The 144179-nt window shown below is 44.8% G+C and overlaps 6 protein-coding genes and 1 pseudogene across 9 annotated transcripts; 6 read left to right on the plus strand and 1 right to left on the minus strand.

The window, feature by feature from the left end:
- Positions 1 to 18444: 18444 nt before the first annotated feature.
- LOC125510084 (vacuolar protein sorting-associated protein 60.1-like) lies at positions 18445 to 21891 on the plus strand (the record flags this gene model as incomplete). The annotated part of the gene is made up of 4 exons (XM_048675178.1): positions 18445 to 18615; positions 18715 to 18866; positions 19898 to 21250; positions 21611 to 21891. Coding segments are annotated over 3 exons (447 nt in total), but the record flags the coding sequence as incomplete, so codon positions are not given.
- Positions 21892 to 24306: 2415 nt separating this feature from the next.
- Positions 24307 to 26388, minus strand: LOC125510085 (DNA polymerase delta subunit 4). The gene is made up of 3 exons (XM_048675179.1): positions 26256 to 26388; positions 24784 to 24995; positions 24307 to 24687 (listed from the first exon to the last, which is right to left on the minus strand). The coding sequence occupies exons 2-3, from the start codon at positions 24956 to 24958 to the stop codon at positions 24467 to 24469; spliced, it is 396 nt and encodes a 131-aa protein (XP_048531136.1). The 5' UTR covers positions 24959 to 24995; positions 26256 to 26388; the 3' UTR covers positions 24307 to 24466.
- Positions 26389 to 45527: 19139 nt separating this feature from the next.
- On the plus strand, positions 45528 to 51989 carry LOC125510086 (probable 1-acylglycerol-3-phosphate O-acyltransferase). The gene is made up of 9 exons (XM_048675180.1): positions 45528 to 45901; positions 46845 to 47081; positions 47640 to 47686; positions 47995 to 48113; positions 48196 to 48356; positions 49014 to 49123; positions 49216 to 49315; positions 51362 to 51485; positions 51569 to 51989. The coding sequence occupies exons 1-9, from the start codon at positions 45675 to 45677 to the stop codon at positions 51695 to 51697; spliced, it is 1254 nt and encodes a 417-aa protein (XP_048531137.1). The 5' UTR covers positions 45528 to 45674; the 3' UTR covers positions 51698 to 51989.
- A 1879-nt stretch (positions 51990 to 53868) lies between these two features.
- Positions 53869 to 56697, plus strand: LOC125510087 (pentatricopeptide repeat-containing protein At2g36980, mitochondrial-like). The gene has a single exon (XM_048675181.1). It carries the CDS (start codon positions 53907 to 53909, stop codon positions 55839 to 55841), a length of 1935 nt encoding a protein of 644 aa, XP_048531138.1. The 5' UTR covers positions 53869 to 53906; the 3' UTR covers positions 55842 to 56697.
- A 2649-nt stretch (positions 56698 to 59346) lies between these two features.
- Positions 59347 to 65846, plus strand: LOC125510088 (cell division cycle 5-like protein). 4 transcript variants are annotated; one of them, XR_007284477.1, is made up of 5 exons: positions 59347 to 59829; positions 60827 to 62542; positions 63622 to 63903; positions 64300 to 65357; positions 65534 to 65846. XR_007284477.1 is itself a non-coding variant. In XM_048675182.1 (4 exons), the coding sequence occupies exons 1-4, from the start codon at positions 59653 to 59655 to the stop codon at positions 65302 to 65304; spliced, it is 3180 nt and encodes a 1059-aa protein (XP_048531139.1). In that variant the 5' UTR covers positions 59347 to 59652; the 3' UTR covers positions 65305 to 65491. The 4 variants fall into 4 exon arrangements, 1 of the variants encoding a protein (XP_048531139.1); XR_007284475.1 differs by having other exon boundaries at positions 65561 to 65846; XR_007284476.1 differs by having other exon boundaries at positions 65564 to 65846.
- Positions 65847 to 69936: 4090 nt separating this feature from the next.
- Positions 69937 to 71871, plus strand: LOC125510089 (serine carboxypeptidase-like 2). The gene has a single exon (XM_048675183.1). It carries the CDS (start codon positions 70229 to 70231, stop codon positions 71651 to 71653), a length of 1425 nt encoding a protein of 474 aa, XP_048531140.1. The 5' UTR covers positions 69937 to 70228; the 3' UTR covers positions 71654 to 71871.
- A 29704-nt stretch (positions 71872 to 101575) lies between these two features.
- On the plus strand, positions 101576 to 111533 carry LOC125510091 (annotated as a pseudogene).
- The last annotated feature ends 32646 nt before the right edge of the window (positions 111534 to 144179 follow it).

A 144179-nucleotide genomic window follows, 5' to 3' on the forward strand; every position in this document is an offset into this window, starting at 1 on the left:
AATTTCCATATAGTATAGGCACAATTAAGAGTAGGCAAATTAGCAATCAAATTTTTGGGCAATCCTCTAATGATGAGCTCAATAGTTCTAAGATTGCGAATCATGTCAATATCTTCATCTAGGGTAGAATGCAAAGGATCAATATAAGGTGCACAAGGGCTAGCAATATACTTGTTCAAATGATATTGATTGAAAATTACAAGCATCTCATTTTTCCACTCATGAAAATACTCTCCATCAAGAATAGGCACTCTATGTCTAAGACTCCCTAAGGTAGACACATCCATCTTCCTCCAATGGTGATTAAACCAAGGCAATGGAGACCAAAGCTCTAATACCACTTGTAGGATCTTGAAGTAGATGTGTCTAGAGGGGGGGTGATTAGACACTTAGTGTTAAAGTTGCAATTTTTAGGCCTTTTTGGTTTGAGTGGAGTTTTAGGCACAATTTCAACATACACAATACATATCAAGCAAGCATGCAAAGAGTATATGAGCAGCGGAATGTAAAGCATGCAACTTGCAAGAATGTAAGGGGAAGGGTTTGGAGAATTCAAACGCAATTGGAGACACGGATGTTTTTCCCATGGTTCGTATAGGTGGTGCTATCCTACATCCACGTTGATGGAGACTTCAACCCACAAAGGGTAACGGTTGCGCGAGTCCACGGAGGGCTCCACCCATGAAGGGTAATGGTTGCGCGAGTCCACGGAGGGCTCCACCCACGAAGGGTCCACGAAGAAGCAACCACCCACGAAGGGTCCACGAAGAAGCAACCTTGTCTATCCCACCATGGCCATCGCCCACGAAGGACTTGCCTCACTAGCGGTAGATCTTCATGAAGTAGGCGATCTCCTTGCCCTTACAAACTCCTTGGTTCAACTCCACAATCTTGTCGGAGGCTCCCAAGTAACACCTAGCCAATCTAGGAGACACCACTCTCCAAGAAGTAACAAATGGTGTGTTGATGATGAACTCCTTGCTCTTGTGCTTCAAATGATAGTCTCCCCAACACTCAACTCTCTCTCATAGGATCTGGATTTTGTGGAAAGAAGATTTGAGTGGAAAGCAACTTGGGGAAGGCTAGAGATCAAGATTCATATGGTAGGAATGGAATATCTTGGTCTCAACACATGAGTAGGTGGTTCTCTCTCAGAACATATGAGTTGGAATTGTGTATGTGTTCTGATGGCTCTCTCCACGAATGAAGAGGAGGTGGAGGGGTATATATAGCCTCCACACAAAATCCAACCGTTACACACAGTTTTCCAATCTCGGTGTGACCGAATCAACAAACTCGGTCGGACCGAAAAGGTAAACCTAGTGATCGTTAGAGATTTTCGGTGGGACTGACATGCAACTCGGTAGGACCGATATGGTTAGGGTTTGGGCATAACGTAATATCGGTGAGACCGATTACACAAACTCGGTGAGACCGAGTTTGGTAATAAGCTAACCAGAGAGTTGGTCAAGTAAACTCGGTGGGACCGATTTGCTCTTTCGGTGAGACCGAAAAGTTACAAAAAGGAAACATAGAGTTTACACTTCAATCTCGGTGGGACCGAAAAGTTACGAAAGGGAAACAGAGAGTTTGCAATCCCATCTCGGTGAGACCGAGATCCCTATCGGTAGAACCGAATTGCTAGGGTTTGGCAGTGGCTTATGACAAGTGAAACTCGGTGGCGCCGGATAGAAAGAATCGGTAGGACCGAGTTTGGCTTAGGGTTTAGGTCATATGTGGATATGGGAAAATAGTTGAGGGTTTTGGAGCATATCACTAAGCACATGAAGCAAGAGGCTCATTAAGCAACACCTCATCCCTCCTTGATAGTATTGGCTTTTCCTATGGACTCAATGTGATCTTGGATCACTAAAATGTAAAATGAAGAGTCTTGAGCTTGAAGCTTTAGCCAATCCTTTGTCCTTAGCATCTTGAAGGAGTTCCCACAACCTTTAGTCCATGCCACTCCATTGTTGAACTTATCTGAAACATGCTAGATAGAAATGTTAGTCCAACAAGAGATATGTTGTCATCAATTATCAAAACCACCTAGGGAGCACTTGTGCTTTCACTAGAGTCCGGCGCCGGTGCCGCGCCGGTGCCCGCTGGTGCATCCCCTCGCCCATGGCCGTTTGGGCGGGCGCCCACGCCCACGCCCTTGCGCCTGTACCCACCCCGCTAAGGCCTAAGTGGGCCACTGACCATTGGGCCCGTCCCCAGGCACCTGTGAAATTAAAAAAAATTATATAATTAATTAATTGTTTAATTAACTTAATTAATTAGCTTTAACTAAACTAACAAACTAGATTAGTATATTTAAATCAGTAATTAGATAAAGGTATGTATGACAAGGGGGCCCACCCCCTGTTGAGCAGTCAACGTTGACTGGTGAACTGGGACCCCCTGGACCCACTATCATTTTCTGTTGTGCTGCTGGGTGCACTACACCGGGTGCACCTAGCAATTTCCTGTTTTTTGTATTTATAATAACTTCAGAATAATTTTAAACTTTGAAAATTCATTTAAAATAATCCGTAGCTCGGATGGAAATGTTTTCTATATGAAAGTTGCTCAGAAAAATCCAACGAATTCGAATACGCGGTCCGTTCATCTGTCACATGCCCCTAGCATGCTGAACATGGAAATTTCCCTCTCCGGTCATCTGTATGACACAGGTCCGGAACCGGGAAATCATTCCCGGTTGAATTCCACCTACACCTTTATCGTGTAGCCATACGTTAGGTCTCACCCGGCACAACATATTGCCACGTTATGCTTTGTGATGCTATGTTTGCTTTATATTTACTATTTCTTCCCCCTCTTCTTTCCGGTAGACCCCGAGACCGATGCTGCCATTGTGATCGACTACGTCGACGACGACCCCTCCTTGCCAGAGCAACCAGGCAAGCAAACCCTCCTTGAGCATTCCGATATCGCCTATTTCTTTCCCTCTCATGCTTGCATTAGAACTGCTATTGCTTTGTGTATGATCCTACTCTGATGCATAGCCTGTTTTTGTTACCTGCTTTCATACCTTACCTGCTTATCCTAAACTGCTTAGTATAGGTTGGTTAGTGATCCATCAGTGACCCCACCTTGTCCTAGTTGCCTCGCTTTATGTTCGATGACTCGATCAATGTGATCGACGTCCAGGCCCCGACACCGCACATCACCCCCCCCTAGTTGTACGACTCTGCAGAATTACCATCGAGTGCCGAGGGTGGAACCTCTTACATCACTCCTGATGAGATCTCTGTAGTGTAGCTATACGGTCGAGGTCGTCGAGGGTGATTTCCTCCTTAACCACTTCCGTTACCGCTCTGTCGTGCAACCCCTCAAGTGTGAACCTCGAGGGTGGATCCTCTTACGTTCACCTTGATAATAACATCGAGTGGGATTCACCGGGGGTGATTCCTCGGGTTTTCCCCTTGGTGTTAGACACACAGTTACTATGGTTACTATAAATTTACACTGAGCCATGTTACTAAAGACGGGTCGACCCTGAGGGGTACCCGCGCGAGCTTAATAGCGAGTGATGTGGAGTCGGGTTAACTTGGAAGGTGCCCGCGAGATACTTACGAGGCGTGGTCGGGCATTCTTAGCCCTTGCCGCAAGTACTCGAGACGGGGCGACGGGGTCACATCGATCGTGAGTCTCTGCTTGTTACCGCGCGTTCCTAATTCACTACGATTTGGATATTTGATCCGAGGGGCCTCTGGCCTGATAGCACTAACCATCACGTGGGCATAGTATGGGCGTTCTGCGTCGTATACATCAGCCGAAGCTTAATAGATGTCAGCGACTAAGCGGCGCGCGCTGGGTTGGACTGGAAAGCACCTACCTTGTTGAAGGAGGTAGCTAGGTCTGCTCACCAGCCGCGTACGCAACGTGCAGGAGTTCCCGGGGAGATGGCCCATGACCCCTGGGGGCATAGGTTTAGTCCGGCGTGCTGGCCTCTCTATTGAGCCTAGGTCGGGTTGCGGCGTATTGTTTGGCCGAGGCCGGGCATGACCCAGGAAAGTGTGTCTGGTCGGAGTTAATCGAGCGTGGTGGGTAAGTTGGTGCACCCCTATAGGGAAGAAAACATCTATCGATAGCATGTCCTACGGTAATGGACACTTGGAGTTGTATCCCGATCGGTACAACTAGAACTGGATACTCATGATGAGAAATGGATTGTGATGAGAAATGGATGGTGATGAAATGGATAGTATGGCTCTGGGATTGCTTTCTTGCAGGGAGTCGAGAAAGGATATCTGGCCGAGGTTGATAACACTACTGTTACTTTACTTTATGCTACTCTACTCCCTCTTGTTGCTGCAAGATGGTGGTTTCCAGAAGATGCTAGTCTTCGATAGGACTAAGACTTCTCCCTATTCTGGCATTTCTGCAGCCCAGTCCACATATACAACCCATTCCTTTGATACAGATGCATACTTAGTTTAGATCTGATGTAAGTCTTGCGAGTACTTTGGATTAGTACTCACGGTTGCTTTGCTACTTCCTTTTCCCCCATACCCGTTTGCTGCGACCAGATGACGGATCCCAGGAGCCAGACGATGCCACTGATGACTACTACTACCCGGAGGATGCCTACTACTACGTGAAGACCGCAGACGACTAGGAGTAGTTACGAGGCTCCCAGGCAGGAGGCCTTGCCTTTTCGATCGTTGTTGCTTTTGTGCTAGCCTTCTTAAGGCAAACTTGTGTAACTTATGTCTGTACTCAGATATTGTTGCTTCCGCTGACTCTTGTGTTTCGAGCTTATGTATTCGAGCCCTCGAGGCCCCTGGCTTGTAATATAAAGCTTGTATTATTTTAATTTGTGTCCAGAGTTGTGTTGTGATATCTTCCCGTGGGTCCTTGATCTTGATCGTACACATTTGCGTATATGATTAGTGTAAGGTCAAATCGGGGGCGTCACAGGACACACGCGAACGCAAATGGGTAGGCGCGTTGAAGTTTCTCTCAAATACACCCTCTATAACGAAATATCAAATATAAGAGGATCTATAGTTGGATTAGACAAATACGGGCCGCCAAATGCACGTTTGATACGTCCATTTTACATTATGTTTTTTTACTGTTAATTATAATGTTTTTGTCATTATAACATTTTATAATGTAATTCTAATGTCTTTTCTCTCTTAATTTATAAAATTCACATGAAGAGGGAGATTGTCGGCAACTGAAATTCTAAACCTAAAAAAACTATATCAGAGATACCTACTCTGCACAACTTCAAATGAGCTAAAATTTCATAAAAAATTATTTTGCATGGTAGTCTTAGGGCATGTACAATGCATAGCCTTAAAGTGATGCCTCGCATGCCTGTTGGAATTTTGCTAGTAGGACTTTGGCCCAAAGCCCAACTAAAATTCTGAAATTCTCTTGGCCCATTCATGCACACATGTGAGTGGAGTGAGTGAGGCTAAAGTTTAGTCCCACCCCGGAAGTTGAGAGAGAGTTGCACCTCTTTATAAGGTGAGCTCTTCTACCACTTGTATGAGCATGAGAAGAGGAGACCTACACGTGCGCTCCTCCTCCTCGCTCGCCTCGCCACGCCACGCCACGCCTCGTCACGACGCGCCGCGGGTTGCGGGATTGAGCCGAGCCGAGGATAGAGCTATGCACGTTGTCTATATTTTTGCTGCATGGGAAAATTAATGAGTCATTAATTAATAATTAACGGATGCGTTAATTACTGAACCGTTTCCGATTCTTTTGGATCGTGATGACTCAGACGTGGGGTTTACTCCCACGACCTACCCGGCCCGCACTATATAGTCAGGCAGACGTCTACCCTAGCCGCCGCCGCTTCGTATGGTTTCTCACCACCGTTCCAGATCATTGCGCCGCCAAGCAAGTCTTCTCCATCCCTCCTTCCGACGTGCACCGCAAGAAGGGATAGCAGGCCTCCGGAACCCCGCCTCTCGTGATCCTGTACGGGAGAGGGGCGATCAGGTTTTTGGGGAGCGCACTCGCGCGACTGCTGGCAGCGACAACTTCGCGCACGACGACTTCTTCCCCGACCTCGGCAACCTCGTCCTCGACGACATGGGCGACAACGTCAACACCGGCGGTGCTGCACCCGCTGCACCGTATGTGATTCTATCCTTCCTGTTCGAGATCGTGGTAGAATTCATGCTTCTAGTATGTGCCCTAGATGTGATATGTTCATCTGCTATGCTAGTTCGCATGATTAGTTTAATCTCTGCTGCTGTGGTCATGATTTATCTTCTGTTTATTCGGATTAAATCTCGTAGTAATTTGCTCATATTTCCAACAATCCAAAAACCTGATTATAGGCAATTTACTCCGAGTGGTTTTGCTGCGCATCTGAAGCCGCCTGCCTTTAAGGGGGCGCAATATAAGAGGTGGCGCACGAGAGCAGTCTACTAGTTTCAGACCATGGGCTGCTATGATGCCACCGAGGGCAAGCCTGAGGGCGATCTTAATCCAGCACAGCTGGAAGCTTTTGAGAAGATCGATACCCTCTTTAAAGGCGCTCTTCTGAGTGTTCTTGATGACTCCATTGTGGATTCGTATATGTCGTTTGACAACGGCAAGGACATGTGGGCTGCGCTCGAGGCCAAGTTTGGTGCCTCGGACGCCGACAGCGAGTTGTACGTCATGGAGCAATTCTATGACTACAAGATGACTGATGAGCGCCCTGTTGTACAGCAGGCTCATGAGATACAGTCGCTCGCAAAAGAACTTGAGTACTTCAAGTGTGTGTTGCCGGACAAATTTGTTGCCGGAGGCATCATTGCCAAGCTTCCACCTTCGTGGAACAATTTTGCTACTTCCCTGAAACACAAGAGACAGGAGTTTTCCATTGCGGATCTCATTGGTACTCTTGATGTTGAAGAGAAGGCGAGAGCAAAGGACACACGTGCTCGAGTTGCTGAGGGAGGTTCTAGTGCCCACATGGTACAGAAGAAGAACTCCCAGCCCAACAAGTTCAAAAACAATAAGAACAAAACTCAGGGCAAAGGCAAGTTTGATACAAAGAACAAGCCATCACATTCTACCAACTTCAAGAAGAATTATCATAAGAAGGGGAAGGGACTTTGCCATGTCAGCGGTGATCCTAATCACTGGGCTCCGAAGTGTCCTAACCGCTTTGAGGAGCGCGAACATGAGAAGAGCGGCAAGTCCGCTAATGTTGTCATCGGTGATACTGATATGAAGGAATCAGGGTACGGTATTTTTCCTACCATCCTTTCAGTATTTCAATCCCCTGATTGGTTAATTGACACCGGTGCCAGTGTACATGTTTGTGCTGACGCCTCCATGTTTTCTTCTTACCAGGCAACAGGGACTTCACCCGTGCTGATGGGGAACGGGTCACATGCCATCGTTCGAGGTGTTGGTACGGTCGATCTGAAGTTTACTTCGGGGAAGACTGTGCGTCTGAAGAACGTTCATCATGTGCCGTCCATCAATAAAAATCTCGTTAGCGGTTCCCGTTTATGTCGAGATGGTTTTAAGTTGGTTTTCGAATCCAACAAAGTTGTAATTTCTAAGTGTGGACAATTTGTTGGAAAAGGCTATGAGTGCGGAGGCTTGTTCTGCCTATCTTTGTCACATATTTGCACTAAAGTTATTAATAATGTTTGCCACAATAATGAGTCTGATATTTGGCATTCATGACTCTGTCATATTAACTTTGGTTGCATGACGCGGTTAGCCAATATGAATTTAATTCCGAAAATCTCTACTGTCAAAGGCTCCAAGTGCCAAGTATGTGTGCAAGCTAAGCAACCTCGCAAGTCCCATAAGACTGCAGAGGCAAGAGACTTGGCGCCACTAGAGCTTATACATTCTGATCTTTATGAGATGAATGGCGTGTTGACAAAAGGTGGAAAGAGATACTTCATGACGTTGATTGATGACTCCACTAGATATTGTTATGTGTATCTTCTGAAATCAAAAGATGAGGCTTTGACTTTCTTTAAAAACTATAAAGCTGAGGCAGAGAACCAACTTGATCGAAAAATTAAACGGCTTAGGTCCGATCGTGGTGGAGAGTATTTTTCCAATGAATTTGATCTGTTTTGTGCGGAACATGGTATAATCCATGAGAGGACGCCTCCCTACTCACCCGAGTCAAATGGGGTAGCCGAAAGAAAGAACCGAACTCTAACTGATATGGTTAACACCATGTTAGACACTTTGGGTCTATCCAAGGAATGGTGGGGGAGGCGCTAATGACTGCGTGTCATGTCCTAAACCGAGTTCCCACAAAGCATAAGACCATGAGTCCATTTGAGGAATGGTAAAGGAAAAGGTTGAAACTCTCTTACCTACGTACTTGGGGTTGTTTGGCGAAAGTCAATATACCAATTCCCAAGAAGCGCAAGCTTGGACCAAAAACCGTGGATTGTGTTCTTCTGGGCTATGCTTTTCATAGCATCGGCTATAGATTTTTGATAATAAAATCTGAGGTATCCGACATGCATGTTGGTACGATTATGGAATCAAATGATGCAACTTTCTTTGAGGACATATTTCCTATGAAGGATATGTCGAGTTCATCAAATCAGGAGATACCTACTCCATCTAGTGAGGAATTCACTGTAATTCCTGAACCCACCATTGCAATGGAACACGTTGAGAATCCTGTTGAGGGTAACAATGGAACTCCTATGAGGAGTAAGAGACAGAGGACTGCAAAGTCTTTTGGTGATGATTTCATTGTGTACCTCGTGGATGACACACCCAGGACTATTTCAAAAGCCTATGCATCTCCTGATGCTGACTACTGGAAGGAAGCTGTACGTAGCGAGATGGATTCCATCTTAGCTAACGGTACCTGGGAGATCACTGACCGTCCTTATGGGTGCAAACCTGTAGGATGTAAGTGGGTGTTCAAGAAGAAGCTTAGACCTGATGGTACGATTGAAAAGTACAAGGCACGGCTTGTGGCCAAGGGTTATACCCAGAAAGAAGGTGAAGACTTCTTTGATACTTACTCACCCGTGGCTAGACTGGCCACAATTCGGGTGCTACTATCACTGGCTGCCTCACATGGTCTTCTCGTTCATCAAATGGATGTTAAGACGGCTTTCCTCAATGGAGAGTTGAAGGAGGAAATTTACATGGATCAGCCAGATGGTTTTGTAGTACCAGGTCAAGAAGGAAAGGTGTGCAAGTTATTAAAGTCTTTATATGGCCTTAAACAAGCTCCTAAGGAGTGGCATGAGAAGTTCGAAAGAACATTAACTGCTGCCGGCTTTGTAGTAAACGATGGTGACAAGTGCGTGTACTATCGCTATGGTGGGGGCGAAGGAGTTATTCTTTGTCTGTATGTCGACGACATATTGATCTTTGGAACCAAACTTGATTTAATCAAGGAGGTTAAGGATTTCTTATCTCGCTGTTTTGAGATGAAGGATCTAGGAGTAGCTGATGTTATCTTAAACATCAAGCTGTTGAGAGATGAGAATGGTGGGATCACACTGCTTCAGTCTCATTATGTGGAAAAGGTCTTGAGTCATTTTGGGTATAGCGACTGCACGCCTTCTCCAACTCCATATGATGCTAGTGTGTTGCTTCGAAAGAATCGACGGATTGCTAGAGATCAACTGAGGTATTCTCAGATTATTGGCTCGCTTATGTATTTGGCGAGTGCCACGAGGCCTGACATCTCTTTTGTTGTGAGCAAGCTGAGTCAGTTTGTGTCAAAACCGGGAGATGATCATTGGCATGCGCTTGAGAGAGTTATGCGCTATTTGAAAGGCACCGCGAGCTATGGGATTCACTACACCGGGTATCCAAGGGTACTAGAGGGTTATAGTGACTCAAACTGGATATCTGATGCTGATGAGATTAAGGCCACAAGTGGTTATGTTTTTACACTTGGTGGTGGCGCTGTTTCCTGGAAGTCTTGCAAGCAGACCATCTTAACGAGGTCAACTATGGAAGCAGAACTCACAGCATTAGACACTGCCACTATTGAAGCAGAGTGGCTTCGTGAACTCTTGATGGACTTACCTATGGTTGAAAAACCAATACCCCCTATCATGATGAACTGTGATAATCAAACTGTGATCGTCAAGATAAACAGTTCTAAGAACAATATGAAGTCCTCAAGGCATGTGAAGAGGAGACTAAAATCTGTCAGAAAATTGAGGAACTCCGGAGTTATTACGTTGGATTATATCCAAACGTCGAAAAACTTGGCAGATCCCTTCACAAAGGGTCTATCACGTAATGTGATAGATAATGCATCGATGGAGATGGGTTTGAGACCCACCGCATGAGTTGTCCATAGTGGTAACCCACTCTATGTGATCGGAGATCCCGTGAAGTAGAAGTGGGAGACAAGCTGTTGGTCAGCTGGGGGGAGAGTATCCCTATATTAATTATACCACTCCGTGAAGATGCAATACTCTCCTGATCTGCATGGCAGGTTGATACTTATCTTAATGTGTTCCAAGTGGCTTATTCGGGTAAGTAGAGATGTTGTCCTGCAGAACATCTTCTGAGAAACACACCTATATGAATTTGACTGTTAACGTCGTAGTCTGAGAATTGGGTGTTCTCTGATAAATTCATGAAAGGCCCTGGAGCATGACGTATACGCTCCACCCGCGGGGAAGCCTTGCGGCAGCCCAGTATCGGTCAAGAATTTGTGTGAAACTAGTTTCACAGAAAACTTGTAGTTCAAGGCATAGTCCACTATTCAAGTTGTGATCTAGTGTAGCATAAATATCTAAGTGGAAGTTCAACTTCACAGTCTCCACTAAGCACCGATATATAAAACAATGTTTTAGAACTAAATGATGAGATGTGCCAATGAGACTTTGTGGGGGATTGTTGGAATTTTGCTAGTAGGCCTTTGGCCCAAAGCCCAACTAAAATTCTGAAATTCTCTTGGCCCATTCATGCACACATGTGAGTGGAATGAGTGAGGCTAAAATTTAGTCCCACCCCGGAAGTTGAGAGAGAGTTGCACCTCTTTATAAGGTGAGCTCTTTTACCACTTGTATGAGCATGAGAAGAGGAGACCTACACGCGCGCTCCTCCTCCTCGCTCGCCTCGCCACGCCACGCCTCGTCACGACGCGACGCGACGCGCCGCGGGTTGCGGGATTGAGCCGAGCCGAGGACAGAGCTATGCACGTTGTCTATATTTTTGCTGCATGGGAAAATTAATGAGTCATTAATTAATAATTAACGGACGCGTTAATTACTGAACTGTTTCCGATTCTTTTGGATCGTGATGACTCGGACGTGGGGTTTACTCCCACGACCTACCCGGCCCGCACTATATAGTCAGGCAGACGTCTACCCTAGCCGCCGCCGCTTCGTATGGTTTCTCACCACCGTTCCAGATCATTGCGCCGCCAAGCAAGTCTTCTCCATCCCTCCTTCCGGCGTGCACCGCGAGAAGGGACAGCAGGCCTCCGGAACCCCGCCTCTCGTGATCCTGTACGGGAGAGGGGCGATCAGGTTTTTGGGGAGCGCACTCGCGCGACTGCTGGCAGCGACGACTTCGCGCACGACGACTTCTTCCCCGACCTCGGCAACCTCGTCCTCGACGACATGGGCGACAACGTCAACGCCGGCGGTGCTGCACCCGCTGCACCGTATGTGATTCTATCCTTCCTGTTCAAGATCGTGGTAGAATTCATGCTTCTAGTATGTGCCCTAGATGTGATATGTTCATCTGCTATGCTAGTTCGCATGATTAGTTTAATCTCTGCTGTTGTGGTCATCATTTATCTTCTGTTTATTCGGATTAAATCTCGTAATAATTTGCTCATATTCCAACAATGCCATATAGGATCGAATATGACGTAAAATAGGTTCGGATAGGAAAGCGGGATCCTCTCCAGGAGGCGGGTGCTTGAAGAGAAAAAGTGTGGTCTGGTGACAAAAGTTGAAACGGTTGAGTGAAAAAGTAGAGATGCATGTGTACTACAATCTTTATTTTCTATTTCTTAATGAGGTCTACTAGTGATAGCTTGCATTGAAGAAAAGAAATTAATGTAGGTGTCTCAAATTTACTTTTTGTCATAAGGCATATGTATCCATATGCCACCATTGTACTTGCTCTTATGTCCCGTGCACGTACTCACGTCATGTGCGGTGGCATGGCATGCGGTCATCTAGCAGGAGCAGGCAGGACCGGAGGAGTACGTAGGGGGAGGCCCACGCCGCAGACTACCCAGCTCGTGCACCAACAACATAAGAATTGCCCGCTGGCTTTGTCCCTCCCCATCGGCAGGCGGGGTGCACGAGGCCCCAAGATTTGTTCATGGGAAGGCAACCTGCATGCGTCCAACTTTTCCCTACATTTGGCGGTGAATCACACTCGATATATATTCAAATAGTTTGGATTGCTGACCAGTGTCTCACGCGGTATGACACGCGATACGTAACTACAAAGGCCGGGCGATTTATGCTCAAGTCGGAAAAACACATCCGGTGCCAAAAATGATAGGCCAATTTTTCATCTAAACTAGTGGAAGGCCAATTTTTCTCCAAGTATCTTTCCCCTACATATATGCATTTCTATCAATTAGGGTAACTCCAACCAGCGGACCATTTAGTCCGTTTGGGTCATCCGGACAACTAGGCGGCCCAAATGGATAAACTGTCCATCTAGTGTTCGTTTATTGTCCGTCCCGACCCAGACTTGACGTAAATATGGGTCAAAATGGATGTGGAATAGACAGAAGTAAACACTCCGTCGTGCACTGGCGCCCTCTCGTGTTCGCCCTGGTCCCACATACTCCCTTTGTTCCTAAACATAGTGCGCATAAGAAATTTCAGAAGACAATTTTTTAGAGGAAAATATCTACATCTATTATGTTAAATAAATATTATTGGATGCATCATTAACATATCTTTATATTATATTTATTTGGTATTATTTCTGTTGATATTTTTAGAAAACCAAATGCGCACTACAATTTGGAATAGAGGGAGTATCATCAACCGCGCATGAGCTGGACCTCTGACTCCACAACCACCGATATGAGGAACCACGCACCAGCGAGGCCACCAGCGTAGGCCGCCCGCCGCGCTCACCGGCGAGGCCATCGGAGCAAGCAGTCGCCGCGCTCACAGGAGAAACCACCGTCGCAGGCCACCGCCTCTCTTTCTGAGCTGAGCCACTGTCCCTGGATCTGCCGGGGAGACCTCGGGAACTGCAGGCCGGCGACGGGCGTGCGCTGAGGAGATCTCCAGGCCGCAAGAGAGGTGGAGAAGGAGGAGGGAAGCTGCAGCCAACGGCATGGTGCGAGGGGAGGAATCTAAATTCTTCTCTGGCAAACTGTTGCATGGCCATGACAGCTCCGTCGCCGGCAGGGACTATGTACGCAGCTGGCTCGTGGTCCATGTCCATGCCCATGCCCATGCCCATGGTGCTCCTCCTCCTTTCTGCTCTACAGCCCTTCAAGGACGACACAACTGCATCTCATCCGCGCGCACCGCTGCCGCCGCCTCCGAGGACGACCTTCGCAGTCTCCCAAACATCGCGTGCCTCCACACCGGCAGCCTCGCATGTCCATCCCATGTCTTATGTGTTGGGTACATCGACCAGCTACGCGTGCCTGCTAGGCAGGCGATGACCCGAACGGATAAAAAAAAGACAAAATCCGTTCATTTGGTATCACTTTCCCCCGATTTGTTAACCACATCGGCACAAAAGGTTTGTACCACGTAATTTATGTTTTTGATCGACCTTACTAGCTACGTCAAGATACCATTGTTTGTGTAAACTGAAATGTGTGGTGCTGATGTATAGCGTACGCAGAAAAGGACAACTACGTGTTGGCTCGTAGCGAACGGCAAAGGACACTACTACAATTCGTTGGTCTTACCTTTTATCATTTCGGGAATTAGTTGTGCTACGAGCGAGTATAATAAGCCTAGTTAGCCGGCTATAAGCAGCACCACGTCACCGAAAATCACTGCTGAAAGAGAAAGAGGTAAAGAAAAAGAAGGGAGCAGGCGCTCCAGCTACAGCCCGCTACAGCGCGAGAAACAAGAAAAGCAACCACATGCAGTGCTTTGAGCAGGCGTTCCTTCCGCTTGCGGCTAATTTTCGTGTTTTGGTCCTTTTTCGATATCTATTCAAGATTTAATCCTAGTTTAAATTTTTTTTCGAGATCTAACCATTTTGCTACCGCCAGGGTCCATGGCGGTAGGGTATAATTGCCTACCGCCAAGGTCCCTGGCGGTAGGGTTCACTACAAGAAATATGTCAACTTATGATCTTCTGTCAGTGACCCTGAAAGAATTGGTCATAAATTTATGACCATTTTAGACCAATTGGTCAAAAGCTGTTCGGGGGCTCCAAACCCTAAACCATTGCGACCATTTTGGTCAGAAAGGTCGTAATTTCGTTACACAAAATGGTCATAAAGCATACAACACTAGTCCGCTGCCTTATTTCTAGCTGATCATGACCAATATAGATGGTCATAACCTTGTAAATTGTGGTGGATTGGTATGACTTGGCGCCACCTCATCAGTTTTGCCTATGTGTCATGTCATGTGTCAATTTTTGCCCTAGGTTATGAAGCAACCTATATTTCTGTCATTCCGAAAATTCCCAAAAAAATCTCATAAATTTTTTGGGTCATATCTTCGTCAAATATGTAAAAAAACCTTCCTTGCCTAGTTCAAAAATAATTCAACAATATTCATTTTTCTATTCTGTTCACAACAGCACTTTATGAAGGAAGTGCTATTTATATATTCTTGATTGCCCTCTAAATTATTGGGCACTCTTTCCTATCCAAATCATTGCCGCATGACAAAATTCAGCTCCATTTGCTTGGAAAATCTTCGTTGGCAAATTTCCAAAAAATTTGTCCACCTAGAAGCATTGTGAATGAAGTACCTTTTTATATATCCAAATGACATGAAATTTGTACAATTCCTTCATATGCCCAAATTATCACCCTCCTCCAAATTGCAGCTCAGTCAAATCATCTATATGAGCCCATGTTCAATTTATATTTTATAGCCAGACTGGCACGTTGCAAAGCAAGTGTTATCTAGACCCCTCCTATTACCCTCAAACTCTTTGGACACTCTTCCATACCCAAATCATTGCCACATGATAATATTCAGCTCCATTTTCCTAGTAAATCTTTCTCAGGAAATTTTCAAAGTTTCTACCTTGAGAGAAGCTTTGTGAAGTAAGTACTAGCTAGGCTTACCCAAATGATAAGGCATGACCATACCTATTTAACTTACCTACACCAAATTTAAGCTCATTTCATTCATCCAATTTCTCTCGCTAATTTTCCCAAGTTTCTGTCCATAGAAGAGCATTGTGAAGGAAGTATCACTTTGGCATGTCCAAATGGTATCAATTTTCTACAGTGCTTTCCTATGCCCAAATAACCATCCTCCACCAAATTTCAGCTCAATCCATTCATTATTTTGAACCCAGCTTCAACATTCACATTTCTATCCAATGTGGTACTTTGCAAAGCAAGTACCACCTAGGATCCTCCTTTTGATCTGAAAATTTGCGAAGTCATTCTTCTTAGTAGATAATCATCCTCAGCCAAAACGCATGCCCATTGGCCATGCGCATTTCCCGTACTGCCAATCAAACACTTGGCTGCTAATTCATCTTTGAGCATAGGTCGCTCTCCCCGTGAGATTCTTCTGTTGTAATTTTCTTCCTAGCACATACCTGGGAAGTGCCCAACCCACTAGACATGCCTAGGCCTCCCAGAATGCATGTCAATGCCAAGGTCACGCGGTGACCACGCACCAGGCATGCAAGTTCACGCGCTTTGGAGTTGGGGCCCTGGGCCACCATCCAAACCTCAATGTATCGCCATCAAACCATGTATTTATGCTTAAATAGATACTTATTTAACTAGAAATGATTTTTAGAAAAAATAAAGAGCAAACAATAAGGCAGCTACAGTTCAAATTTGACCTACTTCCTACTAAATCGGCAGGAATTTGTCTTTTTCATCAGAGGTGGATCAAAACTTTTGACACCCAACCATTTTGTCAATTGTGCATTAAATATGACCTAGTATTTTAGAAAATTAATTTGGTCCAATTTTGCAACAAATATATGGTAGGTACTTCACAAAAAGAACTCAATTCGGGCACTCGGAAAATGGAAAATGAATTTTCCGTGCAAAGAAAATGAAAACTCCCTTAGGCAATATTGTTTGGAATTTCAATATGCACCCTTTGTGCACAATATGAGATCATTTTAATAAACTATGCAATGAATGTGGCCATAAGATTGATCATGTGGCTTGAAAACCCTGAATTTTCACGCGTGATAGCTCATTTCTGAGAACACTTTTTTAAAAAAATTACCGTATTACAAGTTTATTATTTTTCCTGGAAACTTGTTCACATATAATGACACAATGCGAAGGTTTCCCAATTTTTTGATTTTTTGAATTTTTTATGCCCATTTCAAAATGCGGTCAAAACGGCGGGCATGACCGTTCCTAGCTAGTGGTTGAATCTTGGAATTTTTTTGGTGTTTCTTTGATTAAATAGATAGTTTTGTACCTAGAAATGATTTTTGTAAAAACTAAAGAGCAAACTATGAGGCAGCTCCAGTTCAAATTTAACCCGCTTCCTATTGAATTGGCAGGAATTTGTCTTTTTCATCAGAGGTGGATCAAAACTTTTGACACCTAACCATTTGGTCAATTGTGAATCAAATATGGTCTAGTATTTTAGAAAAATGATTTGGTCCAATTTTGCAACAAATATATGGTAGGTCCTTCACAAAAAGAACTCAATTCGGGCACTCGGAAAATGGAAAATGAATTTTCCGTGCAAAGAAAATGAAAACTCCCTTAGGCAACATTGTTTGGAGTTCCAAGATGCACCCTTGTGCACAATATGAGATCATTTTAACAAACTATGCCATGAATGTGGCCATAAGATTTATTATTTGGCTTGAAAACCCTGAATCTTCACGCGTGATAGCTCATTTCTGGGAACATTTTTTTAAAATAATTGTTGTATTACAAGTTTATTATTTTTTCTGGAAACTTGGTCACATATAATGACACAATGCGAAGGTTTCCCAATTGTTTGATTTTTTTGAATTTTTTATACCCGTTTCAAAATGCGGTCAAAACGGCGGGCATGATCGTTCCTAGCTAGTGGTTGAATCTTGTAATTTTTTTGGTGTTTCTCTGATTAAATAGATACTTTTGTACCTATAAATGATTTTTCGAAAAAAAATAAAGAGCAAACTATGAGGCAGCTGCAGTTCAAATTTGACCCGCTTCCTACTGAATTGGCGGGAATTTGTCTTTTTCACCAGAGATGGATCACAACTTTTGACACCCAACCATTTGGTCAATTGTGAATCAAATATGGCCTAGTATTTTATAAAAATGATTTGGTCCAATTTTGCAACAAATATATGATAGGTCCTTCACAAAAAGAACTCAATTCGGGCACTCGCAAAAGGAAAATGAATTTTCCGTGCAAAGAAAATGAAAAACTCCCTTAGGCAACACTGTTTGTCATTCCAAAATGCCCCCTTGTGCACAATATGAGATCATTTGAACAAACTATGATATAATTGTTGTTCAAATTTGCCCCGCTTTGAATGGGTGAAATTTGTTTTTTATAAGAGGTGGATCAAAAGCTTTTGACATGTAACTATTTGGTCATTTTTACATAAAATGTGGTCTAATATTTTGAAAAATGGAGTTGTGCTATTTTGGAACAAATACTTGGTAGCGTCTTCACACAAAAAAACCTTTTTATGCACTCGAAAAATGAAAAATCATATTTTTGTGCAAAGAAAATGTAAGCCATCAAACTATGCCATCGTTTGCCATTCTAAGATGCACACTTAATTATGAAAAAGATGAGATCATTTTGACAAACTATGCCATTGTTATGTTAAAAAAATCAAAGTTTTGGGTTCAAAATTTTGAGATTCAAGTGCGAGACAGCCAGCCAATGAGACGCGAGGAACATCTTTCACGCGGATCACCAAATTGGACGCAATCTGAGCCATCCATCACGCACCCATCCAATGGTGAAGCTTCTCCCGAGAATCAAAAACCCTAACCCATCCACCCACCCTTCCCTCGATCCCCCCGATCCCCCCCCCCCCTCCCCCCCCCCCCCCCCCCCCCCCCCTCCCCAGATCCATCCTCGAGTCGCCCTCCTTCCCGAGCCCCGCCGCCGATCTCCACTCCCCCGACCCCAGCCTCAGCCCCGCCGGCGACCTCCTCCCCCACTCCTCGACTGCCCGGCGACATCCTCTACTTCTTTCCACGCGATCCTCCCTCCCCTCCCCTGCGCCGCCCGCCTCCTCCCTCCCTTCCCCTACGCCGCCTCCCTCCGCCCTCGCGATCTGATTCAAATCCATCCTCGACAGACAGAACCCTCCTTCGCTCTCCCGATTCCCCTCCCGATTCCATCCCCAATCCTTCTCGAGACGGCAACAATTCGATCCTGAGATAGTCAATCCCAGGGACCCTCGCTAGCAATCCAATCGAAGCCATCAACCTCGAGAGGCAGTTCGATTCGACCGATCTCGCGCGCCGAGGAGGAGGGAGCGACGAAGAAGATCTTCGGGGCCAAGAAGAGCCAGGACCCGCCGCCGTCCATCCAGGACGCCACCGACCGGGTACGCATCTTCTCTTCGATTCCTCAGTTTTCAGCTAGCTAGGGTTGGATTCGATCCCCTTCTCATGGAATCCATGGCTGGCGGGATGGATTGGTGCAGATATACAAGCGGGGGGACACGGTGTACGAGAAGATCAAGAAGCTAGACGCGGAGCTGGCGCGCTACAAGGAGCAGATCAAGAAGACCAGGCCTGGACCCGCGCAGGAGGCCGTCAAGGCGCGCGCCATGAGGATCCTCAACCAGCGCAAGATGTATGCAGTATCTCAACCTGCCACAAACCCCAACCCAACCCCCTTCTTAATTTATTTCTTTTTCTCTGCTCGACTAGTGGATGATAATGATGAGCACTTGCAGCTGCTCAGCTAATGCTGACATGCAATTTCCAGGAGATGTGGCCACCATTAGACGTCTAGATGGCAACTTGCATTTGCAAAACAATTTTAGAATGTTTTTCTCACCTAGCAGACCACACCTACCAAACCAGTTTTTGTTAGAAAACAAATTTAGCACATCCCACCCTCTCTTAGAATGTGTGGTTCAGAATTCATATACCAGCAGAAGCTTTCACTTCTGCTTTGTTCTTACCTTCATGTTGGTTCCACGACTGTTCTAAGGATGGCTAGCAGAAGCTTTCACTTCTAAGGATGCCAACAGTAGGAAGAATCATTGTAGTTAAGTGGCCATGATATCTATTTTATGGTCCTGAACTTTGTTGTTACCTGGATGTTGCAGTCCTTGACTGTTCTCATGATGTCGTACAGGAGGCCCTTGTGGTCGCCGCACTGGATCTGAATTAGGGTGTGCACGGGGCTGAGGGAGTTGAAATGATGGACCTTAATTACTAAACATAAGCCATGCAGATTTTTTATTTCAAATGATGGACCTTAGTAAACATAAACTACACAGCTGAAGATTACCTAATAAACTAGTATGAAAGAAAACATGACTGAACAACTTTCATACTGCTCAGGCAATTAGTTCACGAGTTACGTATCCTAGTGTTGGCTGCTGCTACTATAATTCTGTATATGATGATAACTATATTATGTAATTATTAAGATCGTCAGGTGATGACGATGAACTAGGATACGTATTGAAGTGTATGTATTACATGGTTCATACTAACTCATTGCAATTTTTGTTTGTTTGGTATACATTTATTAATCTGGCTGCTAAAATAAAAATGTTGGGTGCTTTCGTTGCTTGTATGTTCAGTTACGTGAGAGCCAACTATCTGCAAGGTTGTTAGTCGGTCTAATGATGTGTGCTCAACTAATTGCAGGGACTTGCTAAGCAATCTTATGTGGGGCACAATACTGGTGTCGTTCGGAAGTCTAACTCACCTGCGGCAAAACGGCAGCAGTGCCATGAAGCAGCTCTGTTTCTTGTTCTCTACTCTACTTTGAACTGAACTTATTTCAGTTAGTAACTGTATACTAAATTTGAGAGTATGGGTGCTTGCTTGTGAATTGTGATGTTCCCATCACATTAGATTAGGTTAATTACATCCACAAGTATAGTAGCTTCTGTCCAAGTGCTCTTCATCTTGTGTGTCATCTGCAAGGCAATCAAGTTAATTAGATGTTGTTCTTTTCATGTTCTGCTTCATACATACATGCATATGTGATTAACCTAAAGGAAATACTATCTATGCACTAAATCTGAAAAGGAAATGTTGACTGTTGTTGTGTTGGTATTGATGACTCTAAGTGGCAACTATTCTGAATTATTTTGAGAACTTATAACATGATCTTGGACCCCTAATGGATGATCGATGCATAATTCTTTTATATGTTGCATGATGTGTGTGTTCCTTTTTTCTTGTATTATTATTCTGAGAACTGTCTGATTCTCCGAAGCACTGAATATGTATTGCCATCTTTTATGTTTGACAGTAATCAGTGTGAAAGGTTGATCTTCAAACAGGAAAAGTACCAAGCAACCATTGCCTCAGTCTTCTGTTTGTAGATTTCCAAACTATTGCTGAAACCTTTACCTGCTAGTCAAAATTGGTGTAGCAAATTTTCATTAGCACTAGTAAACGGTGGTATCACATCTCTGATATTATGTTGATGCTGATGTGCTATTTATAGCTACAGTTTGACACTATTAATTAGGCTTGCTGGACATGTATGTCTTCTTGCACAGATAAAATATCATAGTGTTAGTCAAGTATTTGCACAGATATGTCTTCTTGCGCCACATCACTTGATCCTGGATAGAAGAATTTGGTGTTGGTTGCACCTTTCTTCGATAATCTGACCTGGTGTAATTTTCCAGTAACTGATCTCGTGTACCCAAGTCTAGTACATATCTTTTATATTTGCTGGCTTGCATGTTTGCTGAAGCGTACTATGCTTGCTAAGACCAGGTTTCTGTTCCTTTTGGTATTACTTGATCTTTTTTGACAATCTAACTAGATGATTGTTTCCAGCCTTTGAACTCCTAGGAGATTTTAACACAAATTGTAACAGATGCTGCCCTGCTAAAGGAGGATGAGGATGAGGGGCGCACCTAGCCGTCGGCCCTGCTCTGCTCGAGGAGGAGGGGCATGAGAGGCCTTCTCCTCTGCCCCTAGTGCGACCAAGAGGTCCTGCCCGAGATCAAGCACGGCCACGACGACCCACCACGGCAGGTAGCATCCCCATCTCCCTCCCCCTCTTTCTCTGCTTACTAATGCCGCTAAATTAAGGAATATTTGATGCAAATCCTGGTTGTGTCAAGGAATTCAAGAGGGATTTGTATGAACAAGTCTAGTTTTTTTATTTAGTTAGTACCAAGCAGGGAAGATGCGGTCCAGATTGGCCAATTTTGCTGCTACCACATGGATTTGTATCTATGCAACCATCTCCCTGCTGTTTGTGTTGTTTGGATAGCAAGAAATTCAGTTTTGGGTGACCTGCACTTAGTTTAACTTCTTTGAATAATCAACTGTATTGTTTCTGTATTGTTTTGCTGCTGTATTGTTTCTCACTCATGATTGATCTACTGCCAGGTGAAGGTTTTCAAATGTTGAAGGAGGAGCACAATAGGAACTTCTGTGTCTTGTCATCTATTTTCTTTTCTTTGTTGTAGAATAGTTTTGTTTGGCACTTACTGGTTCCTTGGATGTAAAGATATGTACTGCTAGAATGAATGCATGTAAAGATATTTTGGGTTCCTATAATATTCCATGTTGCTTTGAAAATGTATCGGAACTGGGCTAGGCCCAAGATAGCTTGTATTGTGATGTGTTGTAATGTCAATGACATAATAAAAAGAGTTGGATTAGATCAATTATTTCGGCCCAGCACAATATATATTGAACAATTATTTTCTGAGGGGAAAACTTGAGAGGCCCAGCAAAGAAATGGCCCAGAAAAATACAAAACCAAAAAAACTGTCAAAAGGGATAGGCAAAGCAATTAAAAAGGCTGAATTACTGGGTCTGGCCCATGTAGCTAGTGAAAATTAACAGAAAAAATTATATTAAAAAGGCTCAATTAATGGGCTTGGCCCATATAAACAACCAATTGGATCGGGCCGATTCTAATTTTTGACCTTTTCAATTGGTCGCAATTTTGCCACGCCGGATCCGACGTGGCCTGGGCGGACAACCAGTGACCAAAACAAAAGGTCATGGGTTCAACGACCTTCTGTTTTGGTCGTAAACGTCTACGACCCTTCTCACAGAGAAGGTCTCTAATTTCAATTTACGACCGCCAGCTTTTGACTTTCTGTTTTTGGTCACAAAAAGGTCGCAAATAAAAAACTATGACCTTTCAGGGGCCAATAGTGAGGGTCACAAATTGACATAGTTTTTGTAGTGGTTGCATGCCCTACCGCAAAAATTTGCTAAGTATTGAACACAGTGTGTGTTCGTGCCTATGGCCGAGCACCTTGGCGGTAGGGTTGTACATGCTACCGCCATTCTGTTTGGCGGTAGAGATGTTTCCTACCACCAGGGTCTCTGACGATAGGCTGTTACACCCTACCGTCATGGATCCTGACGGTAGCAAAATGATCAGATCTTGATTTTTTTTCAAACTAGGGTCAGATCTTGAATAGAGATCAGAAAAGGGTCAAAACACGAAATTTTGCCTCCCCTTGCACCAATCAAGAGTGTATACCTGCCTCTCTTTACATGTAAACATTAAATAGTAGTACTAGCTAGCATACAGTCAAACCATTGTATTAGTGTGCTTTTATACAGGCTTCATGTGATGTGGCATTGGCATATAGCCAGCAACAGGCTTTGTTATTAACCATGGTCTAATCGCCCATGCTTAAACAAGCAAGATGTTGGATAACCTCCATCTTCCTTGAAATTGTTTTTTTTAACAATAATGATTTAGATCTATTATCAAAATTTATAGAAATTACAAAGCATCTCAAATATAATAAAAATTACATTATCCTTAAGATTATTTTCACGTGCATTATGCAAAGACTAACTTGCATATGTGTCGATCGCTCCAATATAGGTAGCCCAGTAAACTAATTAAGCTCGGGTATACGTTAAAGTACTTCTTGAGATGTAGCTATGACAGCTTGCGGTCCCGTTATGCCTCTCAAGAGCATCGTTTTGAAGCAGATAGTTGATAGAGTATTCAGGAGGTGGAGCGGCATGGAATCTACCGCATCGACGAAGACGGGTCTTGGGTGCAACAGAGTCTCGGGGATGAATTTGTCTTGATGGATGAGCGCAGGATGGTGGCACTGTTTGGCTTCGTGGTGGCATCGACGACGATTGGGCTTGGCAAGGTCAATGCGTTGATCCTTTCTGAAGATGGGACGGTGGAACATGGTTGTGGCGGATTTTAGAGCGTACACATGCGCTGTGTGTTGGAGTCTGCTAGACTGGTTGGTTCCCTCGGTTCGCCATGGGGCGGCTTGGCCAGGCCATTGATTAGATGGTGTGTTGAGGCTAGGTCAGAGCACATCCAGTTTTGTTATATAATACAATAAAAATGGACATGTACATCATTGAAGTTTCAACCTCCTGAAAAAGAGTTGCTAACGAAAGATCAAGAAACAGGAGCACGTACGGAAGATCGATGGGAACTTGGTGACAATCACATCGTTTTCTTCACAAGGAGCGGAGAACAAAATAGCAACTGTCGTGTACCGTATGCGTATCATTCACCGAAACTGAAAGTGAATCCTCGCTAAAAACAGTCGGACGATCCGGCCGCTCACAGCCCGACACGAAACACGAACGGAAACAGAGACCGAGTCAGCGGAGCGGCCTGGACGCTGTAGCTGACGACGACAAGTGTCGACCAAGACAGGCAGTGCCTCTGAGTCGAACACTGTAGTAGTGGCTCTGAGTCGAACACTGTAGTAGTGGACGAGTATGTACCTGGCACGGCATCTCGTCCCATCAGACACGGAGACACGAAATGTACCAAGGCACGAGCTGTGCTGCTCAACTCTTCCCTATGTGCAAAGTCACGCTACAGTGCTACAGTGACAGAGTTCCTCTCGGTCATGGTTTCAAATTCTGTGTGTACTTCACCGTCATGGCCCATGAATTTGTTGTTTGGTTCGCCTGACAAACGAGCAAACCAAAAAAACCGTACTTACTGGACAAGAATCAGACAGAAACGGACCTGCCCATTAAATCCTCTCGAGGATGGCATAATTTTGAAGAAGAAAAAAAAAGGCACAATTAAGCAACTTGCGCGGGGCAAACTGAAGATGACACTGGCAAGAGTGGAAGTAGCAACATCTGATAAGGAAACCAGACAAGGATTCAGTACAACAGCGAGAGTTTCGCGCGGTAAAATTTCAGACTAAACTACATGGTCCCAAACAGTAGGCAAGCCTTGCTAGGTTGCCATGGAACACTCTTGGCGGAAGAAACTTGATTCTAGATCTTACCCTCCCAGAGGCACTCAGGGGAGGGGCCGCCGTTGTTGCGGTTGTTTCCGGAGGAGGCACGCGCTAGGAGATCATGAAGGTGGGGCGGTGGCTGGAGGCCCATGGCGGAAGCACGCTCCCAGCGCTGAAGCCGGTTGACACCGATGCATGGGCCAAACTTCATGTCCATGTCAAACTGCCGCAGCTGCTCCTCTTGCTCACTGAAATCATCTGCAACAATATGGTCATAAGCAAAAATTATGGTTTGTAAACAAAAAGCATGGGCAAGTTTCCACTGTGCACATGACAATCTCTCCAGCAAAGTACCTTTGAGGTCTAAGGATCCGTGAGAAATTAGTGCTGCTGTCTGAGCCTTATTTGAAGCCCCAACAGAGGCCCCTCCAGTGTAATTCTGTGTTTTCTTCTTGGAAGATGCTGAAGTTTTGCCGGCACCTCCTTTCTTCTTCTGCCGGTAGAAATCTTTCACGCCAGTAGAAGCCATCCTTGTCTATTATTCAGTACTACTGTTTTTCCTTTTCCTGTAAAAGCCCCCCAACAGAAACTGAAAATCACTTCTGCTGTAGCTTTTGGCCTTCATTTGCATTTTATTCATTTCGCCACAAAGAATGCTATCAGCTATAATAAGTACAATGTGAACATGGCATGATGGCAACAGCAGAAACTTTTCAATGTTTGTTCATAGGTCCTACATAGCCGCCAAGTCCTGACTCCCCAACACTAACGACCCATCTTAATAGAAGGAATCTGAAAGCTGACGTTGTTCTGTCTATGAGAATATGAATATTTCTATGACGATTTGTAAACGTCATATGATTTAAGACTACAATAAACTAGGTGCGAAACATATACTGCAAGAACCAGCAACTGAATAATTAATATATGCATCTCATTTACTACTAAGTGATATTTGCACATAGGTTGTACTAACATTAACCCAGCCAGTTCAAAAGCAAAATAGTCCGCTCGCCTGCCTAAGTCAGAACAAATGGAGCAATCGCGAAACCATGGACCATAAATAAAACAGGTAACAGGCATGAATAGAACACACAAAGCAATATCCTTCCTCACAACCATATACTATACCGTCGACAGCCAAACAACGAAAGGCCTACCGATCTCTGTCATTTCAAGCTCTTCGTATGCACCCGTGCACTAGAAGCAGAATCCGAAGGAACAGAACAGATTTTTTCTATGTATGCTAAGCAGTAAGCTTAAGGCACTGAAATGCATTGATACCACAATGCGGTCACGCCTAAAACAAAAGGTAAGAATACACACATCTTGGTTCTTGAGACTCATTCCGGCTATGCACATGTTCAGCTACTGAACCTGATCCTCCAAAACTCCAGTGGAGATGTTATTGGCGCCGTCCTCTATTCTACCTCCATCACCCCCTTGTTGACTTAAAAATCCAAACTTCCGGTATCACAACCAGCCACATAATGCAGACTCCTGTCTTACACGCGACGAACAGATGTGGTTACATAAATTCCCCTTACCCGCTCCAAAATCGCCAAAAAGGAGGGGCAAAACGATGCTAAGACGGCATGCTGGCGGTCACTCCCCTTGCTAATCTGACGCTCTACCTCCAACTCAAAGAGCTCGCTCAGTCATCAGACCCAATCCCTTCCCGAAAATAGAAAAAAAAAACTATCCCAATCCCAGTCCCCGCAGAGACCTTCGTCGGACTTGCGGAGGCAGTTCCAAGTCCGGCGGAGGTTGGCGGAGGGTACGCAGGGAAGCTTGAGAGACTTTCTGAGATCGAGCCGAGGGCGTACCGGAGAGGCGGCGGAGCAGAGCAGAGCAGGCGAGCGGAGAATCGGAGACCGGCGGCGAGGTCAGGTCGGTAGCGAATCAGGTTTTCGCCTCTTTCGTTTTCTTTTTCTTCGCTTCTCTCGTGTCGTGTTTGACATTATTTTGTATCGTGGCCTTAAAAGCTGTAACGTAGGCCTTGTTAGCCCAGCTGGAGCCGATTTTTTTTACAGAGTCGCATCATGGATGGCCCGGCCTTGGTTCAGCCCAATATCAGGTATTGGTTTTTTCCTTTTTTTCAAGTCTTTAAATAATATTTATTTCTACTTATCTATCTAATCTTCTATATCTAAATAGCTAGCCCCCACTAACTATTTCTCTCAACATGCAAGCATGCCACATCATCCCATAGCATGCATGAGAAAAGGCCCACCTCCACTATCATATGTCTCCCAACATGCAAGCATGTCACTTCATCATTAAACATGCATGAAAAAAAGACTCATCTCAACATGCAAACATCCAACAGAATTTTCATTCTACTATGCTATTTAGATTTAATAATTTTTTTAAAATTATATAGTAATCAAACATAATAAATTATATGTATTTTCAGTTTTAGCTTTTATATTATTACTTCAGTTATTCATTATTCATACAACGAATCACATTGAAAATATGTTGCAAAATATTTCCGCAACAACGTGCGGGGTATCATCTAGTCTGTATTAAAAGTTAGGAACAAATAATGTGACATAAATTTAAAAAATCATGTATTTCTAGAAAAAAGTGTATACCAACAATTTTCATTTATGCATACAATATCCATGGATTTTTTAAATGCCCTAGTAAATGAAAAATATCCATATGTTTTAGAAAATAGGTTATGTATGTCAAAAAAAATCCATGTCCTTAAAAAACGTTTCATACATTTTGAAAATATATTCCTGTTTGTAGAAAATGTTTATATATCGTAATGACATAGATGCTCTGCTTTAATAATAAAACATTCACATATGATGGTTTTCACTTTCAGTGTGATTTCGATGAAATTCACTGAATTTCAGTATATACTAAAACAATTACGTTTCGGCCAAAATATTTCAGCGGTTTCAACAATGCACAGGAATTCAAATATCTTTCCAAAATATTCTTCAAAAACTTAAAATATTTAATTGAAGTCAAGTGAATATTTCGGTCATTGGGCCAAAATGCAAACTAAAATAAGTGAAATTAACTGAATTTTGGTGATTTCGGTTGGTGCCGAAATTTTTCTAAAACTGAAATTAAAAACCATGAATATCCAAAAAGCGGCTACGTTTCTCATAAAACCTTTGTATATTTACCCAGGAAAATTAATTTTGTTAAGAAAATAAAATGAAAAATAAAAGAAATAAAATGAAAAATGAAAGAAATAAATTGAAAATAAAAGAAACACAACATTATGAAACCATTCTAGGAAAAAAAAGTTCATCTACCTAAGACAAAACAAGAAATATAGGGAAGGTGTACTAAGAAACAAAAAATAAGAAAAAGAATAAAAAACAGATGTAACAAAAAAACTGGAAAAAAAACTAACCAAAAATGTTAAAACTTGTAGTCTCCCATTCAACTCGCTCCCCTCCCTCCCCACCTCTAGCTAGTGCACCATCTTCATCATTCAGCCTGACGTGGCTATATCTTATTAGTTAGATTTGTGTGGGAAAATTAAGGTACACAACATCTTACATCATACTTCCCCCGTCTAGATGCATCATTTTAGTGACAATTAGTATGGGACGGAGGGAGTACTATTTTTTAAGATGAACATTGTTGGGGATATTACTACTGGAGGTAAACCGGCCTTCTGTAGCCGGGTTAACTCCTGAAGATTAGAAGCCCATGAAAATGCAAGGATGATGGCGCTTCACGAAGGCCCAGGGCCCAAAGACGGGTTAAAGCCTGTAAATGTAACCGACCTAGTCATGTAACTTGTATTATAAGATAGGAAGGACAGAGACCAAACCGGATACATTATGATCCGGCTTCGGGACTCTGTAGCCCGGCGGGCGTCAACCTATGTAAAGGGACGACGCGGCCGCGGTTTAGGGACAGACAACAACTCGGGAGCCAGACAAAGCGGATTCGCTCCCTGGCCTTCGAAACCCTAGCAATACCAATCATAATTAGACGTAGGCTTTTACCTTCCTTGAAGGAGTCGAACTAGTATAAAATCCCCGTGTCCCCTTGTCCGGTTTAACCCCTTTGAGCTAACCCGTAGCGATGGCTCTACGACTAAGTCCTTTCACAAGGACATCTGCCGTGACAAACCCACGACAGTTGGCGCCTACCGTGGGGCTATCGCACGATAGTTTTGAGTTATTGAAGGGCAGCTTTGATGGACTTAAGGGATACGCTATGGGCCGGATGACGAAGAGTCATCGCGGCAAGCTCTACATCGACAATGCAGGATGGGGTCCCGAGGCCGATTCAATCGAGTACGGGTACCGGGTCCCCTTCAGTGGGATTCACGTCTTCATCGGCAAGATCGGCGAACCGGCCCCTGAGCCGGACATCTGCACCGACATCATCAAAACGGCTCGGCGTGCAAGTTCTTCGCCGGTTCAGCCCGAGGCAAGGCATGTTTTCGTAGGTTTCATCCATGGATCGAGATACGAGGATGGGCCGGTGTCCGATGGAGAGACCGTGGTCTGTTCTGACGATGAGTCTTCTCGAGAGACCGAATCGCTTTATCAGTTGCAGGACGACCGGATTGATGGAGGATCCAAGGGCAACAGTATTCCGGATTCCCCTGATCTGCCAAACCGGGCCGCCATCTTCATGGCCGGCACACAATCAGCGCCTCATTCATCGACCGCCGCAGCAATACTCTCCGGTTCAACGACGGCTACACCGGCAGGGGCAGGAAGCTCTGCGTCGCCTCCGGCCCAAGTCCTGTCTGATTTATTTGACGCTTTGGCAACGTTGATGGTCGCAGAGGTGGATGCAGCAGCCAGGGATCAGCACAATGCGGAGATTGCAAAGGTGAAAGATCAGATAGCTCAGGCTAAAGCGGACCTGGCGGCAGAGAATGCTAGGATGGCTACAGAGCGGGCTGAATTGGAAGCACAGGCCTACCGGATTAGACTGGATCAGAATGCTTCAGAGGAAGTCATGAGAAGAAGGTACCGATCGTGTCTCCCATCGGTTTATGAGCCGCAGAATCTCTTCAACACACCAGGAGCAGGAGCTAGTAACCAACCCATACTAAACCGGGCGGAGGCACCGGGAATAGGAGCGCCGGTTCAACCGCGCACGATGGACCCACCTCGCCAAAACAACGTTGTGCCACAGTATGTACCAACGCCTCCTGGGCATTATTCCAACCCGTTGGACAATATTGTGGTCGCCGCTTCACGCCTGGCAGCCCTCCCAACCGGTTCACCCTACGGCTTCAGTAGAGCCAGGTGTGGTATTCAGTTCCTTAGGGGTGCCATGTCTCACCCCCGCTTTGCGTAACGTGAGACTGCCCAAGGACTTCAAGGGACCTCGTAAGGTACCAAATTACACCGCTGATTTGCAACCAGAGGCGTGGGTGGAGAGCTATGAGATGGCAATGGAGATGCTAGATGTGGATGAGGCAGTGTGTGCTAAATATTTCACCATGATGTTGGAAGGAACAGCTCGTACTTGGTTGAAGAGCTTGCCAACTAGCTCTATCGGATCATGGGCCGAATTGAAGCACCGGTTTATCCAGAATTTCAAAGATACTTGTAAGCAGCCAATGTCAATCGTGGATCTGGCCGCTTGTGTCCAAGAGGAAGGGGAGTCCACGACCCATTGGGTTAAACGGGTCTCAGCGATTCTGCATTCATCAGATCGTATCAATGCAGACACCGCAGTGTTAACATTAGAGGGCAATTGCCGTTTCAAGCCGCTCAAGCAGAAATTAGGAAGGCTCAAACGTCACTGCAACGATATGTCAACGCTCATGGCCGCTTTGGTTAAATACGCCGATTCAGATAACACCAAGGACCCGGATTCAGAGGAGGACAAACCGGAGAAAGGGAAAAAGAACGGCAACGCCAAGGGTCAGCAGCCTAATCCGGCAGGCCATGGGAACAACGGTAAGCGCAAGGCCGTCAGCAGCTTGGACTTTGTTGCTAACACCAATGCTCAGGAGAATGGCCAGCGCCGTAAGGGCAAGCAGCCCAAGAGGGGAGGAGGTTCAGGCCCTAATTTGGAGCGCCTGTTAAATCAGCCCTGTCCAAAGCATGGATCAAAGGAGAAGCCAGCATCGCATCTTTGGAAGGACTGTTATATCGTGCGGGATTTCAAGAATTTCAATATGTTCCAGTATGATAATGGCCCGCCCGGCGGTTCAGGAGGTGGTTTCCACGGGCCGGGTTACGGAGGTGTTGGTTCCGGTTCAGGGTTTCAAGGCAACCAAACCGGACACATCAATCAAGGGCACCAAAGCAACCAGGGAGGCTACAACCATCAGGGGAATCAGCAGCAACAACAGCAGTCGGGTTACCAGAGCAATCCCAAGCAGCTAAATAGCGGGCAATATCATGTTTTCACCACTAGTTTGTGTAAGCGTGATCAGAAGCTTCACAAAAGGGTAGTAAACTCTGTTGAACTGGCAGTGCCTTAGTACTTACGCTGGTCTGAGCAACCCATTTTGTGGAGTAGGGAGGATCACCCACCTCGGGTTGATAATCCGGGTCACTTGGCCCTGGTGGTAGCCCCGCAAGTCGGGGGATACAAGTTTACTAAAGTGCTCATGGATGGCAGAAGCAGTATCAACATTCTGTATTATGACACATTCCGTCGTATGGGGTTGACAGATAAGAATCTTAAACCGTCAAATACCGTTTTCATGGCGTGGTGCCCGGTAAGTCTGCATATCCTGTTGGCAAGATAGCTTTAGAGGTGGCTTTTGGGGATGATTATGATTCAAGGTCAGAAACATTGATGTTTGAGGTGGTAAAAATCAAAAGTCCGTACCACACCTTGTTTGGGCGGTCGGCTTATGCTAAATTCATGGCAAGGCCATGTTATGTTTATTTACAACTTAAAATGCCAGGTCATAAGGGGACTATCACAGTACATGGAAGCAGAAAGATCGCTTTGGAATGTGAGGAAGGTGATGCGGCTTATGCTGAGTCGGTTTGTGCCACGGAGGAGCTGAAATTCTATAAGGAGCAAGTTGATCCGGCAGACATGACTTCTCTGAAAAAGCCAACTACCGAACACGATCCGACATTGAAGTTTAAATCGACCACAGATACTAAGATGGTTGACTTTGTTCCTGGCGATTCATCCAAACAGTTCAGCATCAGCGCTAACCTGGATCCCAAATAGGAAAGCGCGCTCATCGAGTTCATCCGTGAGAATCGGGACATCTTTGCATGGAAACCTTCTGACATGCCAGGTGTACCGAGGGAACTCGCTGAGCACACACTTAACATTGATCCTAAGTTTAAACCGGTCTGGCAGTTTCTCCGCCGCTTCAATGAAGAAAGGTGTAAGGCTATTGGTAAAGAGGTAGCCCGCCTGTTGGTCGCATGGTTTATCGTAGAGGTCTTTCATCCAGAGTGGTTGGCTAATCCAGTGCTGGTTCTTAAGAAAAACGGCACTTGGCGTATGTGTGTGGATTACACAGATTTAAACAAAGCTTGCCCTGCAGACCCCTTTGCTCTCCCTCGCATTGATCAGATAATTGATGAAACGACAGGTTGTGATCATTTGTGTTTTCTGGATGCGTATTCTGGTTATCATCAGATCAAGATGGCAGTTAAGGACCAGGAGAAGACAACTTTCATAACTCCCTTTGGAGCCTTCTGCTATGTTTTCATGCCTTTTGGACTCAAGAGTGCCCAGGCAACTTACCAGCGATGTGTTCAGAATTGCCTTCATAAGCAAATTGGGCGCAATGTTCATGCATATGTGGATGATATTGTGGTAAAGTCCAGAAAGGAGGAGACATTGATAGATGATTTAAGAGAAACCTTTGACAATCTCCGGGTTTTCAAGATGATGCTCAATCCGGAGAAGTGTGTCTTTGGTGTCCCGGCAGGCAAGCTCTTGGGTTTTCTGGTGTCAAACAGAGGTATTGAGGCTAATCCGGAAAAAATTGCAACAATTACATCCCTGGCTAAACCGGCATGTATCAACGATGTTCAACGTCTGGCCGGCCGGATTACAGCTTTGAGCTGGTTTATCAGTCGCCTTGGAGAGAAGGCCATCCCCTTATATCAGATGCTCAAGAAAATAGATAACTTTGTCTGGAGCGAGGCAGCTGATAAAGCGTTCGAGGATCTGAAGAGGCAGCTAGCTGAACCGCCCATGCTTGCAGCACCAATCGATAAAGAGCCGCTATCACTATATGTGGCTGCTAATGCTCGGGCTGTTAGCGTAGCCATTGTGGTAGAGCGCAAGGAGCTTGGCAAGGAATATCCGGTTCAACGGCTGGTTTATTATATCAGCGAGGTGCTCATTGAGTCAAAGCAGAGGTATCCGTATTGGCAGAAGCTGGCGTATGGAGTATTTATGGCAAGCCGGAAGCTTAAACATTATTTTCAAGGCCATTCCATCACAGTGGTCAGCTCAGCTCCTCTGGGTGATATCATTCAAAACAGAGAAGCAACTAGTCGGATTGCCAAGTGGGCTATTGAGCTTGGACCTCATGGGCTCAAATATATACCCCGCACAGCGATCAAATCCCAGGCACTCGTGGACTTCATCAATGATTGGACGGAGTTACAGGCACCTGAAGAGAAACCAGATAATACATATTGGACTATTCATTTTGATGGGTCTAGACAGTTGGAGGGCTCGGGGGCTGGAGCCATACTAACGTCCCCACGAGGTAACAAGTTTTGTTATGTCCTCTGTTTATTGTTCCCATGTACTAACAATGCAGCTGAATATGAGGCTTTGCTCCACGGTCTTCGGATGGCTAAGGAGATGAATTTGAGCCGGGTTAAGTGCTTTGGCGATTCAGATCTAGTGGCTCAGCAGGTGTCTGGCACCTGGGATTCTAAGGACCCACTCATGGCTGCATATCGGCGAGAGGTGGACACAGTGGCTGGTCACTTTAAGGGTTATCAGGTGGACCATATAGACAGGCGGAAGAATGAAGCGGCGGACGCTTTAAGTCGTATTGGTTCCCAGCGTAAACCGGCCCCGCCCAATGTCTTTCTTGATGTATTGCATAATCCGCCAGTCAAGGTGCCAACCAAAGAAGATCTGGCTATTCCTGATCCGGAGGCTCAGTTGGTGGCAGCTATGCATGCCATACCGGATTGGACACTCCCCTATCTGGCTTACATGAACCGGCGCAAGTTACCAGACGATGAAACGTTGGCTCGACAGATAATCTGGCGTTCTAAGTCCATGACCATACTCAACGGGGAGTTACATCACTACAGTGTTTCAGGAGCAATTCAACGTTGTGTTTCTCCTCAAGAAGGTTGTGAGATTTTGAGAGAAATCCATGAAGGGGACTGCGGTCACCACGCCGGTTCAAAGTCTTTGGTTGCTAAAGCTTTTCGCCACAGTTTTTACTGGTTGACGGCACATGCTGATGCGGAAGATTTAGTCAAGAGATGTGACAGGTGTCAAAAATTTGCCCGACGTGCGCACATTCCGGCTCAAGAGTTGCGGATGATTCCAATTACGTGGCCGTTTGCGACTTGGGGGCTTGATATGGTTGGACCCTTCTAGCGATCCAAGGACAAAAAGACCCATCTGTTAGTAGAAGTTGATAAATTCACCAAATGGGTGGAGGCAGAGCCAGTCAGCAAGTGTGACGCAGCCACGGCAATTCAATTCATCAAAAAGGTGATATTCTGGTTTGGCTTTCCACACAGCATTATAACTGATAATGGTACTAACCTGTCAAAAGGGGAGATGGAAGAATTTTGTCAACGTGAGCACATCCGGCTTGATCTAGCATCGGTGGCTCACCCCCAATCTAATGGTCAAGCAGAGAGGGCGAATCAAGAAATTCTACGGGGTATCAAACCCAGGCTTATGGTTCCCTTAAAGTGAACACCGGGTCGTTGGGTTGAGGAGCTACCTTCTGTGTTATGGAGCATCAACACCACACCCAATAGGTCTACGGGTTACACACCTTTCTTCATGGTCTATGGAGCAGAGGCCGTTCGTCCTAGTGACATCCGTCACGACTCACCCCGTGTGACAGCTTATGTTGAAGCTTATAATGAGAGGCACGTCAGGATTCTCTGGACCTGTTGGATGAAGAGCGTGATCTTGCAGTAGCACGACCGGCGATTTATCAACAAGATCTCCGACGTTATCACAACCGTCGGGTTAAAACCAGAACCTTTCAAGAAGGCGATTTGGTGCTCCGGCTCATCCAGGATCAAACTGATATGCACAAGTTATCCCCACCTTGGGAAGGACCCTTTGTGGTCAGCAAAAATCTGCACAACGGGTCTTACTACCTCATTGATGTTCGAGAGCATAAAGACTCACGTCAATCGGAGGAGGAGACCAAGCGGCCATGGAACATAGCTCTCCTTCGGCCTTACTATACTTGAAGCCATAGGCTCTTCATCTGTACATATTTACGACAGTGTATATATCATATAATAAACCAGAGCCTCCGTTATAAGCGGGGTATCTATTCTTTTTACATCTTGTATGCCTTATACGAGTTAACTGACAAAGCGGAGTTTTATTAATCTGGTCTTAGCAGTTGCACGGATATAAATAAAATCACTAGGGGACTTGGTCATATTTGAACTACAGCTACACCTCTTGATAGGTTTTGAAACCACGAAGGGATCTCACTAGGGGGCTTGGTTGTTATCACACCATAGCTACACCTATTGATAGGCATTTAGGCCACAAAAGAAAAATATGTGGAGCCAAAGAGAGTGTTGCATAAAGCACAGACTCAAACATGGGCACACACTGAGCACAGCTCACGAAGTTACTTGGGGGCTCTTTTTGCAAAGCAAAGAAGAGTTTGAAAGGACCCTTGTAATTGGCTATCAAGCCATGGCTTGGAAGCCTGGTGTATTCACCTAAAACCCCAGGTTAACCTGCCTTCATCAAGTAAGCCACTCATGTCCAGGTAATCCTGGTATGACCCATCAAACGTTTGACATGTCAATCTTTTATAGACCCTGAACTTGTCAAAGTTAAAACGATGATTGGTTAATTGGAGGACCATCTTAAAAGGATTTGTTAAATGGTTTAACTCAGAGGCCTGGCAGCCCATGAAAAGCCTCGATTTGGAGCCTGGCAGCTCGTAAAAAGCCTTGCATATTTTCCTTTTTGAGTTTTATTTGGTAAAGTTCATAAGTATTTTTTGATAAACCGGCGTCCTTGACCCGGTTTGCTTTTCAACTCAAAGTTTTTGGCATATGATCAGTTATAAACCGGTGTTTATTGACCCGGTCTGGTTTGACTAAATCACTGGTATTATAAAGAAAACCCGGTGGTTATCCCGGTCCGATTTAATATATAGACCGGCAGTACAAAGATGGGGTTATCAACGTTCCGAATTGGTATTAACACCTTTGCCATATACACCGTTGGTCAACCAATTATGTATATTGCTTTTTGTACAAACACTTTGATTATTTCATCTATGTACTGTACACTTCCTGGATATACTGACCTATCTAGCGGTAAACCGCTAGACATTTTTAAGTTGTTCAACATAGGAACACAATTCATCATGGGTTATGCATAAATATATCCCAAAGGGTGGCACACGTTGTCATGAGGCATTACAAAACATGCTCGATGGCATGACAAATAACAGAGTTTTGGCTATCCTATTACAAGAAGCCTTCAAAGCGGCTCCAATGGCATAATTGTTTTACACAAGATCGGCACACGGTGGCCAGTAAACCGGCGACCGGTTTACGACGCTTCGTCTGGACGGTTTGATGGTTGAGGGTCAGTTGGTGTGGGAACTTCTTCATCCCTCCCCAGACGCTGGAAATCAACTGTCGACAATCGATTCCAATTAAAGCTTGAAATACTGCTTCCTCATGGATAAGATTGGAGGGGTTAATATCTGGAGCATAAGTGTGCTTACGAATCGGAGGCACAAGTTCTTCAACGTCATGGATCTCGGTTGGCTGTCTTTTCCCTTCAGCGTCATAAACCGGTTGAAAATGGGACAAGTCTGTATCATCGGCCAGTTTGCTGGCTACTGGCCGCATCTGCTTGGTCAGCCGCCGGAGGTCATCGTTATCAAAGTTTGAACCGTCTTCCTTCACACCTGGATATCCTTTAATGATATCATCTGCTTCAAGGTCTGGAATCCAGGCTTTGGCTCGAATAAGTGCGGTTAAAGCTCCGGACCTGGCAGCTGCCCTCTTCAATTCGGCAATACGGGATGGTAACATGGCCAACTTCTCAAGTGTTTCTTTAATCAAAGTTGGGGCCGGTTTGTTATAAGCTGTCGTGCAAATAGCCCGCTGAGACCCAGAGTACAACTGTTCAACCAATGTATATGCCGCTTTGAGTTTCATGCGCATTTCTGTACCAAGACAAGCAATCCGGGTGCCTGTCACGGTTTAACATCAGCATCCTGATCAAAGATAAGGTTCCACAAGTTATACCAAATACATAAAGGGCACACTTACCAAAGATGCAGAAGTCATGGCGTTAATTTGTCGTTTCAATCCAGCCAGTTCTTCCACAACCGGTTTCAAGGCATCCTTAGCGTCTTCAGCACTCTTTATTAAACCGGATTTCTCGATCTCCCATTCAGCACGGTCTTTGTTGAAAGATTCTTTGAGTTTTTCCATGGCGGCTAGGGCTTTCATCAGCTCCTCTTTGGTTTTGGGACTTCACATTGTTTTGCAAGTCAATGATTCGGGTCTCTTTATTCCTTAGATCAGACTGCAAACATTGAAGATATATCAAATGACAGGATACGTACATATTCTAAAGTACAAACCGCATAACAGGTTATGCACTTCGTACTTGGGGGCTAATGCCTATTTGCTCTAAATTGCTGCAGTTTATACAAGTCTCCAGAACAATGTAAACATTATCCTTGACACTTGGGGGCTAATGTATGTTGATTCAAAAACGGATGCATGGATTAAAACCCGGATTAACTTGCTAGAGTTAAGCCGGCCTTTGAGGGATACGCGGCAGAAAGCTATCTATTTGCTAAAGGGTAAATCTGGTTCTTATCAGTGGTTTACAATGCTACGAAGACCCGGGTTATGATTCACATTATAACCCGGCCCTTGGGGGCTATGTGGGCTAGCATTTTCAGGTTATAAAGCAAGATACAAAGGAGGAAGAAAATACCTCATATCGTTGTTGGGGAACGTAGTAATTTAAAAAAAAAATCCTACGCACACGCAAGATCATGGTGATGCATAGCAATGAGAGGGGAGAGTATGATCTACGTACCCTCGTAGACCGATAGCGGAAGCGTTATGACAACGCGGTTCACGGCCCGACCGATCAAGCACCGAAACTACGACACCTCCGAGTTCTAGCACACGTTCAGCTCGATGACGATCCCCGGACTCTGATCCAGCAAAGTGTCGGGGAAGAGTTCCGTCAGCACGACGGCGTGGTGACGATCTTGATGTTCTACTGTCGTAGGGCTTCGCCTAAGCACCACTACAATATTATCGAGGACTATGGTGGAAGGGGGCACCGCACACGGCTAAGAGAACGATCTTAGAGATCAACTTGTGTGTCTAGGGGTGCCCCCTGCCCCCGTATATAAAGGAGCCAAGGGGGGTGCGGCCGGCCCTAGGAGGAGGCACGCAGGAGGAGTCCTACTCCTACCGGGAGTAGGACTCCCCCCCTTTCCCTAGTTGGATTAGGACTTGGGGAAGAAGGAAGAGAGGGAAGAAAGGAAAGGGGGGGGGGGGCGCCGCCCCCCCTCCTTGTCCAATTCGGACTTGGGGGGGAGGGGCGCGCAGCAGCCCCTAGGCCTCCTCTCCTCTTCCTCCACTAGGCCCATTAAGGCCCATTAGGTTACCGGGGGATTCTGGTAACCTCCCGGTACTCCGGTAAAATGCCTATTTCACCTGGAACACTTCCGATGTCCAAACATAGGCTTCCAATATATCAATCTTTATATCTCGACCATTTCGAGACTCCTCGTCATGTCCGTGATCACATCCGGGACTCCGAACTAACTTCGGTACATCAAAATATATAAACTCATAATAAAACTGTCATCGTAACGTTAAGCGTGCGGACCCTACGGGTTCGAGAACAATGTAGACATGACCGAGACATGTCTCCGGTCAATAACCAATAGCGGAACCTGGATGCTCATATTGGCTCCCACATATTCTACGAAGATCTTTTATCGGTCAGACCGCATAACAACATACTTTGTTCCCTTTGTCATCGGTATGTTACTTGCCCCAGATTCGATCGTCGGTATCTCAATACCTAGTTCAATCTCGTTACTGACAAGTCTCTTTACTCGTTTCTTAATACATCATCTCACAACTAACTCATTAGTTGCAATGCTTGCAAGGCTTATGTGATGTGCATTACCGAGAGGGCCCAGAGATACCTCTCCGACAATCAGAGTGACAAATCCTAATCTCAAAATACACCAACCCAACATGTACCTTTGGAGACACCTGTAGAGCTCCTTTATAATCACTGAAAGTGCGTTATATCGACTAGAGGGGGGTGAATAGGCGATTTTTATGAAAGTCTTCAAAACGTGGAAGTTATGAAGACAAAAAGCAGAGATATGCCTATTACTATGCAGCGGAAGGTAGACTACACTAGGCAAGCCATGGTCAAGTATCAACAGAGTGAAAGCACAGTGACAAATAGCTGCAGTGTAATAAGGATCAGGTAGGAAGATATTATGAAGCCAAACAGATCATACACTCACGTTGTGAAGACAAAAGATAGAACAGACATGCAATGACTTCACAATGAGTAATCAGTAAGTAAAAAGAAGTGAAGATGAAATCAGTGACTCGTTGAAGAAAATGATGTGTTGGACCAGTTCCAGTTGCTGTGAAAACTGTATGTCTGGTTGGAGCGGCTAGGTATTTAAACCTTAGGACACACAGTCCCGGACACCTAGTCCTGAACACGCAGCTCAGGACACCAAGTCCTCACCGTATTCTCCTTGAGCTAAGGTCACATAGTCCTCGCCCAATCACTCTGGTAAGTCTTCAAGGTAGACTCCCAAACCTTCACAGACTTCGTTCACTGGCAATCCACAATGTCTCTTGGATGCTCAGAACGCGACGCCTAACCGTCTGGAGGATGCACAGTCCTCAAGTGTAATAAGTCTTCAGATCACACAGACAAGAAGACTTAAGTGATGCCCAATTTTCTCTGGCTCTGGGTGGTTAGGGCTTTATCCTCGCAAGGAATTCTCTCTCAAAGGCTTCAAGGTGGGTTGCTCTCAAACGACAGAAGCCGTACTCTCAATCTGAGCAGCCAACCGTTTATGGTTGTAGGGGGTGGGCTATTTATAGCCACTTGGCAACCCGACCTGATTTGTCTGAAATGACCCTGGGTCACTAAGGAACTGACACGTGTCTCAACGGTCAGATTTCAAACTCTCATGGCAACTTTACTTGGGCTACAAGCAAAGCTGACTTGTCCGGCTCTGGACAAGATTCGCTCTCATTGTCTTCACTCGAAGACATAGGTTTTTGGTTTAGGCATCACTTCAGTCATTCTAACTGGTTCTCCTGGACCCCACTTAACAGTACGGTGGTTCCTATGACTCAACACAAAAGAAAAAGAACTACGAAAGATCTAAGTCTTCGAGCTCCATAGGCTTCATATCGTGTCTTCTCTTGTCATAGTCTTCAATGTGAATATCTTCATATACCACCTTTGACTTCAATGTCTTCATACATTTTTAGGGGTCATCTCTGGTAGTAAAACCGAATCAATGAGGGACTTCTACCTGTGTTATCCTGCAATTCTCACAAACACATTAGTCCCTCAACTAGGTTTGTCGTCAATCCTCCAAAACCAACTAGGGGTGGCACTAGATGCACTTACAATCACCCAGTTACGCTGTGACGTTTGGTAGCACACAAAGTGTTCCTCCGGCAAACGGGAGTTGCATAATCTCATAGTCATAGGAACATGTATAAGTCATGAAGAAAGCAATAGCAACATACTAAACGATCGGGTGCTAAGCTAATGGAATGGGTCATGTCAATCACATCATTCTCCTAATAATGTGATCCCATTAATCAAATGATAACACATGTCTATGGTTAGGAAACATAACCATCTTTGATTAGCGAGCTAGTCAAGTAGAGGCATACTAGTGACTGACGTTTAGTTTGTCTATGTATTCACACAAGTATTATGTTTCCGGATAATACAATTCTAGCATGAACAATAAAAATTTATCATGATATAAGGAAATAAAATAATAACTTTATTATTGCCTCTAGGGCATATTTCCTTCAATCGCCCCTTCATCAAATTTACCAAACCGGCTTCATAATCCTAGTTTGCGTGCAAGCGATTCAAGAATCCAGAGTGAAGCTCCTCTGCGTTGAGATGAGCATAACTTGCCAAATCGTTGCTCCATTTGCCTTTTTCTCTAGCAGCCTGCTCTTCCTTAGCACTGTGATGAGTCAAAACTACAGGATGGCCAGGAGAGCTATGGCCTATTCCAGTAATAATAACGTCATCACCTTGGCCTTTAGGGTTTTTGGTTGATGATGTTAGAATTTCAGCATCTTTCACCGGACTAGCCCGGTTTGGTTCTGCCGGTTCAGTATCGGGCACAGCAGGCTCAGCGTCTGTTGGTTCATCAGTATTTTGGCCTTCAAGGGGTGGGTTATCAGAAGTAGCTTCAGGATGAGGGCCTTCCGGTTCACGAGTTTGTTCCGATTCACCTCTTGGTTCTTCTTCTTCTTCGGTGACCGGGTCTTCGGGCCGATTGGTAACCCGAGCTTTCTTGCTGGGTCTGGCTTTGGCCCTACAAACAGAATAAAAGAGGATTAACATCCTATTCAAAGGATTTATGACGCATTGAAAGGAAAAGTTTTTACAACTTACCCAGCCACAGTTTTCAAAGGGGGAGTTGAGTTGCTGTTGATTGGCCAGAAGATGAAGGAGGTGTCACCTGATAAGTTGAATCGGATGGATTAAGAGGCTGTCTGAAATAACCTGCCTTGGGGTAAGAATGGTCAGAAGTAGGAGAGACCTCAGACCGGCGCTTCCGAACCGGAGTATCAGGTAAACCGGCTGAAGTGACTTGCTGGCCACTGTGTCGGGTTGTCCGGCGAGCTTCATGCTGTCGAGTCTTCAAAATAAATGTTGGATCCAAGTGAGCAAGAGGATGAGAAAAGCTTACTTTCCGGACTGCTTGGCGAGTTTTTTGTGTTGGCATACAGTCTGAACCGGAGGAAAGGGTAATTACCTCTACATCATCAGCTTGACTAGCTTCTGCGTCCTCCTGAGGAAGATCATTGTTAATGAGATGCATGAAAAGAGAGCCAAGTGAGTCAAGTTCTACCTCAACTTCTGGATCATCAGTGTCGTCATCAAGCTCCATGTTGATCCGGTCAGCCGTTTTGCGTTTTTACGTCCGTTTTACGGCTTTGGTTTTGGGGCGGGATGGCTTGACCACTTTATCCCCAGTGGGCTTTGCCGCTTTCTCTATGGTTTTCCGTTTCCAGAAGGGGTCATCGCCCTGCATACATAGAAGAAGGGTTACAGGTTGTATAAGCTAAAAATATTAGAGATGAAAAGGAAGTATAATGCTTACAGCAGGCGGTTTGTTCTTGGCATAGAAGGGACTCAGACCGGTTTGACTACAGGCCAGTTCCGATTCATTCAGAATCTTATTTACACCTTCAGTAAATTCTTCCTCAGATAATTGAAGGTTGCAATGGCGTTGAGGGTCATCAACCTCACCGGTATAATCACACATTAAACCGAAACGCCGTCTTAGTGGCAAGATACTCCAGGATATCCAACAGCGCACAAAGTCCACGCCTGTTAAGCCATTGGCCATAAAGGCCCGAAGTTTGGCGAGTTGAGGGGCATGTTTCGCCCTTTCGGCGGAGCTCAAACGTTGCGGCATCAGATGGGTATTGGAAAGCCGGTGCTCACGAAAGCCTGGAAGGGGATTTTCGTCTGCAGGCGAAGTGTCTCTGCAATAAAACCAAGTTTGGTTCCATTCCTTTGGGTGGCTATGATGTTTGGCATGAGGAAATTCAACTTCTTTCCGTTTTTGAATCGAGACACCACCAAGTTCTGTGTTCGGGCCATTTACAAACTCTGTGCGCCGGTTTAAGTGAAAGAAATCCCGGAACAGTTCTGCAGTCGGTTCTTCCTGTAAGTATGCTTCACAGAAGACTTGGAAGTTGCATAGGTTGGATACTGAATTCGGCCCAATATCTTGTGGATGGAGTTGGAAATTGGCAAGTACATCCCGGTAAAACTTTGATCCTGGCGGTTTGAAGCCACGGCCTATGTGGTCAACAAAGACCACCACCTCGCCTTGCCTTGGGGTCGGAGGATTTTCTGTTCCTGGAACTCGCCATTTGATTTCAGTTTTCTTAGGCAGGGAGCCGATGCTGACCATCTCATTCAACTGAGTCTCAGTAACCCGGGAATGAGCCCAGTTGCAAGCAGTGAATTGTTTGGCCATTGCGAAACAAACAAGCTGAAAATAAAAGGCCGGTTTATAAATCACGCATGATGATATGCAAGATACAATGGAGCAAGAAACATACTGATATGTGAAATGGCGTAAACCGGAGACCAACGCAATAAGGGAAAAAAGGTAATACAAGGACAGGAGTATTCAGACACTGTTAAACCGGAGTATAACTGTAAAGGTAAAGGTCTCCTCCGGTTTATCAGAGGACTAATGGTACATATTGATTATACAAAGTTAAACCGCCTAGGTTGGCGTGAGGAGAAACAGATTTCACATAAACATATGATAATTTCGGATCTAAGATAAGACAGGAAAGCAAAAATATTTTGACCTAAAAAGGGTAAGGCCCGAAACAGTTTATGAAGGACTATATCAGCTTTTGCGCATATGGATTTATGGTGGTAACATAAGATTAGCCACGGCAAGGGATACGATAAAATGCGAAGCATTCATGTACAGGCCAAGGAAGAACAGCACCAAAAGCTCCGATGAACTGCAAGAGCCGCGAGGAACAGGGAAACCCTAATGGATCTAGGAAAGAAGGGGGAAAGGACTCACTGCGACCGCAGAAGCAGCGGAAGGGCGTTGTGGAACTCTGGTGCGAACAGGTTGATGCAGCGGCCGACGGCGAGGCAGAGGCGAGGTTCGAAGATGACGGCGACGCTCGAGTGCGGGGTCGTCGAGAGGAAGAAGAAGAAGAGATGAATGGGTAGCGGAAAGAAAAGAAAGGGGTCATCTGCCCCTATTTATAAGGCAAAGTGATAAAATGGCAAGTGCGAGAATCGAGGAGCCCAAAAATGGATAATTTAATAAAGGTGTCGCCTCAGTGGCTGAATACACATTAAATGAAGGTAATCGTCGACATCAACGGAAAGATGACGCCAGGGCGGTTTATCATAATCTGGGAGTATGACGTCACGGCGGTTTACAAGATCAAGGTGAAAATATGAGGGAAGAATTTTTCTAAGTGTAGAAGATTGACATGAACAAGTTCAAACCAATCTGGGGCCTAATGTTGGGGATATTACTACTGGAGGTAAACCGGCCTTCTGTAGCCGGGTTAACTCCTTGAAGATTAGAAGCCCATGAAGATGCAAGGATGATGGCGCTTCACGAAGGCCCAAGGCCCAAAGGCGGGTTAAAGCCTGTAAATGTAACCGATCTAGTCATGTAACTTGTATTATAAGATAGGAAGGACAGAGACCAAACCGGATACGTTTATGATCCGGCTTCGGGACTCTATAGCCCGGCGGGCGTCAACCTATGTATATAAAGAGACGACCCGGCTGCGGTTTAGGGACAGACAACAACTCGAGAGCCAGACAAAGCGGATTCGCTCCCTGGCCTTCGAAACCCTAGCAATACTAATCACAACTAGATGTAGGCTTTTACCTTCCTTGAAGGGGCCGAACTAGTATAAAATCCCCGTGTCCCCTTGTCCGGTTTAACCCCTTTGACCTAACCCGTAGCAATGACTCCACGACTAAGTCCTTTCACAAGGACATCTGCCGTGACAAACCCACGACAGCCATCATATTATTAAGATGTCAAATTTTGGTTAATGTTTGCCAAATATGATTGAGACAACCCGGGCACATAAATTGAAAGGTGAAGAACCCCCCCCCCCCCCCAATATGTATCAACTAGTTAACGGTTCACATTTTTTATTGTATTCGGTTTGCAGTTTGTATCAATCCAAAGAGACCCAAAGAGAAAACAGTGGAGTACATTACACAAGTTGAGACACATGTGCGATTTGTCACTATTGGTTTGAAGGCATAACACACTGTAAGTTTAGTGTTATGTGTCTCGACATGAAGGATTATTTCCTAAAATGGTTGAAAACATACATCTTTAAAGATGTATCAAATTGGCTTATACATGATCAAAAGAACTATGGGATATAACTAGGTAACCAAGTAACTAAACCCACGGGTACAAGCGTTTACGCACAAATTCAGAAAGAAGAGGCGCATGTTCTACTACCATGTCTCTAGCTCTATATGTTTGAGCCTCTGGTGTCATCAAGAAGTGCCCCATACGTCGTTGTTTCTGGGTAGGCGTATGCGTGCATGAGCTTGGTGATGATCTTTAGTGATAGTGGCACCTCCGGTGTGTGCGTAGTAAGGTAATCAAAAATGTCCACTCAGATTCAAGTTGGCATAAATGGTCACATTTTTTTGGATTTATTTCATGCTTTCCGACGTTGCCTTGGTCTCAAAGACGCTCATATGGATAAACTGTGTGTGCATGTTTTTTTTTTTGGCATGTTCACAAGAGCGAGTATGCGCACGTATGTCTTTGTACCATGTTTTTTTAAGGCCATTCACGCTGTGACGCACGGTGTGATGAGCATAAGAACGGCGCTGCACATGTTCGCCGCCGTCGACAGTCGCACCGCCACGCGCTCCGGCCGCGGCGTTGCCAGTCACCAGGCGCTTTCTTCTCTTCTCGGAAAACCGCACCGTGAAAGAAGACGCACGTTGACCGCACCGCGCAGGGTCAACGGTGGCGCGCTTGCTACTACTACTAGTCGACTCGTCTCGTCGCGCGCCTCCCTTGCTTGCGCTCCAGGCCACGCGAACGCCAGCCCTGACGTAACGCGGATCAGAGAACCCCATGCCCACACCACCACAACGTGCGGTCGGGGCCTCTCCCTCGCATAAAAACTCCTCCAGAACCAGCCCGGTTTCTCCCCCATCCCCCGCCCCCAAAAAAACAATCGCGGCAGAGCCTACTCGTGTGACTACTCCTACCAATCTGCCCAGCAGAGCCGGCGCGGGGGGAACACGCTCGCTCGCTCGCGCCGCGTTGCATGCGCCGGGCAGCCGCCGCCGCCACCACCAGGATCAGGATCGGGATGGCGGCGGAGGAGGTCAGGCAGGCGTCCGCGGCCGCCACGGCGGCCGAGGCCGCGTCCGCGTCGGTGCCGGCCCCCGCGGGCTCCCGGTGGGCGCGGGTCTGGCCCTCCGCGCTGCGCTGGATCCCCACCTCCACGGAACGCATCATCGCCGCAGAGAAGCGACTCCTCTCCATCCTCAAGTTAGTATCTATTCCCCCTACCCCTATCCCTCCCTCTCCCGGAGCACGATTAGTTGTTTTGGTCGACGATTACTAGTGGTAGGCGGACGATTAGTTGTTCCCGCGTCTTCGGTGTACTATCTATCGAGTCGTAAGAGTTGATTGACTTCCCCATGTATCGCAATTTTGGGGGTTGCTCTACTTGTAGGGCTGTAATTCGCTAATCGCGGGTGTGAATACTACAGCTGTCTGTTTGTGCTAAAACCATCTCGCTCGATTACTGGTTCTGGAGCCAATTGTGATGTGGAACTTACTATAGTACCTTAAATCTGAGACCATATCAGAGCAGCGTGTCACTTTGGGATCACTAAAGCCTGGATTTATTATTTAATTTGAACTGTTCGATTGTTGTGCATAACACTCAGTTTCGTTTAAGCATGGAGTTGAGGGCTGTTCTGTCTGCCGGTTAGTGTCTGTTTGGTCTCATGAAGCTCATACATCAGTAATACCATATATTGTACTGTTTGATAATGTTAGTACTTTGGAAGCATCCTTGACCATAAGTTAGTTGGACTTTGTCCATTTGGTCTTTCTATATACCGTGTTAAAAAATATAATCATGAACTGCATGGTGAAAGGAAGAGAGAACTGTGTTTGTTGTCGATCTAGTCGTTCATTCCAAATCCAATGCATGATAGCTTGGTCAATATATTACTCTGTTTCGATTTGTGTAACAAGGGCATTTAAAGAACATTTTCCGTTGTCTTAAGTCCTTAACTCCTCGAGGGATTATGATATGTGTTCATTCCAACATATAGCATTGTATTATAGTACTGACATGGGATATCCCCAGTTTTACGCTTACTTGGCTTTTAGTAGATATTCCAGGTCTTCCTTTATTTTATTGTAGAAGATTTAAAATTTTCATTGTTCTGATACATGACGTAACCTTTTATCTTTGCAGAACTGGGTATGTCCAAGAACAAGTTAACATTGGCTCTGCTCCACCTGGGTCAAAAGTAAAATGGTTTAGATCATCAAGTGATGAGCCAAGGTTCATCAATACAGTGACATTTGATAGCAAGGAGAATGCTCCCACCCTTGTCATGGTCCATGGTTATGGTGCGTCACAGGGGTTCTTCTTTAGAAACTTTGATGCCCTTGCAAGCCGTTTCCGGGTGATTGCCATTGACCAGCTTGGGTAAGCTCTAAGAAAATCAAGACTACTGTGACTTATATTCCTTAAGTGTGGCGATTGAAGTAATTATATTTCCATTCCTTTGTTCAATGTTTCTTAATTGTTACAATTGTCCTTGACGCATGTAGAAAAGGGATATTGGTCTGAACAGTTTTGTGCATTGCAATATTTGTACACAATATGTCTGCATACCCACAAAATACTAGGATATGATTCATGGCTTGTTCACATGCCACAAATCTAATTTTGATTGTTTACAATTATCGGTGTTAATGTTACTCGTTCTTGTAATTGACGTAAAGAAAGAAAAATATTAGTGTAGATTCATTGATCGTAGAGTTCAAGATATATGTTAGAAATTGAATGTTATCATACTGTGAGTTAAGAGGAGTCACGCACGTCCTTTTACCTCTAGGTAAGGAAAATTAGTCTGACGATACACAAATGTTTGCCTGCTGTTAGGATATGTGTCATGCATGATAATTTTTTTTATACTGTTCTTGTAATTACTCCACATTCTTTGATGTTGCATACTGTTGAATTTTTCCTACCCTTTTGCAGTTGGGGTGGATCAAGCAGACCTGACTTTGACTGTAGAAGTACTGAAGGTTAGATACAGATACTTTATTTGTTGCATGACTTTGTAAGGTACTGTTGATATTTTATTATGCTACTGGTTCCCCTCAACTGCCACTATCATGTCTGTTATTGACCATGCCTTGGCCTCAAATTTTATGGTGAAACATCCCCCTTTTTTCCGATTTTTGACAATCCTGCGAGCAATTGCTACTATCAGAAACCCATGTAGATTTGTTCCATCATATTGCTTTGTGATGTAGTTTCTGGTATATGCTTTTTTGAAACAATGAGTAACAGGCTTCCTTCCGTTTTTTATTTTGGTCAACTTTGTAAACAGAAACCGAGGCTTGGTTCATAGATTCTTTTGAGGAATGGCGCAAAGCAAAAAACCTCAGTAATTTTATATTGCTTGGTCATTCTTTCGGAGGATATGTTGCGGCAAAGTATGCCTTACAGGTATATTTATAATAAATTTAGCAAGTGAAGCTACTCGACTGTTGCCTATGATTATTATACTAAAATGTATGCTTTGTTTCAGCATCCTGAACATGTTCAGCACTTGATTTTGGTTGGTTCTGCTGGCTTTTCGTCAGAAACAGATCATAGTTCTGAGTGGTTAACCAAGTTCCGTGCAACGTGGAAAGGCATGCTAGTAAACCATCTTTGGGAGTCCAATTTCACTCCTCAGAGAATTGTGAGGTAAGGCTAGGGCTTCTTCTATTTGTATTTTCATTTTTTACCTAAAAATGCAAATGAAGACAAGATGGAAATCTAAGCCTCTCCGCTTCATTGTTAGCAATCATCCACGTCTAGTTAAGTTTGCAAAGTGCACGTACCTTATAAAACAGAGCAATCCATCACTCCCATTTTAACTGATGGAATTATTATGTGGCCAGCTGTGACAGCCATATCAGACCAAACCTGCCAGCATGATTTTGTTGGGAAAACAGCAAAAGCAAAGTGAACGGAAGCTCCACTACTATTTTTCTATCAAATAGAAAAGTACCAATTGTTCTCCAAAGTACTAACACAAATTAACAAAAATCGCAATCAAATTCCTTTTGCTGACTTAGAAGTCATTGAAGCCATCATATATACTCTGAACTGGCAGTCACAGCTGGGGTTATAACAACCACGTCATGCTTCAGTCAGTTAAAATGGATGGAAGGACCGGATTGCTCCTTCTATTGAAGTAGATGAGTACTATGTTCAAAATGAAGTGCAGATAGCTGCAACAATGCAAAAGCAATCGAATTTCTGCTGTGTTTTTTTATAAATACGATTGAGTCTTTTTTCCTTTCTAAGCTACCTCTTTGGTACCTTCTGTACTGACGTTCATTTATTTTACTTAAACAGAGGATTAGGTCCTTGGGGCCCAGATTTAGTTCGGAGATATACCACTGCTAGGTTTGGCTCACATTCAACAGGTGAATTACTAACAGAAAACGAGTCCTCCTTGCTGACAGGTAAACATTCATTGTTACATTAAATCCAGTAAGTTCATTTTCTTGGATGATTCTTGTGACTGAACCTTATTGTTGCTTTCTTGTATATGAAGATTACATTTACCACACTTTAGCTGCCAAAGCTAGTGGAGAGCTGTGCTTAAAACATATTTTTTCCTTGGGGGCATTTGCAAGGAAACCACTTCTGCACAGGTTAGCTCCTCTTCCTATGTAGTTAGTTTCTGGGAACTGTTTCCCTGGTGATCTTAATAGCAGGTACAATAGATATGCTTCTTAGTAATGATTAAGAATTTAACATAAGATTCCCTTCCATTATACTCCCTCCGTCCCAAAATTCTTGTCTTAGATTTATCTAAATACGGATGTGTCAAGTCACGTTTTAGTATTAGGTACATCCGTATCTAGTCAAATCTAAGACAAGAATTTTGGGACGGAGGGAGTATTATCTAAAACTGTTTTTAAAAAGCAAAAAGGAGTGTGTGGACCCAACTAGTTGAGCAAAATTCACTTTCATTGATTGTGGCTTTCAAATCTTTAGCGGACATGATATGGTTTGTTCTCATGTTCTTCCCTGACATACTTGTTAATTTCTTCTCCCTTTATAGCATTAGTCAAGTACACCCTCTGTAAACTAATATAAGACGGTTTATATTACTCAACTAGTATGTCTTATATTACTTTACAGAGGTACTGTAGTAGATAACTATGGCTGCCAATAACCTCTTATTGTTTACCATGCATAGATTCAAATTCCAGCATGGTCTATGTAGTGAAAAGTTGAACATCTTACTCTGCAATCCTGTCATGTATTCTGACATTAGTTCCGTAATGTCATCGATCCTGGATGCACTCCTTTACCAGATTATAATTTCAAAAGCTTAAAATATTCCTCACATGCTTCATGCTTGATAAGAATTTAGTACCAAGCTGATGCAATTGAACCACGCATTAGTTTTTACTCCCATGGCATCACATTGCCCAGTCTTGTTTGGGAGAAAATTCCTTATTTAACACTATTTTAAATTTCGTTTCCTTATTTGACACTGAAAAACTTTTTCTTCCCTATTTAACAACGAGTTTAAATTTTATGCCTTTTATGACACTTTTGTCCATTTTGAGTCAAAATGATACCTGAAAAGACCCTTTTACCCCCATGTGGCATATGTGTGTGGAGGACAGTAGCACACATGCAACATCAGTGTGAGGCAGTAGCGCACACAGCAGCACATAAACACGCAGCAACACACACACGCGCGCGCACACACACAGCAGCACACACGCACGCAACACACTCACGGGCAGCAGCACACACGAGCGTAGCGCGCGCGCACACACGCGGCAGCGGCGGCAGCAGCAGCACACACACAGCAGCACAGACGCACACAACACACAACACAGGCGGAGGACGCGGTGCAAAAGCTTTTATACCGGTACACACATGCATCTAGTCGTATAGATGGCTGGGATTGAAAAGAAAAAACAGAGTCTGGTCATAGGGGCCTAGTTTCAACCCAAAAAATTTGAACTCATGCACTAGCAAACACACATGCACGTAACAGGACACACACGTACGTACACTTGCACTAGCAAACACACACACAGCAGCACACGCACACGCGCGCGCGCACACACACAGAGCAGTAGCACACGGGTACACGTACACGCACGCGTGCAACATCACACAAACATACCACATGAGGGCAAAAGAGTCTTTTCAGGTGTCATTTAGGTTTGAAATGGACAAAAGTGCTATAAAAGGCATAAAATTTAAATTCTTTGTTAGATAGGGAAGAAATTATTTGTCGATGTCAAATAGGGCATAAATTTTAGACACGGTGTTAAATAAAGAATTCTCCCCTTGTTTGGACAGAAATTGCTCGTCGTGAAACTACTTTAGTTGATAAAATCTGTTGGGGGCAAGAGATCATCCTAATCTACACTACGTTTTAATCGTCCACATTCTCTTAAAGAGAGTATTAGCTTATAACTAACTAAATAACTATACTACCAATGTTCGTCCATATATTTAATATACTCCCTCCGTCCCAAAATAAGTGACTCAACTTTGTACTAAAGCTACTACAAAGTTGAGTCACTTATTTTGGGACGGAGGGAGTACATGATAAGGTAAATGATCTTGTAGATGCAGTAATTTATTGACCAAAAATACCAGATATAATGAATCATGCATCATAAATATATTTATATTTTTCTAACTGGCCTATTAACTTGCAACAGTGCATCCGACTGGAAAGTGCCAACTACTTTCATATATGGTCATGACGATTGGATGAATTACCAAGGGGCGCAGCAAGCACGCAAGGACATGAAAGTTCCTTGCGAAATCATCAGAGTCCCACAGGTCAGTTTTCCTTTCTGGCAGTATGTGTACAGCTAAAAGATACTTCTACTGTATTGACAACGTATACCTTAACTGCTATGCAGGGAGGACATTTTGTGTTTATAGATAACCCTGTGGGTTTCCACTCGGCGATCTTCTACGCGTGCCGGAAATTTTTATCTGGAGATGCAGAGGAGGGTCTCTCTCTTCCTGATGGCTTGATATCTGCATGAGGCGTCATCTCGTGTGATCTCATACCGAATAGCGGTATGGGCATAAAGCAAAGCTATACGACTATAGAAATGTTCAATGACTGCTGGCGTCGCCAATTTGTTTTTGTATGTATGAATTCTGTGAATATGTCATTCATATGTGCTTGCGTACCAACAACACTAGTGAGACAATTATGTTTTTGTTGCGGGTCTAGATATAATTATGTCATAAGATCTCCCTAGTCAGTTTTTAGGTCAAGTTACTGTGAGTGATGCTCTATATTCTTTCAGGGTCAACTTTATGTTTGCTTGCTACGAAACATCTTCACAGTATATTAACTGTGGTTGCACATTTCATGTCGAAAAAAACTGCGGTTGCACACTTCATGTCGAAAAAAAAACTCTGGTTGCACATTTGCTGCACCCATTGCTGTGCCGTAGCCAGTAACCTCTGATATATAGTCCCTCATTTCCGGTTTATAGGGCTCAATTTAAAATTCTCACCAATCAAGATTGATGGTGAGTGATGAAATACTTTTTGTAATTTGCAAAAGCACCCAATTAATGCTTTTGTTTTTCTTAAAAATTTATGTTTATTAATGTATTAATTGCAATGCGTACATGCATTGGTTAATTTTTTCTTAATACTTGCATGCAATGATTTAATGCATCTTGGAATATGAACTTGTGATATGGAACAATCAAATTGAGTTTTATAAAATGGAAAAACTAAGATTTTGAGATAAGCCCTATAAACCGAAAAGGAGGGAGTATATGTTTGGTGTATCTTACGACACTAATCCTACCAGACTATTAGTCTACAATTACCATCATTGGTCATAGCAAAAACATTTCTGTCACTGCATTTAGTTACTGTTAGGATTAATTAAGGATAATCTCCCCTAAGGGTATATATTGTACTAAGCTTAACGGCTTGCTGATTACGATACTGAGAGTTTTTTTTGCGGCGGCGGTGCCAAAGGGATTTATGTCTTACTCCCTCCTTTTCAGTTTATAGGGTTTAATTTAAAAATCTTTTCAACCAAGGTAGATGATGAATGATGAAATTAATTCAGCAGTTTGCAAAAATACTTAATTAGTACTCTCATTTTTTGAAAAATTTGTGTATACCAATGCATTGATTGCACCACATACATGCATGAGCACTTAATGACCAAGAATTTCTACATGCATTGGTGAGTTTTTTCTTCATCTTTGCATGCAGTGATTTAATACACTTTGAAATCTGAACATATGATCGTAAATACTCTCTCCGTCTAGATGAGTAAGTCATATTAGAAGGTGCATCACGACCTAGGTGCAAACAGATTGGTGGAAAAGAAGAATACGTCTATCTTCTAAACACAATATTTAATCACAACAGTTAAGAGGGCCTTATTAGCTACCCATGCAGGCCCTCGTAATTCATATCATGAAAAGCGCTTTGATTTCTTGCCTAATAACCGCATGGACGTGCTGCATGCATTGATCCTTGCCTGAGCAAAAAAATCGGAGGAAAGGGGTTTTCACGGGAGGCAGCGAGGCAAAGGTGGAAGCGCTCGCCGCCGAATGAGACAGGGCGGGCATCGAGATGGAGAATTAATGTACGGCGCCTAAACATTTTGGGACTATCTAATTTTCGCAAGGTGGCTTATTCACCTAGACGGAGGAAGTAGTAGAACCGAGACTTGTAAAACGGAAAAACAAACTTTTTGAAATGAGCCCTACAAACCGAAAAGGAGGGAGTAACTGTCAACGTTAAGTTGCTAAGAAACAAAAGGCGGACGTGGTGTCTCTGAGCTTGAATTCAATTGAGCTCGGTGAACAATAAAATCCAAAATAATAATAATAACAAAATCATACAAATTCTGAATTTATTTTGAGACAAACATTGACAAATGTATTGAGTCATGGAATGACATTTGTGGACGTCATGGGAAAAATATCAATGCTCCAAAAATGTTATTTTCGAAAGCATTTCGAAGTGCTGATTTTATTTTCTTTGCCATGACTTCTAGGAAACTTTACAGGCACCTAAAACACTCACCAAAGTTGGCCACAAAAAAATCAATTTTCAATTTGTTCTTCTAATATTTTTTTGATTTTACTATTCATCACGAGCTCAAATGAGCTGGCGAGCAGAAGATGACTTTCGAGAAAAACTCACTACTACATTTCAGCACCAGCGAGCGAGCGTGCCGCTCTTTCGCGCCATCGCCTGCCCCATTTGATGAGCCTAATAAACCCACAGGCGGGCCGCGCCGCGGCACGCGCGGCAGAGCATGGAGCCCCCTCCGCCTTGGCCGGCCTGGCCGCCGCCACCTCCAGGATCGCCTCCCACGGCCGCGCCGGAGACGCCGCCGCGGCGCGCGCCGTGTTCGACGCGATGCCCCGCCGCGACGCCGTCGCGTGGAACGCCATGCTCACCGCCTACGCCCGCGCCGGCCAGCCGCGCGCGGCCCTCGCGCTCTTCGCCGGCATGGGCACGCCGGACGCCTTCTCCCTCACCGCAGCGCTCTCCGCGGCGGCGGCCCTCCGCTCGCCCGGCGCCGGCGCGCAGCTCCACGCCCGACTCCTCCGCATCGGCCTGCGCGCGCCGCTCCCCGTCGGCAACGCGCTCGTCGCCATGTATGCCAGGTGCGCCCGCGCGGACGACGCCGCGCGCGCCTTCCGGGAGATGCGCGGCCGCAACGCGCTGTCCTGGTGCTCGCTCCTCCACGCCTACGTCGCCTCGGGCCGTATGGCGCTCGCGCGCGAGCTGTTCGACGAAATGCCCGCTGGAAGCATCAGCAGTGTTGCCTGGAACACGCTGCTCACGGGGTATTCCCGCAGTGGCAATGCCGAGCAGTGTCTGCTTCTGTTCAACGAGATGCGGGTGTCGGGACTGTCTTGCGACGATGCAACGCTCTGCATTCTAATCGACGCTTGCACGGAGCTGCGCTACCCATCCACCGGCGTTGCAGTCCACAAGATCGTTGTGCAGAGTGGCTGGAATGCGGTCCCTGAGGTCAATAACTCACTTATTTCCTTCTACAGTAAGTTCAGCTTGCTAGATCATGCCGTCAAGATCTTCGAGTCTATGGAGAGTAGAACCGTTGTGTCCTGGAATTCACTGATCGATGCATACACCAGGCTTGGCCACATTGAACAAGCTGCTGCTCTGTTTCAAAGTGCTCCTGAGACCAATGACATCTCCTGGACTTCGATGATTGGTGGTTTTGCGAGGAATGGCTACGTAGATGAGGCCCTTGCACTATTTGTCAAGATGTTGGCACACGAGCATATCCGTCCCGATGATTTCACTTTTGGAGCTGTGCTTCATGCTTGCGCTACCGCTGCTTCTCTGGCCAATGGAAGGATGATCCATGCCTGTGCATTCCAAAGTGGTTTTGCTTCATACTTGTATGTGGCCAACAGCTTGATGGACATGTATGCCAAGTGTGGCGATGTCGAGGGTGCAGGCAATGTGTTCCATGCCGTTCTTCAAAAGGACTCTGTCTCGTGGAACACCATGCTGTTTGGGTTCGCGATAAATGGATGGGCAAAGGAAGCATTTGCGCTGTATGAAAGGATGCTGTCCCACGATGTTTGCCCCGATGAAGTCACGTTCACAGGCTTGCTCACAGCCTGCAGCCATTCTGGCCTCCTGGAGCAAGGGAGAACCTTTTTTGAGTCGATGGTGTCTGTCCATGGACTGAAGCCAACCCCAGAGCATTTAGCTTGCATTCTCGACATGTATGCTAGATCTGGGAACATCGCAAAAGCCATTGAGATGCTGGAACAATACTCTGACACGGTTCATACGCATAGCAGCGATATGCACGAGTCTCTGCTTAGTGCCTACTCATCAGTTCACCTGGACACAAGAATCGGAAGGAAGGTGGGGAGCAGCATGGTGTCGACGGAGCCTGTGAGAGACACCGGCTATGTGGTCCTGTCCAACTTGTTGTGCGCCACTGGGCAGTGGAAGGAGGCGGAGGGGGTGAGGAGAGCCATGGCAGAGCATGGTGTCAAGAAGTCTCCTGGCTGTAGCTGGATCCATGTGAAGGGTGCTGCTAAGGTGTTTGCATCAGGTGGGCAGGAACTTGATCCATCACATAGAATATGCGATATCATTCAGTTGTTGGATGAAGAAATGAGAAATACTGTGTGTTGCGGTGCATAATTATTATCATTTGGTTTTGCGCGGCACCTTTGGTGTGTGGAATTCATCAGAGAATCACATATTGGTTAGCCATGCTCAAATACTACATGAAGGAATTGCCGTAGTAAGATGATCGGCAGCAGGAAATCGAAGATGATTAGAACAGCAGAGAAAAGAAGAACGCCGAGAACACACTGAAACGCAGGTTGCAGTTCAGAGTGGCTGAAACACACGGCGTTTACGCTGAAAAGATTGAAGAACGCGTGGTTTCCAGTTTAAAAGACTAAGGATATATTTTCTGTCCTTATGGGTCATCCAATGTGTATAGGACAACCGTAGTGTCAAAATGTGAGCTAGTCAGCAGCCAAAAAGGAGATATCTTCTCAGTGCTCAAAAGACATCCATTGCAAGTCTGTGATAAATCTCTATACCAAACTTCAGTATCTGTGCAGAATTCACAGGTGTGTTGCTGGAAACCGATTCTCCTGGGCTGGGCAAAAAGAAACGTTTGGTGCTTCCTTCGTCGCTGACACAAGAGTTGCAAACGTAGAAGGATACTGATTTGTCGGCCCCTATATGTATTATGGTATTGTAGATTTGAGTCTATTTGTCATTGTTTGGCTACAGCTTTGATAGGGCAGTTTTGGAGCGATATAGGACACGCGCCTGCGATGCGGGCTTGCTCTTTTTTGGGTAGTAGTGCTATGTGGGCAGTTTTATAATAGGTTGCTGATTTTTGGCTTGTCGGTGTGCCCGATTTTTTTTGTAGAAACTAGGATTAAACCCATCCGGCCTGGACTAGCAGTCGGATTCATGCCCTAAAAGGTGTAATTATTCATGGCCGGCGAAGCACTAAAGATGACGAATTATTCTTTCAGTGGAAGGCGACATTACCGTCGATAGTGCACTCTCTTATAAAGATAATTTATCTTTTCAGCGATGTTCTTGTCAATAGTGAGCCACCTGTGGTGACAACCTTTTTTACTGAGGGCTGTGGTGACTTTGTCAATTTTAAGACCCAATATTCTGGGTGCCCATAAGTTGACCAACTAGAGTTGATAAGAAGCCATTGGTATGCCAAAAGTTGGCAACCATCCAAAGTAAGACCAAAGTTTTGGTCATGACAAAAATTGATAAGGTGCATATTGGCAACAAACCAAACCAAAGATACACATACACTTCTTTCTTCTAGAATATAGTATTTATATTGTTACCCCAAACTTTCGTTTGGTTCAATTCTCTCTCCCCGAACTCTAAAAGCAGTTTGTAACACTTTAGGCTTCTTGTTGACTTGTGGTGGAACTAGCCTATTGGGTTTAAAGCCTAGACTTAGTATGAATGCTTTTGTTCTTTTGATTCTATTTTAGACTTTCTATCGATGTTCGTTTATTGAGAGAAGACGTCCATGTCAAGACACCTATAATAACTTCATCAATTTTGAAATGTGCCATTTCGTCTCTTATAGAGATGCTAATAGAGTTAAGGTATACTAGCCGTGTGCGCGTGTACGGAAGCGTTTGTGTGTGTATTAAGCAGTATGTTTCTAAAAAAGACTTTAATATGAAGAGTGCCATACATGCTTTCAAGTAAACGATGCGCCTTCAGGATTGCCACGCTATCACCGCTTTGAGATTTGCAGGCGGGATTAAACAAAGGAGAGTCTCCCTAAAAAAAATTCACTCTCGTCCATGTAAAAAAAGGTAAAGTCTATTTTAAACCTTGAAGTAGTATGCGTTGTCGGAATTAAATCCTAAACTCTAAATCTCTAAAATCGGCACCCTGAATTGGCTAATCCCGTTTAATTTCAACCCTACATACGTTTGCCGCACCGGGAACAGAAAGACCCCGACCGGGATCATTCACTTCTCTCACTTACTATGTGGGCCTACATGTCATATTCATTTCTTCCTCCTTTTATCAAAGATGAAAAGCCAAACTGAATTAAAACTCAAGTAGCAATAGGAACGGATACTACTAGTAAGACACATAGGCATGGATCTTCGTAACGCAACGAACAGACTAATACGAGTTTCTTGCTTAGCATCTGTGCCTCGACGAATATTGCAAGGCACCCAGCTTGCTTAGCATCCATGTTGTTTTGTCCTCCGCCATCTCCCGTCTCCCACACGCTCGTAGCCGCCGCGTCCGTGAGACCGCTGAGTGCCGGCTCCGTCGTCTACGTCCACTCCAGGGCGAGCGCTAGGAGCATGCTGCTAGTGGCGCTGCTGGTGGCCACGCCCGAACGTGCTTGAGCTCCCAGTGGCCGGCGCGGATGACGGGTATGAAGGTATCAGACGTGCTTGACCTCACAGAAAACGGACATGCTAGACGTCCTGCTCACATTGTATGGACATTGTAGTGAGCTACTCGGTTCAAAGAACGCAGCGCGACGCCATAGTGCCACGCAGCTACCGAGACCCCGGCAAGATGATGGCCACGGTGACCCACTTGTCCCGGGATGATCCGGCGCCGACGTGGCCGTCGGGAGCGTGATATCGAGCCCTCGGAAACCCCCTTGTCTCTAACCCACTGCTCCAATTCTGCACAAGGATCTCCTGATACCCACCACCATTCTGTCGAACAGGTGGTGTGCATGCACTCCCCTGCAGCTCACCTCGCCTCTGAGCTCGCTTCGACCGAGCTGACCATGAATTCATGTTAGAAACCGGCCAACTACCCTATTTGCGTGCCTGTGCCTCCATCTGGGATACGTATTGCGCCAGGCAGTGGACATGACGCGGCGGGTTGTGGTGACTCCGCTGGACTTGTATAGCAGTGGGCGTGGATGCTGGACAGTGGCACGACGAGGGGCACGTATGTGTATGCTAGCTGATTGAGCTTACCACACATACGCCAGCCGTCGAGTTTGCCGAACGACTGCCACAGTTGGAGAGAGAGCGAGGGATCGTTGGAGAGGATGAATCTGACATGTGGGCCCATATAGTCAGTGACAGCAGAGTACGATCCCGTCCGGGATTGTTATTTTTCTAGCCTGCCAAATTAGTCTACATGGATCTAGGGTCGGGGTTGACCGGGATCAGTGAGTTTAGGGTATCGATTTCAGGGATCAAGAGTTCAAGCCTTCTTTGGATTGGAGGATTTTTCACAGGATTCTCACGGGATATCAGTCCTTAGGATTGTTTCTTATAAAACGGCTTTGGATCATAGGATTGGGTCATTAAAATTTCTTAGGATTGGGTCGCCAAAATACTGATTCCATAGAAATTTACATATGAGGTCCGAGCTCTGGAAAAAATCCATAGAATTGGCTATGTCATGGCAATCAAATCTTTCATTTTTCCTATTCCTTTGTTTATGCGATCCAGAGAAGCCGTCAGGGTTTGATTTCAACTATCACTATGAATTCCAGGTTTAAAATAGACATCACTCTGTAAAGAAAACCACTCCTTCCACCGGTTGACTGGTTTTGACTGAGCGTTACATGCCACGTCATCGGGGTTACCTCACCAGGACAAGTCCCGTCTCCCGAGCCCGAGCCAATCCGTCCCGTGAGAGGAGCGCCGCCACTGCCCCCCGCCGCCGGCTGGCCCTCCCCGCCGCCCACTTCCCCGCCTCCATACCCCGCCCTCACCCGCAGTCCCGCTTCTCTCGTCCCCTCGTGGCCGCACCACCCCATCGCCACGGTCCCGCCACCCCGCCCCACCCACCCACCCAATCCTAAACCCTAGACTTCTCCCCCTCAAACCCTAGGAAAGGACCAGGTCTCGCCGGAGCCGCCCCGCCGGGGCGCGGCGGAAGCGGAGCCCCGGATCCCCTCTGCGGAGGAGAAGAGGTCCAGGAGGCCCCGCGGGGCAGCAAGGGAGCGGGCAAGATGAGGATCATGATCAAGGGCGGGGTGTGGAAGAACACCGAGGACGAGATCCTCAAGGCCGCCGTGATGAAGTACGGCAAGAACCAGTGGGCGCGCATCTCCTCGCTGCTCGTCCGCAAGTCCGCCAAGCAGTGCAAGGCCCGCTGGTACGAGTGGCTCGACCCCTCCATCAAGAAGGTAATGCCCCCCACCCACCCCTCCGTTGCTTGCGGCGCCACGTGCTCTGTAAATTTTGCCATGGCTAGTGTTCCGTTAGCGAGCGAACTGCAATTAGATGCTGATATGAAAGGATTATAGAGGATCTGTAATTGTGATGCGGAATGAGTAGAAATTAGAGGATCCGTGGTTATCATGTGGTGTTTTGAAAATGCTACACCGTGTACAGTTTCGAGGAATCGCTATTTGGTTTGTACTATCTAGTGTGCGTTTTTCGTTGTGAATTGCTCTACATGTTTTTGAAATGCTCATATTTAACAACCTACATATTGGTTTTGAGGTTATGTTATTCTCTCTTCATGCTATACCATGGTAAAAGAGATCCTATGCACTGATTGTGACCCGTACGTTATTGAATGACCAACTTCCACCAGCGGAGCTGACTAATTGTCTTTGTGCAATGGAATGTTCTTGTTAGAAAGGGTAATATAATGAACACATTATGTCATCTTTGTGTTGCCGCCGTATACTTATTTTTTGGCTATGACTATTACAGCTTGCATGATGTTATGCTGTTAACACCTTTGTCGAGAACTCTAAATTGGATGCTTAATGCTTCATTAGCATTGTCATGTAATTCTAAAACTTACGCGTCTAATAAAAACCAAGTAAACTTAACTGAACTGTACTTTCGGTTTGTGTGATTCACATTCTAATTGAATTGACTTGTCCAAAATAACCGTCAATCTTTACCTGTCATATGATGCTTAATGATTCTTTTAATTGGCTATATCTGTTACTCCCTCTGTTCCTAAATATAAGTCTTTTTAGAGATTCCAATATGAACCATTTTGCTCCGTATGTAGTCTATATTGGAATCTCTAAAAAGACTTATATTTAGGAACGGAGGGAGTATATTGTGACATAGATCCGCTCCATTTTCAGTTTTCAGCTGTCTTTGTAATATAGAGGTTCTGTCATTTATATCACTTAACTAACCTGTATCCATTGACTCCAGACTGAGTGGACAAGGGAAGAGGATGAGAAGCTGCTCCATCTTGCTAAGCTGATGCCTACTCAATGGAGGACTATTGCACCTATTGTGGGTCGAACACCATCCCAGTGTCTCGAGCGTTATGAAAAATTGCTTGATGCTGCCTGTGCAAAGGATGAGAATTATGAGCCTAATGATGACCCAAGAAAGTTGCGACCTGGGGAGATTGATCCAAACCCCGAGTCAAAACCTGCACGTCCAGATCCTGTTGACATGGACGAAGATGAAAAGGAAATGCTTTCTGAGGCAAGGGCTCGCTTAGCTAACACCAGGGGTAAAAAGGCAAAACGGAAGGCAAGAGAGAAACAGCTTGAAGAGGCGAGGCGGCTTGCATCACTGCAAAAAAGGAGAGAACTGAAGGCAGCTGGTATTGACAACCGGCACAAAAAAAGAAAGAGAAAGGGAATTGACTATAATGCCGAGATCCCTTTTGAAAAGAGACCCCCTCCAGGCTTTTATGATACAGTGGGTGAGGACAGGCCACTTGAGCATGTGCAGTTTCCAACTACGATTGAGGAGCTTGAAGGGAGGAGAAGAGTGGATGTAGAGGCTCAATTGAGAAAGCAAGACATTGCCAAGAACAAGATTCTGCAGAGGCAGGATGCTCCTGCCGCAATAATGCAAGCAAATAAACTCAATGACCCAGAAGCTGTCACGAGAAGGTCCAAACTAATGCTTCCACCACCCCAAATTTCTGATCATGAATTGGAGGAGATTGCAAAGATGGGCAATGCTGGTGATCCTGCTCTAGCCGAGGAGCTTGGTGAAGGAAGTACTGCCACCAGGACACTGCTTGCAAATTATTCCCAGACTCCAAGGCTTGGTATGACACCATTGCGAACGCCGCAACGAACGCCAGGTGGGAAAGGTGATGCTATTATGATGGAGGCAGAGAATCTTGCACGTTTAAGGGAATCACAAACACCTCTTTTAGGAGGTGATAACCCAGAGCTTCACCCATCAGATTTCTCAGGCGTTACACCACGTAAGAAAGAGATACAGACTCCGAATCCCATGGCAACGCCTCTGGCTAGCCCTGGCCCTGGTGTTACCCCAAGGATTGGTTTGACACCGTCCAGAGATGGAAATTCCTTTGGGTTAACTCCAAAAGGAACCCCTTTCAGGGATGAGCTTCACATAAATGAAGAGGTGGAAATGCAGGACAGCGCTCAGCTTGAGCTTCGTAGGCAAGCAGAGTTAAGAAGAGGTCTGCGGTCTGGTTTTGCTTCTATTCCACAGCCTAAGAATGAGTACCAGATAGTTATGCCACCTATCACAGAGGAGAAGGAAGAAGCTGAAGAGAGAATTGAAGAGGATATGTCAGACAGGTTAGCACGAGAAAGGGCTGAGGAACAAGCAAGGCAGGAGGCATTGCTCAGAAAGAGGTCCAAAGTGTTGCAGAGGAGTTTGCCTAGGCCACCTGCTGCTTCAGTGGAGATTCTCCGGCAATCTCTTATTAAAGGTGGTGAAAGCAGAAGTACCTTTGTGCCTCCTACATCACTTGAACAAGCTGACGAGCTAATAAATGAGGAACTCCTTAGGCTCCTTGAGCATGATAATGCTAAATATCCTCTTGATGAACAAACTCAAAGAGAGAAAAAGAAAGGGAGCAAGCGTCAGACAAATGGGTCAGCTTTCGTCCCTGAAATCGAAGGTTTTGATGAGCATGAGCTAAAAGAGGTATACTTCCTTTCTGCCCCTCTTTTATTATTGGTATTTGACGTTGAACTGTATATCCAATTTACTTGATAACATATATTTTGAATTTGATATAGTATTACCTATGTTTTTAAGGCGTCTGTAAGGTATATATGTAAGAGAGCAGCAGGTCTAAACCATTCCTCTAGCAGCCTTTGTGATCTTACTTCTGATAGCCAATTATTTTTATAGCTAATCCATTGGCATTAAATGCTATCCTGGAGATGGCAAGGGAAGGAAAACATGTTTATTTTGTATAGTGGAAGCTGTATACAGCACATCACTAACAAGATAACTGTTTGGCTGTAGGATTCATAGAAGAATTATGCTAGGTTTTATGCACTTACCCTGTTTTTAGGATACTTGTTTTTCTGGAAAATGAATGAATGCTCAAAAATCCAAGTGGGCACTAATCACGTTAAGCATGCATCACTTAGATGTGACACTGTCATGGATAGACAATGAGTGCACAAGATTGCTTGAAAAACAAGGATTGAAAGCTGAAACGAATTTGAAAACCGTGGTTGAAAGTCTGAAATATCAAGATAAGAATATATGCATTCTACAGTTTAAAAATTGTCCGTCCGGAGTGTAAAGGATGCTATCATCTACAAGTAATGTGTTAGTTAGAATTGTTATGTTATGCACATGGGCACACCCCATGCAGAGAACTGTGCAGTATTTCTTCACAATAGTATTGACAAAGTTTGAGATGTGTATTCTTTCTGCATAAGAACTCAAATGCACGTATATTGGATTACTGAAATACTTCCTCAATGTAGTAATCACTTATAGCCATCTATTCCTTTTTGTTTAGCCTGACTAAGTGGGTTGTTGTCTAGCATATCATCCGTGAATGCAGGTTTTTGCTTTTTAGTAGAAGGCTGTGTGTTATATGACTTATGAGTGGGTGGTTTTCTGTACCCGTATACAGAGTTGGTTTCGTGCCGAATCTTTATTTACATTTTTTTATGGTTCTTTGTGTCAGTCCTGTTTGCCTCCTTTAGTTTAATTGTAATGATGGAGAAAGTTTTTAAAATCACTTATTTATTTGTTGACAGGCAAGTTCTATGGTTGAGGAGGAGATTCAGTATCTTCGTGTGGCCATGGGCCATGAAAATGAATCTTTTGAGGATTTTGTAAAGTCACATGATGCATGCCAAGAGGACCTTATGTTTTTCCCTGCTAACAACAGCTATGGCCTTGCTAGTGTTGCTGGAAATGCTGATAAAATTTCTGCTTTGCAACATGAGTTTGAAATGGTGAAGAAGAGAATGGACGATGAGGCAAAGAAAGCCTCTCGGCTTGAGCAGAAGATCAAACTGCTGACACAAGGATACCAGGTTAGTTGGGGATGATGCTTCATCTTTGTGGTATGCCTATATTAATTTTAACTTTTCTCCAGACAACATTTTATACAGTCTGGCTATGCTAAACGTTTCTCTTTAGTTTGTATGAGGACACCTCCCTAACATCTCTGCCCCATTGATGTTTGCTGTCATTTAAAAATGCACCATGTGGAAGCCAACCCATAATTTGAAAGATTATCCGGTTGCCCCAAACCAAACTTGCATAATTTGCAAAGAAATGCAACAGTTTAGTGATCTTCTTATTTTGCTTTTCATTTGATACCTACTGGACTAGTTCTACTGAAACAATATTGTATGATATTGTTTCTAGCTTTTCCATGTCGATTTGCAGTGCTGATGGTTTGCTTCACTTGTTATTTGATTTGTTAGGCACGAGCTGCAAAATTGGGGTCACAGATCCAGGACACCTTCAAGCAGATGAACACTGCAGCCACAGAACTTGAATGCTTCCAAGAGTTGCAGAAACAAGAACAGATGGCTGGTGCCTATCGTGTGAGAAATTTGTCTGAAGAAGTGAATAAACAGAAAGCACTAGAACAGACTCTCCAGAGCCGCTATGGTGATCTGTTGTCTGGTTACCAGAGCATCCATGAACAACTTGAGGAGCACAAGAGGCTACTTAAGCTACAGGAGGAGGCAATAGAGGCAGAAAAGCGTGCTAAGGAGGAGGCAATAGAGGCAGAAAACCGTGCTAAGGAGGCGGCATTAGAGGCAGAAAACCGTGCTAAGGAGGAGGCAATAGAGGCAGAAAACCGTGCTAAGGAGGCATTAGAGGCAGAAACCCGTGCTAAGGAGGAGGAAGCTGCAGCTCGAAATCGTGCTGCTGAGGAAGAAAATGAGAGGAAGAATCATGACATTGAAGAGGAATCAGGAAAGATGACTACAATTACCGATGAAGAAGCTGCAGGAAGCAAAGGGGATCAGATGGATATGGACAATGCTGATGTAGCTGGAGAACTTGTAGGTCCAATTCCTCCATTGCCTGACACTCAAGTGGATAACGATGGGGCTTCAATTGAACAGAGTACTTCTAATGCTCAGAGTGGTGACACCGTTACTGTGAATGAGGGAGCCATTGACAAGGTCGATTCATCCAAATTAGATGGTCAGGACAATACCAGTTGTAGCATGGATATTGATGCTGGTAGCCAGGAAGAGGGAAAAAATGTTCTCGCGGCTGCTGCTACAAGTGTAGATGTAGGGAACACACCTGTATCTTCAGATCAAGCTGTCTCGAATGAAGGGAGTGATGCGGTTCACGCACCTGTATCTTCAGATCAAGCTGTCTCGAATGAAGGGAGTGACGCGGTTCACGCACCTGTATCTTCGGATCAAGCTGCGCCAAATGAAGAGAGCGGCGCGGTTCCTGAATAAAACATCTTCTGCATGCCTCATATGCAGCGGATGTCACTAGCATGATGCCAAAGGTGACTACTGAACACTAGCTCGCGTGCCATGTTTGTTTTGTTAATTTTCGTTTTGACTCTCTGCTGGTCTGAACATTTGTGGAAGTAAAACCTGATATTTACAGTTTTCTATTGAAAATATGAACTTGAGGAAACAGGTCATCCCACTAACGCTGCTTTTGACCTTTTTTTTATGGGCCGCGCTTTGGGTCTGGGTTTCGAAGAAGCACCCATGTTTGACCTGATCATGTGGGGCAAAATATCACCGTCTTTTGTGGCTGTGGCTGCAGCTGGTGTTTGTGTGATGTGGGATTATAACTGCTGCTGTTGCACTGCTGGTGCTGTTCATGTTGCTAGTGCTACTTGCGTATGATTTTCAAGATGTGGCGCTTTAGCTTTGCTCATGTTGGTCATGTCTGTTAGCCTCACTGGTTTGAGGAGGTTTTAAGAATAAAAAACTGCTCCTTGTGTGTGATTCAGATGAGCAAAATATATCATTGCTTGTTCAAAGATGCGATCCAGAAAACAACACAAATCTTACTCATTTGTATCATAGCTGCCTTTCTTTGGGCCGTATGTACTTAGAGCATCTCTAGCCGTTGGAGCCCCCAAGAATACCACCAAAGCAAAAAAGTTTGTGTCTTGGGGGCCAAAATGCTTCATCCGGCGAAATAGGGGTGCATGGGGAGGCATCTTTTCAGCCATACCTCACCCCAACCAAAAGTTTGTGAGGGAAATGATTAAGTGAGCCAAAAAAAGGACATGTGAGGTGATACGATTCGCTGAAACTTCCACCGGCGCCCCCAAGAGCCCCCCAACGCGCTGGGTTTCGCTTGGGTTTGCCGCCGCTATTTCGACGCCCTGGGGGCGTGACTGGGCCGTTTTTCGGCAAAAAGCCTAGTCCGAGCCTAAAAAGTTGTCTTGGGGGGCGTCCTTTGAGGCGGGGGAAGATGCACTTAAAGTAGGCACTCCATCTGTGTCTTTTTCAAGATTGATTCCAATATGGATTACATATGAAGCAAAATGAGTGAATGTATGCTATAAAATACTCCCTCCGTTCCAAATTACTCGTCGTAGAAATGAATGTATTTAGAACTAAAATGCTAAAATGCATCTAGATACATCCATACCTGCGTCGGAACGAAGGGAGTACATCTATATACATCGGCATATAGTATGGAAATCTTTAAAAAGACTTGTATTTAGAAGAGGGAGTAAGTTATACATCCGCATATAATCTGGAAATCTTTAAAAAAGACTTGTATTTAGAAGAGGGAGTAAGTTAGAAGGGTAACTGAAACGACTTTAGGTTTTGTTGATTTATTATGTGACGATTTTATTGAAAAAGATTATGCTTGTGGTATCTTCACTAAAATATCCAATTAACGATGGTGTTAGATAAACTTCTCTCTAGTCCGTGCCACCCTTACCTTGCCACGTAGTTTTCCTGCCACACGTCCGTATTAACATTCGCATATCAAGGATGCTCATTCATTTTCTTTTTGAGGGGGCTTATTCATTTGTTGGATGTGTCGCCTCTTAGCATGCCAACGCTCTGCCTCTTCATATGGCATCATATCTCTTTTTTTTTTGCGGGAAATATGGCATCATATCTCTGTTGACATCTCAATCCTCCGAGTCCGGATGCTTCACTAGTGTATTCTCTCCGTTTCATAATACAAAAGTGTTTTTTTATATCAGTCTTGCTAATATTAGTCGACTGAAACTTCGTCAAGTCTCAGTCAATGTGTATCCATAAGATTTTATATCGAGATCTGTGTAAATTTTTTCTTCAGTTTTTTTTCTCTTGCATGTTATGTCATTTGATTGAGACTTGGTTAAATCTCAGTCAATTTATATCTAGGCGCACATTTTTAATATTATGATAGTATAAAAAACACTTTTATATTATGAGACGAAAGGAGTACTAAAAATCGTCTATCGCCAGGATTCTAGAAGTGATCCGCTCCATGATTTTTCCAAGTTTCGAAAGGTCTCGGTAGCCGGTAGGTAGCTCGGCAGGAGATGGCAGTGATGGATACGGAACGCGAACCTCTCTGTCCATCCACCAGTGGCGCTAGCTAGCTATCCGACGAACATATGCTAGCGGTGCCGTTTAGGCAGAGTACGCGTCCTAGTGCCTAGGAAGGAGTAAAGGACAAGCGGAGAAGCCAAAACAAATGCACTACGTCCTGCAACATCTGTTGATTGACCCTGTCCCTGGCCATACATGCATATCCCGGTCGCCGTCGAACGATCTCTCGCTCCTAGTTTTCATCACCCACCCCGCCGGCCGTATACAATTTGTTGTCCCCACGCTTCTCTCTACTCCTCTCGACAGAACCAAACAAACAATTTTCTCCTTCCTTTTCCCATTGTAGGACAGATGCTCCATATGAGTGTACACAAATAAGAAAGCATTGTTTCCCCCACCCCTCTCTCACGTTAAACATCTTGTTATAATTCCGTTTTTGTTCACTGAGGTTGGTAGTAGCCAGCAGGCTCTCAACTTATTGGCTTGGTGTCCCAACTCTGCATTGGCCATTCTTGTTTCTGAAGACATTAACAAATGCCTAGAAGTTGGTCAATTACCCAATTATTTTTCCTTTTGACGACGAGGTCGCAGCCGCATGTTCACGCAAAAGACATACAATTAGCCAACAAAATGTTGGGAAAACAAGATACTTGAAGACTAATAAGGAGCTAAAATATACTCAATCTGTTTCAAAATAGATGACCCAACTTTGTACTAACTTTGTAGGAAGTATAAGAGATTGTAATGATCTCCTAGGAATTTGTGCCTAACACACGTATATTCTAAAAAAGAATTGAATTAGACAAAAACAATCCATGTAGACATTTCTTTTTACATTTGTACTCGTATTTTGGAATATTCCTCATTATCTAAAACTTTTTGAAATTTTGATATGTTTATAGATGTTCCTAGACAATTTTAGTTTTAAAGTATCCTTTTTCTATAATTTTATACATTTGTTTACGATTAGTTTCTTGTTTTTGTTTCCATATATTTATAAATTTTAACATCAGTTTTCATTGTTTTCTTTTTGAGTTAGTTAAGTTTTCGACAAAAGATTTCTTTTTCAATATTTCATTCTTTTGTTTCTTTTCTACTTCATTTGCCCTAGTTTCACAACTCATGGCGTCGTGATATTATCATACTATTTTTAGTTTGAACATCGGACTAGATATAAGCAACTTTTTATTTTTAAAAGTTCTCAAAACTTTTAGAATCTTTTTGTTCCACATTTTTCTTAACATCTTATCAATATAGATGTTTCTTATCAATTTCAAGTCAAAATATCCTTCTGTAAGCTTGCAGTTTTGTACAAAACTGGTTTCTTGTTTTTGGTCGCATAGATTTTTTTAAATGACCTTTTCCTAGTTTCCATTTCAAATTATCTTAGTTTTCCACAAAGGATTTTCCCCCTAGTTTTCTTTTCAATTATCTTTGTTTTTGACAAAGAAAATTATCAATCTTTTCCTCGTTTGCTGAGTTTCTTAACTCATCTTGTTGACTAGACGATCATATGCATCAGTGTTTTTTTAGAAACACCAAGGAGTTACAAGGTAGATTCACACATGCATACACTCACACAACACACAACACCTGCCGAGGAGGATGGGGGCGGAGTTGTGGAGCTTCAGAATTGATGAAGTCACCACATACTCTAGCTATTGACAAGGACATTGCCTTTAGGTGAAAATAAATTAATGTGCATTACCTGAGGTTTGACCCCTGATAGCCCGGGGTACGACCGCCCTTCTAAGAGCAACTCCAATAGCTTTTCTATTTGTAAGAAAAACTATCGGGAAGTTGAGGCAAAAATTGCCCTACAAGAGATCCCGTAAACCCCTGTTTTTAGGGGATCCTGCCCCAACTTCTCTCAGCTTCGCGAAAAGATGGCCCTTTCCAGATATTTAGGCGGGCAGAAAACCGCCTGAAAGTTTAGGGTGCGAGCCTCGTCCCGATGCCGTGTCGCCGCCGCAACGCGACACCACTCGCCGAACCACCGCTGATACGCGCCGCCCTGCACCACCACTCACCATCGTGCCTCCCCAAGCCGCGTCGTTGCTCGCCCCTGTCACTGACGCGGGCCCTAGGCCATTTGTATGCTTGTTTAAAGGAAAATAGAAAAAATGACTTTAGAGAGCGGAACTGAGAAAAATAGCTGTGAGACAACTTATCCTAAATTACACGGACATCCAGTAAAACGACATTTACGCGAAGGGTTGGAGAGCTATTGGAGTTCTTCTAACCATCCAATTATTACTATTTGGTTCTCTGTATCAAACTGTTTTCAGTCTGAACATAGGGCCAAAAATCCAAACGGTTTTTACACTCTGCACTCTGCAGGTGAATAATACAATAGATGAGCCGACACTCGCAAAAAAGAAGATGACGAGTCGAGAGACTAAACTTAATTTCACCCGCAAAAAAAAAGAGAGAGAGAGACTAAACTTAATTAGAATATGGCGGGGGAAGTGAAGTGTTTTTAAACGGTCAGGATCGCATCTTTGGAATCATACGGAGAAAATTGCGGGGCGTAGTATGCTGTCGCGGTCGCGAGGTTACTTCTCATCACCGTTCGGGCAAGCGGACGTACTATGAATTGTCGATCGAGGTTGTTGATCGGGCTCTCCGGAAACCAGCCAAGTAGCTTACGTGATCAGTGACCGCACCGCACCTCTCGTACATATGTCGTGTGCGCGCCGTTCATCTCGATAAGACCCACTTAGGTCCTCACGCTCACGCCGGCAGATTTGTTACATCTGGACGGACGGCGTCGCCACTTGCACTCGCACGCTGCAACATACTAGCTGCCTCCACTCCTCCGCACACTAGCGCCGCTGTCCAGCTGATTTGCTTCGAGATGGACATGTGCATGGGCATGGCCAAGCTGCTGCTGCTGCTGCTCCTCGTGGTCACCGCCGGCCACGGCCACGCGGCGGCGGCGGCGGGGAAGGAGAGGAACACTATCACGCACGTCAAGGGGTTCGACGGCCCGCTGCCCTTCGCCCTGGAGACCGGGTACGTGGAGGTGGACGAGGCGCACGGCGCCGAGCTCTTCTACTACTTCATCCAGTCGGAGCGCAGCCCGCGGGAGGACCCGCTCATCCTCTGGATCACCGGCGGCCCCGGCTGCTCCGCGCTCTCCGGGCTCCTCTTCGAGATCGGGCCCCTCAAGTTCGACGTGGCGGGGTACACCGAGGGCTTCCCGCGCCTCGTCTACTTCGAGGACTCGTGGACCCGGGTCAGCAACGTCATCTTCCTCGACGCGCCCGTCGGCACCGGCTTCTCCTACGCGCGCGAGGAGGAGGGCCTCGACGTCAGCCTCACCGGCACCGGCACGCACCTCCGGGTCTTCCTGCAGCGGTGGATCGCGGATCATCCTGAGTTCGCCTCCAACCCGCTCTACATCGGCGGCGACTCCTACTCCGGGTACACCGTCCCCGTGGCCGCGCTCGAGATCGCCGACCAGCCGGATAAGGGAGGCCTGAACCTCAAGGGCTACCTGGTGGGCAACGCCGGCACCGACGACAAGTACGACTCCGGCGGCAAGATCCCCTTCATGCACGGCATGGGGCTCATCTCCGACGAGCTCTACGAGGCGGCGAAGGGTAGCTGCGGCGGGGACTTCGTGACGACGCCCCGGAACGCGCAGTGCGCCAACGCGCTGATGGCGATCACCATGGCCACCTTCGCCGTCAACCCGGTGCACATCCTCGAGCCCATGTGCGGGCTGGCGCTGCGCCCTCCGACCCCGATCAGCAGCATCCTCTCCACGGGCACGAGGAGACGGTCGGCGAGGCTGCTGGTGCAGGAGGCGGACCGGCTGGCGCTCCCGGTGGAGTGCCGGGACAACGGGTACCGGCTGTCGTACGCCTGGGCGGACGACGCGGAGGTGAGGGCGACGCTGGGCATCCGGGAGGGGTCGGTCGGCGCGTGGAGCCGGTGCGTGACGCTGACGCACTTCCGGCACGACGTGGCCAGCACCGTGCCCTACCACACCAACCTGACGCGGCGCGGCTACCGGGCGCTGGTGTACAACGGCGACCACGACATGGACATGACCTTCGTGGGCACGCAGGCGTGGATCCGGACGCTAGGGTACCCCGCGGTGGCGCCGTGGCGGCCGTGGTACGCCAACCGGCAGGTCGCGGGCTTCACGACGGAGTACGCCCACAACCTCACCTTCGCCACCGTCAAGGGCGGCGGCCACACCGCGCCCGAGTACCGCCCCAAGGAGTGCCTCGCCATGCTCGACAGGTGGACCTCCGCCGACGGCAGGCTCTGAGCCTCTGATCCGGCTCACCACTCCGTTGCCATCGCTCGGAGTACTATATACTGCCTACGAGTACAAATGAGTGTACCGTATGTATAATTCGATTTGGACCAGGGCTAGCTGTTCACATCATTTCATGTACGGTGTCGTACTATTGATTGAAGTGCCATGCGCACCAGCGCACGAGAGGACGAAGACATAAATAAAAGTCAGAAAAACCTGGAGAGTTCCATGGAGTCTTTCCATGCATGGGGTCGAGACCACGTACCTAGTACGTACGTCTACATACAGTCAGTTAGCGAAAACAGACGAGCCATGAGACGAAAGAGTGAGCAACCCCATTCTCTTCTCGTACTTGCGTTCCCGTGACCGGATGGGTATGAATGAACCGATAAACCGGGATGACATAGCAGATTATGATGGTGTGCAACAGCGACGAAGACGAAGGTGACTTCTTCTTCCCCTTGTTCTCCAACTTATTGGAATTGTTTGTTGGATTCAACTGAAGCGAGCAAAATTTTCAGGATATGTCCACCATTGTTTGTACTAATGAAAAATGGTTCTATTGCATTAATGGCCCTAAGTTTTACGTGACACTTCCCTCACAAAAAAAAAAGTTTTACGTGACACTTGAGCAGGATAATCCATTGCCCATTTCGAACACTCAAGGCCTAAAGAGAGTGTTACTCCCCCCCCCCCCCCCCCCCCCCCCCAGGCAACTCGGGCGACATCGCCTCCCTCTAGCACAACCTCCCCCTCCCAGTCCCTCCTTCCTTCCAACTGCCGTTAGCAAAAGCTCGTGCGGTCGACAATAGCGGCGGGGGCCCTCGTCAGCGTCTGGTTTCTCCCGCGAACATGTGGGTAACAGGGTAAGCGACCTGACAACGGATCTCGACGCTCGGCGGAGGTGATATATATGGACGAAACACACGCTGATGGGGTGCTCGGCCTGGTGTGGGTACGTGTGAAGCCTCATCATTGCTCGTGTCCATACGCTGACATGGAGGGCTTCGGCCTAGAGCTTGTGCGGCCAGGTGACAGAGCTAAATCCGGCAGATCTCTCGGGTAACGGGTCTCGAACTAAGAGTTTGGAGATGATGGTAACGAGGACATGAGTTTTTACCTAGGTTTGAGCTCTCCGGATAGATTTTTTTTGGAAAAGGAGGATGACCCCCGGCCTCTGCATCTGGGAGATGCATACGGCCACTTTATTGATTATTCTCGAGGACCTTACAAAGTACTACAAACAATATACCTGAATCCACCATCTTGGCAACATATGCCGCTACTCCTATCCATATGATGAAGGGATGCTAGCTGGGCCACTACCCAAACCACTCACCTAAACCTAACATCAAAAGCCGGAAGCCCCAGCCGAGCCACATACCGGGTCTGGGGCACAATCCGGTCAGACGCACTCATGTGTCGTCGCAGCCATCTTCCACAGGTCCGTCTTCAGATAATATTGAGGCTTCTACCTTGTCTGGCCACTCTGCCATCGACGTCACCATGACGCCAGACAACTACCTCCTCCTGCGCGAGTCCATCTCCGCGCATCGGACGCCGAGCCTCCATAGCGCCATGCCGCCGATCTCCGCAGCCATCAATGTGTGAGATGAAGTACTGCCCCACCACGGCAGGTACAAGGTAAGGAAGGGCGAGGTCCCCATCGGAGACACGGTCGGACGGGCCGCCACCAGGAACCAGACAAGCTCGCCATACACGCCCAACATCCCCATGCCAAAGTCGGCGCCTTCAAGAAGGTGACGACGCTGTGGCGCCGCCGCCGCTTAGCCACCGGTGTAGGGTTTTCACCCGGGCGCAGGGGAAGGGGGGAGGTAGGGGAAGTTGAGCCTCGGCGCCGCCACCAAGGAGGGAATGGCGTCCGGGACGCCATCGATGCCGTGACCGCAACCGACGGCCAAGGGTTTCCCCCGACCAAGCACCCTGCCGCCACCTCCGAACCAGCCACAGCATCAGCAGGCACGTGCACGCCGGAGATCCAGGCCGGCCGGAGGTCATGCGTCACGAGCGGAGCAGAACGCCTCAGATCTGACGAGGGGAGCCCGGGGCCTCCTCGCGCCAAGACCAGCGCTGTAACGCCCCGAGACCGATGTGCCAGGTGTCCTCCAGTTATTCGCTGTTGTTGTCGTGTCATTGCTTGCGTGTCATGCATGTCATATCATGTCATCATGTGCATTTCATTTGCATACATGTTCGTCTCATGCATCCGAGCATTTTCCTCGTTGTCCGTTTTGTAATCCAGCGCTCCTATGTCATCCGGTGTCCCTTTCTACCTCTTTTCGTGTGCGGGTGTTAAACATTTTGGATTGGACTGAGACTTGTCATGTGGCCTTGGTTTACTACCGGTAGACCGCCTGTCAAGTTTCGTACCATTTGGACTTCGTTTGATACTTCAACGGTTAACCGAGGAACGGAAAAGGCCTCGTGTGTGTTGCAGCCCAACACCCCTCCAAAGTGGCCCAAAACCCACCTAAACCTCCTCCATCATATAGATCTTTCGATCACGATCGCGTGGCCGCAAACCGCACCTCATTTGGACTCTCCTAGCTCCCTCTACCTATAAATATGTGATCCCCTCCGAAATTCGCGGTGCAAACCCTAACTTCGTCCTCCTCCCGCCGACGGACATGTCCATCCCGCCGACGGACATGTCCACCCCGCCGCCGGACATGTCCGCACCGCCCCTCAGCGAATCAGAAGCCGCCACCTGCCTCCGCCGCCGTCCCCGCGCCGCTAGGCCCGCGGAGCCCATCTCCGGCCCACCCCGGGCCGCGCCGGGCCCGAGGAGACCCGCGCCCCGCCGCTCCTTCGCCGGAGTTCCCTGCCGCCGCCTCGGCTTCCGCCGGCCAGCGCCTTCCCTCGCTGCCGGACGCCACGGAGCCTCCCTCCGCCGCCGCCTCCTTTTCTCCGCCGTCGTGCCTGCGCTCGTCGGCGAGCTCGCCCCGCCGCCAACCCAGCATGACGCCGCGCCGCCACTGCCCAAGGCGCGCCACGCCGCCCTGCTCCGGCCCTGGTCGCCGCCATGCCCCGCGGGTGCTCCGCCGCTTGGCCAGGCTCGCCGCCCGCCATGGCCGAGCTCCTCCTTGCTCCGCCGCCCAGCTCCGCCCCCTCGCCGGAATCGCCTGCGTCGCCGGAGTTCACACCGGCTAGATCCGGCCCGGGTGGATCAGATCCATCGGGTGCACGAACCAAACGCGTCGCCGCCCGTCCCAGATCGTCTCGTCCCGCTTCTCCCCATCCACTTCTCGGAGGGTATAATTTTTCACTAAGTCCCCAGTATTTTGGGCATCTTTGACATGCCATAACTCCGCATCCGTAGCTCCGATTCGTGCGTGTAGCATATCAAAATGTTCGCCTCGGCGAGTACATCCTTTCATCTCATTGCATAATTTTCATTTGAGCTCATCTTGATGCCCGAAATGCTGTTGGAAGAGGGCTATGTGATGATTATGTCAGATCTGTTTCAGCAAATGGCCTTTTGTCATTTTTGCCATGATTATTGTGTGCATGCTATGATCCTGAGCTCTACATGTGTTTTGTTATATGCCATGCCATCTTTACAGGGGTGTATGCCATGTATTTTTGTGATGTTTGTGGTGACTAGAATAAGCTTGCAAAGTAGCGTAATCGTTGATGCTGATTTCAGGGACTTCGAATTTCTCTAAGTCCTTGTCTTGATTTTGTTGTTATGCCATATGTTCATGTTGTTTCCTAGGGATGCGTGCCTCTTTTGAGGATGATTAGTAAGGATGTTTTGTTAATATTGTGGTGCTCTATCCATCCATGTCTCTGTTTGCAATTAAGGAGCACCCTAGCTTGAGTCAATCGAGCTCTACTTTTGCTATAGAATGATCCTGACAGATTGTTGACATGTTTAGCGATTTTGCCGAGGATGTTGCTATTGGGGAACGTAGTAATTACAAAAAAAATTCCTACGCACACGTAAGATCATGGTGATGCATAGCAACGAGAGGGGGAGAGTGTGATCTATGTACCCTTGTAGATCGACAACGAAAGTGTTAACTTGGTTGATGTAGTCGTACGTCTCCACGGCCCGACCGATCAAGCACCGAAACTACGGCACCTCCGAGTTCTAGCACACGTTCAGCTCAATGACGATCCCCGGACTCCGATCCAGCAAAGTGTCGGGGAAGAGTTCCGTCAGCACGACGGCGTGGTGACGATCTTGATGCACTACCGTCGCAGGGCTTCGCCTAAGCACCGCTACAATATTATCGAGGACTATGGTGGAAGGGGGCACCGCACACGGCTAAGAATATGATCACGTGGATCAACTTGTGTGTCTAGGGGTGCCCCCTGCCCCCGTATATAAAGGAGCAAGGGGAGGAGGCCGGCCGGCCCTATAGGCGCGCCAAGGAGGAGTCCTCCTCCTAGTAGGAGTAGGACTCCTACTAGGAGGGGGAAGGAAGTGGGGAGGGAGAGGGAAAGGGGGGCGCCGCCCCCCTCTCTTAGTCCAATTCGGACCAGGGGGAGGAGGCGCGCAGCCCACCTTTGGCTGCCCCTCTCTCTCTCCACTAAGGCCCATATGGCCCATTACTTCTCCCGGGGGGTTCCGGTAACCCTCCGGCTCTCCGGTTTTCTCCGAAATCACCCGGAACACTTCCGGTGTCCGAATATAGCCGTCCAATATATCAATCTTTATGTCTCGACCATTTCGAGAATCCACGTCATGTCCGTGATCACATCCGGGACTCCGAACTAACTTCGGTACATCAAAACTCATAAACTCATAATATAACTGTCATCGAAACCTTAAGCGTGCGGACCCTACGGGTTCGAGAACAATGTAGACATGACCGAGACATGTCTCCGGTCAATAACCAATAGCGGAACCTGTATGCTCATATTGGCTCCTACATATTCTACGAAGATCTTTATCGGTCAGACCGCATAACAACATACGTTGTTCCCTTTGTCATCAGTATGTTACTTGCCCTAGATTCGATCGTCGGTATCTCAATACCTAGTTCAATCTCGTTATTGGCAAGTCTCTTTACTCATTTCGTAATACATCATCTCGCAACTAACTCATTAGTTGCAATGCTTGCAAGGCTTATGTGATGTGCATTATCGAGAGGGCCCAGAGATACCTCTTCGACAATCGGAGTGACAAATCCTAATCTCGAAATACGCCAACCCAACATGTACCTTTGGAGACACCTGTAGAGCACCTTTATAATCACCCATTTACGTTGTGACGTTTGGTAGCACACAAAGTGTTCCTCCGGCAAACGGGAGTTGCATAATCTCATAGTCATAGGAACATGTATAAGTCATGAAGAAAGCAATAGCAACATACTAAACGATCGGGTGCTAAGCTAATGGAATGGGTCATGTCAATCAGATCATTCACCTAATGATGTGATCCCATTAATCAAATAACAACTCTTTGTTCATGGTTAGGAAACATAACCATCTTTGATTAACGAGCTAGTCAAGTAGAGGCATACTAGTGACACTCTGTTTGTCTATATATTCACACATGTATTATGTTTCCGGTTAATAAAATTCTAGCATGAATAATAAACATTTATCATGATATAAGGAAATAAACAATAACTTTATTATTGCCTCTAGGGCATATTTCCTTCAGTCTCCCACTTGCACTAGAGTCAATAATCTAGATTACACAGTAATGATTCTAACACCCATGGAGCCTTGGTGCTGATCATGTTTTGCTCGTGGAAGAGGCTTAGTCAACGGGTCTGCAACATTCAGATCCGTATGTATCTTGCAAATCTCTATGTCTCCCACCTGGACTAGATCCCGGATGGAATTGAAGTGTCTCTTGATGTGCTTGGTTCTCTTGTGAAATCTGGATTCCTTTGCCAAGGCAATTGCACCAGTATTGTCAGAAAAGATTTTCATTGGACCCGATACACTAGGTATGACACCTAGATCGGATATGAACTCCTTCATCCAGACTCCTTCATTTGCTGCTTTCGAAGCAGCTATGTACTCTGCTTCACATGTAGATCCCGCTACAACGCTTTGTTTAGAACTGCACCAACTGACAGCTCCACCGTTTAATGTAAACACGTATCCGGTTTGCGATTTAGAATCGTCCGAATCAGTGTCAAAGCTTGCATCAACGTAACCTTTTACGATGAGCTCTTTGTCACCTCCATATATGAGAAACATATCCTTAGTCCTTTTCAGGTATTTCAGGATGTTCTTGACCGCTGTCCAGTGATCCAGTCCTGGATCACTTTGGTACCTCCCTGCTAGACTTATAGCAAGGCACACATCAGGTCTGGTACACAACATTGCATACATGATAGAGCTTATGGCTGAAGCATAGGGAACATCTTTCATTTTCTCTCTATCTTCTGCAGTGGTCGGGCATTGAGTCTTACTCAACTTCACACCTTGTAACACAGGCAAGAACCCTTTCTTTGCTTGATCCATTTTGAACTTCTTCAAAACTTTGTCAAGGTATGTGCTTTGTGAAAGTCCAATTAAGCGTCTTGATCTATCTCTATAGATCTTAATGCCTAATATGTAAGCAGCTTCACCGAGGTCTTTCATTGAAAAACTCTTATTCAAGTATCCCTTTATGCTATCCAGAAATTCTATATCATTTCCAATTAGTAATATGTCATCCACATATGATATCAGAAATGCTACAGAGCTCCCACTCACTTTCTTGTAAATACAGGCTTCTCCAAAAGTCTGTATAAAACCAAATGCTTTGATCACACTATCAAAGCGTTTATTCCAACTCCGAGAGGCTTGCACCAGTCCATAAATGGATCGCTGGAGCTTGCACACTTTGTTAGCTCCCTTTGGATCGACAAAACCTTCTGGTTGCATCATATGCAACCCTTCTTCCAGAAATTCATTCAGGAATGCAGTTTTGACATCCATCTGCCAAATTTCATAATCATAAAATGCGGCAATTGTTAACATGATTCGGACAGACTTAAGCATCGCTACGGGTGAGAAGGTCTCATCGTAGTCAATCCCTTGAACTTGCCGAAAACCTTTTGCGACAAGTCAAGCTTTGTAGACAGTAATATTACTGTCAGCGTTAGTCTTCTTCTTTAAGATCCATTTATTCTCAATTGCTTGCCGATCATCGGGCAAGTCAACCAAAGCCCATACTTTGTTCTCATACATGGATCCCATCTCAGATTTCATGGCTTTAAGCCATTTTGCGGAATCTGGGCTCACCATCGCTTCTTCATAGTTCGTAGGTTCATCATGATCTAGTAGCATGACTTCCAGAACAGGATTACCGTACCACTCTGGCGCGGATCTCACTCTAGTTGATCTACGAGGTTCAGTAGTATCTTGTTCTGAAGTTTCATGATCATCATCATTAGCTTCCTCACTAACTGGTGTAGGTGTCACTGAAACAGTTTTCTGTGATGCACTACTTTCCAATAAGGGAGCAGGTATAGTTACCTCGTCAAGTTCTACTTTCCTCCCACTCACTTCTTTCGAGAGAAACTCCTTCTCCAGAAAGTTTCCGAATTTAGCAACAAAAGTATTGCCTTCGGATCTGTGATAGAAGGTGTATCCAATAGTTTCCTTTGGATATCCTATGAAGACACATTTCTCCGATTTGGGTTCGAGCTTATCAGGTTGAAGCTTTTTCACATAAGCATCGCAGCCCCAAACTTTCAGAAACGACAACTTTGGTTTCTTGCCAAACCACAGTTCATAAGGCGTCGTCTCAACAGATTTTGATGGTGCCCTATTTAACGTGAATGCGGCCGTCTCTAGACCGTATCCCCAAAACGATAGCGGTAAATCAGTAAGAGACATCATAGATCGCACCATATCTAGTAAAGTATGATTACGATGTTCGGACACACCATTACGCTGTGGTGTTCCGGGTGGCGTGAGTTGCGAAACTATTCCACAATTTTTCAAATGTACACCAAACTCGTAACTCAAATATTCTCCTCCACGATCAGATCGTAGGAATTTTATTTTCTTGTTACGATGATTTTCTACTTCACTCTGAAATTCTTTGAACTTTTCAAATGTTTCAGACTTGTGTTTCATTAAGTAGATATACCCATATCTGCTTAAGTCATCTGTGAAGGTGAGAAAATAACGATATTCGCCACGAGCCTCAATATTCATCGGACCACATACATCTGTATGTATGATTTCCAACAAATCTGTTGCTCTCTCCATAGTACCGGAGAACGGTGTTTTAGTCATCTTGCCCATGAGGCACGGTTCGCAAGTACCAAGTGATTCATAATCAAGTGGTTCCAAAAGTCCATCAGTATGGAGTTTCTTCATGCGCTTTACACCGATATGACCTAAACGGCAGTGCCACAAATAAGTTGCACTATCATTATCAACTCTGCATCTTTTGGCTTCAACACTATGAATATGTGTGTCACTACTATCGAGATTAAATAAAAATACACCACTCTTTAAGGGTGCATGACCATAAAAGATATTACTCATATAAATAGAACAACCATTATTCTCAGATTTAAATGAATAACCGTCTCGCATCAAACAAGATCCAGATATAATGTTCATGTTTAACGCTGGCACCAAATAACAATTATTTAGGTCTAATATTAATCCCGAAGGTAGATGTAGAGGTAGCGTGCTGACTGCGATCACATCGACTTTGGAACCGTTTCCCACGCGCATCGTCACCTCGTCCTTAGCCAATCTTCGCTTAATCCGTAGTCCCTGTTTCGAGTTGCAAATATTAGCAACAGAACCAGTATCAAATACCCAGGTGCTACTGCGAGCATTAGTAAGGTACACATCAATAACATGTATATCACATATACCTTTGTTCACCTTGCCATCCTTCTTATCCGCCAAATACTTGGGGCAGTTCCGCTTCCAGTGACCAGTCTGCTTGCAGTAGAAGCACTCAGTTTGAGGCTTAGGTCCAGGTTTGGGTTTCTTCTCTTGAGTAGCAACTTGCTTGCTGTTCTTTTTGAATTTCCCCTTCTTCTTCCCTTTGCCCTTTTTCTTGAAACTAGTGGTCTTGTTGACCATCAACACTTGATGCTCCTTCTTGATTTCTACCTCCGCAGCTTTCAGCATTGCGAAGAGCTCGGGAATAGTCTTATTCATCCCTTGCATATTATTGTTCATCACGAAGCTCTTGTAGCTTGGTGGCAGTGATTGGAGAATTCTGTCAATGACGCAATCATCTGGAAGATTAACTCCCAATTGAATCAGATGATTATTGTACCCAGACATTTTGAGTATATGCTCACTAACAGAACTGTTCTCCTCCATCTTGCAGCTATAGAACTTATTGGAGACTTCATATCTCTCAATCCGGGCATTTGCTTGAAATATTAACTTCAACTCCTGGAACATCTCATATGCTCCATGATGTTCAAAACGTCGTTGAAGTCCCGATTCTAAGCCGTAAAGCATGGCACACTGAACTATCGAGTAGTCATCAGCTTTGCTCTGCCAGATGTTCATAACACCTGGTGTTGCTCCAGCAGCAGGCCTGGCACCCAGCGGTGCTTTCAGGACGTAATTCTTCTGTGCAGCAATGAGGATAATCCTCAAGTTACGGACCCAGTCCGTGTAATTGCTACCATCATCTTTCAACTTTGCTTTCTCAAGGAACGCATTAAAATTCAACGGAACAACAGCACGAGCCATCTATCTACAATCAAGCATAAACAAGCAAGATACTATCAGGTACTAAGTTTCATGATAAATTTAGGTTCAACTAATTTACTTAAAGAACTCCCACTTAGATAGACATCCCTCTAATCCTCTAAGTGATTACGTGATCCAAATCAACTAAACCATGTCCGATCATCACGTGAGATGGAGTAGTTTCATTGGTGAACATCACTATGTTGATCATATCTACTATATGATTCACGCTCGACCTTTCGGTCTCCGTGTTCCGAGGCCATATCTGTATATGCTTGGCTCGTCAAGTATAACCTGAGTATTCCGCGTGTGCAACTGTTTTGCACCCGTTGTATTTGAACGTAGAGCCTATCACACCCGATCACCACGTGGTGTCTCAGCACGAAGAACTTTCGCAATGGTGCATACTCAGGGAGAACACTTCTTGATAATTAGTGAGAGATCATCTTATAATGCTACCGTCAATCAAAGCAAGATAAGATGCATAAAAGATAAACATCACATGCAATCAATATAAGTGATATGATATGGCCATCATCATCTTGTGCTTGTGATCTCCATCTTCGAAGCACCGTCGTGATCACCATCGTCACCGGCGCGACACCTTGATCTCCATCGTAGCATCATTGTCGTCTCGCCAATCTTATGCTTCCACGACTATCGCTACCACTTAGTGATAAAGTAAAGCATTACAGCGCGATTGCATTGCATACAATAAAGCGACAACCATATGGCTCCTGCCAGTTGCCGATAACTCGGTTACAAAACATGATCATCTCATACAATAAAATTTAGCATCATGTCTTGACCATATCACATCACAACATGCCCTGCAAAAACAAGTTAGACGTCCTCTACTTTGTTGTTGCAAGTTTTACGTGGCTGCTACGGGCTTAAGCAAGAACCAAACTTACCTACGCATCAAAACCACAACGATAGTTTGTCAAGTTGGTGCTGTTTTAACCTTCGCAAGGACCGGGCGTAGCCACACTCAGTTCAACTAAAGTTGGAGAAACTGTCACCCGCAAGCCACCTATGTGCAAAGCACGTCGGGAGAACCAGTCTCGCGTAAGCGTACGCGTAATGTCGGTCCGGGCCGCTTCGTCCAACAATACCGCCGAACCAAAGTATGACATGCTGGTAAGTAGTATGACTTATATCGCCCACAACTCACTTGTGTTCTACTCATGCATATAACATCAACATATAAAACCTAGGCTCGGATGCCACTGTTGGGGAACGTAGTAATTTCAAAAAAAATTCCTACGCACACGCAAGATCATGGTGATGCATAGCAGCGAGAGGGGGAGAGTGTGATCTACATACCCTTGTAGATCGACAATGGAAGCGTTAACTTGGTTGATGTAGTCGTACGTCTCCACGGCCCGACCGATCAAGCACCGAAACTACGGCACCTCCGAGTTCTAGCACACGTTCAGCTCGATGACGATCCTCGGAATCCGATCCAGCAAAGTGTCGGGGAAGAGTTCCGTCAACACGATGGCGTGTTGACGATCTTGATGCACTACCGTCGCAGGGCTTCGCCTAAGCACCGCTACAATATTATCGAGGACTATGGTGGAAGGGGGCACCGCACACGGCTAAGAATATGATCACGTGGATCAACTTGTGTGTCTAGGGGTGCCCCCTGCCCCCGTATATAAAGGATCAAGGGGAGGAGGCCGGCCGGCCCTATAGGCGCGCCAAGGAGGAGTCCTCCTCCTTGTAGGAGTAGGACTCCTACTAGGAGGGGGAAGGAAGTGGGGATGGAGAGGGAAAGGGGGGCGCCGCCCCCCCTCTCCTAGTCCAATTCGGACCAGGGGGGAGGAGGCGCGCGGCCCACCTTTGGCTGCCCCTCTCTCTCTCCACTAAGGCCCATATGGCCCATTACTTCTCCTGGGGGGGTTCCGGTAACCCTCTGGCTCTCCGGTTTTCTCCGAAATCACCCGGAACACTTCCGGTGTCTGAATATAGCCGTCCAATATATCAATCTTTATGTCTCGACCATTTTGAGACTCCTCGTCATGTCCGTGATCACATCTGGGACTCCGAACTAACTTCGGTACATCAAAACTCATAAACTCATAATATAACTGTCATCGAAACCTTAAGCGTGCGGACCCTACGGGTTCGAGAACAATGTAGACATGACCGAGACATGTCTCCGGTCAATAACCAATAGCGGAACCTGGATGCTCATATTGGCTCCTACATATTCTACGAAGATCTTTATCGGTCAGACCGCATAACAACATACGTTGTTCCATTTGTCATCGGTATGTTACTTGCCCGAGATTCGATCGTCGGTATCTCAATACCTAGTTCAATCTCGTTACCGGCAAGTCTCTTTACTCGTTTCGTAATACATCATCTCGCAACTAACTCATTAGTTGCAATGCTTGCAAGGCTTATGTGATGTGCATTACCGAGAGGGCCCAGAGATACCTCCCCGACAATCGGAGTGACAAATCCTAATCTCGAAATACGCCAACCCAACATGTACCTTTGGAGACACCTTTAGAGCACCTTTATAATCACCCATTTACGTTGTGACGTTTGGTAGCACACAAAATGTTCCTCCGGAAAACGGGAGTTGCATAATCTCATAGTCATAGGAACATGTATAAGTCATGAAGAAAGCAATAGCAACATACTAAACGATCGGGTGCTAAGCTAATGGAATGGGTCATGTCAATCAGATCATTCACCTAATGATGTGATCCCTTAATCAAATAACAACTCTTTGTTCATGGTTAGGAAACATAACCATCTTTGATTAACGAGCTAGTCAAGTAGAGGCATACTAGTGACACTCTGTTTGTCTATATATTCACACATGTATTATGTTTCCGGTTAATACAATTCTAGCATGAATAATAAACATTTATCATGATATAAGGAAATAAACAATAACTTTATTATTGCCTCTAGGGCATATTTCCTTCAGTTGCTATTGATCCGTGCATGATATGTTGTTGTTCTTGCCATGTCTAGCTTCTATGCTATGTCTTCTTGATGGGTGTATGTTTAGTTTGTCATGCCATGCTATGTAGTGAGTGCATCGAGCTCGTAAACATGCCTACTTGTTAACTGTTTTGCATGCTCCAGTTTTTCACTCAGTCTGAATCTGTTTATGTTTTTGCTTTGTACACATGCTTGCAATTGTATTCTTGATCCCTTCTGGCTCATGGTCACTAAGGGACTTTTGTTATATGCTTAGAGTAGCTTCATGCCATGCCTTGATTTGCCATGTTAAGTTCCTGTAGCATGTAGTTTTCATGCTCTAAGCTGTGCTTCCTGATGATAAATTCCAGACTTGTGTTAATTTCACTAAGTCTGAAACCTGTTATCATTTGCACTTTTGCCATACTTATTTGAACCTGTTAATGGATGAATTAGCCGTAGCTCAGTGTTCATCTTTTGTTAAGCTTCTTGAGTGGATCCCTGCCATGTATTTTGTTGTTATGTTTGAGTGCTGTAGCATATTTATCTTGATGCATTTAGATGGCTACTTTCTGTTTATCGTAGACCGGTGCCATATTTGTTTTGCTTGCCATTTCCAAACCGTGCATCCGATTCCGGTGATCTTTATATCGATTTCGACCGAAATCACCTCACCTTTCCAGTGGCACTCATTCCTTTGCACATCATGCATATGCATCACATACCGCATCCCGCATATCATGCCATGTTCATGTGTTGGTTATTTACTATGTTGTGTGCTTCTTTCCGGTGTTGCTTCTTCGGGTTGGTTTCGTTAACGTCGCGTTTGTGAGGACCCGTTCGACTATGTCCGTTTGTCTTCTTCATGGACTCGTTCTTCTTCCTTGCGGGATTTCAGGCAAGATGACCATACCCTTGAAATCACTTCTATCTTTGCTTGCTAGTTGCTCGCTCTATTGCTATGCCTATGCCGCAATACCTACCACTTGCTATATCATGCCTCCCATGTTGCTAAGCCAAGCCTCTAACCCAGCTTGTCCTAGCAAACCGTTGTTTGGCTATGTTACCGCTTTGCTCAGCCCCTCTTATAGCGTTGTTAGTTGCAGGCGAAGATTGGAGTTGGTTCCTTGTTGGAACATGGATATTTTGTTGGGATATCACAATATATCTTATTTAATTAATGCATCTATATACTTGGTAAAGGGTGGAAGGCTCGGCCTTATGTCTGGTGTTTTGTTCCACTCTTGCCGCCCTAGTTTCCGTTATATCGGTGTTATGTTCCCGGATTTTGCGTTCCTTACACGGTTGGGTTATAATGGGAACCCCTTGACAGTTCGCCTTGAATAAAACTCCTCCAGCAATGCCCAACATTGGTTTTACCATTCGCCACCTAGCCTTTTCTTTCCCTTGGGTTCTGCAGACTCAAGGGTCATCTTTATTTAAACCCCCCTGGGCCAGTGCTCCTCTGAGTGTTGGTCCGACTGAGTAGACTGTGGGGCCATCTTGGGGCAACTTGAGGGTTGGTTTTACTCGTAGGATGTCCCATCTGAGTGTGCCCTGAGAACAAGATATGTGCAGCTCCTATAGGGATTTGTCGGCACATTCGGGCGGTGTTGCTGGACTTGTTTTACCATTGTCGAGGATGTCTTGTAACCGGGATGCCGAGTCTGATCGGATTGTCTTGGGAGAAGGAATATCCTTCGTTGACCACGAGAGCTTGTGATGGGCTAAGTTGGGACACCCCTGCAGGGATTTGAACTTTCGAAAGACGTGCCCGTGATTATGGGCAGATGGGAATTTGTTAATGTCCGGTTGTAGAAAACCTGAAGTTTATCTTAATTAAAATACATCAACCGCGTGTGTAACCGTGATGATCTCTTCTCATCGGAGTCCGGGAAGTGAACACGGTGTTGGAGTAATGCTTGACGTAGGTTGTTCTAGGATCACTTCTTGATCATAGTTGTTCGACCGTGCTTTTGCCTTCTCTTCTCGCTCTCATTTGCGTATGGTAGCCACCATATATGCTAGTCGCTTGCTGCAGCTCCACCTCATACCTTTTACCCTTCCTATAAGCTTAAATAGTCTTGATCGTGAGGGTGTGAGATTGCTGAGTCCCCGTGACTCACAGATACTTCCAAAACCAGTTTGCAGGTGCCAGTGTTACCGAGCAGGTGACGCAACCAAGCTCAAGGAGGAGCTCGATGAAGATCTTGTTCTTTATGTTGTTCCGTTTTCCAGTTGATCAGTAGTGGAGCCCAGTTGGGACGATCGGGGATCTGTGTAGCATTTGGGGTAGTCTTCTTTTATTTTGGTTCCGTAGTCGGACCTTGAGTGTATTTGGATGATGTAATGCTTTATTCATGTAATTGTGTGAAGTGGCGATTGTAAGCCAACTATGTATCTCCTTCCCTTATGTATTACAGGGGTTGTTGTGAAGATTACCTCACTTGCGACATTGCTTTCAATGTGGTTATGCCTCTAAGTCGTGCTTCGACACGTGGGAGATATAGCCGCATCGAGGGCATTACAAGTTGGTATCAGAGCCTTCCCCGACCTTAGGAGCCCCCTGCTTGATCGAATCACTGGCATTGTTGAGTCTAGAAAAATGTTTTGAGTCATTCATGAATTATATATATCGGAGAGTTAGGAATTCTTTTTACTCCTCAGTCCCTTCGTCGCTCTGGTGAGGCATCCTGACGTATAGTTTTGACTCTTCTCTTCTCAAATTTCACTAAAAAAAATTTAGGATCACGCGGGTATCTTGGAATCGTTCCGATGGTTTTGTGACGAGAACATTGTTCTTGGTGCCTCCTGACATTTAGGGGTTGTGGCAGTGTCTCGGGGAGTTGAGCTCCGAGGTGTTGTCGTCACAATTTTATCGTTGCAGTTCTGGAATACCCGAGTTTAGTTTCACCGACATCGAAAATCTCTTTTATGCAGTTGTTAGTGAGATAACCTCGACGCCACCCAGTACTGGGGCGGGAGTTCGGGAGTATTGCCATAACTCGTATAACGGATGCTTTTCGAAGGTTGAGGTAAACGATTTCCGAAGGTTTCTTGGTTATGTGTTGAAGGATGGATACAGCTGGATGTAGGATTTGCTAGTTTTGGGTGAGATATTGTGCTTCCCCTGTATCCCCAACACCTGATTGCATAACCGGAAAATTTCGGGAGTTTATAAGTGGGAATTCAAGTAGCTCTTAGGATATCTTTCCGACAGATGTATGATATGATATTGGGGTTCGACGTCTAGTGCTCCGCCTATCCATGGTTGGTTTTACAGTGGTCTCGTTGTGTCCTAAAGAGTCCTTGGCTATGCCGACTCGGGGACGCTTCGTATGTCATGTGCACTGCCTTGTACATGATGGTGCTGTACGATCGAGCCCGTGTAGGCCCCACCACGAAAACTTCGGACGAAATCTCTATCATATGTTTGTTCCGGCTTATTCTGCAAGCCAATCCTTTGTTTTGTTTTGATTTGTGGTATTCGATTTGATTCGAAGTCAAATGTTGATTCCATCCCTTGTCTAAGTGGTGTTCTCATATTCCTATGTGAATACTAATCCTTCTTGATCATCGAGATTGTCTTGCCAATCATTTTCAACCGGTGTGCTTCTCTTCAAGTGGATCCGTCCATTTTCAACATCTGCAAGATTCAATCTAAGCTCTCAACGTTGTTTGTTTCATCCGTCTCCAAGTTGCCTTTGTTTTTTTCCCCCCCCCCCCCCCCTTTTTTTTTCAAGGACTAAGATTTCTTTATCAAGTATCCATCTTATGGTTGTGAAGTATCTTCGTTCTTTCCGTCAATGTTCTTATCCGGTGATTCTCAAGAAGATACTAACGGAGCTTCAAGTTATCATTATTTGTTCTTTTTCTTCCCCGGTGGATCCAATTCAAGCTTTCGGTGTTGTTCATATTCTTTTCCGTATTTCAAATGTTTTCTCATGCCAGTGCACCTTATATTCAGTCATTCCACGCTCGTTATTCTATTGTTCCGGAGTGCTCAAGATATCTCGATGATTCGTGTTTTCCACTCTGCTTTCGTTCAAGCTCTTTCGAGGATGTTATCTCATTCAAGCCATTTAATTCTACCGGTGCAATATCTCTTTTCAAGTAATCACTCAAGGGGCCCCGGCGACCGCCTCCGGCAGTGGCGAGGAGGGGGGAAAGGGGGAGGTGGTGGCGTGAGGGAACCCTAGGTCGCCCCCGAGTCGCCCTCGGGAGAGCGACACGGGGGGGGGGAGAGGGGGCAGTTTGGATAGGTAGTACTACTACAACAACCCACCAGCTCTCCGGATAGATAAAACTCCGCGTCTTGCTTTGTGTTTTATTGAGTTTGGGTGGAATACAAAGTAGAGATGATCTACCTCGAGATCGTTGTGTGTTGAGATTGTGTTCTATATTGACTAAGCCCAACCTCGGTTTATATAAGTTACCGGAGGCCTAGGGAGTCCAAGAGATTACGTTGGTGGAGAGGGGTCCTCCATGGATAAGGAGTCCTTGTCTTGAACGACACGACTTCTTGGTTGTCCTTGTAGATCACCATGGGCCACCCAAAGTGGCCCGGGATGGAACCGACAAAGGGAATCCTCGGCCCGGCCCACTAGGTCGGGAGTTGACATGGTGAGAGACCCCCTAGTCGGGTCACTATCAGGTGGCTCCCTCCATGTGGCCTGCGCCGCCCCGCAACAGACCGCATCACTGACCGTCCTCTCAAATTGAAGATTGCAGTGGCCACCGAAGGGTCCTTGTGAGGGTTCCTCTATCCGGATCCGATGACCGCAACTGGTGGCTTGCACTGGCAAGGTTGAGGGATGCAATCGAAAGGCTCCTTTGTGTGCTTTGGTGGCTCTCACTTCGTTCAGTTTGCCTTCAATGGTCATTGGTAGAAAATAGGCCTTTCATCTCGAGCATTAGTCACGGTCTGGTTTTGGCCCGAGACTAATGGGACCACTAGTCCTGGTCTGGTTTTGGCCCGGGACTAATGGGACCACTAGTCTCGGTCTGGTTTTGCCCAGGACTAATGGGACCACTAGTCTCGGTCCCAATGGCTAGGAGCGGACGGGGGCACGACCACCTTTAGTCCCGGTTCTTTTGTGACCTCTAGTCCTGGTTGGTATCTGGCCCAGGACTAATGGGACCACTAGTCTCGGTCCCAATGGCTAGGAGCGGACGGGGGCACGACCACCTTTAGTCCCGGTTCTTTTGTGACCTCTAGTCCCGGTTGGTGATACCAACCGGGACTAACGGCCTCGACGCTTTAGTCCTGGTTGATAAAACTAACCCGGACTAAAGGGTCTACCTTTAGTCCAGGTTGATAACACCAACCCGGACTAAAAGTCCTCCATTGGCTTGTTCAAAAGGAAAGCATCCCATCCAAAGTCACATGTGCTGTGTAGGTGGGGTGGTAAGCTGTGTGTCAGGCAATACATGAGGTCTTGAGTTTGAATCGGGTATGGTTGTCTAGTGGAGTGATAACCCACAAGTATAGGGGATCGCAACAGTTTTTGATAAGTAAGAGTGTCGAACCCAACGAGGAGCTAAAGGCAGAACAAATATTCCCTCAAGTTCTATCGACCACCGATACAACTCTACGCACGCTTGACGTTCGCTTTACCTAGAACAAGTATGAAACTAGAAGTACTTTGTAGGTGTTGTTGGATAGGTTTGCAAGATAATAAAGAGCATTTAAATAAAAAGTAGGGGCTGTTTAGATAAAGACACAACTAAGTTAGTTTTAGTAAAGAGCTTTTTGTTATGAGAAAGTTATTTGTCCCTAGGCAATCGATAACTAGACCGGTAATCATTATTGCAATTTTATATGAGGGAGAGGCATAAGCTAACATACTTTCTCTACTTGGATCATATGCACTTATTATTGGAACTCTAGCAAGCATCCGCAACTACTAAAGATCATTAAGGTAAAACCCAACCATAGCATTAAAGCATCAAGTCCTCTTTATCCCATACGCAACAACCCCCTTACTCGGGTTTGTGTTTTAGTCACTCACGCAACCCATTATTAGCGAATCATGAACGTATTGCAACACCCTACAGTGGAAATCCCTCACGCTTGCGTGACACGGAGAGCACCATAGGACAACACCAATAATAAAACATGCAACTCAAACCAATCACGATCATCAAATAACCCATAGGACAAAACAGATCTACTCAAATATCATAGGATAGCCATACATCATTGGGAAATAATATATAGCGTTGAGCACCATGTTTAAGTAGAGATTACAGCGGGTAAGAGAGGGGTTACACCGCTGCATAGAAGGGGGAAGATTTGGTGATGATGGTGGTGAAGTTGTTAGTGAAGATTGCGGTGATGATGATGGCCCCCGGTGGCACTCCGGCGCCACCAGAAGCGAGGGGGAGAGGGCCCCCTCCTTCTTCTTCTTCCTTGACCTCCTCCCTAGATGGGAGAAGGGTTTCCCCTCTGGTCCTTGGCCTCCATGGCATGGGAGGGGCGAGAGCCTCTCCGAGATTGGATTTCTCTCTCTCTCTCTCTCTCTCTCTCTCTCTCTCTCTCTGTTTCTGCGTTCTCAGATTCCACCCTTTCACCGTTTCTTATATTCCCGGAGATCCGTAACTCCGATTGGGCTGAAATTTTAACACGATCTCTATCCGGATATTAGCTTTCTTGCGGCGAAAGAAGTGCATCAACCGCATTACGGGGTGGCCACAAGGGTCAGGGGCGCCCCCCTGCCTCGTGGCCTCCTCGGGCATCGTCTCGCGTGGATTTTTCTTCCCAAAAATCATATATATATTCCAAAAAAAATCTCCATTAGTTTTTATCCCGTTTGGACTCTGTTTGATATGGATATTCTGCGAAACAAAAAACATGCATCAAACAGGAACTGGCACTGGGCACTGGATCAATATGTTAGTCTCAAAAATAGTATAAAAAGTCGCCAAAAGTATATGAAAGTTGTATAATATGGGCATGGAACAATCAAAAATTATAGATACGACGGAGACGTATCAACATCCCCAAGCTTAATTCCTGCTCGTCCTCGAGTAGGTAAATGATAAAAAAGATAATTTTTTATGTTGAATGCTACCTAGCATAATCTTGATCACATATCTAATCATGGCATGAATATTAAGACACGAGTGATTCAAAGCAATAGTCTATCATTTGACATAAAACAATAATACTTCAAGCCTACTAATAAAGCAATCATGTCTTTTCAAAATAACATGACCAAAGAAAGTTATCCCTACAAAATCATATAGTCTGGCTATGCTCCATCTTCACCACACAAAATATTCACATCATGCACAACCCCGATGACAAGCCAAGAAATTGTTGCATACTTTTGACGTTCTCAAACCTTTTCAACTTTCACGCAATACATGAGCGTGAGCCATGGACATAGCACTATAGGTGGAATAGAATGATGGTTGTGGAGAAGACAAAAAGGAGAAGATAGTCTCACATCAACTAGGCGTATCAATGGGCTATGGAGATTCCCATCAATAGATATCAATGTGAGTGAGTAGGGATTGCCATGCAACGGATGCACTAGAGCTATACGTGTATGAAAGCTCCAACTGAAACTAAGTGGGTGTGCATCCAACTTGCTTGCTCATGAAGACCTCGGGCATTTGAGGAAGCCCATCATCGGAATATACAAGCCAAGTTCTATAATGAAAATTCCCACTAGTATATGAAAGTGATAACTCAAGAGACTCTCTATATGAAGAACATGGTGCTACTTTGAAGCACAAGTGTGGTAAAAGGATAGTAACATTGCCCCTTCTCTCTTTTTCTCTCATTTTTTATTTTCTTTTATTTTCTCTTTTTTTGGGCCTTCTCTTTTTTTTAGCCTTTCTCTTTTTTTTCGTTCGGAGTCTCATCCCGACTTGTGGGGGAATCATAGTCTCCATCATCCTTTCCTCACTGGGGCAATGCTCTAATAATGATGATCATCACACTTTTATTTACTTACAACTCAATATCACAACACGATACTAGAACAAAGATATGACTCTATATGAATGCCTCTGCCGGTGTACCGGGATGTGCAATGATCTAGCATAGCAATGACATAAAAAACGGACAAGACATGAAAACATCATGCTAGCTATCTTACAATCATGCAAAGCAATATGACAATAAATGCTCAAGTCATGTATATGATGATGATGGAAGTTGCATGGCAATATATCCGGAATGGCTATGGAAATGCCATGATAGGTAGGTATGGTGGCTGTTTTGAGGAAGGTATATGGTGGGTTTATGGTACCGGCGAAAGTTGCGCGATACTAGAGAGGCTAGCAATGGTGGAAGGGTGAGAGTGCGTACAATCCATGGACTCAACATTAGTCATGAAGAACTCACATACTTATTGAAAAAATCTATTAATCATCGAAACAAAGTACTACGCGCATGCTCCTAGGGGGATAGATTGGTAGGAAAAGACCATCGCTCGTCCCCGACCGCCACTCATAAGGAAGACAATCAATAAATAAATCATGCTCCAACTTCGTTACATAACGGTTCACCATACGTGCATGCTATGGGAATCACAAACCTCAACACAAATATTTCTACTAATCCACAACTACCCACTAGCATGACTCTAATATCACCATCTTTATATCGCAAAACTATTGCAAGGAATCAAACATATCATATTCAGTGATCTACATGTTTTATGTAGGATTTTACGACTAACCATGTGAATGACCAATTCCTGTCATCTCTCTAAATAGATATAAGTGAAGAAAGCGAGATTAATTCTTTCTACAAAATATATGCCCACGCTCTAACAAATATAAGTGAAGCAAAATAGCATTCTACAAATGGTGGTTTTCTATGTAAAGGGAAACAGGCAATCCAAACTTCAAATGATATAAGTGAAGCACATGAAGCATTCTATAAAGCCATACTCAAAAGATATAAGTGAAGTGCATAGAGCATTCTATAAATCAACCAAGGACTATCTCATACCAGCATGGTGCATAAAATAAAAATGAAAACTAAATGCAAAAGACGCTCCAAGATTGCACATATCGCATGAACGAAATGAATCCGAAAACATACCGATACTTGTTGAAGAAAGAGGGGATGCCTTCCGGGGCATCCCCAAGCTTAGACGCTTGAGTCTCCTTGAATATTTACTTGGGGTGCCTCGGGCATCCCCAAGCTTGAGCTCCTGCCTCTCTTCCTTCTTCTCACATCGAGACCTTCTCGATCATCGAACACTTCATCCACACAAAACTTCAACAGAAAACTCATCTTGGTGACGTCCTCGCCTTCTCAATCTAGCAAGAGGGGCGAAGTAGTATATGAGTTCCGGCAGCACGACGGCGTGGTGACGGTGTTGGTGAAGAACAATCTCCGCAGGGCTTCGCCTAAGCACTACGAAAACTAGGACGGAGGATAAACTAGAGGGGACGGGGTTGCCGGCACACAGCTTGGTGTTTCTTGATGTGTCTTGGGTGCTAGCCCTGCCCCTCTATTTATATGTTGAGCCTTGGGGTCGAAACTTGGAGTAAAAGCCTCCACAAAGTCGGTTTCACCCGAAAGGCAAGAGTCCTTCTCGGACTCCAGGGCCAGACGCCAGGGTTCCTGGCGTCTGGACCCAGACGCCAGGGACCCTAGCATCTGGCCCCTGGACTCCGCAAAACTTCCTTTTGCGCTTTCCAAAAACCTTGTGGGCTTTCCCCTTTGGCCCAAATAAAGTGTTCTCGTACCCAAACATTTCGGGAAACATCCGGAACCCCTTCCGGTGAATTCCGGAACCCTTCGGTGACCAAACACTATTATCCCATATATCAAACTTTATCTCCGGACCATTCCGGAGTTCCTCGTCATGTCCATGATCTCATCTCGGACTCCGAACAACATGCGATCATCAACATACATAACTCATACAGTATTATATCATCAACGAACATTAAGCGTGCGGGCCCTACGGGTTCGAGAACTATGTAGACATGATCGAGACACCTCTCTGGTCAATAACCAATAGCGGGACCTGGATTCCCATATTGGTTCCTACATATTATACGAAGATCTTTATCGGTCAGACCGCATAACAACATATGTTGTTCCCTTTGCCATCAGTATGTTACTTGCCCGAGATTCGATCGTCGGTATCTCAATACCTAGTTCAATCTCGTTACCGGCAAGTCTCTTTACTCGTTTCATAATACATCATCCCGCAACTAACTCATTAGTTGCAATGCTTGCAAGGCTTATAGTGATGTGCATTACCGAGTGGGCCCAAAGATACCTCTCCGACAATCGGAGTGACAAATCCTAATCTCAAAATACGCCAACTCAACAAGTACCTTTGGAGACACTTGTAGAGCACCTTTATAATCACCCAATTACGTTGTGGCGTTTGGTGGCACACAAAGTGTTCCTCCGGTAAACGGGAGTTGCATAATCTCATAGTCATAGGTGTTGGGGAACGTAGCAGAAATTCAAAATTTTCCTACGTGTCACCAAGATCTATCTATGGAGAAACCAGCAATGAGGGGAAGGAGAGTGCATCTACGTACCCTTGTAGATCGCTATGCGGAAGCGTTCAAGAGAACGGGGTTGAAGGAGTCGTACTCGTCGTGATCCAAATCACCGGAGATCCTAGTGCCGAACGGACGGCACCTCCGCGTTCAACACACGTACAGCCCGGTGACGTCTCCCATGCCTTGATCTAGCAAGGAGAGAGGGAGAGGTTGAGGAAGAATCCATCCAACAGTAGCACAACGGCGTGGTGGTGGTGGAGGAGCGTGGTACTCCAGCAGGGCTTCGCCAAGCACCGCAAGAGACGAGGAGGGAGAGGGGTAGGGCTGCGCCAAGAAGGAGAGGAACTCATGTGTATGGGAGCCCAAAACCTCAAGTATATATAGGGGAGGGGAGGGGCTGCGCCCCCACCTAGGTTTCCACCCCTAGGGGTGGCGGCCAGCCCTAGATCCCATCTAGGGGGGCGGGCAAGGGGGGAGAGAGGGGGGCGCACCACTAGGTGGGCCTTAGGCCCATCTGAGCCTAGGGTTTGCCCCCTTCCACTCTCCCTTGTGCCTTGGGCCTTGGTGGGGGGGGGCGCACCAGCCCACCTAGGGCTAGTCCCCTCCCACACTTGGCCCATGCAGCCCTCCGGGACTGGTGGCCCACTTGGTGGACCCCCGGGACCCTCCCGGTGGTTCCGGTACGTTACCGATAAAACCAGAAACTTTTCCGGTGACCAAAACAAGACTTCCCATATATAAATCTTTACCTACGGACCACTCCGGGACTCCTCGTGACGTCCGGGATCTCATCCGGGACTCCGAACAACATTCGGTAACCACGTATATCTATTCCCTATAACCCTAGCGTCATCGAACCTTAAGTGTGTAGACCCTACGGGTTCGGGAACCATGCAGACATGACCGAGACGTTCTCCGGTCAATAACCAACAGCGGGATCTGGATACCCATGTTGGTTCCCACATGTTCCACGATGATCTCATCGGATGAACCACGATGTCGAGGATTCGATCAATCCCGTATACAATTCCCTTTGTCTAGCGGTATTGTACTTGCTCGAGATTCGATCATCGGTATCTCGATACCTTGTTCAATCTCGTTACCGGCAAGTCTCTTTACTCGTTCCGTAACACATCATCCCGTGATCAACTCCTTGGTCACATTGTGCACATTATGATGATGTCCTACCGAGTGGGCCCAGAGATACCTCTCCGTCACACGGAGTGACAAATCCTAGTCTCGATTCGTGCCAACCCAACAGACACTTTCGGAGATACCCGTAGTGCACCTTTATAGCCACCCAGTTACGTTGTGCCGTTTGGCACACCCAAAGTATTCCTACGATATCCGGGAGTTGCACAATCTCATGGTCTAAGGAAATGATACTTGACATTAGAAAAGCTTTAGCATGCGAACTACACGATCTTGTGCTATGCTTAGGATTGGGTCTTGTCCATCACATCATTCTCCTAATGATGTGATCCCGTTATCAACGACATCCAATGTCCATGGTCAGGAAACCGTAACCATCTATTGATCAACGAGCTAGTCAACTAGAGGCTTACTAGGGACATGGTGTTGTCTATGTATCCACACATGTATCTGAGTTTCCTATCAATACAATTCTAGCATGGATAATAAACGATTATCATGAACAAGGAAATATAATAATAATCAATTTATTATTGCCTCTAGGTCATATTTCCAACAATAGGAACATGTATAAGTCATGAAGAAAGCAATAGCAACAAACTAAACGATCAAGTGCTAAGCTAACGGAATGGGTCAAGTCAATCACATCATTCTCCTAATGATGTGATCCCGTTAATCAAATTACAACTCATGTCTATGGTTAGGAAACTTAACCATATTTGATCAACGAGCTAGTCAAGTAGAGGCATACTAGTGACACTCTGTTTGTCTATGTATTCACACATGTATTATGTTTCCGGTTAATACAATTCTAGCATGAATAATAAACATTTATCATGAAATAATGAAATAAATAATAACTTTATTATTGCCTCTAGGGCATATTTCCTTCACAAAGTAACATATATCATGCAACAACGAAGTCTAACTCTCTTCCTATGCATCGGCATGTCATAAAAGAACAATTCATGCACACAAAATAAAGGACAATGCATAGTATAAATAGTTTCTTGCAATTTTATCATGTGGGAAACATAGAGAGGTGGAGATATAGTCCCTCTCTCATAATAATTGCAAGTAGGAGCAGCAAGCACATGCATATTATATTCATCAAAATCATCATGTGCAACGGTATAAGGCAACCCATCAATATAATCCTTAATAAGGGTAAACTTCTCCGATATAGTGTAGTTGGGAGAATTCGAAAAGATAATAGGACTATCATGCGTGGGTGCAATAGCAACAATTTCATGTTTAACATAAGGAACTATAGCAAGTTCATCTCCATAAGCATAATTCATATTCGCATCTTGGCCACAAGCATAGCAAGCATCATCAAAAAGGGATATTTCAAAAGAATCAACGAGATCATAGCAATTATCATAGCATTCATCCTTCGGTAAGCATGAAGGGGAATTAAACAATGTATGAGTTGAAGAGTTACTCTCATTAGAAGGTGGGCACGGGTGATCAATCCGCTCTTCCTCCTTTTGTTCTTCGATCTCCTCCTCATCTTTTTCATCCAGTGATCTCACAGTTTCATCAACTTCTTCTTCCATAGATTCCTGCAAAATATTATTCTCTTCTTGGACAGCAGAGACTTTCTCAATAAGTGCATTAATATCAGAATTGTATTCATAATTCTCATAGCAATATTTAAGGATATCTAAATTTTCAGGTCTATAAACCGAATCATCAAAATCTTCAAACTCTTTAAACATAGATTCAATTTCATAAGCACCCATAAAAGCAACAAATTCTTCTATTTGTTCCACATCATAGTAATCATATATACCATTAGCATGAGAAGCTAAGGTTTTATTATCATTAAATTCGCATAAAAAGGGAAGGTGTGGAGCCTTCATCCTAGAGCAACAAGTATAATCATATCTCAAGCATAGTTGCCTAGCATACCACTTCAATATATGAATTTGATCCCATAATAGTTTCCCTTTTTGAGTCAAGCGGTAATCCCTAAAGTATTCACGTTGATCCAACATTACTCCCATTACATAATTGAATGGGGTTTTCTCAGGATTATTAAAGTAGTACATAATATCTTTCACATAACCAGCATCGAGGGTTTTAGGAGGTTCCCCATCTCCATGAGCAGAAAGTACACCTAATTTTTTTGGTATTTCGTGTTCCATATCCATAACTAAAGATAAAGAACAACTAAGAACAGCAAATAAAAATTACTTAGTGATAAAGCAAACAAGCACACACACGAGAATATTCACCACACGCTATGGCTCCCCGGCAACGTCACCAGAAAAAGGTCTTGATAACCCACAAGTATAGGGGATCGCAACAGTTTTCGATAAGTAAGAGTGTCGAACCCAACTAGGAGCTAAAGGCAGAACAAATATTCCCTCAAGTTCTATCGACCACCGATACAACTCTACGCACACTTGACGTTCGCTTTACCTAGAACAAGTATGAAACTAGAAGTACTTTGTAGGCGTTGTTGGATAGGTTTGCAAGATAATAAAGAGCATTTAAATAAAAAGTAGGGGCTATTTAGATAAATACACAACTAAGTTAGTTTTAGTAAAGAGCTTTTTGTTACGAGAAAGTTATTTGTCCCTAGACAATCGATAACTAGACCGGTAATCATTATTTCAATTTTATATGAGGGAGAGGCATAAGCTAACATACTTTCTCTACTTGGATCATATGCACTTATGATTGGAACTCTAGAAAGCATCCGCAACTACTAAAGATCATTAAGGTAAAACCCAACCATATCATTAAAGCATCAAGTCCTTTTTATCCCATACGCAACAACCCCCTTACTCGGGTTTGTGTTTTAGTCACTCACGCAACCCACTATAAGCGAATCATGAACGTATTGCAACACCCTACAGCAGGAATCCCTCACGCTTGCGTGACACGGAGAGCACCATAGGACAACACCAATAATAAAACATGCAACTCAAACCAATCACGATCATCAAATAACCCATAGAACAAAACAGATCTACTCAAACATCATAGGATAGCCATACATCATTGGGAAAATAATATATAGCGTTGAGCACCATGTTTAAGTAGAGATTACAACGGGTAAGAGAGGGGTTACACCGCTGCATAGAGGGGGGAAGAGTTGGTGATGATGGTGGTGAAGTTGTTGGTGAAGATTGCGGTGATGATGATGGCCCCCGGTGGCACTCCGGCGCCACCGGAAGCGAGGGGGAGAGCCCCCCTCCTTCTTCTTCTTCCTTGACCTCCTCCCTAGATGGGAGAAGGGTTTCCCCTCTGGTCCTTGGCCTCCATGGCGTGGGAGGGGCGAGAGCCCCTTCGAGATTGGATTTGTCTCTCTGTCTCTCTCTGTTTCTGCGTTCTCAGATTCCACCCTTTCACCGTTTTTTATATTCCCGGAGATCCGTAACTCTGATTGGGCTGAAATTTTAACACGATCTCTATCCGGATATTAGCTTTCTTGCGGCGAAAGAAGGGCATCAACCGCATTACGGGGTGGCCACGAGGGTCAGGGGCGCCCCCCTGCCTCGTGGCCCCCTCGGGCATCGTCTCACGTGGATTTTTCTTCCCAAAAATCATATATATTACAAAAAAATCTCCGTCAGTTATTATCCCGTTTGGACTCCGTTTGATATGGATATTCTGCGAAACAAAAAACATGCAACAAATAGGAACTGGCACTGGGCACTGGATCAATATGTTAGTCCCAAAAATAGTATAAAAAGTTGCCAAAAGTATATGAAAGTTGTATAATATTGGCATGGAACAATCAAAAATTATAGATACGATGGAGACGTATCATGGAGGAAGTGGGATTTCTAGCCCAACACATGTAGCTAATGGGATCGCGAAAAAGTGGTGGTGAGAACACTCAACTTCTATTTGTGGTGCTTCTCGAGTATCTAGTCTGTAGCTATGGGGTGAAAACCCTAGGCCTGACCCAAGTTGGTTATACCTGATAATGGCGATGCTTTTGCATCATTATCATGTTAAAGATATTGCTCGAATATGCTTAGGGATGCTCTTTAGGGTGAAAACCTAGAATCCAGGATCTGGTGGTTGAATTTGATGATATTGACGCTTAACATTGTTTCCTTCTTGAAGAGAGAGGGTAATCGACTTCCCAGTTGGCATAGACAGAAATTCCGTCCATGACCAAACGAATTGGGGCAAGTTGCATGTTTGTCCAAGTAATCCCCACGCCGCATGATGGATTTCTCCGAGGGCCAAGTTAGCAATGGCCGCATTGAACCTGTTGGTGTGTTACTAGTAGATGTTGTTCAAATTCTTATCTGCTGCCTCCTTAATGAGGTTAAAATTCTCGCCCACGATCACTGAGAAGTTTGAGCTATTAATCTTGGTTTTGATTTCCACCAAAAAGGCTATAGAAAGTGAGTGGATGACTCGAAAGACTCCCAAGATTTATGTGTGGCAATTGTCTTGATGGAAGAACTAAGAAAGAAACTCCCCAAGATCCAGCACGACACCTTACAGGACTATCTGCTGATGCCTAGTAGAAGGCCTCCTGAATGGCCATTAGCCAACACCCATTGCCAGTCATTTTTTTCAAGAGGATCAATGGTTCTGAACTCAAAGAAAGAAAAATCAATCTCGATGCTTTTGGAGAGCAATGCAATATATGTTCTCGCTAACAATATAAGCTTCAGTTGGGTTCGGCGCCCTGTATGGCCAAATCTCCGAATATTCTAGAAAAAAGTCTTCATTGAAGGATATTTCTTCTTCTAATATGCACCCCCTTGGTGCCGAGCAACTCTGGCTTGAATTTAAAGATAGCCTTGGGTGCGCTGGGACCCCCTTGGTCGCCTTCCACCAACGCAGAAGCCCCTTTTATGGTGGGAAGAGAAGTGAAGGCCGCCTTGACGGCCTCAGTTGCGACAATCTTTCGGTGAGCCGCCTCAGATAGCGCCGCTTGGGTGAGTTCTTGCGAGGATCAAGTCAATAGTACCCGACATACCCCGACATCCCCAACTAAAGTAATCCCACTACCCTAAATAAAAGAAGATATCTGCGAGTATTCTAAAGGTTTGAAAAATCCTATATGAATACTTTCTTTCCTTCACCTTTTTGGAGTATTCCGCTCAAACCTCATGCTTTCACTGCCTTTAAGAAGTTCGACACTTGTGTTTATCTTTCCTCTTCTATCTCCTTAAAAATAAATTCTTGCAAAATTTATGGAGTATGCACACAATCACGACCTGCTATTTCACGTTCAAAACGCTATAAAAAAACGTCAAAGAAATAACATTCAGTTCCTGCATTTATCCCACCTTGCATTCCAAAAAGGACCAAACAAATAAGTACGTATCCTTTCGCATGGGTGCATTGGATCACTTTATTTTGAAAGGCTACAAGATAGTTAAAAGTTTCAAAAAAAGTTGACTTTTTTTACATGGACATGTATAGATTTTATCTTAGTTTTTTTTGAGGCTACAAGATGATAGTTAAAAGTTTCAAAAAAAGCTGACTTTTTTTTTACATGGACATGTATAGATTTTATCTTAGTTTTTTTTTGAGACAAATAGATTTTCTCTTAGTACTACGAGATATTATACGCTGCACAAAAAGAAAAAATTCGGGCCCAAAACCACAAAAAATAAGCCCATATTTTGCATGCATTTCTTTTTCTCGTATAGTATATCTCACGTATAAACACCGTAGTATATTGATGAAACTTTTTGCCTTGTTTCCTTTCCTTCCGCCTTTCCTCTTGCGCGCTGCCTTTCTACCGCATCCTATACTCTTCCTTCGCGAGAGAGGGGGACGGGGACGGGCTGAAGGGCCACCGCCCGCGCCTCCGGTCCGCCGCCACCACCGTCGCTTCCGAGCCAAGTGTCGCGCGGGCGCGCTGTAGCCGCGGGGCGGACGGGAAGCGCCGTCTCCGTCGAGTTCATTAGCTGGCGAGGTTACCGCTGGCCGCTGCAGCGCCCCCTGCAGCTTGCTGCCGCCGCCAGCCGTGCATCTCCCTGCCGTGTGCGCCCCCGGCCGCCACTGGACACAGCTGGGGACACGCCGCAGCAAGGTCACCGCGGCCGACAGGTGAACGCCGCTCTTTGATCTACAAAACGCGTTTTCCAATCTAATCGAACGGTTTCTTGCGGATCTTGTTGTTACCATGTGCATTGAGCAAACCCTAGATGCTAAGGAAAACCAATTTGGGATTCCACTTGTGAATTCACGAAACAGTGCATTGGGGATTGGTTAATTTGATGTTTCCTTGGAGCGTCGATTACCGCCATCCAGCTTGGGGAAGTTGGTTCGCTAGATTTTGGGTCGGCTTCACGCCAATTAATTGTTCTTGTGATTATTATGTGCTTTCTTTCACCTATAGGCTATAGCTGTTTTGATGTTCTAGATGTCAAAGTTGGGTCTTTGGCTGACTATATGGTGTTTGCTGGCAACCGACCCAGTCAGTTTTGCTATGGAGTTCATCTTCGTCAGTTGTTCACGGAAACACCTATGGCCACTGGAAGCCATGTGCAGAATAACCTAGGGTATAGACAAATGATTCAAGAAGTTCAATATCGAGTGTGGAGGCTGCGTTTGATAATTAGATTACGCCCCTGCATATCCTCATTATGGATATTATATGTAGGTTCCTTATCCATCTACCATAGAATCCGTATCTGCTTCTGGCAATTCCCCATGCGTCTCACTAAGCAAGTAGGTCAATGATTATTGTAAGATTTGCTTTCTGTACACTATTTATTATGTATGTTGTGTGTATATTCATGGTGTTTGGCACTTGTGCATTATGTGTAAATATTGATAAGTAAGGTCCAATTATGTGCTTTTGTCAAGGTGTCAGGGCATGGGGCTTGGGAAAGTTTCCTCAGCACTGTGTTGCAGCATGTCCCGGTGGCAGTGAATGCACATGAGATATGAATGAGGTTTTGTTTGTGAGGAAACATTTTTTGTTATCTAGTAGTTTCTCCCTTAGATAATATGTTCTCTCTTGGGTTGAGTTCTTGGGGTCTTCCCCTATTTAAAGAAGAAATGACATTGCTTAAGGTTGAAGAAATAATAATTGATGTCCTTCCCTCTTAGTGCAATCTTTTCCTATGAGCACTCACAACTCTCTAGAGATATGTCCCTATTCCTAAGCTTTTTTTCCTATACCTGGTCGTGGTCTGTGGGATCATAGCACATAGCCAATGATGGCACATTTCTTATAACTCCTGTTATCAAGGTCAATAGTGCACTGTTGTACATACTCATGGTGAAAATCACCCAGTGCATATTTCATTTATCCATTCTAAATTTCTACTCCCTCCGTTCCGAATTACTTGTCTTAGAGTTGTCTAGATACGGAGGTATCTAGCACTAAAATGAGTCTAGATACATCCATATCTAGACAAATCCAAGACAAGTAATTCGGAACGGAGGGAGTAACTTCCACAGTTGCACTTAACATCATGTAGGTATTATCCTATCTTTTTTGGAGTTAGCATTCTTTTTTTGTTCCACACTGTTGTGGCCTAATAATTACTCTATGAGCATTTAATTACGTGCTCAGAATTTTTTTCTTATCTCTATTTTTGTTTTTTGCAATAAGATGTAGGACATTTTGCTCACCACGTCTTCCTTAGGGGTTTTGCCTTAAATCTGGTATGCTGATATAGCTACCATGGGTTTTCTATGATTCAATTGAGGCATGGAATTCTATTCCATTGTTTCATGTTGATATCTATTGTCCGTAAAATATGTTATAGCTTATATTAGATTGCTTTCTTATACTAGTATATGCCTGTACATGCAAAGCACCTTCTAGTCCAAAGTCCAAATGCACTCGCTTGAAACACCAAAAGTTATATAGGAAAACATATGGAAATGTCAACAATGTTGACATCCATAAATCCCAAAATTCTAACAGCATGGCCAATAACCCTCTGCATCAAGCTCTGAAACATCTCTTTCCCCTGTATTCTCAGATCTACTCCCTCCGTTTCTAAATATAAGTCTTTCTAGAGATTTCAACAAGTAACTACATACAAAGCAAAATGAGTGAATCTACACTCTAAAATATGTCTACATACATCCGTATATTGTAGTCCATTTGAAATGTCTAAAAAGACTTATATTTAGGAACGGAGGGAGTATCTATCTACCTTCCTGTCTTTCCTTTTTTGCAATTGCTATCCTTGTTCTGTGCAGTATACTCTTTGTTGTTTCCTGCAAACTCTATGTTTATTTTTGGTGATTGATTTGGTCCTGGGACACCCATGTCGTACATCTGAAGGTGAGTTAGTTGAGAGCCGTGCCTTAGGAAGCAGGGTCTATGATGATGGGGTTTGGTGAGGGTGGCAAGGAGCCGCCGAGCTCGCTGTGGGGATCGTCAAGGGATGATCGGATGATGCGCTCGCTGGTTGATGATTTTTCTTAAGTATAGATGAGGATAATTCCAGAATATTGTAGAGAGCACTGTTCAATTGGGACACTGTAGACGGGAATCCATGCAACCTAGACCATTTGATCGACAATGATCAACGGTTGATTTTGTGTCTCGATCCTAAGATTCAACATTTCAATACTGGTGCACTATATGGTACTCAACTGCAAAAACATCCTACATTTGTTTACTGAGGGAGTAGTATAGTTAGCATTGATATTGGTTTCAACTATCCTATGTTAATTTGTTTCATGAAGTATTTTGATAATGTTGTGCGTGTATTGTTTGATTGTTTCATCATGGTATATAGGTTATACATCCCCCCTCCCCCCTGGGGCAGCAATTTTGGATTTTCAGAAGTAACTATGATTATTGGCAGTTCGGAACTTAGATTTAAGAATAGTTATTGATGTTATGTTTTCCTTTAATAGGGCAATTCCCCTCTCAAGGAGGAAAGCACATATGTGAGTCAGAATCTTCTTGTTAAACGTGAACCAGGGACATGCAGATGGATGAAGTCATTGACGTGAGTTCTTTTCTTTTCCATAGTTTGCTTATAAAGATCACATATGTTCTCCAAGCACATATGCCCAATATTGTCTTGTTACTTGTCTTTTTTTGTTATGATTGAATTCTTTTCAAATTGTGTTGGGAAGTGATGTATTTGCATGCCAATACAAATGACATATTATATGTCTGTCTTTGATTTCGTATTCCAAATGTAATTTGTTGGAAATTATTTGATAACCAGCTTGTGTCAGAAGACGATATTGCCTCCTATGAGGAGACAAGTTCTGAAGATACTGTAGATGTAAGTCCGAAACACTGAATTTCTGTCGTATCATTTTCTTGCGTCAACACCATTGGTTACAATTAAAATGTGAAAGGATGTTTTTCCTCGGTCTAATTGGTTAATACTGTGGGTTTTAAGTCACCTGAATCATGGAATCTAATAGAAAATTATAGGTGAAAGTCTGTGACGTATGTGGAAATGTTGGTGAGGAGAAGAAGCTCGCTGTTTGCAGCAGATGCAATGATGGTGCTGTGCATATGTGAGAATTCTTTATACTATTCTCTTTTCTGTAATCCTAGCCAGTTAAGATTATTGTATGGTGTGCCATAATACTTGTTTACTTCTCCATAGTGTCTTATCTATTTTTTTCTCTCTACAGTTACTGTATGTTGGTAATGCTTCAAGAGGTTCCAGAGCGCAGGTGGTTGTGTGATGAGTGCCAAGCTGAGGTAGAAATTGAAATTGAAAAGAAGAAACTTGAGAAATCTCAAGCAAATTTTGTCATGGTTTCCATGGAGAATAAAGTGGATGCTGAAAAGGTGAGACATAAAGAATCAGAAGTAGATAATGTCACAAGTGGTTGTACATCTTCCATAAAGGAGGGCGACACTGGGTTGTGCATGCTAAACAAAGCTTCTCATGACAGTGAGACGATGTCCAATGATAGAAGCGGCATTTCTAATTTGAAGTCTTTAGATCTAGAGATACACATCTTGGGAATGCACGATAATTATGTTTCATCTGTTTCTAAGGCTAAAGACGGGTCTAATGTGGCTCGTGATAGTGAAAAAGTGGGACATAAAGAATCAGAAGTAGGCTATGTTTTTAAGGCGACGCCTTACCGCCTTAGGGAGGGGGGGGCGCTTTGGCGCCTAGGCGGGCGCTTTGGACGCCTAGGCGCCCAAAGCGGTCGATTTTCCAAAGCGGAGGGGGAGCGCTTCGACGCCTAGGCGTCGCCTTAGGGACGCTTTAAAAACATAGGAAGTAGGTAATGTCACAAGTGGTTGTACATCTTCCACAAAGGAGGGTGAAGTGGGTTGTGCATGCTAAACAAAGCTTCTCATGACTGTGAGCTGATGTCCAATGATAGAAGCAACATTTCTTATTTGAAGTCACTAGATAGAGAGATACACATCTTAGGAATGCATGATAATGATGTTTCATCTGTTTCTAAGGCTAAAGACGCGTCTAATGTGGCTCGTTGGAATAAAAGGTTAAACAGACAGAGCGAGGCCAATTTTTTAGAAGAGATCAAAGATGTGAGTTCTAAACTCTTGTGTTCTGTTTTATTTTTACCACTTATTCCAGGTCAAGGTCGCATGCAAAATGTGATGAAGGTGTTTCATCTTTCTCTGACCATAGTGAGTTTTGAATTATTTTTAAATGACAATAGGTGAAAGTATGCGACATTTGTGGAGATGTTGGTGAAGTGGAGAAGCTCACTGTTTGTGGTAGATGCAATGGTGCTGAACATGTGTAAGATTCTCTTTGCTCCATTGCTTTTTATGATGTTGGTTATTCTTGGTTGATGGTTGGCATATCACCGTGGTTAAGGTCAAATTATTGTTTTCTCATTCGGGTGTGTCTAGGGCACATCTAGATGTGCTCTAGTTATTGCACATCTAAGTGAGTGAATCAAGCATAAAGAGGAAAAGAAAAAAGAAAAATAAAATATCTGCACGAATCTCAATGAATGATCAATGACATAGGACTTAGATGTGCAATACTTATGGCACATCTAGATTTGCTTTAGCAAAACTGTTTTCATTTCTTTTGGCATGTAAACTGGAAGCTGAACGACTTATGTGGTGCACACTGATAAAGTAACAACTTACACAATCATTATGCTTTCCCACAATAGCAGTTACTAAACTTCTCAATTCATCATTTCTTTTGCATAATCTCTTCTCATAAAATGATGGTGTTTTTATTATGCTCTAAGGATGTTAACTCCTTTCTTTGTCCCAGTTATTGTATGCAGGTGATGATGGAAAAGGTTCCAGATGTCATGTGGTTGTGTGAAGCATGTCAAACTGAGGTAGAATTTGCAGAGGAAAGGACGGAACTAGAAAAATCCCAAGTAATGGTTGGTGCATGTAAATTAGAGTCCTTTGGAGGGCAAACGAATAAACCTGTGGATGATGCAAATAGCGGAAGTTATTTTGAGGATGAAATGGAGGCTGCACATGTGAGTAGTAAAAACTCAAACATGAGAAATCAATCCAACGGTATGACTACCAAGAGGATAGGAGACGATGCAACAATTACGTTACTGATTGGAAAAGATCTTTCTGAATCTGGTGGTGTATCCATGGAAGGTGACTCTGCAAAAAGAGCGCCGCTTTCGCGCAAAAATTCACTCAAGCTGGACACAGAGAAAGGAAAGGAACCTGCTAGGCCAATGCCAACACCATTGACATTGAATGCCCTGAAGAATCAGGCACCACCTCTTTGTGGTAATTTTTTATCATTATTTTCAACTAAGGAGCTTATACCTACAATCTAGAATGTTCAACTTCTCTTACAGTTGTGGGGACTGTCCCTGCGAGCTGCTATTGGGCAAAACTATAATCAGTAAGGTTTCCGCAGGTCCACTCCCGAAGTCCATTTCTTTCAAGAACTCAAAGGTCCCGAAGGTGAAACAACTGGTCACTGAAGTTCCTCAAAAGCCCAAAAATCTGAAGGAACCTATATCCTTAATTACAAAACAAGACGGGCCAGTGATCACACTTGCTAAGTCGACATCAGTCAAAAAGCTGAACTCTAGCGAGCCGGTAAGTAAAGGAAAGTCTTCCATCTTACTAGATGTTGAGGAACCAAGAATGATGAATTCAGTAATGACCCGAAATGTAACGAATAAGAGGGGCACTTCTATATCTGGATATCCCTCTGTTGCTGCATCAATGCTTGTGCCAGTTCCTTCGAAAGCAGAATCCGCAGCTCAGCATCTCAATAAACAAAATAAGATGGATAATTTAGGCATCGCTTATGGACAAGACGGTAGAAACTTTCCTGGTATATTCCCTTTTCCTTTCCTTTTCCTTTTAGACTTCTCTATTTCTGTGCTGTAGGAGTGTAGGTCATGTTTTTTATGGCATACTTTACAGTATAGGATAACTATACTTATTTCTTTCAGCACCTAGTGAACCAAAGAGACAGCTTGTAGCAAAAGTCCTGGGAAGCCTAACGTTAATTAGTGCTGAGACATCCTCAGGTCTGCTTTGTTCTGGTGCACAGATGAAGGGAATTCAAATCCCGGATACTTCACTGGTTGATAAAATAAAGAACCCACCTAGCTTGAAGCCAGGTACTTCTAGCAGCAGTTGCACAATGCATTGTCAACAATGTGATGAAGCGGGACATTCTACACAATTTTGTCCTGTTGGCAGATCTAGCTTGTTTGTAACAAAACCTTTGAGTGAGCAAACCAGTGACCGAACTGCCAGATGCAATAGAACATCTGAAGCTACTACTTTGACTGCTACTGAAGACATTTTGAAATCAGCATATCAATCTGAGCCAAGTCCAAAACGCCGCCGCTATCATAACCCATCATATAAGCCTATAAATGTATTATGTACCTCCATTAGTCATGAGGAAAGCAGTGAGCAGGATGTGAGAAATGGTATGCCTACTCCTAGTACTACAGCTTCTGTAGATTGTCACGAGCTAAAGTACAAAGAGCATCAGGCTGCATCTGCCATGGGAGGAAGATTTGTGGACAGCAGTTCAACTATGTTGAATGATTCGACGGACAAATCGCCAATCTTTTCACCTAGTGATGACAGAATAACTTCTAGTGTTCCAGAGTTGGCTTACATTTGGCAGTAATATTTCTACCTCTCTATCTCATATATATTTTGATGCTTATTCTAGATAAACTTGATTGCTACAGAGACCTGCCATCACCATTGAACTAATAAACCTAACAGGTGTAGTCAGGCCATCTTCAAAAGCAACTTTTGTGGAAACACCCTTTAGGTGAAATCCATGAGATTGAAACAGATGGATGTCTACAAATATCATAAGATGTCCGAACGTTTTTGACAAAATTGACACAAGATGCTTTTCGTATGTCACAAATTCCAAACCAAAATTTGATTGGCACTTGAAAAAAAGACAAATTTTCTCTATGAATAGTTACTCCCTCCGACCCTGAAGATAGGGCGTACAAGGCAAGGTCCAGCTGTTGTTTTCTTGCCCATACTACCCCTAATAATGCTTAGATGAATATTTAATGTCATGGGTGCATGCACCATGCATGGCCTGCAGTACCAGGTCGCTCGGTTTGATTGGTCAGATGGAGCCCTCGCAAAGGGGTATTTGGGGGAGATAGTCCAAAAAACTGCATGCACGCCCTCCTTTTAGCATTTTCTGGTAGAAAGATACATGCCTTGTTTTCATGATTGGAGGGAGTAACTCTCATTCTTTTGTTTATAATGAGCAACAAAAAAAAATCTTCTTTTTGTCGCTTTGCGTGGATCGAATTCGGACTTGAAGTTACAGGATAGATGCATCTTGTCTGAATGTTGTCAATTTTTATCAGTACTCTGGTTACTCTTTGGACCACCAGATGCAGATCTGATGTATCACGCCCAAAGGGGTGATTCATACAAATTGCTCCCCACATCTTCATGTTTCATACTTGGTTTTGTATCATCTCATGTGTGCTTGATAGTTGCAACTATCCATGACTGCAACAACTTGTATTTAAGTAATTGTTTTCATCATATGTGTTAAAATTTATTTTTGTTACTTATCTTTGAACAGAGGTTGTTTTGAAATATGGAGGACTGGACGGTCATCTAAGTTTTGTAAGGGCTTGCAAGGACACTTATCATGTTCTGCTTCACAAAAGGTTTTGGAAATAGCAAAGAAATTCCCTTCTAAAATCCGGCTTGAGCAACTTCCTCGCCGGAATATATGGCCCCCACAGTTCCATGGAAATGGCCTTTCGTATGACAGTATTGGTCTTTTTTTCTTTGCACAAGATATCCAGAGGTATTTCACTTGAAGCTTTTCTCTTTCATTATTATACTTCAATTGTTCGAAAAGGATATTAGTTGAACTGCACACAAACTTATAATTTAAATTGCTTATATTTTTGCCTACAGTTATGAGAGGCATTACAGTAAGTTAGTAGAATGGATGCTGAAAGGCGATTTGGCACTCAGAGGAAACATTGAAACAGCTGAATTGCTCATATTTCCTTCCAATATCCTGCCAAAAAGCTTTCAAAGTAAGAAGTCGCTCACCTATTCAAGTGATGCTTTTATCTGATCACAGTTTTACGCTGATAGATCTTACTTTTCCTTATTCTGCTTCAGGATGGAACATGTCCTATTATCTATGGGGTGTATTTAGAGTCAGAAGAAAAGATTCTAACCTTCCATATCATGTACCTACAAGAAAACATTGTAATTTCAATGGAAATCTCTTGGCCGTGGGTCGAAGAACTCATGCCCACGCTTCTTCTGGCCCCAGTTTCTATTACTCACCTACTTGTGAAGACTCTCCATCTATCATGCCCTTGGAAGCTAATCATGAGGGTTGCCCCAATGGTGAGAATTCTCTAGGTTAGCCTTTCTGTGGACGACCTTTAGAAGATCAGCATCATGATTCAGTTACAGCTAGCTTATCAACAAATAACAATAGCGCTATTAATGAATTTGTCACAGCTCCAACAAGAAAAAAGCAGGTGGGTGTTATAATTTAATTTGACGTGTTCCATTTTTTTCCTTCCAAGTGTTTTTTTTAAAAATCAATCACTTTACTGGATGCATTTGATTAAAGAATAAGATGACACCTGCCATTGTGTGTGTGGATGTCATGCTTGCCTGTTTACGCCATCTTGGCTATTGGCCTTTGCCTGCTACACATTTGTTTTATAAAAATATTAAAATATGATTGCTTGTATCAACTTAAATGTTTACTCTTGGCTATACGTATGCGGAAACATGTTTATTCAGAACATTAAGACAATGCGGGAGTGTTATCATAACAGTCAGTGGACATTTGTTTCATTTTTCTTGATTTTCATTGTCTAATTTATCTTGTTGAAAAAACAGGGAAAGAGAGGACAGCCGTCAACCATGACAATGCAGAGGACCTGTTGCGACCCAGTGTAGTTGACCTACAACGGCGACCGCAATCAGTATGTCGCTAATTGATATCATACGAACATCCACACAGACCAATCACGCACTTACATTGCTGGGACCAGATTGGTATACATGCATATATACGTGTGTATGAAGGAATTCTTTGCGAAGTTTGGGTACGCTTAATATGAGCGCTGAGCGGAACATGTTGCTTCTTCCCTTCTCGCCAACGAAAGCGGGAGCTCACCTAGGCGGAGTGCGCAAGCTGTAAGTGGGTGAAGCAGCACAAAGGTTGTAGAGGAGCAACTTCACTTTGCTGCTACAATATGTACTAACACAAGTGTTGAAGGAACAACTTTAACGTGCCGTGCTAAATATTGCTCTAGAGGCGAATGTAGGCTGATATGACAGCAAGAGTTCAATCCAGAACTCCTAGAGCATAAAATCTACTTCAAGATCTTAGATAAGAACAATAAGTTCTATTATAGGTAAGTGGGTACATAGTCTGGTTTTAAAGTAGAGGTGAGGATCTCTATTTATAGGGCTTTGGGAAGCCTTCACATACTTTTACTCTGGAACACTTTAGAAAATATTATTTAGGATTCATCTACTTATAACTAGAGAACTCTAGAAACAGTGAGTAGGGTAAAGAAATCAAAAGAAATACTACACTGGAGTGGGAGCATCTAGAAGTAGCCAAACAGATGCGGCATGTGTTTTCTTTCTTCTCATCCAGTGTTCCTCATCATTCTCCCCTAGTTGTTTGAACTCGCCCTCGAGTTATCTTCATAGAGCGCTTCTTTTGGATGATAGAGAGTCAAGTCTGCAACATTGAAAGTGTTGGAGATACCCATGCCATTTCGAGGATCTATTACATAAGCATTATCATTTATCTTCTTCACGATAGAGAAGGGCCCATACCTCTGCTGCCTAAGTTTTCCTTTAACATCTAAATGCATCTAAACGCAGCCTCTCTTTTAGGAGGTAGACCATCACCTTATCACTGACTTGGAATGATTTTGGCCTCCTTTCGCAATAAACAAGTTGTTTATATTTCTGATTTTGTGCTTTCAAAGCATCGTGAATCTCTTCAACTAACTCGGTGTAATTATCAGCAAAGGAAAATGCTAATTTTGAGTTTTCCCTTGATGGTAGCTTCACCAGGTCCACCACATGTGTTGGAACTTTAGTGTAGACAATGGAAAAAGGGCTCCTCGTGGATCTATGTTTGGAGTTATTGTAGGAGAACTCTGTAAGAGATAAGCCAAATCTCATCGCCCCTTTCTTTCTCCACAAATGCAATGGATCATATTACCCAAAAACTTTTCACTACTTTTGTTTGTCCATCTGTTTGTGCATGAGCAGTGCTAGAATATTTCAATTCAGTGTTGAATTGCTTCCATAAAGTGAGCCAAAATGCATCAAGAAACTTGCTATCACGGTTTGAGACGATGAACCTTGGAACTCCATGAAGTCTAACCACTTCTCGAAAGAATAGGCTTGCCACATGATGAGCATCCTTTGTCTTGCGGCATGGGATGAAATGAGCCATTTTAGAGAATCTGTCCACGGCCACAAACACACCATTCCCTCATCTTGCTCTTGGCAAGCGTGTGACGCCCTTGATTCAAACATGTACGATCAAGATCAGGAACTCATGGAAAGATATCACAACACAACTCTAAAAATAAAATAAGTCATACAAGCATCATATTACAAGCTAGGGGCCTCGAGGGCTCGAATACAAGAGCTCGATCATAGACGAGTCGGCGGAAACAATAATATCCGAGTATAGACATAAGTTAAACAAGTTGCCATAAGATTGCTAGCACAAACTGGGATACAGATTGAAAGAGGCGCAAGCCTCATGCCCGAGATCCTCCTAAACTACTCCTGGTCGTCGTCGGCGGCCCGCACATAGTAGTAGTGAAAGTGCTAGTTATCGACTAGAGGGGGGGTGAATAGGCGATTTTCTATGAAAGTCTTCAAAACATGGAAGTTTCGAAGACAAACGATAGAAACCAATCTATTACCATGCATCGAAAGGTAGACTACACTAAGCAAGCCATAGTCAAGTATTCAATGAGATGAAAGCAAAAGGACTAATAGCAGCTAGGCAGTATAGACCAGAATGGAATATAGTATGAAGCCAATCAGAACAGCAGTCACACAGTAAAGACAAATAGAGAATGCAGACAGGCAATGACTTCACAAGGACTAATCTGAAAGTAAAGAGATGGGAAGGATGGAACCAATGGTTCGTTGAAGACAATGATTTGTTGGACCAGTTTCAGTTGTTGTGACAACTGTACGTCTGGTTAGGGAGGCTGAGATTCAACTCAGAAGACCACATCTTCACCTTATTCCCCTTGACCACCCAGTCCTCGCCCAATCACTCTGGTAAGTCTTCAAGGTAGACTTCCAAACCTTCACAGACTTCGTTCACCGGCGATCCACAATGACTCTTGGATGCTCAGAACGCGATGCCTAACCGGCTGGAGGATTCACAGTCCTCAAGTGTAATAAGTCTTCAGATCACACAGACAAGAAGACTTCAGTTATGCCTAACACTCTTTGGCTCTGGGTGTTTAGGGCTTTGTCCTCGCAAGGAATTCTCTCTCAAAGGCTTTGAGGTGGGTTGCTCTCAAACGACAAAAGCCGTACACTAACTCTGAGCAGCCAACCGTTTATGGTTGTAGGGGGGCTATTTATAGCCACTAGGCAACCCGACCTGATTTGTCCGAAATGACCCTGGGTCACTAAGGAACTGACACGTGTTCCAACAGTCAGATTTCAAACACACACGACAACTTTACTTGGGCTACAAGCAAAGCTGCCTTATCCAGCTCTGGATAAGATTTGCTCTCATTGTCTTCGCTCGAAGACATAGGATTTTGGTTAAGCATCACTTCAGTCATTCTGACTGGTTCACTTGGACCCCACTTAACAGTACAGTGGTTCCTATGACTCAACAAAGAAGAAAAAGAACGACGAAACAACTAAGTCTTCGTGCTCCATAGTCTTCACGCAATGTCTTCTCTTGCCATAGTCTTCAATGTGAATGTCTTCAGATACCACCTTTGACTTCAATGTCTTCATGCATTCTTAGGGGTCATCTCTGGTAGAAAAACCGAATCAATGAGGGACTTCTACCTGTGTTATCCTGCAATTCTCACAAACACATTAGTCCCTCAACCAGGTTTGTCGTCGATACTCCAAAACCAACTAGGGGTGGCACTAGATGCACTTACAATCTCCCCCTTTTTGGTGATTGATGACAAACTGGTTGAAGTTTTCAACGGGGAATAAAATATGTGAAATTGTAAAGGATAGGGTATTGTCTTCATAAGTGGCAAAGGCTCCCCCTGAAGATGTGCATATAAGTAATTTGCTTTTGGAATGCAAATGCACATGGCAGGTTGTACTTGTGGAGATCCTCTTCAACTTATGATGACAATTCATCATGCATGCTTTGATGTAACGAAGATAATGACATGCATAATGAAAAATGGACGTCTGCAAAATGACCTAAGTGCGGAAGTTATCATCGCACATGCGGAATTTATCATCGCATTACTGAATAGCAAATAAGTAGCAGACGACCATCGAGTTTAAGTGTTACAACTCAAAGAACCAAATGTATCGGAAAGCGAGAGTTGTAAGCACTTGGCAAAAGTAGCAAAAAGTAAAGCAACCACCCATATGGACCCGCTTGAAGACTATCAACTCATATGCTTCTCCCCCTTTTGTTAGTAAGGACCAAAAAGGCTTGAAGGCATAGAGCACCTACTCATTCCCATGAGGTGCATGCGAGGCAGCAGGGTCGTCGTTGAGGTCCGGTGGTGCAGAAGAACTTGGTACAGTGTCGACACGCGCTGAAGTTGGAGGAGGTGAAGTTGCATCATCTTGGTCATCGATGACTCTGGCATTCACTGTCGCAACTGAGGACGAATAGTCAGAGTCTTCAAGTGAGGGAGTCCGACGCAAGTGAGCATTCCTTGGGGGAGTTGAGTCAAACTTGAATCTTTCGGTGAAGCCATCGTCCTGCAGATCAGCTTCAGCACTAAGCAATGTCAAACTCTTCCAAGACCTCCGACAGGTTTCATGAGTAACAAAGGCATTCTTGGTGGCAAGATTGCGAATGCGATTGACATCCACCAAGAGACTTTGCATCTGACGCTTAAGCCAGTTGTGATGCCTGTCCTGTTTCTGGTGTAGCGCGACGAGAAGCTCTCGGTCATTGAGAACACGAGATCGCCTCCGAGGCCTTTGGACAATGGTGCTTCCAGTGGTGTCAGTTTGAGCGCGAGGGGCACGTGTAGTGCCAGCCAAGGGATAAACACGCAAGACTGCCTGAACTCCTTCAATGGGCTGGGTGAAGCTTTGGTGATCAGCATTGTGAAGATAAATAGGATCCTTAGCAGGCTCTGGGTAAATAGCTTCAACAGACAGATCAACCTCTGGCAAGAATACAAGATGATTGCGCGCAGATGGCTGATAGTTGATGGCAGAGTGAAGCTTGATAAGGCGCATTACCCATGGAGCATAAAACTTCAGACCAAAAATGTCGGAGCCAGATGCAGCCAACTGCCTGATGAAGAAGTCTTGAGCATTGAAGCTGATGCCATTGAAGATATAGAAAACCAAAGTCTTCATTGCTCCTTCAAGCTTCGCTGCAGATGAATGTCCTTTGACAGGCCATAGAGTTTTTCTGATGATATGATAAATGGTGCGAGGCAAATACTCTAGGTCTTCAACAAAGAATTCAGATGGGTAGTCAGCGTCGGGAGGCAAAGGCTTCATCATGCTCAACATTTGGCTCATGTTGCGTTCTGACTTCTGAAAAATGCTCTCCAAAGCATTCTGGTGTTGTTGACAACCTGGTTCATAGTATTCACCAGGAGTGGGCAGGCCTGTGAGCTTAATGATATCAAGAGCTTTGGCTTCATGATGAACATTGCCTGTCATACTGGCTGGGAAGACAATTGGATGTATTTCCTGCCTTGGTGCTTCGGGTTCTGCCACAACTGGCTTCTTCTTCTTGGCCGCCATTCGGGGGTCGATGCCGGGACACCCCAAAGCCTTGCGTTTTTCAGCTTCATTGTATCCCTGGACACATTTAGCAGCAAGATCCTTCATGCGCTCACAAGAACCTTTGGCTTCTTCGCGTTTCATGCAGAATGCTTCCTTGAGCTCATGCATCATGACCTGAAAGTTCTGAATGTCTTCAACATTGAGCTTAGCCATATGCTTCTTGACCTGAGCCTTTTCATAATCTATCTTATGCTTCAGCTCAACAATTCTCTAAGCTAGAGCCAGCTCAGCAGCAATGGCTCCGTGGAAGGCGACGCTGAGGCCAATGGGAAGCTGAAGATCATCAAAGCTGACATTTGGGCTGTCAAACCACTCATCAATGAACTTGTTTAAGATTTCCACATCAAAGAGAGGAAGGTCATTGAAGATTTCCGCCTGTTGCTTGCTCTTGATCAACTGCTCAAGAGCGTCATCGCCAAGATCGTCGTCGCTGGACAGATCAATGGCGTCATTCTCGTTGCGCAGAACAGCAGCAGGGGTCAGTGCTTAGCTAGGGGGTTGCATGAGCATCTTCACTTTGGCGGGCTTGGAGATGCGTGAAAGATCTTCAGACTACACACTGTCTTCAGGAGGTGCGGTGGCCAGAGGCTTCGCCCGTGAAACCTTTGGTGCAGGGGAAGGCTTCAAAGCTTTAGGTTTCTTCAGCTTCTTTGGCTTCGGTGGTGCAGGCGCTTCGTCAGAATCAACGTCGTCTGCAGGTTCATCCACGGTTGTCCCTTGAACCATAATATGAGAGATGAGTGTAGGATCGAAAGTATGTCTAGAGGGGGGGGGGTGATTAGACTACTTGACCAAATAAAAACTTAACCTTTTCCCAATTTTAGTCCTTGGCAAATTTTAGCTATTTTAGGACAAGTCAAGCAATCATCACATAATTCAAGCAAGCATGCAAAGAGTATATTGGCAGCGGAAAGTAAAGCATGCAACTTGCAAGAATATAAAGGGAAGGGTTTGGAGAATTCAAACGCTATTGGAGACACGGATGTTTTTCCCGTGGTTCGGATAGGTGGTGCTATCCTACATCCACGTTGATGGAGACTTCAACCCACGAAGGGTAACGGTTGCGCGAGTCCACACAGGGCTCCACCCAAGGGCAACGGTTGCGCGACTCCACGAAGGGCTCCACCCACGAAGGGTCCACGAAGAAGCAACCACCCACAAAGGGTCCACGAAGAAGCAACCTTGTCTATCCCACCATGGCCAACGCCTCACGAAGGACTTGCCTCACTAGCGGTAGATCTTCACGAAGTAGGCGATCTCCTTGCCCTTACAAACTCCTTGGTTCAACTCCACAATCTTGTCGAGGCTCCCAAGTGACACCTAGCTAATCTAGGAGACACCACTCTCCAAGAAGTAACAAATGGTGTGTAGGTAATGAACTCCTTGCTCTTGTGCTTCAAATGATAGTCTCCCCAACACTCAACTCTCTCTCATAGGATTTGGATTTGGTGGAAAGAAGATTTGAGTGGAAAGCAACTTGGGAAGGCTAGAAATCAAGATTCATATGGTAGGAATGGAATGTCTTGATCTCAACACATGATAGGTGGTTTTCTCTCAGAACATATGAGTAGGAATGGTGTGTGTGTTCTGATGGCTCTCTCATCGAATGAGAAGGAGGTGGAGGGGTATATATAGCCTCCACACAAAATCCAACCGTTCACACAGATTCCAATCTCGGTGGGACCGAATAAATAAACTCGGTCTGACCGAAGTAGTAAACCTAGTGACCGTTAGGAATTTCGGTGGGACTGACATGCAACTCGGTAGGACCGATTCGGTTAGGGTTTGGGCATAACGTAATCTCGGTGAGACCGATTACACAAACTCGGTGGGACCGAGTTTGGTAATTAGCTAACCAGAGAGTTGGTCAGGCAAACTCGGTGGGACCGATTTGCTCTTTCGGTGGGACCGAGTGGAACTCGGTGAGACCGAAAAGTTACAAAGGGGAAACACTGAGTTTACATTGCAATCTCGGTGGGACCGATTCGCTCTTTCGGTGGGACCGGAAAAGTTACGAAAGGGAAACAGAGAGTTTGCAACCCCATCTCGGTGGGACCGAGATCCTTATCGGTAGGACCGAATTGCTAGGGTTTGGCAGTGGCTAATGACAATTGAAACTCGGTGGCGCCGGATAGGAAAAATCGGTAGGACCGAGTTTGGCTTAGAGTTTAGGTCATATGTGGATATGGGAAAGTAGTTGAGGGTTTTGGAGCATATCATTAAGCACATGAAGCAAGAGGCTCATTAAGCAACACCTCATCCCTCCTTGATAGTATTGGCTTTTCCTATGGACTCAATGTGATCTTGGATCACTAAAATATAAAAAGAAGAGTCTTGAGCTAATCCATTGTCCTTAGCATTTTGAGGGTTCCACTTTCATATCCATGCCATGCCAATCATTGAGCTTTCCTGAAATAATTATCTTGGAATAGCATTAGCTCAATGAGCTATATGTTGTTATGAATTACCAAAACCACCTAGGGATAGTTGCACTTTCAATCTCCCCCTTTTTGGTAATTGATGACAACATATAGATCAAAGCTTCGACAAATGATAATAAGTATGAAGTATATCATCGCTTTGAGAAGTATGTGACAAGTAAGAGCTCCCCCTAAATTTGTGCATATTTAAAATTTGCTTTGGACTGCAAATGCACAAAGAGTTAAAGTCATGGGTTACTCTTCCATGTCACATACATCTTGGTGGAGCGCTCAAAAAGATAAGAATGAAATACATGCACTCATCACCAAGAATAGTGAATGATCACAACGATAGATAGCATGATAATATTTAAGCAAGCATTAAGCAAACATTAAGTGTAGCTTATGATCAAACACATGATCATCGATGTCTCACACATAATGACATAGTATCAAGCACTCAAAAGCAAAAAGTTCGAAAGACCACCAAATAAAGCAAGAGAGAAAAGCAACACTCTTTCTCTCGAAGCCTATGATCTATACATCTTCTCCCCCTTTGGCAACAAGTTACCAAAAAGTTCCTAGAAAATGAATAGTGCTAAGTCGTCGCTCAGGCTTGATCTTCAGGTGGTGGTGGAGTCCGGATCACTCCAAGGACGAAGGCTTCTGTAGATGCTGAAGTAGTCGCTGGAGTTGGAGCTGAGGTAGATGCTGGAGCTGAGGCTGTGGCTGGTGCAGACGTTGTAGTTCTGGTGTCAGCAACTGGCAGTGCAGACGACCTCGGGCCTCGTGGCACTCTAGAAAAAGCATGAGTTGTGGTCCTGCCTCTCCTTTCACTCATGTCCTCCTGGAGCTGCTCCACTACAGACTGGACTTCTGTTACCTTGACATCCAAGTCATAGAACTTCTGTTCCATGATCCTCTCTAGGCTCTGCTGATTTTTGGTGAGGTTGGCTATACTTTGCTTAATTCTCAGCGAGGATGCAATCAAGTAACTGAGCTGCTCTTGTTTCATCTTCAAGAAGTACTCAGATGCCTCCTCTTGAGTAGGCATCCTGGCAGCTTTCTCCTTCTTCGCCTTCTCCTTCTTTGCAAATGCTTGTGTGGATGATGGCTCATTCTCTGTCACTACAACTTCATTGTTCTCAAAGTCTGGACGGATGGGCAGGTGTTCCTTATCCAAAAGATATATGCCCATGCCCATCTTGGAGTTGATGAGCTCCTGAATCTGAGGGGCATATCCACAGCTCCTCTTCTGATCTGCAGCTGTCCTCTTAATGGTTTCCACAATGAGACTCATGACCTTGAATTTCTGAGACACGTCAAAGACATGAAGCAGGTTGATCGCGTGACCTCTGATCATCTTGTGATCTCCAGACTTAGGCAGCAGAGTGTGCCTTAGTATCCAATTAATAGTAGGCAATCCTGAAAGCAGATAGTGCACTGAGCCAAACTTGAATGAGTCAAGAGCTTCATTGGGAATTTCCCTGTACATATTGGACATGGAGTTATGGTCCATTTTCTTCTTGGCATAAATGTCCAAGTCCTCATCTTGCTCTTCTGGGGCATTGATGATCTGTGCCCGCTCAGCCACTGTAGATTGGTACCTTGTACCCTCTGACATCCATGTAATCCTTCCATCCGGATAAAAGTGAGCTGTGGAGTAGAACTGCATGATGAGTTCCTCGTTCCACTTTGTGAGCTTCTGCCCAACAAAGTCCTCTACTCCACACGCTCTGAAGCTGTCCTGAACTCCTGGATAGTGCTCTTCATTCTCCTTGATATAGGTCCAGTCGACCCATCTCATGTCACAAACGATTGGCTTCTTGTCAAGCAAAACAGTCTCATAAAAATCTTGTTGCTCCTTTGTGTGAAATCTGTAGTCCACGGCAGTCCTTCTCCTAGAAGCATATGGATCTGCTTCCCTCCATTTCCTGAGCCCTGAGTCTCTCCTGAGTTTCATGTCCTCAGCCACAGGATGAGCATCGTTGTGGTCTGGGATCTTGGGCTTGAGCTTCCGAAGGACACTCTCTTCCTCTTCTTCAATAGCTTCAGGCACTGGGGCCTTGTTCTTTTCTGCAGCAGGTATACTCCTTGTGTTTCTCTTTGGAGCTGTCTTAGGCTTAGGTGCAGCCTTAGGAGCTTCCTTGGGCTTGGATGCAACTTTCCCTGACCTTATGGCATCTCCCATAAGTTTGGCTGCCTTGGGTGCTGGTTCAGCAACCTCTTCTTCCTCCTCCTCTTCTACCATGATGGAGGCTCTCCCAAGCACTTTGGCTACAGTCTTCTTTACCCTCTCTTTCCTCTTCTTACCCTCAGCAGCAATGGGCTCAATGGGAGCAGGTGCAGGCTTCTCAGTTGATGCTCTAGCCTTAGACATGGGCTGCCTGCCTGCTGGCCTCTTGATTTTCAGGCCTGGCCTTGAGCCTTAAGCTGGCTCAACCCTCTTGGAAGTGGCCTCTTCCTCTGCCACATAGTCTTCATCCTCAGAATCAGACGTTCTCTTCTTCCTTTGACGTGTGGCAGCCTTAGGCAGATTGCTGGGTGTGGTCCTGCTGCCATCATCAGAAGAACTTGAGGGGCTAGTGCCCTCACTCATCACAACTTGCTGCTCTGAGAGGTTTTGGCTGTCACTTTGATCAGACATGCTGCAATCTGACTGCTGACCCTGTGAATAGATTATAGAAGAGATAGAGTGGATGAGCATCACAAAAAAGCAGAGATTTTTGCAAAAGATTAATTCAAAAACTTAGTTTTAGTTTTCCACAGAAAGCATCTCGGATCTACCGATTTTCAAACTCGGTGACACCGAAGCAGTTTTGGCACCAGAACTGGTGAACTCGGTCAGACCGAGTCACAGTTCGGTGGCACCGAGACTGCTAGGGTTTCACAGAATTCCAAAATCGGTCGCACCGACAAGTTATTCTCGGTCAGACCGAGTTTAACTTGTGCAATGGCAAAAGCCAGATCGGTGGGACCGAGTTTTTCAACTCGGTGGGTCCGAGATGGTTTCGGCGGAAACCTAACCCTAAAATTTTCAAATTAAACCTAATCTACGAGCGTTTTGACTGGATAGAAGTTTATCAATTGTGGCAAGATACATGATAATCACAATGTGCTAGGAATCAGATTGAGGAATAGCACAATGATCAAGTCCATACCCTAGTTCGGCGTGGACTTGCTACGGCGGCAACGGCGGGGCAGAAATCCGTTGACGGCGGCGAAGACCAGCGACAGGAGGCTGCTGGCGGCGAGGAGACGATCCGGAGACCTCGAGGGCAGAGCAGGCTATCGCGCGGGCGAGGAGGTTTCGGAGAAATTTCCAAAATTCTGCCCGTTACTATATATAGCCCGACCCTGTCGGTGTGACCGAGTGGAACAACTCGGTGGCACCGAGATGCAAAACTGTGTGCAGTTATTGCAACTCGGTGTGACCGAAAAGTTCAAATCGGTTGCACCGAGATCAAAAACCTAGATCAACTTAATGAACTCGGTAGGACCGAAAATGGAGCATCGATCAGACCGAGATTCATAAAGAGGTTTTGGAAGTTTAAGTCTATGACGAATCGGGGACTCCGAGCGCTCCTCACACAGAGTGGTTCGAATCTGACTTGATCAAATTTTGTGATGCAGCATGAATAGAGTTTGAGATGAGAAAAGCATAGATAGCTAGAGGAGGTTCTTAGGCATTCTTGTCCATCCACTTGGCAAAAGAAGATAAAGCCAAACAATCAAAACAACAAGTGGATGTCCTTGAATGAGTAAAATATGCAACCAACATGCTCACACAATAAGATAGCAAATGAAATATGTGGCAAAGCATGCACAACCAATTCTAGCATCTATCAAGCAATTTGCGATGACTAAGTCATCTATATATGAGTATATTGACTTAGGAGTCAAGTGAGAACACTTGATCGTAGGTCATACTCATCGTTTAAGCTCAAGTGGGGTTACCACTTTTACATAAAGCGTTGTTTTGTTCACATCTTTAGAGTTGCTTTAGCTCAAGTCTTAGAGTAAAGCTCCCCCTAGATGTGATATCCCCCCTAAGAGGGATGAACTAACCTTGGGTTTTTGTCGATGATGACTTCATGTAGATATTGAAGATGTGGATGCTCAATGTTGATGTAGATCTCTTGGAGCTATCCTTTTGAGTGAATTGCACTTTCAATACCTACATGGGTTAGTCCCACAAGGAACAAACAAGGATATCCATAGACATAGAGTGATGCACACAAAAGATGATGTCCATGCAAACTTTAGGTTACCTTGTCCCTTGTCTTACCAACAAGAGGGTTTGTGACTCCTTGAACTAGTGCAAGATGTGGAAGTTGATTGCACTTGTTCTTGCCAAAATGATAAGAGTGAAGTATGTTGGCGGAGTCACCCTCAAGAACTATCTAGTTCTTCTTCTTTTGGATCCACATCATCTTGATGGGAATCCTTGGAGTTGTAGTCGTACTTGATGAAGTGGAACTTGAAGTAGTCTTGGGAATCCACTTGACTAAGGTCTTAGGAGCTTCTTCAAATGCATCAATTTCCTCTTGAAACTTGTCCTTGCCTTTTTGCTCGTAGTCTTGTGGTGGAAGATCATCTTGAGCTTGTGTCCCCTTGAAAGAAGTATACTTCTCTTGTTGAGGGACAAACTTTGTCTTGGGGTATTGATCTTCTTCCCATTCAACTCCATTGGCATTGAACTTTCGTTCAAAACCAACACCTTGATTCTTCCGGTGCATTCCTTGCTTGCGCACAATTTCCTCGAATTGCTTACTCCCGGCAAGGCTCTTGTACACTCCTTTCTCTATAATTCCCTTCAATAAGCTATTTTCTTGCTCAAGTGTAACTTGGCTAAGAGAATCATTAGTGGAATCAAGAGAACTACTAGAAGCAACACTATTGGATTTGGCATGATCATTGTTACTACTAGAGGAGGAATCTTTCTTGTTAGATTTGACTTGAGGCATGTAAGTGGATAAGAGTAAACGCTTGGCAATGTAAGAAGAACTTTTCTTGTGGAGATCATCATTGATTGCCTTTAAGAACTCATGCTCTTGCTCAAGATTGAGCTTTTCAAAGCGTAGCTTCTCATGAGCCCTTAAAAGTTCTCGATGATCTTCGAAGATAGTGTCATGAGCTAACTTAAGAGTTTTTAGTTCTTTAGTTAGAGCCTCAATCTTCTCCTTATCATTGTCATTCGTTTTATCTTGATTAGCATGATTAATTGGTCTTTCATCATAGTATTCATCACTAGAGTTGTCACCAATCAAATCATCACTTAACAAGTCATCTTCATCACTATTGAAATCAACATACTCGGGGTGTGTTACCTTAGGACCTTTGGCCATGAAGCATCTTCCAATTCCTTCATTTGGTGAGTCAAATATGTCGTAGGAGTTGGTTGACACAAGTGCTAGACCGGCAACACCTTCCTCTTGAGTATCTTCGGAGTCGGAGTGATAACTTCTCTCGGAGTGGCTGTCGGAGTCGGAACCGGATACCCATTCACCAACATGAGCTTGATGTCTTCGTCTTGTGTAGCTCCTTGATGATTTTTCCTTCCTTTCCGAGTCCTTGCTTCTCCGTGAGTATCTTCGTTCATAACGATCATCTCTACTCCTTCTCTCTCTTTGTGGTGATCCTTTGCTTCTTCTTTTTGGAGAATCTTATCTTCTCTTGTAGGGAGCCGTACACTCATTGGAATAGTGTCCGGGTCTTCCACAATTGTAGCAGTTTCGCTCTCGACTAGAAGATCTTTTGTCATTGTAGGACCTTGATTTGGAGCTTCTATCTTTGCTTCTACTCTTGTAGAACTTGTTGAAGTTCTTCACCAGTAAGCTCAATTCTTCATTGAAGTCTTGTTTCTCACTTGATGATGTAGGGGCTTCACATGAGGCTTTATAGGCACCACTTGATTTGTTGTGAAGTTCCTCTTTATCCTTAAGTGACATCTCATGAGCAACAATCCTTCCAATCACCTCCGTTGGCTTGAGATCTTTGTAATTTGACATCATTTGGATCAATGTGCACACGGTATCATATTTTCCATCCAAGGCTCTTAGGATCTTCTTGATGATGAATTTATCGGTCATCTCTTCACTTCCTAAGCCGACAATCTCATTTGTGATGAGAGCGAGCCTAGAGTACATTTCGGCGACACCTTCACCATCCTTCATCTTGAACTTGTCAAGTTGGCTTTGAAGCACATCCAACTTGGATTCCTTGACGGAGTCGGTACCTTCGTGCATATCAATCAAAGTGTCCCAAATTTCCTTTGCATTCTCAAGGCGGCTGATCTTGTTGAATTCTTCGGGACACAATCCGTTGAAGAGAATATCACAAGCTTGAGCATTGTATTGCAACATCTTCAACTCATCCGCGGTAGCTTCACGGTTTGGTTCTTTCCCATCAAAGAAGTCACCTTGCAAACCAACACACACAATAGCCCAAACGGCGGGGTTATGTCCAAGAATATGCATTTTCATTTTATGCTTCCAACTAGCAAAATTAGTACCATCAAAGTAAGGACCTCTACGGTGATAATTTCCCTCGCTAGACGCCATACTCTCCTAGGTTGTGAAACCAAGGCTATGACCACCAAAAGCTATGGAGATCAAGCAAATGGAGACCAAGGCTCTGATACCACTTTTGTAGGATCGAAAGTATGTCTAGAGGGGGGTGATTAGACTACTTGACCAAATAAAAACTTAACCTTTTCCCAATTTTAGTTCTTGGCAGATTTTAGCTAATTTAGGACAAGTCAAGCAATCATCACATAATTCAAGCAAGCATGCAAAGAGTATATAGGCAGCGGAAAATAAAACATGCAACTTGCAAGAATGTAAAGGGAAGGGTTTGGAGAATTCAAACGCAATTGGAGACACGGATGTTTTTCCCGTGGTTCGGATAGGTGGTGCTATCCTACATCCACGTTGATGGAGACTTCAACCCACGAAGGGTAACGGTTGCGCGAGTCCACACAGGGCTCCACCCAAGGGCAACGGTTGCGCGAGTCCACGGAGGGCTCCACCCACGAAGGGTCCACGAAGAAGCAACCACCCACAAAGGGTCCACGAAGAAGCAACCTTTGTCTATCCCACCATGGCCAACGCTCACGAAGGACTTGCCTCACTAGCGGTAGATCTTCACGAAGTAGGCGATCTCCTTGCCCTTACAAACTCCTTGGTTCAACTCCACAATCTTGTCGGAGGCTCCCAAGTGACACCTAGCCAATCTAGGAGACACCACTCTCCAAGAAGTAACAAATGGTGTGTAGGTAATGAACTCCTTGCTCTTGTGCTTCAAATGATAGTCTCCCCAACACTCAACTCTCTCTCATAGGATTTGGATTTGGTGGAAAGAAGATTTGAGTGGAAAGCAACTTGGGAAGGCTAGAGATCAAGATTCATATGGTAGGAATGGAATGTCTTGGTCTCAACACATGAGTAGGTGGTTTTCTCTCAGAACATATGAGTAGGAATGGTGTGTGTGTTCTGATTGCTCTCTCCTCGAATGAGAAGGAGGTGGAGGGGTATATATAGCCTCCACACAAAATCCAACCGTTACACAGATTTCCAATCTCGGTGGGACCGAATAAATAAACTCGGTCTGACCGAAGTAGTAAACCTAGTGACCGTTAGGAATTTCGGTGGGACTGACATGCAACTCGGTAGGACCGATTCGGTTAGGGTTTGGGCATAACGTAATCTCGGTGAGACCGATTACACAAACTCGGTGGGACCGAGTTTGGTAATTAGCTAACCAGAGAGTTGTTCAGGCAAACTCGGTGGGACCGATTTGCTCTTTCGGTGGGAACGAGTGAAACTCGGTGAGACCGAAAATTTACAAAGGGGAAACACTGAGTTTACATTGCAATCTCGGTGGGACCGATTCGCTCTTTTGGTGGGACCGAAAAGTTACGAAAGGGAAACAGAGAGTTTGCAACCCCATCTCGGTGGGACCGAGATCCTTATCGGTAGGACCGAATTGCTAGGGTTTGGCAGTGGCTAATGACAATTGAAACTCGGTGGCGCCGGATAGGAAAAATCGGTAGGACCGAGTTTGGCTTAGAGTTTAGGTCATATGTGGATATGGGAAAGTAGTTGAGGGTTTTGGAGCATATCATTAAGCACATGAAGCAAGAGGCTCATTAAGCAACACCTCATCCCTCCTTGATAGTATTGGCTTTTCCTATGGACTCAATGTGATCTTGGATCACTAAAATATAAAAAGAAGAGTCTTGAGCTAATCCATTGTCCTTAGCATTTTGAGGGTTCCACTTTCATATCCATGCCATGCCAATCATTGAGCTTTCCTGAAATAATTATCTTGGAATAGCATTAGCTCAATGAGCTATATGTTGTTATGAATTACCAAAACCACCTAGGGATAGTTGCACTTTCAATGAGTCCATCTAGGTTGTAGAAGGGCCCAACAAGATTGGGTTCAGCTTCGCGAGTGCCATCGGCACGAGGAGCAGAGGGACCTGGATTGAAGTCTAATCCCCGCGACTTCTTGTTTTCTTTGGCCGAGTTCTTGGCAAACTGGAAGTTGCGCTTGAACAGATTATCGTCACGGCACCATAGTAATGAAGATGGGTCTGCATCTGCAGGCTGTGGTCCACGGACCATGCAAGGATAGAAGCCTTGCTCAATGGCTTCAGCTCTGGACCTGGGTTGAAGATTTCTGTACAAGATGTCTCCCCACGGTCGCTTGATGGCATTCTTCTCAGCATATTTCTGGGTCACAAACCTGTACTTGTACCATTGTTCTGCCCAATATCTTCGAATCCATTGGATTCGGGTTTTCCGCTGATTGTAGTCCTCCTCTGGATCTGTCTTGTACAACTCATAGAGGCCAGGAGGCAAATCTCTTGAGGTGTTTGCACGGCGCTGTCTGCCACCCTTCCTTGCAGATTTCTCTGGTGCCATGAAGTTTAGACTGAAAGGCTTCAAAACTGTCAAAATCTTCCGTCTACTGGTCAAACAAGAACTGGCTTCACGAGAATTTATATGCTGCTGTAAGAACTCTGCAAATGAATGCAGACTATGAGAACCAAGGGATTCTCCCACGGACATGTACCTGTGACAACATTAAAGGTGCGAGGGAAGGGGAAGAGGTCATATGCATTCTCAGAAGATTTTGAAGATAAATCAGTTTAGAAGACATTGACCTCATAGTGCGAAGACATTCACTCATAGGTAGAGAGTTGGTTCCAGATTTGTACGAATCCACGAATAAGTACAAGTGAGGAATCTAACTACTTTGTGAAGCATAAGTGAACATACTAGGCATGTTATGAGATGCAGTATGAGATAGATCCAACTTGTGTGAACAGAAACTACTTGTGGTGGAAAAGGATGAATCTATTGGATCAAAAAGACTGTAAAAAGGAGGTTTTATTTACCACATGAGGAACTGCTAGACGGAGTGGGAGAGGAGGCCGAGCAGTTCGATCTTCCGTGCCCTAACTTGGCGACGGAGGACACATACGGCGATGGCGGAGAAGACGATGTCCGCGACCGACGTGAGGACGGCATCGGTGAGGTCGCGGCAGCTAAGCGCTTCGTCGCCGGCGTCGTCGAGGGCTAGCGGTGGCGCTAGGGTTTGTGCGAGAGCGGAAGAAGAGATAATGACTAGGATGAGGCGTGTATTTATAGGGGCAGGGACGACACAGTGTTATTACACAGGTGCCCCTGGCGATTCGCATCTGAAGGACACGTGGCAATCATGCAACACATGAGAGGTTGTTCCATGTTCCCACGCATGCCTGGATTGTTGGGTGGTCGTTCCCACTTCTCCGGGTTTCAGGCAAAAATGATTGAGCATTGAAAATAGATTAATGTTTGTCTCTGTGTCTTCTGCTGACAAGGACGCAGAGAAGACGTTTTGACAGTTTCAATAGAATGCATATGGTTTGGATAGAGAGACTTAAGACGAAAGCATAGAGAGATTAGGGTCCGATCACATTCACTTAGTTCAAAAGATTCAACGTGAAGACATAGCTATAAGTGAATGCTGTAGAGGACATAAGCTAAATTGAAGATAAACATAAGGCCATGTTAACATTGAAGACAAACAAAATGCGAAGACTTTGCAAATGTAACGCCATGTGAAAAACATTTCTAAGGGAAGAATTTGGTGGTGGCGTTACCCACCGTATAGGAAGTATTCGACCCAGACACGGCACAATTATCGCGGCGCTCCGAAGTCAAATTCCACGTTAATGTATTCACACTCAGAATATAAGTCTTCATTGATTGAAGACATACTTTACTTCGTGTGTTGCACATCTAAGTCATCGACATGCATAAGTGTTAGGTTGTGTGCCTGATCACAGGACATTTGAGGATTCCAAGATATTTAGCTCACACCGTAACTTGCAAAACCTTTTCTCATCCAAGGGCTTTGTGAAGATATCTGCCAGTTGCTCTTCAGTGTTGACGTGTATGATATCAATATCTTCCTTCATGACATGATCTCTGAGAAAGTGATGACGAATTTCAATGTGCTTTGTCTTCGAGTGCTGAACTGGGTTATTAGCATCACCTAGCTGTGAAGCGAATTCTTCGATATTTAGCTCACACCCCAACACTAGGATTATGGTATCCAAAGGGCTTAGAGTTTGATCTAGTTGGATTCTCGGATGCTGATTATGCTGGTGACAAGGTGGATCGCAAGTCTATATCAGGCACATGTCACTTTCTGATTAGTGCAGCCGAAGATAATGTCATCCACATATATTTGGCACACAAACAGTTCACCATCATATGTCTTCGTGAAGAGTGTGGGATCTAGGGAACCAAGTTTGAAGCCTTTGCTCTTCAGGAAGTCTTTGAGTGTGCTATACCAAGCACGAGGGGCTTGTTTGAGGCCATAAAGTGCCTTGTTGAGCTTATACACCATGTCAGGATGTTTTGGATTTTCAAAGCCAGGCGGTTGTGCAACATACACTTCTTCTTCAATCTTGCCATTGAGAAAAGCGCTCTTCACATCCATTTGATACAGAAGAATGTTATGATGATTTGCATAGACCAGCAGTATGCGTATAGTTTCAAGCCTAGCCACAGGAGCAAATGTCTCATCGAAGTCAATTCCTTCAACTTGAGTGTATCCTTGAGCAACGAGACAGGCTTTGTTTCTGACAACTTGACCATGCTCATCTTGCTTGTTGCGATATATCCATTTAGTGCCTATTATATTGTGCGTACGAGGATCAGGACGCTTGACCAGTTCCCATACATTATTCAGTTCAAATTGTTGAAGCTCTTTGTGCATAGCTTGAATCCATTCAGGTTCCATGAAGGCTTCATCAACTTTCTTGGGTTCAGATATTGAGACGAATGCGAAGTACCCACAGAAATTTGCTAGTTGTGTTGCCCTTGAACGAGTGAGTGGACCAGGTGCATTAATGCTGTCAATTATTCTCTCAATCTGTACTTCATTTGCAACATGAGGATGAACAGGACGAAGATTTTTCTCTTGCTGATCATTGTCATCGTTGGAATGATTGTCTTCAGGCTGAGCATTGTCTTCAGGTTGATCAGCTGCAGAGATGATGAGTTCCTCTTCAGGCTGAGCTTCAGACGGTATGATTTCTCCGGTTCCCATAAGCTTGATGGTTTCACTGGATGGAACTTCATCTAGCACATTTGGCAGATGCTCTCTTTGCGAGCCGTTAGTCTCATCGAACCGCACATCCACAGTTTCAACCACTTTATAGTGAAAGAGGTTGAAGACTCTGTAGGAGTGCGAATCCTTTCCATATCCAAGCATAAACCTTCATGTGCTTTCGGTGCAAATTTTGAAGTGTGATGTGGATCCTTGATCCAGCACCTGGCACCAAATACTCTGAAGTAGCTGACATTTGGCTTCTTACCAGTGAGGAGCTCATAGGATGTTTTGTTTAGAAGCTTGTGACGATAAACACGGTTGATAATATGTCATGCAGTATCAATGGCTTCAGGCCAGAACTTTCTTGGAGTCTTGTATTCATCGAGCATCGTCCGAGCCATCTCAATAAGTGTTCTGTTCTTGCGTTCCACGACGCCATTCTGCTGCGGTGTGTATGGAGCTGAGAACTCATGAGTGATGCCCAAAGTATCAAGATTAGTGTCGAGGCCAGTGTTCTTGAATTCAGTGCCATTGTCACTTCTGATGTGCTTGATCTTGATGCCATAGTTGTTCATGGCTCGATTGGCGAAGCGTGTGAAGACATCCTGCATTTTAGTCTTGTAGAGAATTATATGCACCCATGTATATCTTGAATAATCATCAACAATAACGAAGCCATAGAGACAAGCAGTAGTAGTAAGAGTTGAGTAGTTAGTGGGACCGAAGAGGTCCATGTGTAGCAGTTCAAAGGGTTGAGTCGTTGTCATGATTGTCTTCAAGGGATGCTTGGCCCTCGTCATCTTTCCAGCTTCACAGGCACCGCATAGGTGATCCTTCTTGAACTTGACGCCCTCGATGCCTATGACATGCTTCTTCTTTGCAAGAGTATGCAAGTTCCTCATGCCGGCATGCCCTAGCCTCCGATGCCAGAGCCAGCATTCTGAAGCTTTTGCTAGAAGACATACGGCAAGCTGTGGTCCTGCTGAGAAATCTACCACGTACAAATCATCTTTCCGACACCCTTCAAAGACTAGAGACTTGTCAGATTCCATTAGAATAAGGCAACGATATTTTCCAAATATCACAATCATGTTCAAATCGCAAAGTATTGAGACAGACATTAAGTTGAAACCAAGGGATTCAACAAGCATCACTTTATCCATGTGTTGATCCCTTGAGATTGCAACTCTACCTAGACCCAATACCTTGCTTTTACCCGTATCAGCAAATGTGATGTGACTCTTGTCAGATGGACGTAAAGTTGAGTCCATGAGAAGACTTCGCTTGCCAGTCATGTGATTAGTACACCCACTATCAATAATCCATTCTGAAGCAGCTGGTGTCATACCCTACAGTGCAGTTAGGGGGATAGGCTTCACGAAGAGAATTGTGAAGCATAAACATTTGACGAGCAAGTGGATTATGAAAGCTTAGATCGAGGTTAGGACTGATAGGGCAGGTAGCAAGCGACTCAGGAACAAAATACATAATAAGACCATTTGGGCATTTGATCTTGTGCCTTACAAGATGTTTAAGGTCCCCAGCAATAGCTTCAGACGAATTTGATTTTCGACTGGAGACCCTTCCCTGCAAAAGAGAGTTAAGCTTTCTTAGCCACCCACATCTTCAAGGGTGGCTTCGAAGCAATGAGTCTAAGTGCAGCATCTGAGAACTTTGGCTTTGAAGCCCTAGCAAATAGTATTGCAGGAGGGCAATAGTACTCATAAGAGTAAGCAGAGTAGTTCTTGGTCTTATGAACATGGCGGTTTGATGAAACGCGCTCATATTCATAGGCCTGAGTATGGTTTCCCTGCAAAACATTTGCGTTAGTGCGACTCAGGTGAGCCCTCTGTCTGTATGAAGCCTTTGGACCATATGAAGCCTGTGGTCTGGGGTTTGTCTTCTTCACTTGTGGTGTCATGATGACATTCACAGGAAGATTCTCCAGATACCTTTTCAGCACCCAGACTTTGTTCATAGGTGGCCCATTCCCGCAGTTAGTACCAATATACCTGGCAAACACTTCACCATTCTGATTCTTAAATAGTTTGTAGTTTGCATCAAAGGATTCATCAATAACAATGGGATTAGCACAAGTGAAGCCAGATAGGGTGGATGGATCCACTGAAGATTCCTTTGCAGCAACCCATGTGGTTTTGGGGTACTGCTCTGGTTTCCAGTAAGAGCCATCAGCATTCATTTTCCTTTCGAACCCAACACCCTCTTTCCTAGGGTTTCAATTCAGGATCTGCCTTTTGAGGACATCACATAGTGTCTGATGTCCTTTGAGACTTTTGTACATCCCTGTTTCAAACAATGTCTTCAACCTAGCATTTTCATCAGCAATAGCAGTGGCATCCTCAGCAGAGGGGTTAGTTACCACATCAACAGTTGAAGATATTGCAACAGTAGCAGCAGTAGAACATCCAGCAACAGAAGTAGCGTTATCACGCTCAATGCATTTAAGACATGGTGGTTCAAATCCTTCCTGAGGGGGACTGATCTATTTGGCGTGAAGTGACTCATTTTCCTTTTGAAGATCTTCATGAGCCGCTCTCAATTTCTCAAGGTCTTGCTTCCTTTGAAGATAATCATAGGAGAGCTTTTCATGAGTTTTTGAGAGCGTTTCACGACGACTTTCAAGTTCCTCATACTTAACATGAAGATTTTTTATGTCTTCAATTAAGGACTGAGATCGAGTAATTTCAGCGTCTAACAGGTCATCGCTTTTGTCTAACAGTTTTTGAATATGTTCCATAGTTTTATGTTGTTCAATTGCAATTTTAGCAAGTGTTTTGTAGCTGGGTTTGGAACCACAATCAGAGTCATCTTCACTAGATGTTTAATGGTGAGTAGTGCGTGAGTTTACCTTAGCACCGCGTGCCATAAAGAAGTAGGTGGGAGCGGAGTTATCCTGGTCATCAGCATCGGCGTCGGTGATGGAGTCATTGTCTTCAATGTTGAAGATGGACTTGGCAACGTAGGCTGTAGCCAGACTTGCAATGCCAGAATCGGACTCCTCCTCAGACTCCACCTCCGCCTCCTCAGAAGCAGACTCCTCCTCTGAATCCATTTCCTTGCCAAAAAACGCATGAGCCTTGCCAGATGAGCTCTTCTTGTGTGATGAAGACTTGGAAGATGACTTTGAGTATTTCTTCTTCTTCTTCTTATCGTCAGAATCACATTCGTTGCTCTTCTTCTTCTTCTTCTTCTTCTTCTTCTTATTCTCATTGTCCCACTGAGGACACTCAGAGATGTAGTGGCCAGGTTTCTTGCACTTGTGGCATGTTTTCTTCTTGTAGTCATGAGCAGAAGCTTCATCATTCCTTGAGCTAGATCGTGAGGACTTTCTGAAGCCTTTCTTCTTGGTGAATTTCTGGAACTTCTTCACAAGCATAGCAAACTCCTTTCCAATGTCTTTAGGATCATCAGAACTGCAATCAGATTCTTCTTCAGATGAGGAAATAGCTTTTGCCTTCAAAGCACAAGTTCGCCCATTGTTTGGACCGTAGATGTCTCTTTTCTCAGAAAGCTGAAACTCATGTGTGTTGAGCCTTTCTAGTATGTCAGATGGATCGAGTGTCTTGAAGTCAGGGCGTTCTTCAATCATCAGGGCTAGGGTGTCAAACGAGCTGTCAAGTGATCTCAGGAGTGTCTTGACGACTTCATGCTTGGTGATCTCAGTAGCGCCGAGGGCTTGAAGCTCATTTGTGATGTCAGTGAGTCGATCAAACGTAAGCCGAACATTCTCATTGTCGTTTCTCTTGAAGCGGTTGAAGAGGTTGCGAAGGACACTGATTCTTTGATCTCTCTGGGTTGATACGCCTTCGTTGACCTTGGAGAGCCAGTCCCAGACTAGCTTGGATATTTCCACAGCACTCACACGGCCATACTGTCCTTTGGTCAGATGACCACAGATGATATTCTTGGCAGTGGAATCCAGTTGAACGAAATTCTTGACATCAGCAGCGGTGACACCTTCACCAGCCTTGGGGACGCCATTCTTGACGAGATAGCAGAGGTCGACATCAATGGCTTCAAGATGCATGCACATCTTATTCTTCCAGTAGGGATATTCAGTTCCATCGAAGACTGGGCACGCAGCGGAGACTTTGATTATCCCTGCAGTCGACATAGCTAAAACTCCAGGTGGTTAAACCGAATCACACAGAACAAGGGAGTACCTTACTCTGATACCAATTGAAAGTGCTAGTTATCGACTAGAGGGGGGGGGTGAATAGGCGATTTTTATGAAAGTCTTCAAAACATGGAAGTTCGAAGACAAATGGTAGAAACCAATCTATTACCATGCAGCGAAAGGTAGACTACACTAAGCAAGCCATAGTCAAGTATTCAATGAGATGGAAGCACAAGGACTAATAGCAGCTAGGCAGTATAGATCAGGATGGAATATAGTATGAAGCCAATCAGAACAGCAGTCACACAGTGAAGACAAATAGAGAATGCAGACATGCAATGACTTCACAAGGACTAATCTGAAAGTAAAGAGATGGGAAGGATGGAACCAGTGGCTCATTGAAGACAATGATTTGTTGGACCAGTTCCAGTTGCAGTGACAACTGTACATCTGGTTAGGGAGGCTGAGATTCAACTCAGAAGACCACGTCTTCACCTTATTCCCCTTTTGTAGCGACCAGACCTCAAACGGTCCAATCTCTGTGCTCAGGTGTCATCCCTGGATCAGTAATGCTGACACCACACAGCACTAGGAGGATTTATAACAGAGTAGCAATCACACACTTATTACATCGAGTGTCTCAAAAGAGAACTTATTACAATAAATATGGCTTAAGGCCATCTAATAACGATAACAGCGGAAGGCTTGGAAGATAAGCGAGTCCATCAACTCCAACGGCATCACTGAGTATAGAACCACGACCTAAAAGGCATCTTACTCGTCATCTGAAAAGTCTACAACATGAACATTGCAGCCCGAAACGGGTCAGCACATGGAATATGGTGGCAATGTAACACACAAAAAATGATGGAAGAATAAAACTATACTACATGCATATTTGGCTGATGGAAAGCTCTATGGTTACAATTTTGCGTAAAGCCAATTTTTCCCTACTGCAAAGGAATAAATTTTATTTAACTATCGTGGTAGTTGTTAAACATTGAGAATGGTTGACAGCATTCTCAATCCCAATTAAGCAGCATCATTAAAACCCAACAAAATTAATTAGAGTAACATGATGAGATTCACATGATAATCCAGGTACTAGATACTCAAGATGTCCATAACCGGGGACACGGCTAATCATGATTAGTTTATACACTCTGCAGAGGTTTGCGCACTTTTCCCCACAAGACTCGATCTCCTCTGTTGGATTTCTCGCACTACAGGGTGTTTGAGAAACGGATGACCGAGACATAGTCTTTCAGAAGCGCTAGCACCTTACGATCGGGTAGACCATACCACCTACATCCCCTACATCTGCTAGTCTACCACTGTAAGAGTTCGCACGACTTAGTCAACTATGCTAGAGCCCATAGTAGCTTGTGGCTGCACACAGAAGTTTCTAGTATGAATAATCTCATGATCCCTTTGAGTCTGGGTGGCGATCTAAAAAGAAAAAAAGGCAATCGCTGGAATACCCAGGTGCCTCAATCCACCCAGATGTGTATTTAAGTTGCCACCTTAGATAAACCATTAAATTATCAATCTCACATCTATCATGGATTTCACTCACCCAATCCACGTCTACTAGCATAGCATGGCATAACAAGCAAACGTAGAAGTAACTCCCAAAGGTTTGATAATAACAGGTAATAGGTAGTACCTCATCTATTTCCCAGACCCACAATTTAATTAGATCCTAATCATGCAATGGTGTGAGGATTGATCTAATGCAATAAAAACTGGGTAATAGGAAGTATGATCAAAGTGTTACTTGCCTTGCTGATGATCCGTGAAACCTAGCGATTCGAAGTAGCAACCGGCGCACTCTGAATACTCTATCGCAAACAAACAAGCATACAATAAGAACTCAACTAATGCACAGGTAAAACTCGAATAAAAGATCTAACCAGATAGTTCAACTTAAGAACTCCGGTTGGCAAAAAGAACCAAATCGAACGAAGCAGCGAAAGACAAAGGCAAAAGAAAAAGGCTTCGTTTACTATTCTAGATCTAGGGCAATTTTTACAGAGGCAAAAACTTGTTTGAGTTGGTTAAACGGAAAGAGGGTTTCGAGATGAAACTCCAGGCGCTTGAATCGCCTGATTCCGAACGAGCGAAAAGTTAAACTAAAACGAACATCGTATCGGAAATCGCGATCAGAAAAATCACGGATTTAATCCGAGAAAAAGAAAAACGACGAACATGTTATCGAACGAACGTTCGTTAACTGGAACTAAACAATGAACGCGTTCGTTAAGACGAACGAACGAGCGAACGCTCGCTAAATAAATAAACCGAAGAAAAACCAATCTATTTAAAAAATGAAAACTCAGATTTTCTAAAAAAGAAACCGAGACGGGTTTTCTCAGAAAACCGGGGCGGCGGCTACCTCGGCTCGGGGCTCTGGCGAGGCTCCGACGGCGGGTGGTGCGGGGCGGCGACTACGGCGGCGACAGGCGGCGCGGGGCGGCGGCGGCGGCGACAGGCGGCGCGGGCGGCGTGCGGAGGCGGCGCTGGCGGTGTGGGGAGGCGGCGGCGGGTGTGGGGCTGCAGGGGGGGGGGGGCCGGCGGGGTTTATAAAGGAGGGGGGAGGCGGCGACTTGGGGAAGGGGGCGGCCTCGGGAGGCGGGTCCTCCCCGGACTCGGCGGCGGCGGCGGTCGGGACTCCTGTCTCGACCCGGGCGGGAGGCGGCGGCGGCTGGCTGGGCCGGCCTGCTCGGCTGGGCCCTTGGCCCAGTCGGGCGCGGGGTCTCTTTTTTTTAAAACAATTTCGCTGCGACTAAAAATAATTCTAGAAAAATAAATAAAATACTAAAAATGCCAAAACAAATTTTCTCCGTCTAAATAAAATATTTAGAATAGGATGAACATTTTCTTGGCCCTAAATGCAATTTTTGAAAACGTGTAATTTTTCCTAAATTCAAATAAAATAGCAAAAGACCAAAATAAAATCTTATTTGATTTTTTATTAAATCCTCAATATTTCTTTATTTTTGGGAAAGTCATTTTATTCCCTCTCTCAATTTTTATAATAGAAATAATTGAAGATAGAATAAATAAAATCAAATGATCCTATTTTCAAAATTGAGACAACTCAAATATGAAAATAACGAAATCCCCAACTCTCTCCGAGGGTCCTTGAGTTGCGTGAAATTTCTAGGATCAACCAAAATGCAATAAATATGATATGAAATAATGATCTATTGTATAACATTCCAAATTGAAAATTTGGGATGTTACAAACCTACCCCCTTAAGATGAATCTCACCGTCGAGATTCGGGTTGGCTAGAAAATAGGTGAGGGTGGTCCTTCAACAGATCTTCCTCTCGTTCCCAGGTGGCTTCATCCTCCGTGTGGTGGCTCCACTGAACTTTGCAAAACTTGATAACCTTGCTGCGGGTGACTCGACTGGCATACTCAAGAATCTTGAATGGTCTCTCCTCATAGGTCAAATCACTGTCTAACTGAATTGCTTCCAGCGGCACTATATCTCTCAGCGGTATATCAGGCATCTCTGCGTGGCACTTCTTCAACTGGGAAACGTGGAACACGTCATGAACTCCTGACAATCCTTTGGGCAATTCCAACTTGTAGGCTACTTCTCCCATACGCTCCACAACTTTGTATGGTCCTACAAAACGTGGCGCTAACTTTCCCTTAACTCCAAAGCGCTTAACTCCTCGAAGTGGAGATACTTGAAGATAAACTCGGTCTCCGACTTCGTAAACTGTCTCCTTGCGTTTTGAATCTGCGTAGCTCTTTTGTCTGGACTGGGCTACCTTGAGCCGATCGCGAATCAATTTTACTTTTTGTTCAGACTCCTTAACCAGATCTGGTCCAAACAACTGACGGTCTCCAACTTCATCCCATGATAACAGGGTCCTGTACCTCCTTTCGTACAAGGCTTCGAAAGGGGCCATTTTCAAACTGGATTGATAACTGTTGTTATAAGAGAATTCTGCGTATGGCAAATTCTCGTCCCAACTAGATCTGTAATCTAGCACACAAGCTCTCAGCATATCCTCCAAAATCTGATTGACTCTCTCGGTCTGTCGATCTGTCTGTGGATGGAAAGCTGTACTGAACTCTAGCCTGGTACCCAAAGTTTCGTGCAACTGATTCCAGAACTTTGAGGTAAACTGGGTTCCTCTATCTGATACAATGCTCCTTGGAACTCCATGCAGACATACGATTCTGGTCATGTATATCTTTGCCAACTTGGCACTAGTATAGGTAGTCTTCACTGGAATGAAATGAGCTACCTTTGTCAAACGATCGACTACAACCCATATCGAGTCATAGCCTGAACGAGTTCTGGGCAATCCTGTGATAAAATCCATGCCTAGCTTATCCCACTTCCATTCAGGTATCGGTAATGGCTGTAGCAATCCTGCTGGCTTCTGATGCTCTGCCTTTACTCTCTGACATACATCACAAACGGCCACATACTCCGCAATATCCTTCTTCATTCCAGTCCACCAGAAAATATCCTTCAAATCCAAATACATCTTGGTATTTTTTGGGTGAATCGAATATGGTGAATCATGGGCCTCTTGCAGAATCAATTTCCTCATCTCTGAATCATTAGGCACATAAACACGGTCTTCAAACTATAGGGTATCGTTCTCATCCTCACGAAATCCTTTAGCTTTTCCTTTGCTTATTTTCTCCTTAATAGAAGCAATCTCCTTGTCATTCTTCTGGGCTTCTCTGATCTTATCCATCAACGTAGACTGAATCTCCAATGCTGCTACATAGCCTCTCGGAACTATCTCCAAACATAGCTCACGAAGATTTTTGGCTAACTCCCTTGGTAAATCTCCCGTCATTAGGGTGTTGAAATGACTTTTGCGGCTCAACGCGTCGGCTACTACGTTAGCCTACCAGGGTGATAATGCAATGTCATATCATAATCTTTGATGAGTTCCAACCATCTCCTTTGCCTGAGATTCAACTCCTTCTGCGTGAAGATATACTTCAAGCTCTTGTGATCCGTGTACACCTCACAATGGTTTCCAATGAGAAAATGTCTCCAAATTTTCAATGCATGCACTACGGCTGCTAACTCCAAATCATGCATAGCATAATTCAACTCATGAGGCTTAAGCTGTCGTGAAGCATATGAAACAACTCTTCCTTCTTGCATAAGCACTGCTCCAAGTCCTCGACGTGAAGCGTCGCAATACACCTCATAATCCTTGGTCTGATCTGGCAAAATCAACGCTGGTGATGTAACCAAATGTTTCTTCAACTCCTGGAAACTAGCCTCACATTCCTCAGTCCATATGAACTTGGTATCCTTCTTCAACAACTCCGTCATAGGTTTCGCAATCTTTGAGAAATTTTCAATGAATCTCCGATAGTATCCTGCAAGTCCAAGAAAAGTCCGGATCTCTCCAACCGTTGTTGGCGTTTCCCAATTTGTCACAGTGTCAACCTTAGTGGGATCTACCGCTATACCTTCTCCAGATATAACGTGTCCGAGGAATTCAACTTCCTTCAACCAAAACTCACATTTGCTAAACTTGGCATATAACTGATGTTCTCTGAGCTTACCAAGTACCAAACGCAAATGCTCCTTATGCTCCTCTTCATTCTTCGAGTAAACCAGGATATCATCAATGAACACTACGACGAACTTATCCAAAAAATAAACACTTTGTTCATCATGTTCATAAAATATGCAGGTGCGTTAGTCATGCCAAATGACATAACGGTATACTCGTACAGCCCATACTGGTGGTAAAAGCCGTCTTAGGTATATCCTGTTCTAGAATTTTCAACTGATGGTATCCCGATCGCAGGTCGATCTTGGAAAATACCTTAGCTCTGTGCAATCGATCAAACAGATCATTGATCATCGGTAGTGGGTACTTGTTCTTGATGGTTACTTCATTCAATCCTCGATAATCAGCAACCATTCTTAACGATCCATCCTTCTTCTCCAGTAGAAGTATTGGCGATCCCCAACGTGAAGAACTTGGGTGAATATATCCTTTATCTAGTAACTCCCTGATCTGCTTCTTAATTTCTTCCAAATCCTTTGCGTGCATCCTATAAGGTCTCTTAGATATTGTAACACCCCGGATGTGTTTTACCCAATATGTACTCCAACTCTTGCCGTTTCCGGCGTTAAGTTATTTTATTTTCTCGGGTTCGGGTCTTTGTCTCCGTGTGTTGTTATCGTTGTCATGCATCTCTTATCATGTCATCATGTGCATTGCATTTGCATACGTGTTCATCTCATGCATTCGAGTTTTTTCCCCGTTGTCCATTTTGCATTCCGGCGCTTCGTTCTCCTCCGATGGTCATTTCTACCTTTCTTTCGTGTGTGGGGATTAAACATTTCCGGATTGGACCGAGACTTGCCAAGCAGCCTTGGTTTACTACCGGTAGACCGCCTGTCAAGTTTCGTACCTTTTGGTCTTCGTTTGATACTCCAACGGTTAACCGAGGGACTGAAAAGGCCTCGTGTGTGTTGCAGCCCAACACCCCTCCAAGTTGGCCCAAAACCCACCAAAACCCTCTCCATCATCTAGAGCGTTCGATCATGATCGCGTGGCCGCAAACCGCATCGCATTTGGACTCTCCTAGCTCCCTCTATGCCTATATAAAGACCCCCTCCTCTAAATTCGCGGATCCCCTCTCCGAAACCCTAGATACATCCACCGTCGCCGCCGGACGTGTCCGGACGGAGCCGGACAACGTCCGATCCGCCCGCCGCTGCCACGTGGCGCCGCGCCACTCGCCCGCCGGCCGCCCCACATCGCCGGCCCGGGAGGCCCAGGAGGGGCCCCCGAGGCCCGTTGCCTCGCCCGCCGCCCGACTCCCTCCCCGTGCGCCCCGCGCCGCCTTCGTCCCCGCGCCCGGTGACCGCCGCCCCGGCTGCCGGCGAGCGCCGCCCCGGTCGTCGCCAAGCATCGCTCCGGTCACCGCGGCCGGGCCTCGCCGCCGCCCCTCGCCGCGGACGCCGCCACCGCGCCGCCGTAAGGCTCCGACCTCCTCCTCCTCTCCCTCGAGGCCGGCTGCCGTCTACTCCGTCAACTCCGGCGAGCTCGGGCCGGTGATCCTCGAAGAACGTGCTGCTACAGTACCGGGCCAGATCCAGATCCAGATCCGGATCGGGTTGACTTTTGCCCGAAACCCTAACTTTTTGTCTATGTTCATCATGCCGTAACTTTTCAACCGTAACTCCGTTTTGCGCATATAGCATATCAAAATGTTTGTCTCAGAGAGTACATCATTTCATTCATTTGCATCATTTTCATTTGAGTTCATCTTGATGCCCGAAATGCTGTTAGAAGAGTGCTACTTAAGTTAATTGTCAGATCTGCTGCTCCATTTAGATATTTGTCATTTTTGCCATGATTAATGTGTGCATGATATGCCCATGAGCTCTACATGTGTTTTGTTAAGGGTTTTGCCATCTTTCCAGAGGTGCAATCCATGTATTTTTGTGATGTGTGTGGTGACTAGCACAAGCTTGCAAAGTGAGGCACTTGGTAATGCTGATTTCAGGGACTTAGCATTTCCACTAAGTCCTTGAGTTGTTTATCTCATATGGCCATATGTTCATGTTGTTTCCTAGTGATACGTGCCTCTTTTGAGGATGATCAGTAAGGATGTTTTGTTAATCTTGTAGTGCTCTATCCATCCATGTCTTTGTTTGCAATTATGGAGCACCCTAGCTTGAGTCAATCGAGCTCTACTTTTGTCATTTCGTGAATCTGGGCAGATTGTCTACTTGTTAGCGATTTTTCCGATGATGTTGTAGTTGATCCGTGCATGCTATGTTATTGTTCTTGCCATGTATAGCTTGAATTTTGTGTATTCTTGATGGGTGTATGCTTAAATTGTCATGATTTTCTCTGTAGTGAGTGCATCGAGCTCGTAAACATGCCTACTTGATATCTGTTTCAGCATGCTCCAGTTTGCACCAAGTCTGAGAACTGATTATGTTTTTGCCATGTTCACATGCTTGTAAATGTATTTTCTGATCCCTCTTGGCTCAAGGTCACTAAGGGACTTTTGTTAAGCTCTTTGAGTAGCTCCATGCCATGCTTTACTTTGCCATGTTGAGGTCCTGCAGCATATAGTTTTCATGCTCCAAAGAGTGCTATCTGATCTGAAATTCCAGACAAGTGTTAATTTCACAAAGTCTGAGATTTGTTTGCCAAATGCATTTTTGCCATGCTTGTTTGAACCTGTTAATGGATGAATTGGCCGTAGCTCAGTGCTAGTCTTTTGTTAAGCATCATGAATGGATCCCTGCCATGTATTTTGATGCCATGTTTAGGTGCTGTAGCATGCTCATCTTGTTGCATCTAGTTACCTACTTGCTGTAAATCGCAGAACGTGGTCATATTTGAATTGCTTGCCATTTCCAAACCGTAACTCCGATTCCGTCGTTCTTTATATCGTTTTCAAGCGATTTCATCTCACCTTTCCAGTGGCACACTTGGATTTCCAAGTTGAGGCCAGGTTCATTCATTCCTTGTCAAATCTTGCATATGCATCACATATTGCATCCCGCATAGCATACCATCTTTGCATCATATTGTTTGAGCTTTGCACGTGGTTGATTGTGGCCTTGTTGCTTGTTTGTCTTGTTTGGTTAGAGCTGGGAGACGAGTTCGCTAACGAGGAGCCCGTTGAGTTTGCTTTTGAGGATCCAGTCAACTCTGACAACTTTGCAGGCAAGATGATCATACCCTCGAAATCACTACTATCTTTGCTATGCTAGATGCTCGCTCTTTTGCTATGCCTATGCTACGATGCCTACCACTTGCTTATCATGCCTCCCAAATTGCCATGTCAAACCTCTAACCCACCATGTCCTAGCAAACCGTTGATTGGCTATGTTACTGCTTTGCTCAGCCCCTCTTATAGCGTTGCTAGTTGCAGGTGAAGATTGGAGGTCGTTCCTTGTTGGAACATTATTTACTTGTTGGGATATCATTATATTATCTTGTTATATTAATGCATCTATATACTTGGTAAAGGGTGGAAGGCTCGGCCTCTCGCCTAGTGTTTTGTTCCACTCTTGCCGCCCTAGTTTCCGTCATATCGGTGTTATGTTCCCGGATTTTGCGTTCCTTACGTGGTTGGGTTATAATGGGAACCCCTTGATAGTTCGCCTTGATTAAATCTTTTCCAGCAATGCCCAACCTTGGTTTAACCATTTTCCACCTAGCCTCTTTTTCCCTTGGGTTTCCGGAGCCCGAGGGTCATCTTATTTTAACCCCCCCGGGCCAGTGCTCCTCTGAGTGTTGGTCCACCTGTCAGCTGCCGGTGGCCACCAGGGGCAACTCTGGGCTGGCCTACCCATACCTAAGATAATCTGAGTGTGCCCTGAGAAAGAGATATGTGCAGCTCCTATCGGGATTTGTCGGCACATTCGGGCGGTGTTGCTGGATTTGTTTTAACCTGTCGAAGTGTCTTGAAGAACCGAGGTACCGAGTCTGATCGGAATGTCTCGGGAGGAGGTCTATTCCTTCGTTGACCGTGAGAGCTTGTCATGGGCTAAGTTGGGACTCCCCTGCAGGGATTTGAACTTTCGAAAGCCGTGCCCGCGGTTATGGGCAGATGGGAATTTGTTAATGTCCGGTTGTAGATAACTTGAACCTTAACTTAATTAAAATGAATCAACCGTGTGAGTTACCGTGACGGCCTCTTCTCGGCGGAGTCCGGGAGGTGGACACGGTGTTGGAGTAATGCTTGCGCAGGTTGTTCTCTAGTTT

Source organism: Triticum urartu, chromosome 5 (assembly GCF_003073215.2).
Source record: "Triticum urartu cultivar G1812 chromosome 5, Tu2.1, whole genome shotgun sequence".
NCBI classification, from domain to species: Eukaryota; Viridiplantae; Streptophyta; class Magnoliopsida; order Poales; family Poaceae; genus Triticum; species Triticum urartu.

Bases quoted from the DNA above. Each gene is read 5' to 3' on its own strand.
- LOC125510085 (XM_048675179.1), bottom strand. From the start codon at position 24,958: ATGGCTTCTACTGGCGTGAAAGATTTCTACCGGCAGAAGAAGAAAGGA. The intron at 24,688-24,783 runs GTACTTTGCTGG...ATATTGTTGCAG, and splicing joins CGGATCCTTAGACCTCAAAG to ATGATTTCAGTGAGCAAGAG.
- LOC125510086 (XM_048675180.1), top strand. From the start codon at position 45,675: ATGCGCCGGGCAGCCGCCGCCGCCACCACCAGGATCAGGATCGGGATG. The intron at 45,902-46,844 runs GTTAGTATCTAT...TTATCTTTGCAG, and splicing joins CGACTCCTCTCCATCCTCAA to AACTGGGTATGTCCAAGAAC. The intron at 47,082-47,639 runs GTAAGCTCTAAG...ACCCTTTTGCAG, and splicing joins ATTGCCATTGACCAGCTTGG to TTGGGGTGGATCAAGCAGAC.
- LOC125510087 (XM_048675181.1), top strand. From the start codon at position 53,907: ATGAGCCTAATAAACCCACAGGCGGGCCGCGCCGCGGCACGCGCGGCA.
- LOC125510088 (XM_048675182.1), top strand. From the start codon at position 59,653: ATGAGGATCATGATCAAGGGCGGGGTGTGGAAGAACACCGAGGACGAG. The intron at 59,830-60,826 runs GTAATGCCCCCC...CATTGACTCCAG, and splicing joins TCGACCCCTCCATCAAGAAG to ACTGAGTGGACAAGGGAAGA. The intron at 63,904-64,299 runs GTTAGTTGGGGA...TTGATTTGTTAG, and splicing joins TGCTGACACAAGGATACCAG to GCACGAGCTGCAAAATTGGG.
- LOC125510089 (XM_048675183.1), top strand. From the start codon at position 70,229: ATGGACATGTGCATGGGCATGGCCAAGCTGCTGCTGCTGCTGCTCCTC.